Consider the following 127,231-nt stretch of genomic DNA (forward strand, 5'->3'; position numbering starts at 1 on the left):
GGTCCTACATATACACTCTTCGGAATAATGTCAGTTTTCAGCACAGTGGTCCAAACTATGTTCAAGATTTCAACACAGCTCCATCAGAATGAACAAATTATAGCAATACCTGACCCATTAAATTTCCTTATCTATAGAGTGTATCATGCCATTGCATATGAAATTGATAATACTGTATTGCGGGAAGAGACAAATATATTTTGCAGCTGTTTTAGAAGACAGCAGATGAAGGGAAATGACAGAACACTACTATCATATTAACTTAAAGCAAAGGGAAGTATTAAAAACATTCCAAACAGAAAGCACTATCTTTCTGGGAAATCCATCTGAAAAGAAGAAAGCATGGCATGGATTACAACTCTGACTTCCATGGGTGGAAGGTTTTCTTCTGGTTTTGGAAGAGCTTTTGATCCAGCATAGGCTCCTGCTGGTAGAGGAACGTTGAGGTGAATTTTGCCAGTGATTATGAGATTGAGAGGGTGCTTATTGGTTGTCAAACCAGGCATTACAGGTACAGCAATTGCTACTTAATTGAATCATGCAATGAATGTGTGTTTAACACAGAAACCAGACATTAAAATAGCTGTAGATATTAGACATTTAATAAAGATTTAGAACTTTTAAAAAAAAACCTGGGGTATTTTCAGCTGTTATGAAAAGTTCTATATTTAGGATGTGTGACATTACATTGTACAGCACTAAGAAGGAAACTGAATGCTTTATACAACCTTTTTCCATGTTATAGATAAGAAAAAATATTTTTGCTTGGACACCCAAGTCTATTTTAGTGACAATATCAAGCATACTAATGTAGTTAAGGGCTTCAGATAGTTCTGTTCCCAAGCCTTTATCCACTTAACAAGGCTTTGCAAAAAAATTAAAAAATTGTCCCTAGTGATAGTTAATTATAAATGTGTTTGTGCAATATTTCAGTGGAAATTGATATAGTAGCTTAGGGCATCAGGAGCAAGCTTTTTGGTTTGTATGCACAAGTGAAGCATACACTTGTTCTAATTTGGGGGGTGGGGGCAGACTTCAGGCCAGTGTGATCTCATTTGTTTTTCACTAAAACTCAAAAGATCTACCAGCTGGAGCCAAGGGCAAAAGATATACACTTACAGTTAAAGAAAGGGACGGGATGTAACACAGTGGTAGAGGATCTGCTTTGAGTGCAGAAGTGCCTACCTTTGGTACCTTATCTCCAGGTAAGGCTGGGAATGTCCCTGGTCTGAAACCCTGGATAGTCAACTTTCAACCACTGTGCACAATACCAATCTAAATTGGCCAATGGTCTGAGATGGTAGAAAGCAGCTTCTTATCTTCCTAATTAGAAACCCATGGATTTGTTTTTAATACCGGAAGTTAATGGAGATCACAGTCTCTCTACATAAAACCCTATTCCTAGGTATCAAATGCAGCTCGCCACTTCATTTCGGTATTATAAAATGAGGTAGCAATTTTGTCATTGTCACTGTTAAACTGTTGGGGGTCAGAAACGCTTGTCAATATACTTCACTTTACTCAGATATCTACTAGTGAAGCTATCTTCAACTTTGGGTTCCCATATGTCATTGCACTACAACACCCATAATTCTTTGAAAATCGGCTAAATTGTCTGGGGATACTGGGAGTTGGAGTGCAACAAGATCTGGGAACCTAAGAACTGTGGGTCCCAATCTAAACTTGTTCTCGTCCTCTGAGCAAGACTGTATACTGCAGCACTGCACTGCAAAGGCAGACAAAGGTCTTAGCCTGAATCTGCCATACCCAGGCCCACTCCAATTCCTGCCCAGCCTACTGTTGCTTATGGTACTCCTGCTTTAGGGCCTATGCAAAGCCATTATTTGTTTGCTTGTTACTTTATTTTTATTTAATTTATTAAATTTGTCTACCACCCTTCATCTCTACGTCTCAGGGCAGTTGACAGCAATATTATATTGTTTGTTTAAATTTTTCTATCCCACTTTCCCCCCTGACAACCAGCATCCAACGCAGCTGATAACAAGTGAAAAACAGCACATAATAAACATGATACATTTTAGAAAGTAGCAGGAAGGGAGGTGAACTAAGCTCTTAAGTGAAAGTTTTTACTAGGAGGCTAGGACTGGCCTGGTTCCAAGCTGCAGCAGACTGTCTGTGATTAACTGCGCATGCTCCAGTTAGTCCTATTTAGAACCTGCCAGAAGAAAGTAGGGCAAGAATTCAACTCCCCTCCTTTTCTTCTTTTTATTTGCCAAGCCCTTCCCTTCAAAGATTCAGGTTCCTTTTGAGCTTTTCTCCTTTCCATCTCTCCAAACAAATTAAAGTGATAGTCTAAGACTAGAAAAAAGTTAGAACTACCCAGAGAGGTTTAGCCATTGGCCATGCTGACAGGGACTGATGAGACTTAGAACCCAAAGGTATCTGGAGGACAACAGAGCCCCCATCCCTGATCTAGACACTGGGTCTTCCTAAGTAGTTTTTCATCTGCTATGCATACAGGTTGATAAACTAAAACAATATTTCAGCAACTTTTTTAAAAAAATAAATCTGTCCCTTATGCAATTATCGAATCTATTTACCAGACCCTCCAAGATGGAATCTACACAAATATAAAAACAGTTCTGAAAATGCTATTTTTTGTTTAAAGCGTTTTTAAAAATACATTGAATTTTCCATAAGGCTCACCATCGCCATCTAGTGTCATATTGTATATTGCACTTAAAACACACTTAAAATGTTTTCTTTGAAGCTGTATAGCTGAGAAGTGTTCCTATTTTCCAGGGATGTCCCTGATTTAGAGAAGCCATCCCGCTTTCTGATTTGATCCCAGAATATCCCACTTTTCCTTAGGACGTCCCCATTTTCATTGGCAAAATGTTGGAAGGTATGGAATTATCTGACCCCCGAGCCATTTGAAGGCAATTCTGTATAGGGAATTCTTTTTAATCTTTAATATTTTAACTCCAACTTATACATGGAAAGGCTTGCATTTGCTGCAGAAAACAATGTTACACTGGATCAATTGACCTGTTTAAAGCTTGTCCCAGTTTTCTTTACCAGGGACGTTAATGTTTTAACAGGGTAAATTTGCCAGCATCAACACAACACACACGGAATAAATTGCTTTTAATCACTTTGATAATGCTATTGCTCTGGCAGTATAGCAGTGCAGATGCAATTTGCTGAGTCAGTCACATGAATAATGATGGGTCTTCCTGATGGATATGGAACTCTAAAAATATGCACAGGGCCAATAAATAAATCTCTGTTGTTCCAAAAATACCTAACTTATCATTAGGACAGTATTTCTATAAAAGGTCACTTGTTCTAAAAGGAGGAAATGCTGATCCAGGTTGTTCTATTACATTTTGCATAGATTAAGAAAAGCAAGCCTTAAGAACAGAAACAAGTGCCAATAACTGTGGATATAAAGACCAAAGCTAAAAATAAAATAAAATGCAGTTACATTATTGGCAGAGCAAGGAGAATTCCGAAGGATGGAAGGGACCTGGTACACCAATTTGTTCAACTGCCTACTCAGTGCAGAAAGGTATAGCATCCCCAACAGATAGGGCTGCCATACGTCTGAATTTTCCTGGACATTACCGGAATTTCAAAGACGGAATTGACGTCCTGGTGGAATTTTCAAAAGGCAGTGCCCAGAGAACGTTAGTCAGTGGGCAGTACATGAATATTGTTGATAAATAAATATACAGTGGTACCTTGGAAGTCAAACGGAATCTGTTCTGGAAGTCCATTCGACTTCTAAAACATTCTGGAAACAAGGCGCGGCTTCCTATTCCCTGCAGGAAGCTCCTGCAGCCAATCAGAAGCTGTGGAAGCCACAATGGACGTTCGGGTTCCAAAGAACGTTCACAAACTGGAACATTCACTTCGGTTTTGTGACATTCGGGAGCCAAAACATTCGACTAGCAAGGTGTTCGACTTCCAAGGTATGACTGTACTAGTTTTCAGAATGGTGACTACAACCAGCTAAGAAAGGATTGTCAGTTGTTGAACAGTTGTGTTTATCAGCCTAAAATAGTTGTTCTCATTCTGATTCCCTGCAGCTTTTTCTGTGAGGTAAGAATATCTGGAAAGCTCATAGCTTGGACTGAATATGGTTTGACAGGCTTAAGGAGAAACACCACAGATACTTGGAAAAACCTAACAAGGGATTCAAATGATACATGGCAGGACAAGAGAGGTTAAGACAGTGGTACTGAAATGTTCAGCAAGTTGGTTCTAGTCTCAGAAATGTGCGCTGCACAGATGTGAATGGCCATCACTGCCACACTCAAAATGGAGCCACGCCCACTAGTTAGCCTGAATTGTCTATGCATTTATGTGAATTGCCAACCTCCTGTTGTCTAGAAGAGCACTGCATTATTTTTTTACTGAAACTGATGACTTCTTATCCTGTGCCTCATGCGGACAAGGTGACCTTTTCTGACAAATGGCAAGTTTTTCCTACTTCTGGGAACTGTTATGAGGTTATCACATTTTACCAGCCAAGATGCATAACCAGTTTATTACTTTAATTAACTCTGGGGAGGGGGAAAATCTGCTGCTTTAAACAATGCTTACTGACAAGTATCAAGTGCTTTTGAGCAACAACTGTGTTGTAAAATGCATTGGAAGGTCTCCTTTATTCTCTACAGTAGTCAACTGAAGGAGGGCTGCAAACAGCTGAGTTGACATGAAAAGCTCACAAATTCCTTATTAAGTGTACTGTACCCAATGGCCTGTGAAACCTAAATGAGTCTAAGTAGATTATCCCATTACTCAAGATTCAAGAACAATGGCAGCAGTAATGCAGCAGAAGTGAGGAGTGGACCAGCACAAGGACAAAAGGCACCGCTTCAGGTTTTCTGCCTATGTGTGAATACAACTGATATTTCAAGAATTTGGGTGCTGGCTTGGAATTCCTGCCAAGCCACTGGGGGTTGCTAATAAATGGCAATACCAGATGTTCCCAAATGCAGCACCCCTTGATTGTTTCATGTTGTCACCCCATGACTCTTCTCCACCACTCCCCATCAAGGTGTTCCAAATTCAGTCAGAAGGTCAGTACAATTGCTTCAGCCCAAATTGTTTGCATTTTCACAATCTTTTTAATAAGTATAATACATTGTTTTGTTTTGTTTATTGCATTTATATCCGGCCTTTCCCCCGCAAGGAGCACAAGGTGGCATACACAGATCTCTGCAACAACCCTGTGAGGTAGGTTAGGCCAAAGGTCACTTCATGACAGTGTGGGGATTTGAATCCTGGTCGCCCAGATCCTAATCACCACTGCACCAAAGCTACTCCACATGTGTTTATTCAGCATTTGTCCTGATTTGCTTGCACAAAGCTGATTTTTGGAAGGCATAAGTTCTACAGGTTGAAGGAAAAGTCTAACATCACCTACCCTACCGCCCCAATCCATGAGTGTGTCCTATTTCAGAGGTCTGCTGCAGTCATGTCTAGATCCTTCCACATAGTTAGATACATGCTGTACTGTCATTACTACAGCAGCATTTGAACTCAAAATAACCTTCATCTCAGTATCTGGGTTAAAAGCTGGCCTGGACCTATGTGAGTGATCTTCGCTATTCTATTCCATACTCAGTGTTCCATAGCATCTTCTTTAACGACAGAAATAATGCTTGAATGAGTCTTATTTTTGACCTTTGTAATATATCCCTAGAAAGGATTCCTGGATAGCTTGGTGGCTGCTGACAGCATGAGTAAACCACTTCAAACAGTTGAGTCTGTAATTTAGAGTCCATATATTTTTTAAAAAATCAGTTCAGTGGCATGGCTTTTGGTTATACTAAGACTGTGTACACATTGCAGCTTACTCTGGCTCTAGCACACTCCCACCACTGGAGTTTGAAGTCAAGTACACATGACGTTAAGTCACAATCCACAGGTATTCTTGAGAAATGTTCCTGTTTAACGCCCTTTCACCCAAACAAGCTTTCATCTGATTAAAAAGTAGAAGCCACTGTTAGGCTCAGGTATGTACATTTGAGGCAGCAGTTGTGCAAGTGCAGATGACTACTTCTGTGAGTTGAAGTTTGGCATGGGGAAACAAATCAGGTATAATAGGCCTTGGGTGAAGACATCTCTGGGGTGAATAGCAACATTAAAAAGTGACTTGAAATGCAGAGGGCGGAAACAACCTTGCTGTGTTTCAAGCTGCTAATGTCTGCATAATTGAAGTTTCTAATATAGTGGTACCTCGGGTTACATACGCTTCAGGTTACATACGCTTCAGGTTAAAGGCTCCGCTAACCCAGAAATAGTGCTTCAGGTTAAGAACTTTGCTTCAGGCTAAGAACAGAAATCGGGCTCTGGTGGCACGGCAGCAGCAGGAGGCCCCATTAGCTAAAGTGATGCTTCAGGTTAAGAACAGTTCCAAGTTAAGTACAAACCTCTGGAACGAATTAAGAACTTAACCCGAGGTACCACTGTATAGTACACTCACATGTCCTAGGGTGTGCTCAAACTGAAAATGTCCGCCTGAGATAAAAGGTAAAGGTAAAGGTACCCCTGCCCATACGGGCCAGTCTTGACAGACTCTGGGGTTGTGCGCCCATCTCACTTAAGAGGCCAGGGGCCAGCGCTGTCCGGAGACACTTCCGGGTCACGTGGCCAGCGTGACATCGCTGCTCTGGCCAAAGCCAGAGCCGCACACGGAAACGCCGTTTACCTTCCCGCTAGTAAGCGGTCCCTATTTATCTACTTGCACCCGGAGGTGCTTTCGAACTGCTAGGTTGGCAGGCGCTGGGACCGAGCAGCGGGAGCGCACCCCGCCGCAGGGATTCGAACCGCCGACCTTTCGATCGGCAAGCCCTAGGCGCTGAGGCTTTAACCCACAGCGCCACCTGCGTCCGCCTGAGATATCCATCACCAAAAGAAGGTGAGGATCCAAGTCAGATGCAATCAGTAAGACTGGGGCTCTGAAAGAAACTGCAAAGCACAGCCAGATCCTCAGAGAGGATGCTAGTTGTGGACCATACACAACCTCTGAGGCAGAAGGAGCACGTAGCCTCAGCAGCATCTTGGAGCAACTGGCATAGCTTTATAGTCTGGGCTAGGTTGTGAAGATGGAAGCCCCACCTGCTCAGTGCTGCATCTAGGTTCTTAACAGACCTGTCTCTTTAAATGCTTTCACTGGCTTCCAGTCCACTCCTGGATCATACACAAGTTTCTGTATCTTCACCTTTAAAACCCTCCATGGCTTTGCCCTTCCTTAAGAGCTCTGTGCTTGTTTCCCAACACATCCCTACCTGTGACCTTTGCTCATCCTGCTCTACCACCCTCAGCCATTCAAACATCTCCTGCTTGCTGAAACGATTCCATCCATTTCCCCTTGCTGCCTAGAACTGTCTTCCAGAATCACCTCCCTTATTTCCTTTTCAAGAAACTTTTGGATCACCTCTAGTCCCTGTGCCTTTTTGTAACTGATCCAAAGTATGTAAAACTGAAATAATCACATATCCTTACCCTGCCTAACCGTGTCCTTTCTTATGTTGTTTCCTAGTGTCTTATTTTATATAGTAAGCCTTTGGAATAACCCTGTCATACCTGTTCTTCATAAAGTGCTATGTACATAGATGGTGCTAAATAAATAAACAGGCTGCTCTATGGTAATAGAATATTTGGACTTAGGTTTGAACTGAATAGCTTTATTGTTCCATGGCTCTGTGTTTGAGCCACATAGCATATGAAGTCAGATTGGGGGCGGCAGGAGTGGGGAGAGAACACCAGTCGTTAAGATCCCAGAGGCTACTTCTGAATAGTTTCCCTATTTATTTTATTTATTGCATTTATATCCCACCTTTTTCTCCAAGGAGCTCACATTCCTTTTCTATGCATTTATTGTGAGCTGGGTGTATCTGACTTAATTCTATTCATTTAAACCATTTATAGAGCTCCCTTCATTAAAAAAAGAAATCAGGGCAGTTCACAGTTGCTAACAAAAATATCTCCCTCCCTTCCCTCAAGCAGCAAGCTGTGCTGGATTGAAGTCATTTCTCTGAAGAGAAGGAATCATTCTATTTGCAGAACTGAGGCTGCATGCACACGACATTTTATTCTAGAATCAATGGAGACTTTTTTCTACATAGTCCACACACAACCTAGATCTACTGCATATTGTTTGCCCTTGAAAAGCATTTTCTGAGAAATTGGTTTTGTTCCAAAAATAAAAGCTCCTTTCAGACTGAGTCTGCATTACCCCACAGTTTGTCCATTTGAAAGCGGATGAAGGCAGTGGGGAGGATGTAGCCACACCTGCCCAATGACATTGGGTAGGCAATCACCACTTCCTTCTTCATTCACCTGGATTGGGCAAGGAGGTAAAGGTATGGATAACCTAATCAAGGGGAAGGTTTTAAATAGGTAGCAAGTTAGCACACCCACCCTGGTGGATTGCGGGATCTAGAATCAATCTTGATTGAAAGCAGCACTGTGTCACTATAACCACTGTAATAAATCACCATGTGTGGTAGAACTGGGAGACAATTTGAACAAGTGAAGAAGATTAGCCAGAGCCCATGCAGAGGTTATTAACCTGCAGGGAACAGCATGTTAGGTTCAAAACTGAAAGCTTGTTTCTTCAGTTCCTGAAGCAACAAAACTCACCCATCAAATAAGCAGGCTGACAGGAATAGTGTGCAACAGGTTTTCACTAGATGAAATGCAATTTACCTCCTTTCTAATGGATTAAAAATCATTTAGTTACCCTGAGATAACACCTCTTAGTATTGTTAAGTGTAAATAAACAAATCATATCCTGAGATAAAAGAATCATGTTTTTAAAAAGCCTTCCTCCCATTTATACATATGATTAAATGTAAATATATTTCCAATGTAAAGCAATCTGTCCTTCATAGATGGCTATACTAGGAGCTAGTGAGAGCTGGAGAATCAGACCAGAATAAAATTACTAGTTGGTAATAAATGCCCTGCTTCTATAAGCACTTTGCAGCTTTTCTAAGCTCACTTATTTCCATTGTTAATAATAATTCCACCCCCAAGAAGTAGTAAGATTAAAAAGGGGGGGAAATCGTAGTGAAAGCGTTTTGTACCGCAGTAATAAAATGGAAGCTGTAAGCGCAACTCTATGTGATCAACAAGCCTGTGATTTGCCACGAGGCTGGAGGAAAGTGGCCCCAAGAACTCTAGAACATTCAGTGCTGTAAGAACATGCTGCTTCAGGAAATCTGTGGGAGGATATTACTGTGTTTGTAAATGCCTGGCCTTTGTGCTGCTCCCATGGTTTCTTTTAGTTCAACTTTAATTTGCACTCTTTGAAAAGCTCTTTTCAGGACTCATTAATCTAGCCGCCTAGAAAGCTTTTCAGCCACCATATACTACTGCATACCCGGTTTGCCTGACTTTTAGAGCAACCACAAATCTCACCGAAACCAATGGGAGCTGCAGGCACCTCCTGTTTTCCTGACAAAGTGGCAAAAGCCTTAAGTTTGTGTGTAGGAGCTTGGCTCACCGGGGAGTGTGTCATCCTTGATTACCCATGTGCAGCTTTGGCTACCTCCAACACATTTATTACCCGCTCGCTGCCTGTCAAGAGCTGCACTTACGGGCCAGCGCACCAGAGGTCTCTTACCATGCATGTCTTTTATTGGGCTGCTTTTTTCCTAACACCTATCCTTTGCCAAGTATTTATATGTCTAGACCTACTTCCACTTGGATTTTTGGCCTCTGCAGTGGGTCAAACAGTATAAAAGCTATCTCCAATGACTAAGCAGCTCATTAAGGAGCCTCTCACAAAAAAGATGGCGCTCTCTGTTGAGGGAAAGGATGGCAGAGATGTATTGCTCCTGCTGATAAGCTGCTACAGACACCTTCAGCTGAGAGGCATAGTCCTTCCATATGCTGGAATTTTGACCTGGGTGCCAATTTGAGCGATACCTGAGGTAATAGGCAGCAGGGTTATGGCTGAGTGGAAATATATGTGCTTTGCATGCAAAAGACCCCAGGTCCAGTTCCCAGGATTTCCAGGTAGGCCTGGAAAAGATCCCTTTCTAAAACCCTAGAAAGATGATGCTAAACTCAGTGTGCGACTCAGCATAAGGCAGCTTTCTGTGTTCTTTCCTATGACTGCACTCGTAGGGCTAAATTCCCACAACCAAACTGGCATGAGAAAGGGAGGAGGGTTAACCATACAATTGCTTCACCAGAAGCATGGCATGCAACTCAAGCAACTCGTAATGCACACGTGAATTAAAATCCAGGCTCCGCCATTGATTCTTTTTAGGAACCAAACTAGCTGTATCTGCTGTCTCAGTTCAAATAGTATATAATACAATTAACATGCATAAAAGGAAATAGGATAATATATACCTGCTGGCTTAAGACGATGGATTCTCCACAGCCAAACTTCAAGGGCAAGGCAGAGATGAAATTATGGCCTGGAAGGATCAAGACTCCAAGCAGATTGGCCTCACCTCCCCATTCTCAGTTTAAGATGTTATCCTTGCTTTAGAGCAGAGTGAGGAACCGGTGGTTATCTGCCTGAACACATGCCTTTATAATGTATGCTGGTACTATTAAGTGTATTTTCTTAATAATGGTGAAGAAGCGATTCTGTAGTTTTCAGAGGATCCCAGAAGTAAAGCTGGGCCCCTCAAATTTCAAGCCCCAGAAAGGGCTATCTTCAGCAGCTGAAAATCCATGTTATCCCTTTACCAGTACTGAGTTCCTCTGTCAGTGAAAACAGGTGCTACAGATGCTCCCTTGTGGTGATATCTCTTTAAGAGGTTTGTTGTGTTTTGGAGGGAAACCCTCTGGGAGGTTTATGTAGGAGGGTGAAGCCTCATCTGGACATCAGGTGGGAATTGTGTATGAGCCAGCTAGTGCAGGACAGGATCATTACGGAGCAAATACTAAACCTAGCTCGTGGTCGTAAAATAAATGAAACAACATTAAACTGAAGAAATTTTATCTGACATCTGTCTTTACCTGTGTGTCTGAGAGAACTACTAAATAGTCACATGTTCAAGAACAAATGTGCATGGTGGCTGAGGTAAAGATTAGATCTCAGCTTATTACTAAAGGTGTTACTGATTACAGCCACTAACCATCATGAAATACCTCAGCTCTTATTGGGAGTGGGGGGAGCAAAAGTCAAACTGCTCTTTCTTTATGCCCAAAGCACACAGTGGCTGCAGCCAGATGCAACTGAGTTGCTTGAAAAGTGTAGTTTTTCATTAAGGTCTTTGGAGCTTATTGCAGGAGACAGAAGCATCTATCATGTGTGATCGATCTGTTAGGCTTCCTGCCTGATCTGAGTGGAAGTAAAGTGCAACCTCACCTCTTTTTATCTATTAAAGAATCTTTCAGTAAGCTTGGGAGTCTTGAGATGACTAACACATAGTTACAGCCAGTGCAGGATTGATGATTTCTAGAGGTGGGAGAGTTAAAATATGGAGGGCTAGTGTGATTCAGTGATTAGAGCTGTGATGACAACATGAATTGGGAGAAACAGGTTCAAATTACTACTCAGCTGTGTGAACTTCACAAAGTGACCTTGGCCTAGTCCCTATCTCTCTCAGCCTAGTTTACCTCACAGGGTTGTTGTGGTGGGCAGGAGAGAAGAATCATGCATGCTGTTGTGATCTCTTTGGAGTAAGGATGAGATAAAAGTGTCTTTAAGACAGGGGATAAGGTGGCTTTATATTTTTGTGCTGTTTAGCAGGGCATGAATGAGAGACAGGTAATGATCTACAACACTTGTTAATAGGCAAAGCAGCTTGAAGTGTAGCTGCTAAGGATCCTATGCAGCATTTATATGGTAGTTAGCCTGGTTTTCTATGTTCATATTTAAAAACAGGTTCCTTGTGAGAAATATTATGTTCTCCAGATTGGTGCCCTCCAAATGTTTTGGACTACAAGCACAGTGGCACTGGCTAGGGCTGATGGGAGTTGTAGTCCAAAACACATGAATGGCACAGGATTGGGGAAGGTGGTATTTGTTGAAAGTGCAACATCTGGGATCATTCTGTTTGTAACTTATGCGGTTAATTCTGTTTTCCGTGTTAGTCAACTGCCCATGGGGAGGTGTTGCTTAGCATATCTCTGGTGAGGTGGTGCCTGCTCTGATTGGCTGCGTAGGTCTGGAAGGTGGATGTTAAGTTGCACTGCACATTAACTCTGTTCTCACCAAGACCTAACCTAAGGACAAAACCTCTTTTGCTTCTTTCTCCTCAAGCTGCATACCACTTTTCTCATTAACATGTTTCTCTTTGGACTCCATCTGTGTTATTTAAGTGACTTTGCTAACATTTTTAGACTTTGGACTTAATGGTGTTATGTGGGGCCCCACACTTAACTTCAAAAGGTAGTAAGCCAGCCCTGCTGTATTCCTGTTCATTTTTCTAAGTGGAGCCCTGGGCTGTAAGTAGTGCCACTGGGGCTACTTATAGCTCTCCACTCCCCCTTGCATCTGAAGATCTAAAGGTGTAGTGATGTACTCACTTAATTTCTATCTCACTTTTCCTCAAAGCACCTCACAACAGCTCACTTTTATTCTCACTACAAGCACACAAGGCTTCCAGAGTAAGGTTTGTGGAAGGGATTTCACCCTGGGCTTCCCTGGACTAAATTCCCTAGCCACTGGCAGTTCATCCTTGCCACTTGAAACATGTTGGTAGCTCCTTGTTCACAAAACAGGGAATTGTGTGTGTATGTGTGTGATTAGGCCCCCTGAAAACAGCCCTAAGTTATATGGCACCCTTGTGCAAGATGTTCCCAGTGGGCACCCACCAACTAGATAGTGACATGTAAGCTACTTTTCAAAAATTCCAATGGAGTAAAAAACCCGAAATAACTTAAGCCTGCTATTGATTACAAGTTGTTTTCCAGCCTTGTGAGTTGTAAAACACCACCACCATAAGCCTTACATTTCACATATTACACTGAACACAAGTAAATTTGTCACTACACATTTTGTGTGCTTGCTCATTTATTATGCAGCTCAACTATGGCTGTACACAGACTGTACATGCATTGAACATTACAGATGAATAACTGCAGCTCAGCTGTTTGTAGACACAGGTACACACATTGCATATTTGTGGAATGCAATGTGTGTTTTACTACAAAGAATTAAAATGCCTTAGCCAGATCGTGTTTCAAAAAACCTGAAATAAAAATCCTGAAACCAGCATCCCTTGTGAAACACCTGTCCCCAGTTCACCAGAAGATACACCTGCTGTAGCAAGCTTTTAATAGCGTATTATATTAATGCAATTAGAGCAATTCTAAAGATCTGTTCAGCAACAGAGCACAAATAAAACCAGCAGTTCAGATTAGTGGAAAAAGAAAAACCAGCCACAGGTTTGCCACTGAAGTCGTGTTTTGCCATTTTGAGTTAGCACAAGGACTTTGATCTGGCAAACACACACACACACACACACACACACACACAATGCAGTGCTTTCTGAATACTTTTCTTGGCAGCTTAAGGCGGTAGCATTGGCTGCAGAAGAAAAGCTGATCACATGACCTGCATTCTAAAATGTTGCCAGGCCAGTGTCAACATACAACACTGCTGGGAGCATAGGGACCTCTGCTGATACTTCACAGCAACAGCTGCTTATGGGCTCTGCATAAAAGGGCAGTCATCTTGCTTTCCCCCTCCGCCTGGATCACAAGAGATGTTCTGCAGTATTTTTGATTATTGCGTGCACAAGCATGGAATCAAAAGCTTGACTGTGTTATTGCCATTCGTATTAACTCCGAAAGCTCTTCTTCAAAGTGCAGTATTTTGAGGACTCCAGGCAAGACCTAATTCCCGCCCCTCCCACCACCTCATCTAGAAAGCAGAGTTAACATGAAACATTGGGCTTGATTTAAATGTACAGTATCTCAGGAATCCTGTCCTAGTTTGTAAAATATGAATATTAGACTCCACTCAAAACTAAGTGCCAACAAATTCATTGTGAAAAATTTAAGCACATACTCAACTTTTCTACGGAAATCTGTGGTGGTATGTCTGTTATGTCATTTTCAAGGCGCAAGAAAGTTGAAGGGTTTCCTAAGGGATTGTTATTACTGAAATTACATCTCCTTGAAATAAGTAAAAAAGGCAACCTCTTTTACAGGATAACATTTACAAGTAGTTCATTCTTCTGGGGGATGAAGCCTAAAACCTGATTTACTATTGGAAATGCATAATGAATAATCTTCTTCAGTCCAGGATATTTTAGGAGCAAGATAAATCATATGCTTTTTACGCACAAAAGGTCTGAGAATGGATTCCTTCTGGTGCCAGCCAACGTAGAATATACAGTAGTATAAGGCAGCTTCCTGTGTTCCTTAAAATAGCTACGGTAATTTGCAAGTTAACAAAGCCTTTTGTGCACCCGCTTATTCACATACTATTTGTTGGTACTTGTTGAAGTATCAAAGTTAAAAAATGGCATGGTGAATCGATTTACTTCGGGAATAGCTTATTAAACCATCCTCTCTTTATACACTTTCTTTCAGGAATTTCAAGGTGTTATTGGTCCTTCCTCCCAACTACCCTATTGGTAGTCAGTGGCCTACAGTCAGTGGCCTACAGTCAGCTTAGCCAGTGAGCTTCATGGCTGGTCTCCCCAGTCCTATTCAAACTCTTAACCACTGTGTTTGTATTGTAGATCAAAATTTTCCATTCTTTGGTAATACTTTATTTAACACTGCAGTTCTAGAGTCTACACAGAATAATCCCTGCCTACCCCACTGTGCTTCTGCTGCTCAGACGCCATCATTATGCCACATAAAGCTAACAGAAAGCTTCAGAGGAAAAACTAAATCCCTGCCGGAGGGCTGGATTAGTGTAGTAGGCTCTTATGCTATGCAATGCATGTCAGATTCTGCTTGTGAATGGAAATTCAAGCATTCTGTTCCTCTGCAGAAAACACTTCAAAAATAGAAAACCAATGCAAACTACCGTATACGGCTTTAACTCCAATAGTGTTTTTATTTCCCCTGGCCCCTCTTGGAGAACTCAAAATGTTTGACACTCTGGAAGCTCTCAGAACCTGCCCGTCTGTTTGGATCCAGTGTTCTTGAAAGATGTTTGTGTAATGTTGCATGCTTTTGCAGTACCATGCAAAAACATTCCCGAACCAGCCAACAGCAGAGGTGCATACGTATCTTTTGTGTGCTGCTTAACTAGGTGTCTTAAATAAAGCTTGTATCATTTGCTGCCTAAAGCAAAACATAACTAGAATGTAATGAAAATAGCTCAGGGAACAGTGATGCTGAAGTAATGAAGACTTGGTTTCAAATGGTAATACTTCTGGCAATGCATGAGTGTTGGGGAAATGTTCATTAGTGAACAAAAAACTTGCAAGTGGCTCATGCTACCTTTAACAATGGGGAAAAGGTGGAGGGATGGAAGAAAGGGAAGACTTGGGCATACATCTGAATAGGGAACCCCTCATTCAAAGTTGAAAAAGATTTGCGTTGCCCTACAAAATCAAGTCATACAGAATCTATTTGGAGAACACCTTTCAGCCTGAAGTAGCCATTTCCCCCCAAGAACTGAAATATTTGTTAAAATGGCCTCTTATAAAGGGTGCTTCTTTGAACATACTGAGTCATAGACTTGAAGAGTGGACCTAGTCCAAGCCCCTGCAATGCAGGAATCCTGCCCACCAACTTTCTGGTTAACAGGCAGGTGCACTGTGCCACCCGAGGTGCTGTCCTGGTGTGATTTCCAACAATGCACCAGCAGCTGTGACTTCTTTTTTCCCTTTTAGCCTGCAGTGCCTCCTCCCTCTGCTCCAGAGGGTCCCCCCAACCCCTCCGCAGGTAGATTTAAAGGGTGCATGGAGAGAAAAGGCAAGTTCCATTGCTCAAATGGAAGCCTGTTGCACAAGGGGGACGACACCAATGGATGCCACTCACTGTTAAGACTGGTTATACATCAGTGAAGAAATGATTTATATTATCATCAGTTTAAGGAAAACTGCACAACCCTTGGAAATAGGCAACTGCAAGAAGGAAGCCATTATTAGTTGTTTTTACATTCAAGTCTCAAAATTTCATTAATACTCAATTTACCAAAAAACAAGGGCATGGCAGGGAGAACAGCATGGTGCAAATACACCACCACCACCACATTAGCTGTGCTGGTGCATTTGCATCACCACCATCTTGCTTCTCTCAGAAAGCTGCAGCGATTCACCTGCCAGGAGGTAAGGTAAGCACCTCCCCACTCCCATCCCACAATCTGCTACTGACTTACAACTCATGTAAATTAATTTGCAGCACAAAAGCAGTTTTACATTAAGAAATATTTACAAATCTGGTGGAAAAAACAGATTTTTATTCACATGGTCAAGATAACATCTTATTCTGCCAATTTTAAATAAGACAGCTCTACGGCATCCTTCTCTGAAGAGGCATTGCATGGGACACAAAAAATGACCAATGTGATCCCTCAGTGAATAGAACAGGTCTTACGCCACGAGAGCAGAAGCTGTGGATGATTCACTAGACAGAGGGAGGCAAAAGAGAGATGTCAAGATGTGGCAAGTGCAACACCCACAAGACTGCATTTAGGAATTTTATGACAATTCCAACGGCTCACTCAGACACCCAAGGAAGGGCTGAGCCAACACAAAGGAAAAACCTTTCTGGTGGAAACTACGAATGTTTGGAACACAATCATCACAGTGAGCAACCTGCAAATGAGGCAACTGAATGCTTAAAGAACTGCGGAGAAACTCTAGCCTAGTATACCCGTTAACAGGATTAGCACATATTTCTAACAAGTTATTCTATTATAGATGCACTACATATATAGCACCTGTAGGCCAACAGTACTCACATGGGCCGGAAAGAGCTGACTTCTTTTAAAGAAGCATATCCCAATTGCATTTAATTGCTACATTACCCTTTAAAATAAAACTGAGCCTATAGGTCGCCAGCCTATTGTCAAATCAGATGTAACAGAAATTTTAGGTTTAGAACATTATGACAGCAGCTTTCCTTGCATAAGTGCTAACCCCACCCCCCATGCAATGTCATAAGGTTAGGAAACTGAAACCTGCTGCCTACTTTTTTTTTTCTTCATGGAAAATTTCTACACCAGGATCAAGAGCAAATTATACTTACTACTTCCAATTAGGTGGGAGTACCCTCTTGGTCTTGTAATAACGAGCAAGCCTATGAATTCTGCTCTCAATCAAAATGAGACGGAATTTGGCATCTTTATCCTAAGGAGGGAAAACCAATTTTCTTATAAATACTGCTTTTTAACAAAAGAAACTAACTAGAAATTGGGGGAAGGGGATGTTCAGTGAAATCTTACATAAAGGATTTCCCTAACCTAGAGGCATGATCTCCTGCAATTGTTCTTAGAACAACTGCAGGTCCCATTTTATAATCTTGAGGATGGAGTATGGCCAGCTTACTTACCTTCCGGTTCCTCTCAAGATGCTTGCGGACAGCCACAGCCTTCTTGATCAAGTGGTAAAGGTCTTCTGGAAGATCAGGGGCAAGTCCTTTGGATTTAAGAATCCTTAGAATTTTGTTGCCTGTCACAAAACGAACTTGGGCAACACCATGGGAGTCCCTGAGGATCACACCTAAAACAGAGAAATAATTACACACTTTTAGAAATACAAGCCAACTCAGCTATGATTGGAAATGCTCACTCTACCAAGGAATTATTAGTCAATACAAGGGAAAACTATTCTTATGGAAATAAAAAATGGTTTCTAACAATTATCACAGAGAGCAACCTGAGCAAAACAGTGCTATGCACACTCAGAAATACAGGTACTTGATGGGTGTGTCAAGTATAAACTCAACCTAATAGTGACTACACAGCACCTTGAAATTTTAGAAGCAATGGAATTTGAGGGCTGAAACCAAATAAATCTTTGAAATTTAATGGGCTGAAATATTTATTTAGCAACACACACACGCGCGCACACACACAGCTCCAATCCAATGTATTACACATGATTTAAGACTTATATGCTTAACCCAAGACAGAAATGCAGCTATACCACTACATCTGAGCACTCCACTAGCAATAGTCAAGCAACACAACTAGAACTGTAAAAACTCTATGTAGCCAACAGGAGTAATACCTGCCAAATGTGGTACATTAGCTCAACATACCAATTTGTGAGGGAGTTAGGCCCTTCTTCGCCAACTTGTAGATCTGTTCTTTGACATCATCAGAAGTAAGTTTGAGCCACTGTAATAATTCAATTGTGAGCCAGATTAGTTCACACATAGTTTATGTTGGTAGTATAAACTAACACCCAGAATCAAATTGGGACTACATTAACCATGCAATACATCACATCAATGCAGTTTTAGAAAATGCAACTGTCTAGGAGTCTTTCAAACAATCCTCTCTGCTAAATCTTAATGCATATCCTTGTAGCATTTATTTTCAGAAAATAGTGGTGCGTTGCATTGTAACCCCACAGTGGCTACTATGCTGTTTTATTCATTTTATGTTGCATTTTTTTTTAATTGCTAGCTTTTAAATTGTACATATGTACAAACGTATATCACTTTTGTTCAGGAACACTATAAGAAATTGTAAAGAGATCCAAAAGGACTACTCCAAACTAGTAAAGTGACAAATGTAATTCACTGTGAAAAACTATAAAGAGGCACATGTGTGTATGGGGGGAGGAGTATCAATATATGGGGTCTGAACCAGCAGAGACTGACCAGGAAGGAAATTTTGCAGTCATAGTCAACAGGTTGATAAAGAGAGTAACTGAGTTTGTGGCAGCTGCGAAAAAGGCAAATACCATGTTAGGGATCATTAGGAAAGGAATTGAAAATAAAACTGCCAGTATCATAATGCCATTATACAAATTTGTCTAAGACCATCAATGATTACTAACCATGATGATTTTGCTCCTCCGTCATGGTCAGAGGCAACATGCTTCTGAAAACCACTTGCTAAAAACTACAGGAGAGAAAGCTCTATTGTGCTCAGATCCTACTTGCAGGTTTCCCACAGGCTTCTAGGTGGCCACTGTGAGAACAAGATACTGACCTGATCCAGCAGATTCTTCTTATGTTCTTACCTTTCAAACCATTTCCAGTGCCACGCTAAATTGAATGTATACAGTTGCAGCCACAGACAAATTTCAGTGTGCTTCATTAGTATAAATATTTGAGAAAGGCTTGCCTATTATTTAACTACCTGCTGAACAGAAGTGTTGCAGCACTTTAGAGAGTACTTCGCTGTACTAAGAGCTTTTAGAAAACAGGACACTTTGACAAATGCATGATAGCATCACTGTTTAGTCTATACACTGTAGGCCAAAATAGTTTTCTACAATGGCAACCCACTTGAATATTATTTGACTGTACACCATAATACATTCCCCACATTTGTTAAGCCAAAGCAGGATCACAAACAACTGAAGGTATTACTTACTGTGGGCACACTTCGCCTATAGGGCAAGGCAGACTGGGACAGGCCCTTCCTGTGGGAAAAGAAACCAAAGGAAATGAGTATAAAGTTTTAAACATGCATTTCTGGAAACATGGCAGACAAGGAGCTCATTATCTGATACCCAACAGTCACCAACTTGCTGCAGCAGCAACCCATAAATGTTATGACCATCCGTGATGCTTCCAAGACCGTACCGTGCGCAGTCAAACCAATGGAAAAATAAAAACTCTTGAACTACAACAGCCCCACTATTTTCTGGTTTTATAAAGAGGGAGGGAGGAAAGCTACTCCCCACAACGATTTCATTTTTACTACATCAAGTCTGAGCCCACGTCTCCAAGCGTGGCGGTTTCCCGCGGTCCGACTCCAGAGGCCTCCCCGAGAGAAAGTCGGGAAGCCCAGGATGAAAACCACCCTGAGTCTCCATTCACAATGAGCCCCAGGATCCAGCCCCAGGCTAATGGCCAGCCAGGAACAGCGAGGCCGAGGCCGGCCATGGACACCCGGGAGACAAGGCGGCTCCTCTCCTCGAGGCCTCCGAGAAAAGGGCCACGAAGCAACGCGCCGCCAGCCCATAGCCCGGCCCCACCAGCTCCCCCCCGGCCCCAGGAGCGTTAGAGAGAGCGCCCTCCTCTCGGGTCCCGGCCCTCGCCTCCTTTCCCCGCTCCGCGGACGACTCACCCAGGAGCGTGCATGCGACCCATGATGGCGGCGGCGGCGGCGAAAAGGAAGAGGAAAGCGAGGCGGCCGTGCAGATCTACCCTTTCCTAAAGTCGGAAGTGACGTCAGCGCGCTCGGCCGCCGCCGCCGCCGCCGCTCTCGGCTTTCCTGCTTTGTTTGGAGACGTCCATTTTGCTTCGCTAGAACCATAGAGTTCGCAGCAAGGTGGAGGGGCGGCGCAGCCGGTCTATTTGCACTCGCGGGAAATGGCATTCAAAATAAGTGACATAAAACGTTACAATCGCTATATATCGAAAGCGCAGTAGCACATAAGCAAAACTAAGAACAGATTCCTCAAAACCAATCGATACGGTTCATTGCGCACTTCATAGTAATGCGAAATATCAGAAACTGCTGTGACAAATGACAGTCTCCCTGGTCAGGGGCTTCTTCGTAGAGTTCACCAAGGGCGCTTCTTTTTAACCCTCAGAGAGGATCGATCGCTTCTATGCTGTTTTTGCAGGGATGGGGCAACAGGTTCCATAGAAGACCCAAAGTGTCCGAGAGGTCTATTTCTTCATATGGATACTGTGTGCATACCCTGTCTATATTTCAGATTGAACATTGTTTTTCCTCAAATGTTGATTACAGAGGTGACAGTTCTTCTTCGGGTCAAATAAGGCAGGCACAGAAGTCGTTTCCTCAGGTGACATTTTCCCACCGTGTGTGTGTGTGTATTTTCTCTCTGTATATTATGAAACCATGTTTTAATAAGACCCTCCACCTCCACCTGAAATATGGAGACAGTAAAACAGGGTAACTGAGTTCCTTGGCTTGACCTGAGCTAGAGCGCTGATGTGTAGTGTTGTAATAAGTCCCTTGACTTCAATTACCATGACACCTACAGTAGTTTCCAGAAGGGACTACCATGCACAGTACAGTACTGTCTTTGTTTTCATTGAATTGTAAAATTGGAACCCCTAGCTCTATTTGCCCAACACAGGGCTTGAGCCAACAACCAGAAATTAAGAATCTCATGCTCTACTGCATATTTTTTCTTTTAAAATAAACTTGCATCTAAAGCATAGCTGTCAACGTTTTCCTTTTTTTAAAAGGGAAATTCCCTTATTCCAAATAGGATTCCTCGCAAGAAAAGGGAAAAGTTGACAGCTATGATCTAAAGGTGTTGAGCTCTGAATGTGCTGGGCCATGTCTGTTGTTACAGGGAAAAGGTGTTTTCTGCAATTACTAATCCATAATATTTAACATTCAAACCATCTGCTTGTCCAATCAAGCACTATGTTTGACATTACAAAGAGGCAGGCAGGTAGCCGTGTTGGTCTGACGCAGTCGAAATATATATTAAAAAAATTAAAAAACTGTCCAGTAGCACCTTAGAGACCAACTAAGTTTGTTCTTGGTATAAGCTTTCGTGTGCATGTTTAGAGAAGTTTTTAATATTTAATGCTGTATTGTTTTTAACACTTGATTGGAAGCTGCCCAGAGTGGCTGGGGAAACTCAGCCAGCTGGACGGGATATAAATAAAAATATTATTATTATTATTATTCAGATACACTGAAACAGAAGTCACCAGACCCTTATATAGTGGGAGGGTGGAGTGGGGTTTTTCTCAGGAGGGTAGGAGGAGATGGGTGATTGACTCAATGTTGACTCAAAATAAAAAAATTCCTTCCAGTAGCACCTTAAAGACCAACTAAGTTAGTTCTTGGTATGAGCTTTCGTGTGCATGCACACTTCTTCAGATACCTGAAGAAGTGTGCATGCACATGAAAGCTCATACCAAGAACTAACTTAGTTGGTCTTTAAGGTGCTACTTTATTTTGTTTTGACTATGGCAGACCAACACGGCTACCTATCTGTAACTGAATCAATGTTGACTGTTAATGACTGCAATTAGTCCTACAGGAAAAAGCAAGGGATAGTATGCAGATGATTAGCATGTGTAATGAGACAGGAATCCAATATCGCTATTAAGACCAGGTCTTAATAGAGATAGAGATATCAATTTTTTAATTTTTTTACATATTCAATTACAAAGAAGCAAACTCTAGTGAATGGCAGCTGTTATGCTCGGTAGATGTGAGCATGTTCAGGTGATGTACTTTTGACATGAAACTGTTTTTCTTGACTATTTTCCTTTCCTGCAGGAAACAGCTATACTTTTACAACCACTGAGGAAGTAAAAGCAGTGAGTGGAGATGCTATTCAGCAGAAAACAGCACAAAGAAAAAAGGATAGGAAGCCCCTTCCACATCCAATTTCAGCCCAACGGCAGCATGGTTTTAAATAAAATCCCAGCCACTCAAAGAACTACCATAAGTTTTGCAAACCCAGCCAACATACTGTGTGAATCGCTAAGAGTATTTGCTTTGTGTGCTGTTGCCACAAAACTCAGCCAGGTATAGTGAAATAAAGAAATACAGTAGTAATTTTTAAAATGTGACCAAATGCTGTTCTACATTTTCTGCAGAAAAGGAAAATATAGCAGCTGTGCACTCTTAAGCTCATGAAATTTTAAAGGTGCCCTCATTTATCTGAGCTGTACAACCACCAACTCCAGAAAATGCAGTGGCTTTGAGTTTTGCACTTCAAACCAGACACAAGTAGTAGCCAAAGATAGAAATTTGCTAATAGCAAACAACAGAGAATTTAGGCTTTGCTAATTGAATGGGTAACAGTAAAATCTATTACAAGGCACCTACATTATTTTTGTAGCTTGTGTTTGTTTTTCTACTTCCCTACGCACACATAAATGTGTTTGTAGAAAAAGAGGCAATACGTTATTTATTCCAGAATAGTGTTTAATGTAATTGTAGGACAGTTATGGAGTCACATTTAACCCACATATTATGGGTTAGGATACCGATAGAAATACTGTACTGTACATCCTTATTAGCTATCAGTGTAATATAACTGAAGTATTTGGTTCTTACAGATAAATAGACAATTCAAGGCAAACTTCTACATTTGCTCCCAATGCATTTCATTATCTATGAACCTTTGCCATACTTTTTTTTAGTCACAGTATGAGAGTACAAAGCACAGAAGGAAATTAATTCCTATGGATTGTGAGAATGGTGCTATATTGCCTGAATGGTTTTCCTCCATGTAACATGCATAGGCTACAATCTAAAACAAACAGACTTAAGTCCATTGGTGTAAATGAGCTTAAGCATACATAACTCTGCATTATACTGTGCCCCTAACTTGGCAAATACCAGAAATAAAATTTCTTCAATTTGAAAGCTGCACTGTATAGTATCCTAGAAAGAGCAATCAGGTTTTTAAGGCAACATACTAAGATTTCTGCACCATTTTAATTTTAAAAATAGAGAAATATCAAAGATCTCTTGAGCTTTCATACATATGTGTAGATCATAAAAAAGCAGTATTATTTAAAAAATTCAGTGCAAAGTCATAGCCAGGTTATTTAGTACAGAAAACGTGGAGATCATTTTTCTTACAGCAAGATGTTTTCCTCAAAAGTACATAGACACAATTTTCTTTCTAGCTGCAGTCCATACATGTTGCATAAGATTTTCTTTGATTAACAATGTATAAAATGCCAGTAAGACCACATTTTAAAAACACGAAAGTGTTAAATGTTAACCCAATTATTCCCTCCTCCCCTTTTGTGTATACCAAACTAAGATAATCATCTGTTGTGTATCACACCACTATAAATAATTCAAGAGATGCAAAATTAATGTTGTTCCTCTACAGTTTTTAATGGTAAATGAAGAACAGTTTAAGAATCTACCAACGTGTACTTTATTTTGAAAAGTGGTGAAGGTGGGCAAAGGCACAGGCATGGACAAACACTGGCAAATGCTACCATTAGATAGCATACATATTCTAACCAGCATCCAGCCAAGAGTCTTTTTAATGTTGCGTTTTGTGCTGTAACATACTGTGCTCTAGTAGCAGACTGCAAAAAAGCAGTACATATTGCTTCCAGTAATTTAATGGAACGTTTCACAAAAACAGTAGTCTACTTTCCTGTCTGGTTGTGGTTCTATTGATGAAATGGAATGCATCTCAAAAAGCATCAAGTGAGCAGGAAATACAATCTAGTTAGTTTATATATAGGTTACTATTTACATACTGAACTCAAAGCTAATAAAACCAGGACTTTTAAAACCTCAAGTAGCTTTTGTTAGCCACAATGTAATTTTGACACTGAGAAATATTCCAAGGTTTTATTGTACAATTGGACCACAAATATTTCAGGCAGCAAAATGTTATTCCCATTTCTCCCTTGCACTTTTTAATATTAGGTCCGAAAATGGAGACCTCACTATGCTTTAGGGTAAATAAATTAGATCACATTTTAGTTCAGTTGCCCGGCAAATAAAGATTGTCATTGTCTACTTTATCCTCCTTTATCATTGCATAATTTTGCTTTAAGCTCATTATTACGGACAGTTGAGAGATCAGCTTTATTCAGAAGTATTTGGGCTTTAGCTTTAAATGTATCAAGTGATATCCAACTAGGTCATGCTCAAAGTAGACCCAATAAAATTAATGGACTTAAATTATGAGTTCATTGATTTCACTGGGCATACTCAAAGTATGACGAATGTTGGATATTGGCCATGGTTCAATCTAAACACTTCCTACATCAGCTTTTTAAAATCTTCGTTTTACCAGTTAGTAAATTTTATTTATAGCAACCTATCCCTAAGTATCACAGAAATGTAGAAAACTAGAATACAATTAAAATCAGTGGATTCAGAGTGCAATCCACTAAAAGGTGGTGCAGAGCATCTTCCACGCATTTTAGCAAGTCAATTTCTACTGGAGTGAATAAGGTGCTCGGATTACTCTTTTAGCGCTCATAGACTGAAAAAGTGTTATTGTGTCCAATCACATCACCCAAAGTTTCTAGTGCAACTTATTCTCAACCGGCAGCTGATACTATGCTCTTCTGCACTTTAAAGTGACCTGGAAACGGAATCCCAAATCCCTACCAAATAATGCATAACCCATAACATTTACTTTCTGGAAATATATGTGCTATGCAGCAAACCATGGCATAAAATAGCTTCAATGTATATCTTAATGTGGCCGTTTATCAAGGTATAACTTAAGGGTGCACAAAAATGATCAAAGTCAACTGGATAAGCGTTTAACATTTTGGTGCCATCTGAGTTTGATTTAAGTAAGCTGAATAAACTTAAAAGGGGGGAGGAATGTTAAATGAAGTATTTATATAGCAAACCATGTGAGCAAACATTCATTCTTTTTTTTTAAAAAAAAAGCTGGATAAAAAAGTGTTTTAGAAACAATTATCAGAAATGAGGTATAAGCAGCAGCTGAATGACAAAATAAGGCACCATTGTTTATTACTTCCATTACCGGCACTCATTCTGATAATAGCCTCAAAGAGATTTAATGAGTCCAAATGCTCACTAGCTGTCTGTTTAAATCTCCCTTTTGACAGTTTCTACAGCCACTAACTCTTTTCTGACAAGGAGCAATCTTTTTTTTTTTACTTTGATATTTTTTGACATGGTACTGTGTCCGATAACAGCAGCATAAAGCAAGCTTCCAATATATCAACAGGCAAGCAATTCAAATGTGACTGAATCTAATCTATTTTTTTAATTAAAAAAAAAAACACCCCTTAGATTTAATTTGGAACATCTAGTCAAGGTTTATAACTTCATTATCCACAGATATTAAATTTATACAATTCATTTACAGCAATGCTTGGATATTATTACAGTAAAAGCATGAAGCAGAGCTGGTTTTCCAGAAGCCCAGTTTAAACTTTGTGAAGGCTGGTCCAACAGCAATCTGCCAAGTTGCCATGTTTTATGTTAAAGTGTGTGAGTTATCTTCAAGTAGGAAAAAGTGACCAAATATGGGTGAAGTTGAGTTTATTCAATTCTGTTCTTATTTTCACCTCTCTCAGCTGCCAGGTTCACAAATATGGTACAGCAGCAAGTCGATACCAGTTGACAGTCTCCTTGTTCAAGTTAAATTCCTTTAAGGAGAGTGTGACACCGCCCAGGAAAAAGTTCTCACGCAGCGATTCAGCGCTGAGTACACTTAGCTGAAGTTCCCTTTGCTTTAGGGTCTCTTTGCTATATCCACTGTATACAAGCTATATAAAAAACACACACACAGTAATTCATAAACAATGAAAGCCAAGACAGTTTATTTACAAAACATCCAGGATTAAGTTACAAAAACTGATGCTGACTAAGACAGATCCCTGTATAGAATATTTTCTACTCTTAGGCTTATTACCATTTGCTGGGTGACTGAGGTAACCTGCCTGAATCAGCCATATGGAAGATAGGTATATGGTAATGGTAAAGGTACCCCTGACCGTTAGGTCCAGTCGCGGAAGACTCTGGGGTTGTGCGCTCATCTCGCTCTATAGGCTGAAGGAGCAGGCGTTTGTCTGCAGACAGCTTCTGGGTCATGTGGCCAGCATGACTAAGCCGCTTCTGGTGAACCAGAGCAGCACATGGAAACGCCGTTTACCTTACCACCGGAGTGGTACCTATTTATCTACTTGCACTTTGATGTGCTTTCGAACTGCTAGGTGGGTAGGAGCTGGGACCGAGCAATGGGAGCTCACCCCATCACGGGGATTCAAACCGCTGACCTTCTGATTGGCAAGCCCTAGGCTCTGTGGTTTAGACCACAGCGCCACCCGCTGGTACCTGAACACAAATGTATGTTTTTAAGGTACAGTCATACCTCGGGATGAATACGGTTAAGCATTTTCGGGTTGCGCTCCGCGGCGATCCGGAAGAAATGGAGCGCGTTACTTCCAGGTTTCGCCGCTCGTGCATGCACAGACGCTCAAAATGACGTCGCGCGCATGTGCAAAAGCAGCGAAATGTGACCCGTGCACGCGTGTTACGTTCGCTTCAGGATGCGAACAGGGCTCTGGAACGGATCCCGCTGTATTTCTTTTGACCATTCATTCATTTATTTAGAGTGGGAATGGTGTTGGGTTGTTTTTTTAAATCCTTTTATTAAATACTGGAATATGCTCACTAATTTATGTTTCAAAACATTCCACTCCCTGAACTAGCACCTACCCTTTGAAGGGCAATAGTTTAATTAGTGATGAAAGTTGGAAAGGGACAATGTCAACATAGTTACATGTCCCTGATTTCCATGCACACACTTCCCATCTGCATCCCCTGGTATTACAACAGCAAGTGTCTGCATTCATTTTAAATCCCCACTCAACAGATTATCGTCATGTGGGGACATATGTAATCGTGGGCACACCCTTAGATTAATCCATAAATATATCTGGAATGTTTCATTCAGCTGTGAATATATGGATTTAGATGTCCACCTATACCCACCCACCTACCGTATTTTTTGCCCTATAAGACGCACCGTCCCATAAGGCGCACCTAGTTTTTTTGGGGGGAAATAAAGGGGAAAAAATTATTTCCCCCCCAGGCGTGGGGCTGGGGCGGGGGAGGCCCGCCCGAGCTTCCCCCGACCCCAGCCCCCAAACAGGCAGCTCTCTGCAAGCTGTGGGAGCCCAGCGCTGGCTCCCGCTGCTTGCGGAGAGGTCCGCGAAGCCTGGACGCGCTGAGCTCAGCGCGCGCAAGCTTCAGCACGCAGGCAACTCTCCGCAAGCAGCGGGAGCGCTCCTGCTGCTTGCGGAGAGGTCCGTGAAGCCTGGACGCGCTGAGCTCAGCGCCGCAGGCTTCAGCACGCAGGCAACTCTCCGCAAGCAGCGGGAGCGCTCCCGCTGCTTGCGGAGAGGTCCATGAAGCCTGGACGCGCTGAACTCAGCGCGCGCAAGCTTCAGCACGCAGGCAACTCTCCGCAAGCTGCGGGAGCGCTCCCACGGCTTGCGGAGAGGTCCGCGAAGCCTGGAGAGCGAGAGGGGTCGGTGTGCACCGACCCCTCTCGCTCTCCAGGCTTCAGCGAAAGCCTGCATTCGCCCCATAGGACGCACACACATTTCCCCTTCATTTTTGGAGGGGAAAAAGTGCGTCCTATAGGGCGAAAAATACGGTATATTAGATGAAAAATTCTTCAATTAGTCATTGACCTATTTGCTCTGCTGTCAAGGATTGTTCACAAATATTAGCTTAAATGCAGTTGCAGTGGTGTATTTCTAGTGTCTGCCACCCCCTAGGCAGAAGAGATTTGTTGGGGTACAGGGACAGGAGGGATAGAGAGAGGAAGAGGGACATACAAGGATCAACAGATTGCCTGCACAAGTCTTTTGTAACCTTTTGGGTATCTACTCAGAAGTAAATACCAGTGAACTGAAATTGAGCTTACCAACTCCTCCAAGTGTGTACAGTTTAAGACCTCAGTGATTTGATCTACTGAAAATAGGCTTGTATAATTACCTACTCTGGAAGAATGGCAAACAAAGGTGATTGATTTTATGGGACTGGCCGAGATGACGGGCAGAATCCGGGACCAGGGGAAAGAGACAGTGGAAGAGGACTGGAAGAATTTCAAAATATATCTTAAAAATAATTGTAAAATTGAGGAATGTTAAGATGTCAGGGGGTAAGAAGTAAAGAATTGCAGCAGTAAACAAAAAAAAACTTAAGAAATATTTACGAAAAGGAATTAAGACAATGGACTTAAGGGTTGCTAAAGAATTATTAAACAAGGATGCAGGGATGGGGAGGTATGGGGAAGTCAAAGAAAAAAGGTTATGAACCGATGAGTATGAAGTTATATTGTGTTATATTGCTGTTTATTATCTGTGTGGAAAATTAATAAAAATTATTATAAAAAAAAAAAAAGAAAATAGGCTTGTATAAATAAGCTTCAAAAACGGACTTGCAAAGTTCCTTCCCTACCTTCACCCCCAATTTCATATTCCATTGTTTTAACTGTAACATTCAGAAGACTGAGAATAATTTTTTTAAAAGAGGCAGATTTTCAGGGGAAATCCTGGCACTGGATTCTTGCTTGAAGAAAATATTTTAGAAGAGGCTCTCCTCTCCCACTCCGAATTCATAAACAGGGATACAGTGCTTTCAAGGATAAAGCTAACCTCCCAATTTTTGAAATCATTCCCTGTTATTGGAGAGTGGCACCATGGTTAACTGGGATGTGAGAGAAAAGCATTCTCTGTGATCCACACTGGGCACCCTGAAAAGGTGGTAGACTTCTCTTAACAGCTTAAGGCATATTGGGATGTAAAAGCAATTGGAAAATTGTACAGCCAGACATATATATATTCTGGCCCCAAGCTGTTTCATACAGCATGTGTTATGGCAGCTGCAGGATAGATGTGATTTAGAGTATGTTTCTTACTCCCATTGGGGCAATTCAATGGGGGCCCACTGATGTGTTCCATCAGTTATAGCTATCAGTGGCGTAGCGTGGGTTATCAGCACCCGGGGCAAGGCAAGTAATTTGCGCCCCCTAACCCATGGATTTGCGCCCCCTAACCCGTGGATTTGCGCCCCCTAACCCGTGGATTTCCCTAACCCCCAGATGTTGTGCCCGGTGCAGCCGGCCCCCCCTGCACCCCCCACGCTACGCCACAGATAGCTATGTAACATGGATTTACTTTGAAAAGCCACAGAATATTATACATAGCTTATTTCAGCTTACCATTTCATTGAATGTTGGATTTCTTGTTTTCCGTGATATCTTGGTTTTCCGTTTAGAGGTTTTATGTATGTCCGGAAGCAGGTATGTTTTCACATATGGATTTGGGTCTGTGCCATCATCAGTCACCTGAGAATGAGAGCACATCTCTGGTGTAAGAAACCACCATCAACCATACTGAAATAAAGTAAGACACTGGCGTTGCTGTTTAAATAACACAGGGATTTTTATCATAGGGATCATACCCTTAGAAATAACTGTTGGTAAGAGCAAACTACTTGTCACCAAAATCTACTATGAACTATCATATGCATTTTCCAGTTTTGTACATACCAGATCCTTAATGTGCATCACCATGATAAACAGAGTGCTGTTTCTATAGGAGATAGATAGTTTAACTTCTCCTCCTACTTTGCCCGAGGTAGGACTTGAAGGGCTCACATCTTAAAAAAAGAAAAGGCAGAATGATATTTCCCTCTACATTCCATAGTCAGAACGTTATCTAACCTGTGCACTTGTCATTCCCTTTTCCCACAGAGGGAAAATCATTCCCTGCTATCAGAGAGTGGCACCATGGGTAACTGGGATGTGAGAGAAAAGCACTCTCTGTGATCAGTACTGGTCATCCTGAAAAGGCCAGTTTATGGAGTTCTGACTACTTGAAATGACAACATGTAATATCACATTACTATTGAAGGAATGTGTTTCCCAAATCAAAAACTGACTGTGCAGGCAGTTTAAAACAGGTACCAAAATCCCTATTTTTCCTTAGCTAAAATCCATTAACGAGCTCTGAGTCAATGTATAAACAAAAACCCGGTTGTATAAACAAGTGCTCAGAGCCCTCTCCTTTATCAGTTCATGATGGCAAGGATGACCTTGGCTGTTCCAGTAGAACAGGGATGACACGTCTAGGTCTTATCTTACGTCCTGACCACACTGACGCACAGACCTAGTCTGGGAACAGCGCCAGAGTGTGTTCTTGGAGTTGGTGACCTCTTGCTCCAAGATAAGAGTAGGAACAGGAATACCCTTTTATGGTCAGAAGTACAGGAAGGAAAACCCTTTTATTGTTAAGAATACCGGAGCAGGAACACATGTGAAGTCAACCTGCGTGTATAGGCTGACGTGGTTGGATTCCTGGGGAAGGGGGAGAGGGTGCCTGGAGGATATATATACTGCATGAAATTTCTCATTTCTTTGGACTTGCTGTTCACTCACGCGAGTGCCTTTCTGCTGTTCTGGAGAGCAGAAATAAAGAACTCTTTCTCTGAACCAACCCTCGGTGTCATCTGACTTCCTCCCTCCCTCCTGGGAGCAATGCAGAACCCACCAATCGGTAAAGTCTAATAAGGCTACACTATCAGAGATGAATCCAACAAACTGTTATTGAGGAGACAGTGACAAAATAGAGTGAACTGCACAAAGCCCACTGGACAAATCACACACACTTTATTAGATAACAAATTCACCTCCTCTCCATTAAAAACTTTCACTACTTTATACCAATATGTTTGTGGTTTGACAATTTCCCACAGAGCTTAAATTACAGATGAGTGTAGAAGGGAGACATTTATTCATGGGTGGACTTCTTTGGCAAAATGAGAAATGTGACATTTGTTGAAATATATTCTATTTGCTGGTTCTTCTATTCAATATAAAATAAGAAATGAAGCAAAAAAAAAGGGGAGGGGAGAAGAAAACCAGCACACAAAATCATTGAACTTGTATTTTAAAATAGAAAAAGAAACCCTCAAATGTAAATGTTTTGAGATACATTCTCTTTCAAGGACACTTTAAACAGGTAAATATTTTTATTCCCACTCAAGTTATTCTGAATTATTGGTTTGATGCTAGGAAAAACGGGGGGGGGGGGATGACTGAAATGTTCAATAACTAGTTCAATACAGTTGTCCTCCTGCCTTTATGATTTCACTTTTTGTGCTTGATAGAATGTAACTACAATAAATATTTTCACTTTTCAGGACACGATTTAAAAGTGATATTCTTACCTGTACACTTGGCTATTCCATCTATTCCTTCAGCTTTTTCATCACGAAGTATGGGATGGAAGAATGTATAAACAAGATCACACTAGATGTGGAAAGACAAAATGTTATTATGAGGTGACTGTACCCAACATAAAGGAATTAAAACAATGATGTTTATATTACTTTGTAGAACTACCTCCGAAACATCTGCAGATGCATTCATTAAACTTTGTATGTAGCTGTTCAGTTCCACCTTCCTTTTGGCTGCTACATCCTTTATGTGTGTTCTTCCTAAAACCATCTTACTAGGAAAGCTGCAATATAGATACAATGAACACAACATTAATAACAAGAGTAAGTAGCGACAATCAGTATTTAACTTTTGCTGAAGTAAACAATCAAATACTTCAAGACTGTAAGACAAGATACTAGTATAATCTATGAGTTGGTCCAAAAGCTTGGGCAATCTTACAATAGAACAGAAGGAACACTGCAAATTATACTGTTGTCAGCTGTCCAGTATTTGTTACTATATCAAGAGTACTCCAAGTATAAGGTAACATGGCAACACACATGCTCCAAGGAAATATTTTCCACCCTTCTGTCCCCTCTCCCTTTTCTAAAATCACTGAAAGCAAATACTCAAGCATCATCAACTGTTATAGTCCCTTTCAGAAATGAAATGACAAATACAGAAAATAAATTCTCATGTGTCTGCATTACTCAAGAGAACTGAGCAACAATTAATAGCTATTACTAGGCAAAGTTCTGTGACATCTGTGTCATATTCAGAGCAGACCTGCTGAAATAAATGGTGAATGACCAGAACTGCATGTTACCCTTAGTTTGTTACTATAACATCCTTTGAGTCATTCTGACACACCATATCCTTAAGAATGGCAGAAAACTGTATACCAATCTGTGACCCAGGCAGAATTTTAGACTAATTTAAAATGATATTCTTTTCTCAATTAAAAAATGAGTCGTGAAATACAGTTTGTTTCAGGGAGAAGCTACTACTACTTTTACAAAAAGTAAAAAGCTCAACAGCACTTAAGGAGATATTGAAATAAATGAAGGCTTTAGGGCTATGGAACTACAGTGACTGTTCTGTATCCTTCTTTGATACTTTCCTTCAGAGCCAGTTACAACAAAGTGTTGTATACTCACAGCCTAGCTCCTGGAATTTAAGAGTACTGCATACATGGGGAAATGTATTTCATAAAAGGTTAACTTTCACACTTCACTTGTGTATAATCCCAGGAAGTGAGCCTCAGTTCACAGGAAAGGCTATGGCTGATGGGCATAGCATGGCATAGCATAGCATAGATATTACACGTTGAACTATTGCTATGTCCACTTTTTAATGTTACTGAGAAAATTTAATTGTTGCAAAACATGAAAGCTCAGTGGATTTCAAATTACTTTGTTTATATTTAATTGAGTTTTTAGGAACCTACCCTGGTAACTTCCAAAGAGGAAATAGGATGCCAAGCTTGTTGTGGAATTCCTGGAATTCATCAAATGTCCGAAAAATGAACGTGGGTTCATTTTGCCCCTCTCTTAAAACCCTGACAACATAGATCTGCCAAATCAGAAAGGAACACACTTTAATAACTTTTAAAAACACACACACATAAATTCTTTATTATATCTATTTCCCATCATCCAACAAAAGAAAGCAAAGACAGAGTGTCATTGTGTCAAGCATGTAAACACACAAAAAGAACAATAATAATTTCAGTACCAGGTGTTGCAAGTGTGTATACAGGTTTCTTCCTCAGAATTATAGGTCCTCAAAGCTCTTACATAGGAGGGCAGGAAAGCGGAGTTTCATTAATGAGAAAAGCAGCAGTGACAGGCTGCAAGCTATTTTCAAGGTTACATTGGTTTTATGTTTGCTGTGACAGGGTGTGTGCGCACACTATGTATATGAACAGGAAGCCAAAAAAGCAGAGCAGGCCCACTCAACATTTACAGAATTCATTTTCTACTGTATGTCACTATCCTGGAAATATGCTTCCCTTGTAATGTTAGACTGTGGAATTAAAGCTTGGCACTTAGATTTGTGGACAATGCAATTCAGACTGATCATAACCTGGGATCCTGAGCTGTTGAAATAGTATTGCTAAGCTGTTATATAAACACTGAATGATGGCAGACAGGAACTGGCCATGGCTTCCCGATCTGCAGAAGCATGCAAGGCAAAAGAACACACACACATTCAGGATTTCAGAGTCTATCCCATTATGGAATGAAGGGAGCTTCTCCATGGCCAACTGCCTCTCTGGCTGGAACCCTTCTTAATAAAGTAACAAACTACTTCTTTCACCCCACAGTTAAATGTCTTGATGAACCTGATGTCAAGTTCCAAGATAATACATAGGCAATATTTGTGGAGAAGCAACAGCTTCAGGACTTTGCACGTTGCACCAATAATAAAATGCAAAATGGCAAAACCTAGAAATCTTAAGACACAGTATGGATCCACATACTTACATAATATTTATCTGGGTTGTATCGCTTATGGTATGTAAAGACAGACACTTCTTTGATACGACCATCTTGTTTAAGCGAGTATGTTTTGGGAGAAAAAGAGAGGATGGGCTCATCATTGGAAGGCAGGCCTGAAAAACGCAGCTGAGCAAGGTTGTGAATGAAAAAATTGAACTTTGTGGCAACACTTCCCAAACTTGATTCAATCAACCTAAAAAACAAAAAAGTGGGGAGAAATCAGATCATGTTCATTTCCTTTGAGATGTACAGTACATTTGCTTAATTGGAGTAAAAAGGAAAACTATTTTCATAGATCACAGAATTGATCACACCTACTTTATTAAAACTGATGAACATGCATAAATAAGGTTTTTGTAAAAAAAAAAAAAAAGGAAAGGGGTACCTTGTAAAGAAAATTGTAGCTTCAGCATCTGTAGTTTGGGGTTGAAGAGCATCCTGGACATATTTCAAGTCTTGAACTCCAGTAAGTTCTGGTAATCCAGAAGAGAGCATCTATAGAGTGAACAGATATGTTTTAAAAATGGAGAAGATCAAATATTCACTGGTACAGCCAAACCAAACCAAACCAAACCAAACCAAACCAAACCAAACCAAACCAAACCAAACCAAACCAAACCAAACCAAACCAAACCAAACCAGTACTATATTTTAAAATAGCATTTCCAGATTTTATTACTGCAGTCATTATGACATAAATTTAATCTGCAGTTTCCTGCACTTAACACTACGTAGTTGTCTTTAAGCACAAGAACTATTCACTTGAAAACACCCAAGGGTTACAAGCCCACTTGCACAACTGACTTCCCCTCCCAGAAACAGAACTTCCCCATCCTCTCCTCTCTGCTTCAGCATCCTGCACCCCCCTTTCCAAAATATGCTCTGAAGATTGAGGGACAGTCTGGAACAGAGGTTGCAGGAGGAGAGGAAGCCTCTTGCCTTATTTGGTGAAACCTCCTACAATACAAAAACTATTACCAGTGATAGGAGGTTAAGAAAAAGGTTGGCTCGTTTCCTTATCAAGTTATAAGCCTGGCAGCAGAGATCTACGAACAACTGGAAACGGATGGTAGGTTTTTCACCACCGTTGATAACATAGGCCATATCTGATGTCAGCACAAAAGGAGCCCGATCCCTTTAGAAAGAAGAGATAAATTAAATACAGATTTTTTTAAGTACTGAAATTTCATTTTCTAAACTTCTAACGTGAGGGAATTTCACAGGAACTCTGCAAATTGTGCAAAATGGAGAAGGAAGCAACTGCTGTAAGCAAATGGTTCAGAGTGTATCAGTGGCCCACAGCCCCCTTCCCTTCTTTGTATATTTTCATAGGTCGAAATAAGATCAATGTAGCTCTATTTATCAGATGCAGAGTCTGTATGGCAATCATACACTGTCATATTTAACATTATTTTGGAAGAAAAGTTACAGCTAACAGAGCATACTGCCACAGAAAGCTATTGATCTTTTCAAGTCCATTCATTACTATAGCTGTAAAGTTACCTGTATAGTGAAGCCTCAATTTTTACTTTGAAATCATACCTCTTAAAGCTCCCAAACATCTGTGCATGGCCCAAAAACTTTCCAAAATCAATATGGAATGTATGTCCTGTACTTCGAAGCATGATGTTGTCATTGTGACGGTCACAGATACCTAGGACATAGGTGGCCACGCAACACCCAGCACAAGAATATATGAAGTTTTCAGAAGCCTAGTATAAGGAAAAATAAATGTTAAGTTAGATTCAATCTAATTTACTACTAATTTACTACTTGGAGAATACTACTGTGGTTTATCATACATAAGTCAAGTGTGGTAGCAGAACTGCCAATCACTCAAATAGAACATAATTAGGGACTTTTAAGGATTGTATTAAGTTTTGCTTAATTTTGGAGAAGTTAATAGGGTAATATGATCAACTGGAAAAGAGTAAGCACCATCTTGTGCCAGGTGTTGCAAGTAGGTTTTAGCGGTGTTAAGAAGAGTTAGGGGAGAGAAAACCTGAAGAGTTAAAAACGTATTAAGGCACACAGTAAAATGGCTTCTACAAATTAATAGGAAACATGCGCAATTAGGAAGTGTAACGAAAAAACTGCACTAAAATTAGAATAAAAAGTATCAAAGTAATATAGTAATAAAGTTACTGTAGATCTTCCTTTTCTTTCTAATATGTAATATTTGCTTTAAAAAACCTGTTATGTACTTCAACAGGAGTTTCTAAACATCACAACAGAATCTGGCTGGTTAGTTGGTTGGTTGGTATCCATCTGTCTCGAGAGACAATGGAATGTGCCTCTGGGGGTGAAGTCAAACTGCTGCATTAGCAGCACTGAAGTGACCACCCCAAGGCACAATAGAATAGTTTCCTTTTTAAAATAAACAAATGCTAGAATAAATATTTAGCATCTTATTTTTAAAAATTAAGCTAAGCCTACTAACCATTTCCCCCCCAAGAAAATAAAGCTTGCTTTAAGTAACATCCTTGTCCACCTAGTTCAGACAGAAGCTATTTTCTAGGATCTAAACATCGACGTCATTATCTCTGCTTCTGATTTCAGAGGGTGAAGCTGGACTTTATATATGCAATATATGTGCCCTCCCACTGAGCTATGCCCTTTTCTCAATAGCAACGATTACTCTACATCTCATAACGTGTGTGTGTGTGTGTGTGTGTGTGTGTGTACCTTCATCCAAACATCACAGGGCAGTTTACATATCATAATCAGTTCATGTTCTGAAGCCATATTTACTTATAGCCTCCCGCTCACTGAATGGTCTTCAGAATGGGTTACATAAAATATACTTTAAAACAATGTAAAGTTTATGAAAAACATAAAGCCATCTGACTATCCACTGCAAGAAGCAGGTTGCTGAACTAGATAAACTGACACAGTAGGGCTCTTTTAAGGAAAGAGGGAAGCAGGACTCAGACAGTAATCCTTGGTGTGCAAAGGAAAAGTCAGGGGGCAGGGAGGAGGAGAGGTGGCCTGGCTCCATGTGCGTTTCCCCGGCATCAGTTTCATATTAAAGTTACCTTTTCATATTCTTCTTCTGTAGGGTTGTATTTTCTTAGCCATTCTGCAAGGGGCTTATCTTTAAAGGACCCTGTCACTCCATACTCTACTTGAATTTTCCTAAGTGTATCTGAAGCTGGAACAAGCTCCACCAAACCTTAAATCCAATAAGCAAAAAAATATTTACTGTCAGGCATACAGGATTTTTACTCTATTTCTATAATGGATTAAATTAAGTCTTAACTTCAAACATTTTAAAGAAATACTTCTGTGAATCCAAAGTGCTTGCTGACAAAGAATGTTGCATGACATGAAATATTTGTACCCGTGCTCATTCAAATTGATCTTTAAATCAAATCAATACTTTTTAGATAACCAAAAAGACATTAACAGTTTTAGACTTAGAAGTTGCTAGCAGCAGAATCCTTACAATTTTTAGCTCTCCTCTCCAATCATATATTTGAGATTTCTTCATATGGGATAGAATTTCCTTTACATCCATGTTAACACTTTATCCAACTGATTTCAGACACAGCTGAAACTGCAGGAGGGTGCTTTATATCAGATAGCTCTGTCTATGTCATCCCCCAAAGATGCTACTAACTGCACTTGCAAGGTGCTTCTCTAGCTTGCTCTGCAAATGCAGACATACTTTTGAGGCAGAGGCTTTAGAGCAATCATGCTAAAGCTGTGTTCCCACTGGGAACAGACATGAAAAGCAGACCAAAATCTAGATGGCATGGAAGGCATTATTCTCTGGGAACTACAAACGGTTTGCACCTCTATCTTTGCCAGTTGAAAGGCACTTGAAGATAACCATCCGCAGGTCCAGTCCTTCCTGTAACCAGATCTTGTCCATAATTTTTATCATTTGCAAGGCTAACATGTCTTGACGCAGATCCTCTCCAACCTAGAACAAACGTAAGGATGCAAATAGAGAGAATGACTTTCAACAGGACATGTGTCATAAGCTGGGGTGTGCACAGTCAACTACGTTTCTGCACAAGACCAGAAATGGCTAGAAAATTCAGTTCTTCTTATTTGAAGATGAATGGGCAAGGCCTGGAAAAACCTCAGAAACTCAGAGAACAGCATTCTGAGATCAGGGCTTCGTTGCCATCTATAGCTCCTTCAGAGGCATACCTAGGGTCCCTTGGCAAGTAGCTGTATTGGTGCCCCCCCCCACCCAATTACTTTACTGCAATAGCCATACATGCCATAGGTATGTATCATAAAGCTAACTAGTTTTAAAAGATTTATCAAATTTATGTTACCACAAAAATATGTCTGTCAAACACATGCTGAAAAAATGTACCTTAAACATGACATTAATTTCTTCTCCCAAGGGATCTGCATTCACCAGAGCAAGTTTAAGAGGTACTGCATTAGAACTGAAGTAGGAACATGCCTGCAAAATACAATTTACATTAATTACTGCAACGGTAGACTAACTAGCAATACAAAGGCAACCAAAGAGCTCCAACTATCCTTACAAGAAAATATTATAATTAATTTTGCTAAACTAGCAAATAAGGGAACCACAAAGGATACAGAAGCCCAACTTAAAAGCAGCATCTTTTTGTTATTTCTCATGTCCATATTGATGAAGTGAGGATGACAGATTTCCAGAGATTTGAATTGTATCATCTAACCCTAGTGCCTCATTATAAAAATAGCAAAGTATGTTCCAACAGTATTATAAAGCTTTTTTAAATAAAAAATCTGCTTGCATTTACTATACATATTTGTCTATATTGTTAATTCTCCCTCCTTTTATTGTTACTTATTTTGTATCTTATTAGCAATGTATCTTTAAAAAAGATTTATCCCGTGCTCATGAATGCATGGGGGGGGAGGGACTCGCAAAGGAATATGGCTTCAACAACTTCCTGTTTCTTCCTACAGCTGTGCACCTACTCAAATTTATTTGACAGTTTAGTACAGTAGTACCTCGGTACAGTCGTACCTTGGAAGTTAAACGCCTTGCGAGACAAACGTTTTGGTTCCCCAACGCCGCAAACCTGGAAGTTAATTGTTCCGGTTTGTGAACGTTCTTTGGAACCGGAACATCCATCGCGGCTTTTGGTTGGCTGCAGGAGCTTCCTGACTTGGAAGCTGCGCCTTGGTTCCCGAATGTTTTGGAAGTCAAACAGGCTTCCAGAACGGATTTGGTTCAACTTCCAAGGTATGACTGTATTTGCTTTCAAATTTCACAAAGCACTGAAGTCAAGATGAGATTATGCAAAAACTGTATGCGTATTTCTAATTATGGTGGTCTTATTTTCTTTAGCACTTTCAAAATCTGTGTCAAAAATTCCCATACGGAGAATTTTAGATTCTGTCTTCTGGTTATTACTGGAACTTCCATATACAGAGGCAACATGATTCCACGTGCCATATCCTAGGGAGATAAAGGGAGGAGTGCTTGACTTCATGCCATCCTGTGAACTTCCCAGAGAGACTTGTCTGGCTAATATTAGAAACTGGACTGATTGACCTTTCGTCTCATCCAACAATGGTTTTAATCATTTACAGTTTCAAGTCATTTGCCCTATGCCCGCCAAACAGTTTGGCTCTTTCCTGCTGCTTATTCTTGCATGTATTACTAGATGTGAATAAATACATATTATACTGGATTAGAAATATAGAGACACACCATACCTTGACATTCAGTTCTTTAGCTACAAGGCTGGGACTGAGAGGCAAACGGCATTTGTTTCTTAAGAAAATGGACTGAACACGCTCCATTCCGCTTTGTAAGACAATCTGTTAATGAACAGTACAAGGTTAAAATTTACCTGGAATGAGAAGTGATTTTAATCAGCAATACACATACAAATATATATTCCTAACGTAACAAACCTGTCTGGAAGATCCACTTGCTTGTTTTACTTTTTCTGCCACGGTTCCCAGAATCTGTACCAATTTTGTCTGCTTTTCCAGCTCTTCTCTCAATCCTTTGCCACAGACTGAAAGGAAGGCACCAAGGATATGCTCATACCTTATACCATGTTTGATATCATGCAAGGCATCCTTCAGTAACCTGAAATATTACATAATATTAGATTAGTTTTCTTCACAAACTGCACACGCGCACACCTTCCATAGGCTACTAAATTTCCTGCTGCAGTAACTAGATTATAAAGTGCCACAGAACACAGTATTAGTTGACACATACAACACAAGCAATACAAGAAAAGGTGGGAAGGGAGAGAGGCTACAATCCTAAACACAAGGAAGTAAGCCCCAGTGTGGGCAGTGTGAATTACAAAAGAGTAAACATGCCATGGATTGGGCAAGGAAATGTGAATTAAGAGTTAAGATGCTCTCTCTAATACTGCAGAAAAGGGTTCTCAGCTTCCACAGAAGACTCCTATCAAGGAACTTTAGAGAAAGTGTTGTTATAGATAAACTACTTTTCATCTCTGGGTTCAGGGCCATGCTACTTCCACTACATTTGCAGTGGAACATTACATTTGACGTTAAATTGGTGTTATCGTTTTCTTACCCTTTGTACGTGGGTTTTCATTGTGAAGCATCATCTTGCTTAGGATACAGAATGATGAACTAACTGCACTAGTATGAGAAAGGCTGATGTAAAATATGGCACTTTACAATGTACCGTATTTTTCGCTCTATAGGACGCCCCCGACCATAGGACGCCCCTTGTTTTAGAGGGGGAGAACAAGAAAAAAAAATCTCTACCTCTCTGCGCAGCGCCCCTTCAGCGAAGCGGCAGGAGAAACGGAGCCCCTTCCATTTCTCCTCCCGCTTCACTGAAGGAGCACTGTGCAGAGAGGGAAAGCTGCGCAGCGCTTCTCCAGTGAAGCAAAGCCAGGAGAGCAAGAGGGATTCGTGTGCACCAATCCCTCTTGCTCTCCTGGCTTCAGCGAAACCAACGCGAAGCCTCCGGAGCGAAGCAGGCACTCCCGCTGTGCTCTGGAGGCTTCAGGCAGCTATCCCTGAAGCCTGGAGAGCAAGAGGGGTCAGTGCGCACCGACCCCTCTCGCTCTCCAGGCTTCAGCAAAAGCAACGCAAAGCCTCCAGAGCGTGGCGGGAGCGCTCCCACTGCACTTCGGAGGCTTCGCGTTGCTATCGCTGAAGCCATGGAGCCTGCATTCGCTCCATAAGACGCACACACATTTTCCCTTAATTTTTGGAGGGGGAAAAGTGCGTCCTATAGAGCGAAAAATACGGTAAATTAGCCTGCTGGAAAAGAAAGAAGCAGCCCAGGACATCATAAAGTAAGTACACTCCTGGTTTTTCAGAACATGTAATTAAAAATATTTCCAGTTGTGGCAGCAGATATTTTTCTATGCTATAAGGAACTGTGATCTATAATAATAATAATATACTTTATATTCTCAGACTAACTAAAGTCTGGGAATATAAAATCTTAGAAGAAAAATCTGATAACAAAAAGAATGTAGATCTTCTTACCAATATAAATAGTGTGCTATTCGAATATTTCCTAATGCTCGGGCCAAAAGGAATCTGACTAGAGCGTTGTCCAGATAGGTTTCAAATTTTAGTGCCTAAATATATAAGAGAGATCAAGTTTTAACCAACATAGTTATTAAAACAGCTGTCTATTTGAGGGGCTACAGTGAACTATTATAAAATATAGTTGTAATACTCAATGAACACAACTGTAGGTGGCTTACTACAACCAGACACATGTAGTTTTACAGATATTTTAAGGGGGAAACTTTTCCCATAACTATATTCCTGGGTATGTTAAGCTATTCAGCACAGATTAAATTACTATTCATTCAGAAAATATGTACTTATTTAGAATATCTGCCTTTTTGTTTGACACCACCCATAACAATGAAAAATAGTACTACTTACAAAACACAAATTTTAAGTATAAATCAAAATTTATACTGGCTTATAAGCAAATGGGCAATCAACAACTAGAATACGCAATAAAACCTGTGATCAGCAACAATTAACCACTTTTAATTATATGATGGGCCTAAGCAAATTAATCCTTCAGTATTCCCTTCTCTCTGGCCCTTGCCAAGAAGGAAGGTGGGTGTCTATATTAAAGGGGTAGCAAAAGCAACCAGGAATGCATGGAAATGGTTAGGAAAAAAGGAGGGAGGTCCAGTTTGTCTTTTAAAAGCAAATGCCAATCATACCAGGTAAATTACAAACCATAGTTTGAATTTATTAAATAACACTGTATCTAAATGCTACACTTTCAAAACGTCAAAATGATCCATATTTTTTGTGTGCAATTAGTAAATGCCAAGTTCCCTGCCCCCTCGCTTTCAAGATATTTAAATGTGTCATTCATCTCACCTGCACAAACTGGGGAAGAAAGTCAGCAAGTTCATCATCACTAATTGCCTCAATCCACTGCACAGCTCTTGTTCTTACTTCCTGATCTGCAAAGCTACAAAGCATAACATCTGTAACAAACAGCGTTTCGTTTAACTTTGACAAGAGCATACTTCCCTGGTGGTTTTTGGAATAAATAATTATTTTTATTAATGAAGAATCTAAACCAGTTCTCAGTATATATAAAATGTGCTATAATCTGCAGGGGAACAAAGAAAATTGTCTTGAGAATTTGCAGCCTTGCCTCCTTATGGGGACTGTTGAAATGTTTCTCAGAATGCACTGTCATTCTGTGACTCTCTAAATCAGTACATACAGTATAACACAACAGGAAAGACACTTGATTGTACCAATAAGGGATATTCCTAATTGTGAATCCGCCTGCAAAACTATATAACATTCTTCCAATGTCAACATCAACACTGTAATGTTCTGGTGAGGTGACTACCACATTCCATCCCACTTACGTACTGGCACAGCACCACTGTAATCAGGCTACAGGCCTACTAAAAAAATCAATTTATAACCCTAAGCCTTGCAAGATGCACATTTAATCATCTGCAATCTCCAAGGACACAATTGTGTGGCTGCAAACAGCAGCAAACAGTAAGTTAATGAATTATGAATGTGACTTGCACTTCTTAATTGAAAAAGAGAATAGCACAACATAGTTCAGAACTTGTTACTTACTTGGAGTCCAGCAATTCTAAGGCAGTCAGAGGAGGTAAGGGAGGCCACTGCTGAAGCAGCAAATATATTTCAGACAGATTTGTCATATCCCAGTTTGGTGCACTTGCCAATATCTTTGGAAGGCTGCTTGGCTCTGTATGGCAATAATGTCTCTTCTCCCACAAAAATGCTTTATCCTTTCTAGACAATCTACAGAAAGAAAGAAAGAAAGAAAGAAAGAAAGAAAGAAAGAAAGAAAACGTTTTTATTAGTTCATGACAATATATTTATGGTTATCATAAATATATGATCATTAATGCGGTCATTAATGCATGCCCCTTGGGAAGAAAACAGCCACAAAGTTTAGGACATACAGAACACAATATTATACTCTACTGTTGCAAAAGGCCCAAGCAGGAAAAAGGCTGCTACAGTCAGAATGGTAAAGCAAGGCTTTTGAGCTGCATTCATGCTAGGAGACTTTAGAGCTGACGCAGCATTGCTTTCCACGCTCTGCCACAAATGAAATTAAAATGGTTGTTCCATATACTGCTAAAAAGTACTGTATTCCCCATAAAAAGTCAGCAAGCAAACCTTATTATATCCCTATGTTTAGTCAGAGATAAGAGCCGTTGCAGCAGAGGTTCCATTTTTCTAGTCCCTGGCAACACTTTTGACTCCAAAGGCCGTATCATTATTAGGATCCGCCTCACGGGTCAAATTTGACAATCACCTGATATCACAAATGAAGTCAGGGGATTTGGTGCTTTGAAGTCCCAAACTCAAAGGAGAAAAGTCTTGAAATGAATGGGGGGGATGGGACACCCAGACCAGGAACACACCCACACCCACACCCACACCCACACACACCCTAACAGGATTGCAATTATTTGCACCCTACTCTGTGAAGCATTTCAAAGGCTCCCAACAGAACTTTGGAAACTGCTTAAGTGGGCTTTGCCCAAGCCCTGGCCTTGACATCAGGGGTGAGGTGGGTTTCAATCCTGGGCTGAGATTTTAAGATTTTTATATAGTCCAGCGAGGCCAAAATTGTCAATTTTTTGAAATTTCAAACCCTCATAACTCAAAAACAGGATGAAATAAAAAATTAAAAACTGAGATCAGGTAGCTTCTCTTATACTACTTTTAGGAAACTGAAAATGAAAGCAATATGAAATTGTAAAGTAAAAGTCCCTGGATCATTTGACATGGAATGACCCTTCTATTATTCTGTCATACTAAGAGTCAACAGGTTCTGCAGACCCAAAAAGGTTAAAAGGAGGAGCTTTGAGGTCCAGGAAAATCAACAGGGAAATATTTAACATGTTGACCTCTGGACAGAGATTACTGAAATACTGAAGACACCTGAATCTGCAACGCTTGGAAATATGCAGTGGTACCTCGGGTTACAGACGCTTCAGGTTACAGACTTCGCTAACCCAGAAATAGTACCTCGAGTTAAGAACTCTGCTTCAGGATGAGAACAGAAATTGTGCTCTGGCAGCGCAGCAGCAGATGGAGGCCCCATTAGCTAAAGTGGTGCTTCAGGTTAAGAACAGTTTCAGGTTAAGAACGGACCTCCAGAACAAATTAAGTACTTAACCTGAGGTACCACTGTACTGTGATCACATCTTCAGTCAGCTTCCGAATGATTGTGATGTGTCTAATCAGGATCAACACAATCTACACATATTGACATAAAAAGGTAAATCACCCTTCACTTCAAATGGACAAGAAACGAGTTTCCTTCAGGGAGGCACTAACAACTATATCCCAGCTTTTTGCCACTTATTTCATGCAAACAGGACCATAAAAAGACAAGATTTCCCCAAATCACCAAAAATCCAGTCAAAATACAAGCTGTATAAAAAACAAAAATAAATGCATGGATGATTGCCATATATGGCAGTACAGTGGTGCCTCGCAAGACGAAAAGAATCCGTTCCGTGAGTCTCTTCGTCATGCGGTTTTTTCGTCTTGCGAAGCAACCCTATTAGCGGCTTAGCGGATTAGCACTATTAGCGGCTATTAGCGGCAAAGCGGCTATTAGCGGCTTAGAAAAAGGGGGGAGCGAAAAAAATCGCAAGACTTGCAAGACGTTTTCGTCTTGCGAAGCAAGCCCATAGAGAAATTCGTCTTGCGAAGCGCCTCGAAAAACGGAAAACCCTTTCGTCTAGCGGGTTTTCCGTCTTGCGAGGCATTCGTCTTGCGGGGCACCACTGTATACAGGTGGGCAGCATGCTTTACAGTATTCTGATGCGTATTTCCTGTAAGAATGTCAGGTTTCAAGTTGTCTCGCACACAAAAGAGGAAAGATTTAGACGTGAGATTCAAATGTGTGGAAATACTGTATTGTTCTGCATCTACATCTACATGAAGATAATTTTGTCAGGACTTGTAAACTAGAAGACAGAAAAACTCAATGCCTAATAAAGTGCAACATTTTGAACATGTATATTAAATTAAAAGGTGACTGTAGGATAATTATGTAGAAAGGCAAACCGCTACTCTTAATATTAAGGATAACCAAAGTGAAGTCCTCCAGATATTGTGGATTAAAACTCCCATAATCTCTGAACATTGGCCGTCCTAACTGAAGCTGATGAGACATGAAGTCCAAAACATTTGATGACTAACCATGATGACTAACCACGCTTAACGCAATGCAACATACCCAAGTGTACCCTCCTTGGAAAGAATGGAAAGAAGACGCTCTCTTGAATCTTTTTCCAATATTTCTATGGAATGACATGTGGTATTGTTTGCAGCTTGAGGAATTTTGTATACAATATCAAATGATAAGGAAGGGAAATCAATCTGCAAAATTTTAAAAAATAAACTTATTATTGATGCAAACTATGACATGGCAACTCAGAGAACTACTTCTACATCCCAATTACGACCTCATTTCCAGCACCCACTTTTTGTCCTCTTTCCCCTCACAATAAAATAACAAAACATCAAAGCCACAGACCATAAATATCAAAAAGAACATTTAGTGTGAAGTGTTCTCACAAATAATACATATAGTATATAATAATGAAGTTTCCATATGACATTTGTCATTGCAACACGTGACTTACAATATATAAACAAATGTATACATTAAAACTGGCATAAAAGGGGGGGGGGATCTCAAATACAAACTATTTTTAAAAGACTAGATTAAAATGTCCCACCCACTCAAGGACACCACAGATAATTAAGAGCCAAAGGTCTGGTAAAAACAAATGCCTAGTGCCTAAATCTATGTAATGATGGCACCAGGCGTGCCTCCCTGGGAAGAGCATTCCACAAGTGAGAGCCACCACTGAATAAACCTGTTCTCATATTGCCACCCTCCAGACCTCCCAAGGAAGGAGACCATGAAAAAAAGGCCTCAGATGATGACAGCAGGGTCTGAATCAGTTTATATGGGAAGAGGCAATCCTTGAGGTATTGTGATCCTGAGCTGCATAAGGCTCTGTAGGCCAAAACCAGCACTTTGAATTAGGCCTGTAAACTAACTGGCAGCCAGTGCAGTCAGGCCAGGATTGGTGTTATGTGCCCAGATAATTAAAAATAGCTTTACTGTGTTGTGCAAAGTGGACCTTAGAATGCAAAATTGACCAAATGAAGCTACAAGTGGAGATGCCCATTTTAAAATGTTCCCTAGAAGTTATTACAAGTAACTGAAGTACTAGGAAGAGAGGTTCTAACTTTCTGTTAATTTTTTATTTACATAGGAGCACATTCAAAAGTATTATGGCTGCCAGCAGTTTGAAGTACTACAGTCTGCCTCTACTACACCATCTCATTACATTGTTTGTATAGGCCAGACATCATGCATCACATTTTTGGATGCAAAGGTCCATACTCAAGTACAAGGATCTATGTATATTTTTGCAGTTACAGCATACTGAGAATGTGATCCGTGCACCATTTCCCAGCATGCTTATCAGGATGATAAAATGGTCTGTTAAACTGCATTAAACACCCACCCTTGCACACAAAAAAGGATTGTGTGTATAAGAACTTGTAATGTGCAAATCCCTCAGACACAGATCTTTAAGTCTAAACCCTCACAGGCAAACTACGTCACAGAAGTTTTCAAATTTTTTCATCATTCTGCAGTTATTTTACTCTTTTGTATGTGCATGGACTGCACAGCCATATACAAAAAGGCTAAAGCAGAAAAAGGCCAGATATATCCTCTCACTGTTTTGCAAAAAGAGTCCAAGTAATGACGAGATACAGCACTCAAATTTTCATAGTGGATTAAAGAAGATGAGATTGTGAAGGGATCATTTATTACTACTCAAATAATTCTGCATAGGGTATAAAAGCTTTTAAAAGCAATTAAGAGGGAACTAGCATTACCTGCAATACTATTCTTTCCATTAAATTTCCTTTTTTATGGACCGCTCCAGGGACAAGGTTTGTGGGAGGTGTCCAAAGGTGTAAAAGTTTTGTTCCACAAGTCAACATTCTACGGACACAAAACCAAGAAGAATTTAGTGCTCTGTGCAGAAAAAAGAACTATCAGTTACAAAATGATAGCAGTTGGAATGTGAGGACAGAATTTGCTTGTTAAATCAAATAAAGAGCCAACTTAAGCAGTTATACTAGGAAGAAAAAACAAGTTTTGTTCATAGAATCATCTCAGACCTGATTCATATACTTCAGCATCAGCAAACTTATAAAGATAATTTTCCATATGCTTATAAAGATAATTTTCAGAAGTCCTGAGCACTGTGGACCTCTGGATTGAAATCTTTAGTAGCATATTTGATCAAAATTCATGACCCCTGCAAGCAAAACAGGAGGCATGAAAAGTCTGACAAAGATGGAAGCACCAAATAGGAGACTTATCCTCCCTCTTATGGCACTGCCTTCTTTTTATCCATCTCCATGAGAATGTCACCTAATGAACTGTCATCTCCCACAAGCTCCCTGCCATCAAAAGAATCTGTTGCTAAGATCAGTCTAGTTGGGATCAGTTTCCTCACACAATGCGTCTTGATACTATTTCTGCTGCCATAGCATAAGACACAAATGGGCTGTGTCCACAGATCCATCTGCCACAAACACAGCAACCTTAAAGAAGTTGAGAGATGTTTTATGAAGGCAATCTACATCTTAGAGTGGAATTGTTGAGGATGTCGCCCATCCGTCAGGACAGCTACCTTAGAGAAGACCACAGTCGTGCAAGATGCGCATAGTGACAATGCTGCTGCTTCATGCACACATTCAAGAGTAAAACTGAATTAATTCAGGAGGGATAATTAAAGGAAAGAATTGAAGGCTGAACCCAGGTAAGAAAAATACAATTAATAAGTAAGGAAGCCACCAACTTGGGGTTTAAGGCAATAGATAGTCAACTGTACAATTTGGTGACAAAGGAAAGAATTAATTGGAAGGGAGAGAAGAACTGTATAATTAATGGAAAAACAAAGAAAGACAGACACTGAGGGGGAAATGGCTCAGAATGAAAGACACAAATGCTGAGGAAAAGGCCTCAGGGGGTGGAGTGGGGTGGGGGGACAACAACAGAGAATCACTCACTACACTCAGAATATCACAGATCGCACACACAATGAGCCAGAAAAGACTAGGCCAGAAGAGCACCAGCAAAATCCTGCCACTCCAAGACAGGAGTAATCTACAGGTTATTTTGAAGTGGTAATGTTTTTTCCTGCCTTCTAGCAAGTGGAGGATGACAACCCACTTGATTGTGTTCTGTGTTCTTGAAAAAAGGCTGTACCTGCAATATTCCTTAAGTTCGCTCTGGGGCTGCTAACATATAGTACCAACAACATCTGGAGGGCCCCAACACCTATTAACCTTAGCCACCATGGCCAATGGTTAAGGATGATGGGAACTGCTTTCCAACTACATTTGGCTGGACAATGTACTGGGAACCTAGAGAATTTTGTACAAGTAGTGGAATTTCTAGAGTGATAAAACCTTAATAGCTGAAATCTTATGAATTAGGGATTTAAGAAGTCCATAAGCAGGACTATAGTCAACACCACTCAGTATTCAAAAGTATCACAATCCTTAACATGGAGCCAGCCTATCACTCCACCCCTTGAAAGAATAAACATATTTAAAATATATTATTCAAAATAGGAGGTGGCTGTTATCTAGAGCCCATCCCACCTATATAATGCATTTCTCTTTCCATTTTCTTAGGTTCAATTCTATTTTCTTTGGATTAAAATTGGTAACCTCCCTCTAAAAAACTATACTATTTGCCACAGAAGACATTTTGAATACTCACCGCCTAAAATCAAAAAGAGGTAAGGAAACTTGACCCAACATTTCAGGGCCTTTTCTCTGTTTATTGGAATCTGGTGAACTACCACCATTTTGATTTAATATTCCAAAGAGGGTAAGGCATAAGATGGATTCTAATGGCAACTGAGAGATCTGTATAGGAAAAATTATTCTGTAAAATAAATAGAATCGTTAGGAATTACTGACAACTATGCTTTAAAAATATATCATATGTTCAAGAAGATCAATACGTAGTTCCCCCATTGCCAAAACAGTGCTTTATTCTCCATTGCCAACTAAATGTAGACAATTGCACTATTGCAATCTCACTAACCCTCACCATACTTCAACAGAAACCCCTCTTACATGGACAAAATATTTCATGCAGTATTTATAAACATTAGTGACAAAGAAACAGAGTCATTAGAAGCATGATGAGAAATGGAACAGGAATAATCAGCTGACTTTTGTAAAGCCATGCTTTTAATATGGTGATGGCTATTTCCAACATCCATCACTTTTGTGTAAGAAATTGTTGGCCATCTGGGAAAAAGTACATGCCTACTTGGTTGTATGCACATGTCTCATATGCCATCAGCTTCACACAGGATTCCTCATAGTTTCCCACATGAGGAAATTCCCAGTTCTGTATAGGAATTTCCATTGTGTGGGAAGCAGCTTGATCCCCAAGACAATACTGGGGATGGGACCTGGGCTTGCAAGCTTCCTTCCTTGTTTTCTTCACCAGCTGAATACATTAATAACTGAACAGTAGAACAACACCAATTTTATTTTTAGTTATTTCTATCTTGAAAAGTTGGGAGGTTCTATGCAAATTATGCTGAAGGACCTGGTAAACTATTCAGAATTTCATGCACTGACAGAGCATAGAAAATGAAAGACACTCTTAACTATGTGGTCTGAAGGAATCACTAGCATTAATTAACAATCTCAGGGGATGTGATAACTACTCCTCAGAGAAACCATAATATTTTTATGAGTCAGATAAATAAAAAATCACCACTTACAATTCATCCCATTTAATCAAATAGAAGAAATTCTTATAAGTGCCAACCTTCTTGGACTGCACAGGTTTGAAAAGATCTCTTCCATTGTGGGTAAGAGAACAAACCAAATAGTATTTTTCATAACTGTAAAAGGGAGACAAACATTATGATGAATCAAAACATTGTGATGCGTGCGCACTGGGGTAAAAGGTGCGTTTTGGTTTGGTTACTTACACAGAGACCCAGCTACTAAGGATTCCGTGAGCTGCAAATATTGTGAACTGGAGGTGCTCTGTGGCAGTCCATGCTTCTTTAGTGCTTTTCTGAATCTTTGGAGTGTTTAAGGGACTGCTGCACGAGTTCAAGTGGAGTTGAAGAAGAGCATATACTGCTGAGGTCAGCTGATCTATGCTCGTTTGCAGAGGGTTTTCAAGTTGCAAGGCACCTAAAATAAAACATTTTGCTTTAGGAAGGTAACCATTAAAACAAACATTAAAAACAAAATTAGATGCAAGTTTTGTACTTACCAACTGCATTCTTGCTAGTCTCATCAGAAGATGTTAAAGACACCTGTGCAATAACATATGGAAAACACAATCCTCACATATGTGGAAAACCCTTGGTTACGCTATACTATAAATGAAACTTATTCAGGTATCCAACCGATTGTTAAAACTATCCTATGAAAATTTCATAATAGTTCTTTCTTTCTTTACTTCTGTAGAGGCAAAATATGGGTTTCTTGTCACCTACTGTAAATGCCACAGTTCTCTCTGCCCTCTCATCCTCCACTGTAAAAGTACAGAACTGGATGTGGGAGGAGGAACGTCATCACTATCATTGCCCCAAGTCGGTTTAAAGGCTGTAATTGCAGAAGGACAAAATTCACCATGCTCCAAAACCCTCCCCCCTCATCAAAAAAATAAGAAGAAACATTTTCCATTTACCTCACGCCATGTTTCTTGGCTAGTGAAACAAAAACCTGTCTTTCCCAGATTTGCCCTATCAACTTGTCTGCAGGTAATGCGGGGGATGGGACTAAATGTTCCTTATATCTCACAAAGCACGTACACACTACAAAATATGGCAAACCAATTACCTCAGGACTCACACTCCTTGGAAGGTTAACTGCTCTTCTTAGCTTCTTTACAGATGTTGTAATTGCAGGAGTCTCTACCCCATCCAATGTATAGCAAATTTTTCGAACAGATTTAATGATATGATCTACAGCTTTAGTCTGGTTCTGATGAGAAAAGCACATGACAGAGTTCTGAATTAGGAGTCCAATTGTGTGAGTACGAACACAAGACTCACAGCAGCCAAGCTATCCCTGTCCAGCAAAGGTTGTATAGCCCCTTATAAAGATCTATATGGATTCTCATTTGTACTCTGAAAAATACACATGACTACCATTGTTTGTTTTTAATGTGGAGGAATGCAGACATGGGGAAGTATGGACCAGGGTGGTGAGACTTAGCAGATTTGGAGAAAGCTGCAATAGTTCAGTTCTACTACTATTAAAGGTAAAGGGGTTGCGACGCTCATCTCACTTTACTGGCCAAGGGAGCTGGCGTACAGCTTCTGGGTGATGTGGCCAGCATGACTAAGCCACTTCTGGCGAACCAGAGCAGCACACAGAAACGGCGTTTACCTTCCCGCTGGAACGGTGCCTAGTTATCTACTTGCACTTTGACGTGCTTTCGAACTGCTAGGTTGGCAGAAGCCGGGACCAAGCAACAGGCGCTCACCCCTTTGCGGGGATTTGAACCACCGACCTTCTGATTGGCAAGCCCTAGGCTCTGTGGTTTAGACCACAGCACCATCTGCTAAAAAATATTTTTAGCCATCTCACCCCTTGCTTTTTCCTGTAAGACCAATTGCACACCTATCAGCCAACCACCCATTCCCATTACCCTTCTGAGTAATACCCTTCCCCACCCTCTCACTGTATATAAGGGTCTGGTGACTTCTGTTTCAGTGTATCTGAAGAAGTGTGCATGCACACGAAAGCTCATACCAATAACAAACTTAGTTGGTCTCTAAGGTGCTATGGAAGGAATTTTTTTATTGCCACAGAAGTAAGTTTAGCGCAGCAAGAGATAATGCTTACCTCATTCTTAAGTAGTTTATCGACTTGATTATGATAAGCTTCCAACAGCTCTTCAAGAGACTGACTGAAACGAACAATGATTATATTACTATATGCATTTGTAAAAGAAATATACTGACAACTTGGAGGTAATTCATTTCATTACAAAGGATGTTATGACAGTGGTTACCTTTGAATGCTTTCTCTGAAAAGCTTTTCTACATGATAAAGATGCTTTGTCAAATCTACAGGTGTACTGTCATCATCTTCCTAAAAATGAGAGATATACAAGTTATTTGAAGGCTATAACCACGTTTCTTCTAAAGGAATTCTAAAAAGTAATATAAACATGGACAGCAATTTGTCTGGAGTTTAGAAAATGAGAATTTTGGCTCCCCCCCCCCACTCTTCGTTTAAAGAATAAAGTGCACAAATATCTACCTTCAAATACTCTAGTTAAGGGTTTGTCACAAAGTCTATAAACTTGTACCAATATTTTTCACTCTCCAAATTCTATTAACTATTCACCATGAATCAGTGAACCAAACAGGAATTTTGAAAGCCAACTCACTTTTTTTTTTTACTGTAAAATCCATTTCAGGTTAACTAATGTTTTAGGCGGTAAGCCAAAACTGACCTATGAATACGTAAGTTTAATTGAACTCAGTGGGGCTTGCTTTGGGGCAGACATGTAAAGGATTGCACTGTTAGCCCTTAAGCTCTCCAATGAACCTATTTCACCTCTACAAATACTTTAAAAAGCCCGCGGCCAGGTCCTAAAGAGCTCTATAATATGTATAAAATGTTTATATGTGCAAAGGAATTTCCTGCATTTTTTGCTTTCAGCCCTATTCATTGTGATGACTGCTGTTCTAAGGATGCTTTATTTTCTTTGTTTTTTTTAAACAATGTACAAACAGAACAGCAAAAAAGGAGAGGAAAAGTTGGTTATGTTTAACACAGTAAATAAAGATCTTGGAGAATCCAAAAAAGCATATGGATTTAAGTTTATTTGTGCCTTATCACAGATGATGAAGAGTCCATTTTTCAACAAAACAATCATAGTTGTGCCTAACCTTTTTGAACTGAATCATATTGGTCAATTTAACCATGCAAGATGACAGGGCAGGGGCGAATTATAGTGCTTTATCAAGTTCTTTTAACACTTTAAGGAAGTGTTGACAAAATAGTACAGAATATATAAAATGAAATCACTAGCAACAAGTATATATTTCTCCGTGCTCCTGAACAGTTAAGAGGCTGAAATGTTTTTTTAATCCTCACTTATAACTATAATGAAAACAAGTTTTATTTTTTTCCTCAGTTCCAAGCTACAAGAAGAGAGCAAGGAATGTGCACAACCTCAATAATACACATGAAATCAATAAAGTCAGGTTGTTTTGAGAATGTGTGTTCACTTTGTACTTACTGTTCGTGCCAAATCTCTGCATATAACATTACGGGTCAAGAGCTGCAGTTTAATATCCGTGTCCCACTTTCGGCAGTTCTGAATGTATTCATGGCTTCCTACACCGTGCTTACTGTAAAAGAAATGCATGTGGTTGCCTACCATTTCAAATTTGCAAAACATTTTCTAAAAGATTTTCCTGGAAAGTAATAGTGACTGGAATCTAGAAAGCAACACTGTGGTCAATGCAGACGTAACATGCCTTTGCAGTCAACATGTGCTCCCTTCCTCACTACTGCCCTTGCTTCTTCTCTTTTTCTTTGTTAACTATGGCTTAGCATAGTTGTGTGATGAGTCTGGGAGATACAGAAGGCTTCAAACCACCCAAAAAATCTGTTTGAGAGGTGGAGGACCCTCTTTTCCAAACATATTTTAGGTGCAGAGTAGAAGAGGGATCAGCAAAAAATCTCTTCTCGGCTATACATACAAGTCCCCCCCCCCCCAGTGTCCACACGACATCATCAAAATGAGAGCCAGATTTACTCTTTTTGCAGAAAATCCAGTAAGTTAACAAACATTTGCATTATTTGAAAAATTCTCTTTCTGAAAGCACCCTAAGCCCACTTAAATATTGAGAGGGAAAGTATCTGCTTACTTCTGCAAAACTTCTTCTTGTCCACAAACCTTCAAGATATAACTGTCAATGTCTACATCATTCAAGTCATCATGCACCCAGCAAAGTGCCTGCATTATTATAAGCTCAACTGGAGAACTTGCTATTTAAAGACACAAAAAAACACATAGAAGACAATAGTTAAGAAAGTACTATTTTATTCTGCACTAACTCTTGAGGTTTTTCCAATTTAAATGAGTTAATAGACGTTTATATGAAATATAATTTCTATTTCCAGCTGATTTAAGTGCAGAAGTCCTTTAAAGATATAAAATCCAGTACAAGGTCACGTATTAGGGGAGTGGTCACTATCAGAGTGACCTGGTGACCATACCAGAATATGCAGTGAGTTCTATGAGGGTTCTCCATAAAAAGATCAATGACATGTCTACAAGTTTTCAACTACAAGGAAAATGATTTGTTCACTATACTTTAATTTAAACAGCTTGATTTAAGAGAGTGGCGGTGATAATCTAAATGATAAAATGTTACTTTAGAACCCAAGCTAGCCAACTTTATCACACGGGAGATGGCTTATTCCCAGACTTATTTAAAAGGCTGACATGACATGCAAATTTGACCAGGCTGCCCAATTAATAGTTTTGAAACACTTAAACTAGTTCTAGTAAAAACAAAAACAAAAACCCAAACCCAGCCTATTTAACAGTTCCCTAATAATTACACCAGACGCATTTGGTAAGAGGAATCTTATCTACTGATATTTACAACCAACTGAAACACAAACTGTAGAATAATGACTATTATCATGTGTGCTAATAATTTAGGATGCAAATAATTCTTGGAATTTTCATCTTGAGGTAATCTTTTGATCTATGGAAACATCATTTATAAAAAATGAAAACACCCATACCATCACATGTAAATATCACTGGCTGTTGGAAACCTTCAATTTCTATTGAAATCTTGATGCTTGAGTTCTCTCCACTGATATTTCTTTGCAACATTACTGGGCTCAGCACAAAGCCTGAGTTTGTATCAAGATTGTCATAGGGAAACTTGGTCCTCAACCTGTAAGCAATATGTATGTAAGTTCCTTGCTCTGATGAAGATAAAGTACACTTACATGGAGTTCACAATGTTACTTATTTCTTAGTAAACAGAGTTAGATTCACACAGTTAATTCATTTGCTTAAAAACTGTTTTGCTTGTTTCCCCTCCACCCTATGAGACCAGTCATTGGCCTTGTACTCATGGCCATTATCCTACAAATCTCAAACTATCTATACAAAAGATATCTGAATCAGATTTTAAAAGTGAACAAGTTTATGCAAATCTACCCACCATGGAATAAATTATGTAATCACAGAATTCAACATTTCCTAGTGCACAAATTTCAGGTTCCCCTCTTTCCCCCAATTCTCCATTACATAGTATTGTAACAAATCAGCGGGTGGCGCTGTGGGTCAGAAGGTCAGCGGTTCGAATCCCTGTGATGGGGTGAATTCCCATTGCTCGGTCCCAGCTCCTGCCAACCTAGAAGTTCGAAAGCACGTCAAAGTGCAAGTAGATAAATAGGTACCGCTCTGGCGGGAAGGTAAACGGCATTTCCGTGCACTGCTCTGGTTCGCCAGAAGCGGCTTAGTCATGCTGGCCCCATGACCCAGAAGCTGTACACTGGCTCCCTCGGCCCGTAAAGCGAGATGAGCGCCGCAACCCCAGAGTTGATCACGACTGGACCTAATGGTCAGGGGTCCCTTTACCCTTTACCTAAAACATCCTACAGCCATATGAATATGCAGTAAAAATTCAGAAATCAATCTTAAGTGTTTTGCTGCTTAATAACTATTTTTAAAAATTGCATTTTTCCTCCAAACCAGTAAAAAAGCATGCATATAACACATGACACATGAAACAAAATACTCAAGTGTCAAGCCTATGAATGAAACTATTGCTGTCATTTACTTCCTTAAAGATGTTTGCACCACACTACTGCTTACTTTGCAATGGCATCACAAAATGCTGCTTGTTCTTGATCTTGGCCATCACCATTTTTGAGAAATTTATTTCCTGTTGGCAGGTTACTGGTCCCATTGTCTGTCTGAAATTTAAGAATAAAGAAGTAAAGCAGTGATAGACATGACTCCTATAAGCCTTTCTTGAGACGTATTCCTTGGTCTCCCAAATTCAATCAAGTATGAGACGATGTGTGCATAATTAAGTATACACATGATGAAATATTGGGCGTGGTCTAGCACTATAAAATACTGGCTGCTTTGCCATTTTCGTTCCCAACTTTCAAGTCTGCTTTCTGATTTACTCTTATAAATCCAGATGGCTCCAACTCATACAACTCATAGATCTATTGGTATTGACTTGGAATTAATGTATAATTCTAGTAAGCAATATATTTATTGTAATATCCAAATGTAATTAAGGGGTATTGAAAAACAAAACATTTAATCAGCTGTAAATAAAATCTGCTCCCCAAAGTTCTATGGTTTAAATGCAACCAATAACACTTATATCTCAAAGCTAGTAATTCCAGCCCAACACATGGCATTTATGTTAGCCCAACGGAACGTTTTCCCCTCAGCTTTTGTTAAGGGCAGATATTTAAACTTCTCTAGAAATGATAGACATTGTGGATGTTATTTGAATGTGCTAGACACCGTAGAACATATTAATTTCTACTGTCCGCTGTACAACCAGCTACATAAATGTGTGTTATCCCCTTTTTTGGGGTAGTTTAACATAATGGCACAATGAAAATATCAGATTCTACCTGTCTGATATTAACCCAGAGGTAAGGGTGGCTGCAAGGGTGGCTGAATTTCTGTCAATAGTATCTCTTACAGTGTTGAATGGCACGGTTTGGCGGGAAGACATTCCAATGAAAAATTCTGTTACTATATATCTTGAATGGCTGCTTCTTTGTATATATTTAAATTTTTTGCATATATTGATATTTTAAGAGGGTCTATATCTGTAAAGCCTAAGAAAGTTTTGAAGAAAGAAGCCAGTGAAAGTATAGTCGTAGTCTCACCTGCAGTGGCTAAAGGTGGGACAGAGCTGGCAAAACTAAGTGTATTTGATTCCAAATATATTTGTTTCATAGAAAGCAGTCTACCACTGCTAAGAGTAGGTAGGGGTGGGCAACTTTCCCAGGGTTGAGTTCCACATTCCCGGGGGATAGGGCAATGGTCAGGACCACTTCTTGATGGTTGCAAACGGGATCAAAGCACATAAAGGGTCAGACACCTTGTCTAGCTGTGCTGTTCACTGAACATTTCATTCTCTCATACCACACACCCATTTATTCACACAAACATTTGTCCTTTCCTCACATCATTCAGTCACCATTTACTCATTCTTTCTCTGTCTCTTTTCCTTCAGGCTTCTAGGGGTGGGTGAAGTGTACCAAGAGAAGTAGTGCACGATGCCATGGGTCCTCTAGTCTAGACCGTGGGTTGCTCACCTCTGACTTAGAGAAATGTTTCAAGTAGCTTCAAACACTGCAGTTCCAGGTTATTGCTATCACTTTGTGCTATAAATGCCTCAAGTCTCAAGAACATAGAAATGTTATTTGCTTCTGCTGCTGTCTTAGCAATAAAATTATGCATGTGTGTTAAATTGTGGCAGCTATAGATATTGGGCATGTTCCCCGTTGGTTTTTGTTTTCGTGTGGACATTTTACATGGATTGCTTGTTTGCCCTAAACCCCTGAACAGTTAGAATGGGTAGAAGTGAGAGTACCGCTTAATTCCTTTCGTCAGATGTATAATTTTTTTTTTAGTGTGGCTCATTGTCTGTTTAGGCTTCTAACACTTAAATGTATGGAATGTAGGGTTGTTAAGAACACTCTAATTCTTTAGCTTGGGGAAATTCTATTTTAGTCTTGTCTCTATCTTGAGATTTTGTTGTCATATATTGTTCTCGTAGATTATTATATACTGTACTGTACTGTACCTTCTGTTGTATTAATACGCTTTTGACTGTTGTGGGGGCCTTCTACCAAAAACCAGTATAGAAACTAAAAATTTTTTTTGAAAAATTCTCCACCTTAATACGCAACAACTGTGTGTCTGAAAAAATTCCAGTTCAACCTGGTATTCTCATTATCTGATGATGGATTCATTTTCTGTTTATTTAAACACAGACACACATGCACACACACAATATAATCAACAGTATATATTGCCTAACACATATAGACAGAAGATGGAAAAACCAGATTTAAACACACCATTATGACATAATTACAACACATCTTCACCCCAACCCACCACCAACAGCATAATCCTATATGCACTCACTCAGAAAGAGGTTCCATGGGGTTTACTCCCAAGCAAGTGGGTACAGGATTGCAGCCTACATCTAAGACTGAGGCGTACAATCTCAATTTTAATATGATGATATTGCAACAGACATAAACAGGATATTTTCTGTTCTCTGATTCCACTTTCCAAATAAAAGCAAGTGAAATGGAGTATGATCTGGAACCCCTACTAAAGGAATTCTTAGTTCTAATTATTTAGTCTTAAAATAATCCCAGTTTTATGGCTTCTACCTCTAATTTCCAATATACAGAATTTGATGGCATTCTTGTGGAATTAAGTCCTGAAATAAGATGTGAGTAGGTTTACTTCAAAAGTCTGTGGAACATTTTATTCATGTTATTAAAAGACCTGAACAAATATTTACGCAGCTGCTATTAGTCAAGTCAAAATCCAAAATTTTAAAGATAATCTCTAGGGGAAAATGTAAAAAAGTAACTCATACAATGTCTTATATGAACAACTTCAAAATAGGAATTACTTTAATGCCATAGCTCCTGCCACCTGTGCCATTTTTGTGCCAACTGCTTAAATCACACATTCGTTTGTGATTTAAAGCACATGTACCATATGACATGCCACAAGAGGAAATGTCCCATTTATCAGTGCCAAAATACACTCTGAAAGGCAGCATATGATTAGTCCTCCATTCAATAGCCAACAGTAAAATAAAATAACACAAGTATGTTGGTCCTGGTCTACCATTTGTCACGTTGCTGGGTAGCATCAGTTAAACCAGTGGGTACCAAAAAAATTACCTTGGCTTGGATTAAGGCTGCAGCCCCTCCACCACACTACAAACTACTCTGGGGGAGCCATCAAGTGTCTTCTGCTAATACCTGGAGATCTTTGGCTCTAACCCACAGAAAGCGGCATTTTTTTTTACAAGCAACTCCCATGAAGTACATTCTTCAATGTTCTGTGATTGTTGTAAATTGTTTTAAAGCCTTTTTAATGTTGTGTTTTAATGTTGTAGCCTGCCCCAGGACCTTGGAGTGAAATGTGGGTAAATGATGATGATGATAAACAAAAAAAGTAACCTGGTTTGGATGGAACACTAAAACAAATTTAGCATTATATGCACAAGCTTGCCTCTCCTCCCCTGTTCCTACAGTGTGGCCAAGAGAAGATTAGAAGCATTTGCTTCTGTTTTCAGTTAACCACAGTGCATCATTCTGTCTCAGCTGCAAACTGCAATTATGTTCAACTATAGTTTATCTTAACAAGTCAAGATTCTAAATCACAATTTGAAGTATACTTGTTTGTACAAACCATAGTTGAAACTAACCACAGTTCATCCTAGACATAGCAAACTAGCCATGTTTGAATGTAATGCTAAACCATAACTTAGAACAATGTAAGTGTATTGCAGTGAACCTTGAACATGCACGTTCCTTCCCCTCCTGTGTTGATGGGAGAATTTTAGCTGTGTTTAATTCCAGTTGCCTATTTGGTTTTGTCATTTTTTCCCTCAAAGAAAAAGACTGTGGCTTACAATACAGTAATATGCCAGATGTTTGAACCTCACATATCTCTTCCTACTTTCCAAGGTATAAACCAACCATTCATATATTAAGCCTCACTGATTTTATTTCCATGTAAACATGATTCTGATTTTGCTGCAAATGTGATAAAAATGAAAATAACTTTCCAATGTGCTAATGTGACTTGCAATAGATTTAGTTTTGATAATATGTGTGTCATTTTAAACTTTCCACAACATCAAGGTTTCTGAAGAACTGTGTTGAAGAAAGAAAGAAAAACATGTCTCCAATTTAAAGACTGAGCTTTACCTAGCATAACTGAATTGTGAATAGAGTAAGGATTTAATTTATGAAGATATCACATAGTGTTTTAACAGAAGTGAACATGACATTAAATTAAATGGCAATAGCTCTTGTGCCAGGGATTTTGCTACATTTAATAGACAACTGATTCATTAGTTTCACCTCCAAGGAAGAATGCTGAATTAAATGGTCTGATTCAGCATAACAATTATATTCTGTAGCTGGAAACAAAATTAAATGCCCAAGTCTTAGATCAAGCTAATAACTGATATTTTAATTTAATTTTAATTTTGTGAATAAAAAATGCCTAATTTTAACGGCAGTAAAATTTATCTGACACATTTAGTTCTATCCTGTATTTCAGTGCAAACCCTGCTGTGATGGGATAATGAGCTGCTTGTGCGTAAAAGCTTGATCCCTCAGAGATTACTCAGTGTAGTAAATCTCTGCCTTGAGCGGAGCCCTTTGGCATGGCTCCGTCAGTCGCTGGTAGAATCTGACAGTGGGCGTCTACGGAAATGTTTCCAACATAAAAGCTGTTTAACGGAAACGCGTCTCCTGGATTCTCTGCGTGACAGTTTCCGGCGAGGGATGGGGGTCCCTAAAGGGGGTCCTGATACCTCCTCACTGTTCTCACTGGAAGTATCCCAGAGCCCCCCCTCCGACTCCCTTTCCCTTGGAGCTCCTGCTCCCCCCTACTGGTTCCCTCTTCTGCTGCAGTGTCTCTGGTATTCTCCGGGAGCCTTTCCACCACCTGTTCTTCCGATGGCAGTTCCCTGACACCTAACTAGATGCTTACAATAAAAATGTCAGAACCCAAAATAACTGAATATAATAAAAACACCACCACACATACGAGCTGGTCTTTAACCGTAATAAATTATCTTATCTAACACCACCACATATACGGAACCCATAATCTACGATAGGGTAGCCAATGTGGTACTCTCCAGGTGCTGTGGACTACAACTCACATCACTCCTACTGACTATCCCTGCAGAAGAATTTAAGACAAAAACTACAACTAGAGAAACCCCGGAAAACACCCACACCCTAGGCATACAAATGAGCTGACTAATCCATCTTATTACTGTATTATCTGGCTGTCATGTCATTGCAAACAAATAATGCACATCACAACAGACTCAGAGATCCTATATGGACATTCTAAAGAATAATAAAAGAACAGTAGGGGTTAATATGACTGCCACTTCCTACACTAGGAAAAAAAAACGCTTCAATATTTGAGAACCGTTGTGAGCATATTAAATCTCAGGCCTTTGTTTTGTTCTGCTGAAGTGTTATCCTGCAGAGTTGTAAAGCTTTGTTCCCATGCCAGATAGTTTTGATCATGCACGGGGCCTAAATGTCTACTTCCTCCTAATACTCATGACAGATCACACAGATGGAACCTCTTTGTAAAGGATAAACCACAGAGATTTGGGGACCAAGTTAACAGTTTTGGCCATGATATGCGTATACTATTAATTTAGAAGCAGTTTATATATTTAATAAACTACATAGTACATTATGTGTGCAACATCAGTATGAAATATGGGATATAAGAGTTTCTAATGTCATTTTTTAAAAAGAGCCTGTTTACATGGAAAAATAATCTTTAAAAATTATTTTTTTCAGCAGAAGTATCTTATTACAGTAGTTCTGCAAAGTAACCAACTACACAGTGGCAGAAATCCTGAAACCACTTCCTCACAAGTAGCCCATGTGATGTCAGTAAGTTTTTAGTATAGGAATAACCAGACTTTAAGAACTCATCACAATTAAGTTTACTTGCACGTACACTGACTACTCTTGACCTACCTGAACTGTTTGTGACTTTTCAATAATGATTAAACTGAATAATAATCATCCCTTCTAATACCACACTTGGTGATTCTGGACCAATTAGTTTAGCAGTGAAATGGAGCTCCCCACAGAAAATATAGTAGTTTCTGCATTTTTTAAAAAGGAAAAGAACTCCAAAAACATCCTAATGGGGAATGAGCACACTGGCTTTGAAGAAGAACAGAGTGTTGAAAGTGTTAGTTGGAGAATAAGAATAATTAATAATAGGGGAAAGGGATGCAGAGGGCATTGGCTTGGCATATTTGAGCTGCTAACTGCTACAGTATTTCAGGGGAATTAAAGTCTGGGGTATGCAAACCATGAGATTAAGACTCCTATCACAGCACTATGTGGAGTATTCACTCCTTTCACATTCCTCAAAAAAAGTATCCCCCACCACTGCTATTAGATACCAAAAAAAACCACAAACAAAACCCCATTCTGGAAGCCAGTTCTGAATCTCTTTGGAACTAAATAGCACAGTACGAAAAGTTTTCCAGACATGAGACCAAGACTTCTGTTTTAGACTGGGTGGAGCCTCAACAGGAGGCCATTTGGCAACATTTTGTGGGTCCTAATTCTTTTCTTCCAATTCCCAATTCTGTGATCCTATACTTTATCAGCAAGGTTGCAAACCAGGGCCACCCACAGTCAGGATTGCCCCAAGTATGTTTATTTTCAGGAGGTTGAAGGACTTTACAAGGATGAGGAAAAATATCACGCAAAAAAATTATCGTAACAAGAGGGTTCCCTTAATCTGCTGACTTAGTGTCTCACTCTAAGGTTTATGATCTGATGGAGCTGCATAAGGTCTACCCACAGCTGTGTACTGTTCAGTAATGAAGCAGCTACACAAACCTGGTTTCTGATGGTGGGGGGCAGTAATGAAGGCAAATAAAACTCTCCCTACTCACCATTCTTTCTTCTGATTTCTGCACATCTAGAAGGCAATTGTCTAAAGCTATACTGCATTCTTTAGAAAATGTGACTGTAGTACTTAACAGGAACAATATTTTTTAATTTAAAAATTTCAATTTAAAAATTAATGCAAAATAAACACACATTACCGAATTCACAATTTTCTTAAAAGTTCTAATAATCAATTATTTGTAGAATTATGGTTGGGCAGGGAACAAATTCTTCATTCCATTAAATAGTATCAACATTTCAAAATGAAAGTAAGCTTACAAAATGAAAATAAGCTTTCAGGATATGTTTTACCTGTGATGTTTGGCCCTGTAATTTAGTAAGCTGAGCGGTTCGAATGTTTAAAGACTGACTTCTTGTAACTGTTGCCCCAGAAGAAGACTTCCCACTAACTTTTCTTTCAAGACGACATTTCCCTGGGGATTTCTCCTCCAGTAGCACAGCATCCCAAGGATCTTCTACAATTGTACTACAAGTCACCTTTGCATCATCTTCTGCCGTATACAATATATCCATACTGTCGACTTTCGGTTTACTTAAAGGATCCAAATCCAACCAATCAAATTTACTAATATCACTGGAGTTTTCAGAGGTTGGTAAGTTAACTGTAGATTTAGTAGCAGTCACTTCTAAGTCTGTGCTTGATCTTCCATTTTTCAGAAATTCTGAAGTGCTTGCTATCTTATCAAATACTTTTGCCATTTCAGGGGTAAGTGTTGGCTGATATATAGGCAAACTTCTCTGTGGATGGAAGGCTGAAGTAGCAGGCAGTGCATATGTAATGTACTGGGACCTCTCTGGAAGACTTAGATAAATAGGCTTTGAAGACTGGTAAGTGGACATACCTGGATGGAAGCCATTCTGAAAGATACTAACTTGTTTGCTGTAAGAATTTGCTGGGTAAATAGAAGGTACAGTGCAAGTAGAAGGCCCAGGAAACCCAGGTGTCCACTGTCCTCTTTGAATAGTAGGGTTGGCATAAAACTGTGAAGAAAATGATGAACTCAGAATAGGAGTTGCTGGCAACGTGGTGTGCTTGCTTGACTCAGAACTGTCCTCAAGTAGTAGTTTCTCTAACTCAGCATGGCTTAGTTTTTCTATCTCAATTGTATTTAACTTATCATCCATCTTTCTCTTGGCATCGGACTCTGGAAACACCATAAGATCATGGTCCTGTTTCCTGTGGGATTGTACAGTTGGCCAAGAGTTGCTTAAAATGTCAACACTTTGTCTGTTACCAGCTACCACTCTTTCCTTTTGCATCTTAGCTAGAGCCTCAGCTTCCATCTGCAGCGCCTCCTCTTTGTCCACTTCTTTTGCCTTTGCTGTGCCCAAAGAGGGTGATGAACGCTGTTTGACTTCATTGCTGCTAGATATTTGGGCCATGCCGTGAAAACAGATGTCCATTAACAACTCCAGTCACCTCTTCTGCAAATCCTTGGCCCCAAAATGTTCAAAGCCAGATTCAGAAGCACTGGAAGGAGAAAGAAAAACACTCATTAGAAACAAAATGAACAATATTTGTAAAATCAAATGAAAAAGTATTTCAAAATGGTAGATTTCTAAAACCGCTTCAAGAACTAGGTCCAAGCTTTTATTGTATGTGTGTAAAATGAAAAACAATGCAGTATCAATCAGCAACCACTTGTCTCATTTCTCAAAACAGCTGCATATGCATTTTGTTTGCGCTAAGTAGCCTATAGAATTTTGTGTTATGAGGCAGCACATAAATGCAATGAATGAAGTAATAAAATTAACCTATGCTTAAATAATTCCTGCTCCTGCTTCCTTTTATGTCATTCAGGTGCACAGTCCCAAGGACTGTTGGTTTCCAATAAAGCCTACGTTCTTCATCTGTGAGACAGACACACATAACCCAACTAGAGGGGAACATGCAAACCCTAAGAATGACGTGTGAGTGTGATCAAATTTTGTGGGTAGTCCGAGAACAGGGGCTGAAAAAGTGCAGCCACTCAAGTTTCAGCAAGCACGCTGTTCAGACTTCCACTGGGATCAGGGTTAGCTCTGGCTACCCTTCTTTCAGTATTTCCAACAGAGCGGGATAGGATAGATAAGCACAGGCATTAGAATTCAGCAAAAGAACATCGGAGATGGCAATAAACAAATAAGAGTGTTACTCAGTGGCTGCATTCACACATAACACTAAGACTAAGCAAGAAATGTATATAAAATATTTCAGTTGTAATTAACAGCAGCTACTCACAGCTACATATTTCTCATAATTATTAGAACAAGTGCATTGTTTATGCACCGGATTTTTTGCACCATAACACTCACTTTTTTCCTCCTAGAAAGTAAGGGGAAATGTCTGTGCGTGTTATGGAGCGAATGCCTACGGATGGCGGGGGGATCTGCTGCAGTCGTGAGCAGAGGATCCATGGTTCCCCTTCCTTCCCTCCTCCGTGGCTCGCTTTGAAACAGCAAAGCGGGAGAAGAGCCGCTGAGTGGGGAGGAGAGAGGGACAGAGAGCCTGCTTGCTTTAAAGGAGCAAAGCGGGAGAGGAGAGGAGCCGCTTACACGACTGTAAGCGGCTCCTGTCTAGTTGGCTCCTTTAAAGCAAGCAGGCTCTTTGTCCCTTTCTCCTCCCCACTCAGCTGGCTAAATAGCAGCAAAGTTTTTCAGCGAGCCAGCCGGGGAGGAGGGAGAGAAGCAGAGCCTGCTTGCTTCTCCTCTTATACCCCTCTTCTGCATTATTAACAGCATCCTTCTCCACCCACCCCATGCGTGTTGCTTGTCCCTTGAGTGCTTTTCCTTCCCTCCCCACTTAAAACGTGGTTACAAAGCACAGATCCACATGGATCCTCAGGATTTTTGCACTGGGTCATCCCAAATTCACCATCAGATCACATAGCATGTCCATGGCTACACCTTGCACCAAAAAAATCACGCACCCACTGTTGCCTGGGGCCGCAGTGGTGCAAAAACGTGGTTACAAAGCATGGATCCACATGGATCCTTAGGATTTTTGCATTGGGCTACCTCAAACTCATTGTCAGATCACATGTCTATGGCCACAGCATGAACCACAAAAATCATACATCCACGGTTTCGTTTAGAATATTTTTTTTCTTGTTTTCCTCCTCTAAAAACTATGTGCATGTTATGGTCGGGTGCGTGTTATAGAGCGAAAAATATGGTATATTAATTACTTCTATATATTGCTACAAATGCAATGCTTGGAAGAGCATATCTAAACTTAAAAGAAATTTATTTCTACATCAGTAACTGTGGAAAGTTGTGCTGCACTGTCTTGCCAACACAGCTCAGTCCAACTCTAGAATCCATTTTAAACCAGATGAGATTTCTTACTTAGAGGAATGTTCTGCATTGGAAACCATACATTTCATCTGGCATTGCTCATATACAATGAATTACATGCAATGGGTTCAATCCAGACTTTATTTATTTTAAAATTTGTAGATCACCCTTCATCACATGGTGATCCCAGGGTGGTTTACAACATATCATAAAATATACAACCCAAAATATACATTAATTAAAAAGTGTCATTAGTAAATCCAATTAATAAACACAACAGCATGAGAAGACCTAAAGAAATTGTGTCCTTCACAGGTTTACCCCAAATGCCTGGGACAACAGGTAAATCCACCGAAGTCCACCATCTGCACTCCCACAGGAAGAGAGTTCTACTGGGCACGGGGTGTGTGTGTGGGGGGGGGGGGTTGCACAAAAAAGAGAAAGTGCTCTTTTATGTCACCACACAGTGGACTAAGTCCATCAACATGAGAAACAAACCTTCCCTTGGGAGAAGGCCCTTTGAAAAGTAACTGGGGTCCAGCGCATGAAGGACTTTAAAAGCCAATAATTGCTCTTAGATAACTGCACACAGACACACCTGCTTATGCTTTTGTGTCAGCATACTGTACTAGCAGTCATCTCCAGACCATCTTCAAGGGCAATCCAATATTGAGTGCATTGCAATAGTTCAAACTAGAGACTACAGGAGCCTAGATCATCATGGCATGGCTATCTAGATAGCATTGCTAGCACATCAGCCTGACCAGGTAATAGGCACTCCTTGCATTTGAGGCAAATTGTGCCTCAAAGTGAGACCACTGAATCCAGGAGTACCCTCAGAATATGGAGGGTATATGGAATAATGCTCATTGAGAGGCGAGTGCAGTATACTGTACACCCAACTGCTAAATACAGCATCTGTCCATCAACAGTGTCTCCACCTTCTCAGTACTGCGCTTCTGTTTATTGGCCCTCATGATCATCCAACGCATTACTGCCTCCGGACAACAGTTCAGCACTGAGAGAGTTTCATATGGTTCAGGTGGAATAAAGAAATAAAACTGTGTGTCATCCAAATATTGGTTATGCCAACCTGGGAGTTCCATTAACACTAGTAGAAGCAGTTAGGGTGACGATATCTGTCAATTCCTCCTTCCCTCCATTCCCTGCTGTGGAAGGTTGGGTCTGCTGGGTCGCTCAGCGGCTTTTGATACCATCAATCATGACATCCTTCTGGACCGCCTAAAGGAGCTGGGGGCATTGTTATACAGTGGTTCTGCTCCTTTCTCCTGGGCCATGTCTAGAAAGTGGTGTTGGCAGACGAGTGTTCAGACCCTTGGGCTCTCACTTATGGGGTGTCTCAGGGTTCCGTCCTCTCCCCCATGCTTTTTAACATCTACATGAAGCTGCTGGGAGAGATCATCAGGGGGTTTGGGTTCATCAGTATGCAGATGATACCCAGCTCTACCTCTCTTTTAAATCAGAACCAGTGAAGGCAGTGAAGGTCCTGTGAGAGTGCCTGGAGGCAGTTGGAGGATGGATGGCAGCTAACAGATTCAGGTTGAATCCTGACAAGACAGAAGTACTGTTTTGGGGGGACAAGGGGTGGGTGGGTGTGGAGGACTCCCTGGTCCTGAATGGGGTAACTGTGCCCCTGAAGGACCAGGTGCACAGCTTGGGAGTCATTTTGGACTCACAGCTGTCCATGGACGTGCAGGTCAATTCTGTGTCCAGGGCAGCTGTCTACCAGCTCCATCTAGTACACAGCATGAGACCCTACCTGCCCGCAGACTGTCTCACCAGAGTGCTGCATGCTCTAGTTATCTCCTGCTTAGACTACTGCAACACGCTGTACATGGGGCTACCTTTGAAGGTGACCTGGAAACTGCAACTAATCCAGAATGTGGCAGCTAGACTGGTGACTGGGGGTGGCCGCCGAGTCCACATAACACTGGTCTTGAAAGACCTACATTGGCTCCCAGTAAGTTTCCGAGCACAATTCAAAGTGTTGGTGCTGACCTTTAAAGCCCTAAACGGCCTCGGCCCAATATACCTGAAGGAGCGTTTCCACCCACATCGTTCAGCCTGGACACTGAGGTCCCGTGCTGAGGGCCTTCTGGTGGTTCCCTCATTGTGAGAAGTGAAGTTACAGGGAACCAGGCAGAAGACCTTCTTGGTAGTGGCGCCCGCCCTGTGGAACGCCCTCCCATCAGATGTCAAGGAAATAAACAACTATCCATCTTTTAGAAGACATCTGAAGGAAGCCCTGTTTAGGGAAGTTCCTAGTGGTTTTTTTTTTTTTTTTTTGAAGTTTTATTCTGTTTTTGATGTTCTGTTGAAAGCTGCCCAGAGTAACTGGGGAAACGCAGCCACATGGGTGGGGTAGAAATAAGTTATTATTATTATTACGGGATGCTCCAGCAGTATGAGTATGATGAGTATGAGATGCAGTGTAGGTATCTGCATGAAAAAGGGCCTTCTAGCGGTTCCCTCATTGTGAGAAGCAAAGCTACAGGGAACCAGGCAGAGGGCCTTCTCGGTAGTGGCGCCCGCCCTGTGGAACACCCTTCCAGCAGATGTCAAAGCAATAAACAACTACCTGACATTCAGAAGACATCTTAAGGCAGCCCTGTTCAGGGAAGTTTTTAACGTGTGATATTTTACTGTATTTTTGCTTTCTATGGAAGCCGCCCAGAGTGGCTGGGGAGGCCCAGCCAGATGGGCAGGGTATAAATAATAAATTATTATTATTGTTATTATTATTATTATGAAAAATAGGCAACAATATTTCCTGCTTTTCTCCAAAAGGAAACCTATGCTGGATCTTGGAACTGACACCCTCAAATTTAACCCACTATCCTTATTTAATGCACTATCCATATAATTTTCTGGTTGCAGAATATTAAATCTTATGTGATGAAAGACATGGAAGACATTACAACAGCTGCCAGAGGCATGTGCAGTATATTTAATAAGATGATACAATACTGGCATCTTTGCAAACAAAAAACATTGGATTAAATCTTGAAGCCACTGGCATTTAAGGAGATAGAGGAGGCATACAACATCAGTAGCAGATATCCCTGGCATGCCCTGGCAAAGCTGGAAAAAAATCTATTCAAAACTGGGAAATTTCTAGATGAACTAATGGTCTGACTCTGTACAAAACAGCTTCACATATCAAAACATTCAAATGAGTTCAGCATGCCAACACTGAATATGTCACTGTAAAAATAGTTATGTTAATGGGATCTTTACTTCTGCAGCACAAAGTGGCAAGAGCAACATACGCAGAATGACAAAAAAGCCTGCCACAAAAGACAATGGAATGTGGTGGGTGGAGGACAAACATTCCTCAGGGGGAAAGATCCAGTATGAAGCTATGTGGAGATATTAAGTATGAAACCATAGGGAGAATCCCTGGGAAATGTGAATTTCCCTCAGTTTTCCCAGATTACCTTTTATTTCTGCTTTCAGGATTGTCACACCTTACTTCTCTCTTTCCTGTTCCCAACTTGACATGCTAAAGCAAAATTAAACTAACAGTGAACTTGTGGATAAGTTTCAATGCTTGCAGAATCAGAACTTTAACTATGGCCTGTTTTGTACTGGTGCCAGAAGCAACAGATTTTCTAATCATTTATAGTTTATTTTTCTCCTCTGTACGTCAGTGCATACTAAATATAGAGATTCCATAAATATATTAACTTCCACTGAATGGCTATAAATAAGTACAACCTACACTTATACTCCTACCATATACTGTACGCTTCAGTTCTTATCGGCTGCTGTCTCAAATAAAACTGTACACATTAAACTTTTACATTTCTTATGCCTCTTCCTTGAATAACAAGACCTTTACTCTTTTGTGAAACATAAAACTGCCCAGTGAGTCACTTGAACAGCAAATAGTTAAGATCAAAAACCAGTATCATATACAAGTGAAGTTTAACTTGAATGTAGCAATTTTGCTCTTTTCCGTTTACCACAGCATCATGTCTCAATTCTGTGAAACTATGGGTGGTATTCAACTAAGTTTTACTCAGGACACATTGAAATTGACGAGCATGAATAAGTTAGGTAAATATATTTCAGTGGGTCTACTCTGAGTAAAACAGATCTGAATCCCACCCTGTGACATGATTCCTCTTCAGAAAACTGCAGTTGCAAAATAATACAGAATGCATTGTATGTGTCCTCCCTACCAGCTTCTGTAACAAAAAGCTAGTAAGAAGTATAAACACTCAGAACACTTCTAAGCTTTCTCACAGCAAAGAGACTACACATCCAAGAAGTCTAAAGGGATAAAAACTCAGCATTTGAGCGTCAGATCTTTAAAAGTAAACACACTTTTAAATAATAAAAGGCCAACAAGTAAAATCAATTAAGCTCTTCAGTATCCCAGTAAACAAAGATATTTATATGATACAAAATATAAAACAGCCAGTAACAAATATTGCTCCTTATACTGTATCTGGTGTCCACAAATACAAGCAAATACCACCAGTGTCTGAACCTAGAATCAGAGAGTTCTACTATAGTTCCTATAAGCACCCATGGCAACATTACAGTGTTTTGTTTAGCTGTTCTAGCATCTATTAGCACACCCCAGGAATAACACCGGTGATAATCAAATCTGGCTGCATGTATTAAACGTTTCCCAGCCCAACTGCTGCTTTACAACTTGTGGTACCCAAGGGCCTTTGGCCATAAAAACCTGCTCCTATGCAGCACAGCATCTATATTACCACCGTTAATTACTACTTTGAGGCTTGATCACATGGACACCGGTGATACACCAGCAGCATTTGCAACTACTGTCAACACACGCTGGAGTGCGAGCAATCGTATGGCTCTCGGTTGCGTGCCAACCTGCCCAAGGATGCTCAAGCCGCAATTTATTAGGCCCCCCACAACCCAAACCCGTGGGAATTTGTTTCGGTGAGTCAAAACTACAGCTTGTTCTCCGTCTCTCGACGCAATACGATTAGCGGGAGACGCAGTGTGCCAAAAAACCCCAAAACAAAACAACTGCTCTGCAAGGCCGCGAAGGCGAGGGGGTGGGTGGGAGGAGTGGGAAAGCGAGAGACTATTCCTCGCCTGCCCTATTTCTTGCAAGGCAGCATGGAGGAGGCCTCCTTATCTGCTCCAGCGTCTCCTTACTCCGAAGTGGAGCCACACGCAGGCAGCTCCTCCTCGGCGCCACCTTAATTGGCTGGCCTCGGGCGCCGGACGACCCAAGCAGACCAGCCCCCCTCATTCATTCCTCCTCCTCCAGGGGAGTTAGCGAAGAAGCCCCTCGGCGGGCGCCTTGGGATTGACTATGCCTTGGGGTTTTCGGGGACCGAGCGAGGAAGCGCGGCCTCAGCGGCGAGGAAGCAGGCGGCCCAGAGAGGCTGAGCAAAGCTTGAGCGCGGGGATGCGCCCCCTCGGAACCGCGTTTCGCCTGCAGCAAACGCCCCCCGAGGGGTCTCTCCCGTTCCCTTCTCCTTCCCCTCGCAGCCTTCCAGACTCGCCCTCACCTCAGCGAGCCTCCATCCCGAAGCACCAGCCGTCGCCGCAGCCATTTCCCGTCGTCCCCGCCGCGGAGAAACTTACTGGCGAGCTCGACTCCAAGCCCGCTTCTCCTCCTCCTCCTGCTGCTGCTTCCCCGCCTCTTTCGCTCCCCGCGCTGGGATGGCTGTTGCTGCCGCGCGTCCACTTCCGGCTCTTAGCGAGGGGAGGCCGGCTGAGGGAAGGGGCGGCGAAGGCGGAGCCGCAGCAGGGAGGCCGGGTCGAGCGCTGGGCTCGTGAGGAGCTGGCTGCTTCGAAGCACGCTGATAGGATACGGGCTTTTTCAAATGTTGGGAGCAAGCTTTCGGATGCTACAGGACGCTTCGTCGAGCTTAGACGTGCAAGAAGGGCCACAGAAACACCCTTCTCGGGTTGCTGCCCCGTAGAGTTACCCGCCCCTCCACCACGCACACCCCAGCCCGCCTTCCTTGGGTAACAGCTGCAGGACAAAACATTCTGCGGGTAAAGCCTTTCCCAGCCTTCAGGTTGCAGTGAGGGGAATAACTTCACCAGTTGAATTTTCTTCACGTGGCTGTTGCACAGGAGGGGGGTGTGTGGAGTTTACAACCATTCCTACACGCTGTACCTTAACTTGTTACGTCATTCTCGGCGCATGCACTTTTAATTGCTTTCGGAAGTGCCTGGATACTGACCAAGGTGCGATACATCGTCACCTGAAGGCTGCCCTTTTCCCACATCGTCCTGCCACGTGGGCCAGTGAGCAATGTACGAGGCAATCTTTGCCAGCTAGTGTTTCGTACTAGAAATACTTTTTAGGGGGTGTCATCTGTTTCTCACAGTGCACTTTTCACAGCTGCATGACAGAAATTCAGCAGGTAGTGTTCAACTTCGTGCTTGAGAAAGCCTCATTTCGTATTTCTGCTTGCCACAAAGCAGCTTCAAGGAACAGGATCCCTGCCAGGAAAGCAGAAGGGTGGGGTGGAAACTTAAGCTTTCCACTAATCTCTTGCCAGATAGCAAAATTCCTCACCCCCAAAATAGTAGAACTATTATTGGTATAACTAACTCTTCGAACTAGAGCTTCAAAATGTGGCCTGGAGTGGCAACTGGCATGAGAACTTAGAAGGCACAGTCACAACACTAGTTGTTTTCTACGAAAATCAAAACCCTCCCACTTCTCATCTCACTGGCTGTCTCCTATAATGGGTGGAGGCAAACAACAGTGGGGTGACCGAAAGGGGTTGGATTTCATGCTTCGTCCCAGACAACGTGACTTTTGTTCCTGAGGACGTGCTGTTTATGGCAGCATCTATGATCAGCACGTCAGGACTAGGTTGGAGATGTCACCAGTGTCTGCATTTTACAGCAGTAAGGACAACATGATGGTCATTTACTTTACTCCTTGACGATAAGCTTATATTCCAGGGGGAGGAATGATCTATTTTAAACACAGTATATCACTAGAGTGAATATTAGGACACTGCCTGTACAAATGTGATTGTTGGACTTGGAACAATAATTCTGCTTCAAAACCAACACACGTATTTCTAAAAACGACCCAAAAGTAATTGTTTAGTTGGCACTGGTTAAATGATTCATTCACAAGTTAGCTTCTACTGAGCGCAGGTTTGTATAGTGATAGTAAATAGATTCAAAGAAGAGAGGGAGAGTAAACAATCATTTCCTGTTCCTGCCATTAGATCTAAGAATGTTTTGAATTACTGGAAACTTGCATAAAAAATGTGAGCTGGTATGCAAATACAGGAACATTGAACTTTATCATGTGCTACAGGGAAAAGACTGAACGTACCCAAGGGAAAATAAACTAAAACAAGACATATGAAGTAATATCAATTGAAAGAGCAGACTAGGTCTGAAAAATAGAATTAGGCAGTATATTTTCAGGTTAGACTAGGCAAACAGCTATTATATAATGCATGTTTAATATCAATGGAAACAATCATTCAAAAATTACTGGTGAAAAAAAAATTAGAAATAAAGGAGAAATAAAAGTATTGTCATTGAATTTGGTTATACAATTTTGACAGTATATAAAGATGTTAACGGCTGAGGTTCAGTCTTTTTTTCCTGTAATGTATTATGACAAAACTCAAAACCAAAAACATTTAATTCCTAGTGAAGGTGCAGTTTAATGAAAAAAATACTTTAACTGCTTTTGCTAAATTTAAACTAATATTGTTAGAATTACACCTATATAAGCCAGGAGTTGCCCAGCGATATGAGAAATGGACAAAGTACACAGTAGTTTGTATGCCGCTCAGTCCTGCTTCCCTCATAATCGTCTCTTTTCTTTTGTTTTGTTAGGTTGTATTAAATCAGACTTAGACTTTTGTTCCACTGAACACAGTGAAACACACATCCAAATAAACATGCATAGGATTGTGCTGCTTGAATATTTAAAATGCCAGTAAGACCATAAGGCTATTTAAAATCTCTTGAATACCTTGTAATTGCATCACTTCTTAGAAATCAGTTGCTTGACTGAAGTTGGAACATCCTGACATGTCACAATATTAGCAGACAATGTGTCTGAGATATGCACAATTCTCCACAGAGTAATAACACTTGAAATAAGCCCAGAGTTTTATTTAGGGAGTTTTTCAGTGTAGAATCCTGATATTAAAAACTGGGCTAAATTTACCTCTGATTAGTCCAAGGATACAGGAGGACAGAGGGAAAGGCAATTTCATACTTTTGCATGTGTATGCCTCCCTCCTTTATTCCCTCCTTTGTGGAACTCAAAGAAGAGTACCGTATTTTTCGCCCTATAGGACGCACTTTTCCCCTCCAAAAATGAAGGGGAAATGTGTGTGCGTCCTATGGGGCGAATGCAGGCTTTCGCTGAAGCCTGGAGAGCGAGGGGGGTCAGTGCGCACTGACCCCTCTCGCTCTCCAGGCTTCAGGAAGCTCTCTGCTAGCCGTGGGAGAGCTGCGCAAAGTCGCGCAGCTCTCCCACGGCTTGCGGATAGCAGCCTGTTCTGGGGGCTGGGGTCAGAGGAAGCTTGGGCTTCCCCTGCCCCAGCCCCGCACCTGGACCTAGGTGCGTCCTATGGGCCGGTGCGCCCTATGGGACGAAAAATACGGTACATGTGGTTCCCAGGCAGTCATCCATCCAGGCACTCATCTGCTTAGCTTCAGCAAAGTGGTGGCCTCATGCAATCAGACCATAAAGGTAAAGGTAAAGGGACCCCTGACCATTAGGTCCAGTCGTGACCGACTCTGGGTTTGCGGTGCTCATCTCACTTTATTGGCCAAGGGAGCCAGCGTACAGCTTCCGGGTCATGTGGCCAGCACGACTAAGCCACTTTTGACGAACCAGAGCAGTGTGTGGAAATGCCGTTTACCTTCCCGCCGGAGCAGTACCTATTTATCTACTTGCACTTTGACATGCTTTCGAACTGCTAGGTGGGCAGGAGCTGGGACCAAGCAACGAGAGCTCACCCCATCGTGGGGATTTGAACCGCCGACCTTCTGATCGGCAAGTCCTAGGCTCTGTAGTTTAACCCACAGCGCCACCATACCCTGAGATAATATCTTACAACATTTGTATGGAATTGACTCAGAATATTTTCTATTTTCCATAAAACTACTGAATTATTAGACAAATGTTGCATTTGAGGAAATAATATTTGACATACTGTACAACCCTATAACCTGGTTCACAAATCACTTTAAACTACTGTATTGTTAACTATGGTTTAAAGGTCAACATGCAGCATATACTACTGAAAATTGCAACCACAATGTTGGAAATAAGGGACCCTCTTTAATCCTTTTCATAAACAGCATATGGAAACATTAGTACTGAGTAGTTCTTTTTCCTCCCTTATCTATTTAAAACATTTTATGCTACTTTTCCATTTTAAAATATTAAAAAGCTGATCTCAAAGGTAACAACATATCCTAAAGAAATTATTTAGAACACTCAATAATTGCTCCATTTATAAATAAAGGCAAAATAAGCAATTAATAGGAATATTAGCCAGGGTTACTATATAACTCCACCTTTGTCTCTACACTTATCCATATAGTTGTCTTCCTTCCCATATTTTGTATGTTGTGATAACTGCAACGTACCACCTATGTCTCAGTGCCTCTTGCCATGGAACTCTGTAGGTCAGGAAGAAAGACATATTCAATACCTTTTTTTTCTTCATCATTGGTTAGCTGCTGGGACTGGGAGGGGAGGGCGGGGAGAGGAAATGGAAAAGCTTGATAGGATTAATGTCCACCTCCTGTCCTCTGTCTGGTTCACACAAGAAGCAGTCACACATAATTTTGGAATATCTTATGTATGCTGACTTTTATTGCTGTTGAAGACCTTCACTATGGTTGAGACAATATTAACTTGCACATGAGGCTCTGGTGTGTTGGATCGAGTCACGTAGGTCTATCAAAACATATCTAAATTGTTCTGGAAAAATATTACAATCCAAAAGATCCATAATAGTTAAATAGGGCCCTACAGTTTTAAAATCAACCATTACATTAAAAAGTATATTGTGGGACTATACTGTGAAACAGTGTTTATGTTTTTTGCAGAGATGCAATTTTATCAGTGTGATGGATTGTGAAAGTAGGTCAAAACCTTGATTAAGGATTACTGTGTTGTGGTAATGTTTTAAAGCAGTCAGCACATTAACTAATCACTGTGGGTTCATACTCACACTAGAGTCCACAAGTGGGGTAAAAATGACTGTGGCCCACCAGTTACAAAACAGTAATACAGAGCCAGAACAAAATGGTGATGGGCTGAGGCAAAGATTGGCATAATCAGCTAGGAATAACTAACATTTTCTATTGATATGTAATCTCTCTTTGGAAATTGCCACATTGTTTGCCCCTGTTATTTCCTTGTGGTAGGGACTTCCACACTACTGTGGAAGTACAGTAATGTCTGTACTGTACTTAGCTTTCTTCCAGCTAAGTACAGACATTAGCTCTGGAGGTGTTGTAATTAACCTAATTTGAGGCAGGATTTGCTGAACTATAGACTCTAAGTCAGAGGTTCCCAAACCTATTTGGCCTACCACTTCCTTTTTTAAAAAAAAAAAAAATGCTCACACAAGAAGTAAATAAGGAGGCCGTTTACAGGTTAAAGGAAGTCTTTTATTTTTATGTTATGTTTTCTTTGTGTAAGGGGATAGGAGTTTAATTTTGATAATTAAATTGTCAATGGTGGTGGGTTTGTTTGTATGTATGAGTTGTTGTGGACTATGTTTAAAAAAATTGCTCTGCAGCCCCCTGGAAATATACCTTCTTTAAGCGAACATACAGAAAGGTGCTGCAGCACGCCTGCCCGCCTTCCTTTCTGTTCCTGTTTAATAATAATATTCAATCTCCCTTCCTAATTTCCTTCAATGCTCCCTCAGTCTCTTTCCATTCAGAGAAAGGCGGGGTGGAGGCTTCCTGGCTCCGCAGGAGACTTAACTGGAGGAAGGAGGACAGAGTGTTTGTGCATGGAGCAAGGGGACCCAAAGGCGTTGAAGTAGCCCTAGACTGAGTCTTCTCCTTTTTTCCTTTCCTTCAGTCTGACGGTTGCTTCTGTTTCCCCTCCCTTTCTCCCCTCCCTTACTTTCCCTCACAGGCACCTAACATGTCAAGGACCTTGAGGAGCTGGAACTAGCGCTGAGGATCTCCTTGAGAGGCCATCAGGAGGAGACACCTGCTGAGGAACATTTTTGCTCTCATGGGAGAAGGTGGGCCCGCCTTCCAGTCCTCAGGAATACTGGCACCAAAAGGTCCGGGTCTGGGCTAAAGAACAACAGCACAGTATGCATTCACAGACTCAAGAGTCATTGCGTAGCTTGTAAGCAAGCAATTCCTGAAACATCTTCACTACCAGCAGCTGTGGTTAGGGTGTGGTTTACAAGAAGGGAGTTTACAAGGTCTCCCTCTTGGGCCTTCTGTTCTCTGGAAACAACATAGGTTTTGGGCTCCTTGGTGTAATTTGCATGCTTTGCTGTGTTGTATCTTGCCTGAACTCTCTGTGATACTAACCTTTGACCGTTGCTTGACTTTGCCTCTGGATCATGTTTTGGACCTGAAATTATCCCCTCCGCTTGACCCTGGCTTGTTTGGACTGTGCTGCACCTTCAGCTTTGCTCTCCTTGGTGAATATTTTGCCAAGTTGCTTATAAATCCTGTGAGGGCCCTGAGGACACCCACTGGAATGTGACACAGCAAGAAGGAATTGCAGCTGTTCACTTAAGACTAGTGAAAGTAAAGGGGTTCGCTCAGGTGAGTGGTTCCTTGTCCCTGCATGGACTGTAAGAATTTACAGTAGCTTATTCCTATCTACATAGCTCCATCCTGGGTTTTATTACTTGGTCACATTAAGTGTTGGAACTGATTGATCTGGCCTAGTTATCTCTGAAAGAACCAGCAGAATAATATGTTATTCTTGGTTTGTTTTTTTTACTGCAACTTATCTGCAGGCTAAAGAATACTAATTATCCTACAAAAAGAGAGAAAAAGACTCAATAAAAGAATATAGTAAAAGAAATTTAGGGAAGTTTTTAATGTTTTACTGTGCTTTTAATTCTGTTGGGAGCTGCCCAGAGTGGCTGGGGAAACCCAGCCAGATGGGCGGGGAAAAATAATAAAAATTATTATTATTAAGTGAGGAAGGGGAAGCAGCAGTAATAAGAGGAATGCCAAAAAGTAGAACACGATGGATGAGATAAAGCTATTCAATTAATATCAAAAACCCTAAACAACTTGAACCCCTAATAAGTTTTTATATAAGCCCAAGAGCTTCTGCATACCTGGGATAATTCTTGTTTCCTTTTGGATTGAAGACCCTCTTGCCATATAACAATCTGCTTTTTAACTTCTCCCATTTTCAAAAGTGGTTTCTCAAGCAGTGTGAGCAAAAGGAGGGACAGCTGTTTAAGATACACGAGTCTCAATCTTTAATGTAGAAAACTCATTGCATGGTTCATATGCATTGCCAGGCGTAATTTTAAAATTTGTTCACACATTTTAATCTATGCAGGCAGTAAGTGCATAAATGTTTTCCCTGGGTACTAGACCTAATTGATCCATGTTAGCCGCTGAAATCAATTACTAATTTTGTTGTTCAGCTTTCTATTTCATTAGTTCTTCCAAAAGTACTGATTTTTGGCCATTCTATATCCAATTATCTAAACCCTGAAGAATCCACCTCCCAGTGCTTCTTCATATTTTGCTGGTGAGATCATGTTGTTCCTTGACATAATTGACACATTGCTGTGCAGCTTCAAACAAAGTCTAACCAAGGCTGCAGTTGTGACTATTGATTGTGGAGAGCAATGACAATGAGATTTCTCTGCAGTTACTCTAAAATGGCAACCAGTTTGTGTCTGTATAATGGGGGAAGGGGTTAACTTCAAATAAAAAAACTACAAATAAAATTTACTAAACCAGATGGGCAAAATAGATATTTATTTATTTTTAATTCCTGTACATGGAACCCTTCATCAGGCGGAATGGAAAAGTGATTTGTTTTCCACTTAGGTTGTCTCTGCACTCAGAGGCTGGTGCCCATTGAGACTGCTAGGGCAAAAGGAAGGGAGCCCAACAGTAGGTAGAGCCAGTGACAGGCAGAGTCAACTAATTATAGTTTCATCTCCATCCTCCTTCCTGCTGAATTCTTCAGTGGCAACGCTGCCAGAAGCTGCCAGCCAGTGCCATTCTCTAGAGTCTAGACTAGTTGTAATTGCTCCATCAACCCTCCACTGATCCGCATTATACACAAAATGCTCATGGCATTCTGGATCCCCGGGGGATTGGATTTTGTTCTCCATCCCATGTCTACATAAAAGCAGTTCCCTCTCAGTGCCAGGGCAGGGATTAGGATTAGCCTGTTTAGGCAGGATAACTCCTATCTAATTTCTGTTTCTCCTTTTCCAGGGTAATTCTCCATAAGGGAGAGGACACCCTAGATGTGTAGCATTTGATTAAGAAATAAAGCTTTTAAACTTCCATTGTTGTCTGGTTGTTTATCCCTATATCTGTTATGTACTGAGTTGAATAGGATCCAAACTGCAGTCTGATTGGTCCTAGAATAATAGGATCCAAAATGCAGCAGTCTGATTGGTCCTAGAACAATAGGATTGAGAATGCAGCAGTCTGATTGGTCCTCAAACATTGCAGCAGTATGATTGGTCGGCAGGAGCCACCCAATCCAGCTCCAGATAGAAGTGAATCCACAACCTGATTGGCTTACAGGAGAAGTCCGGAATTAGCCAATCACGTGCAGCCCATTGTGTAAATAATGTATATAAAGCAGATACTTTGAGGGGACTTCCATTCCTCCTCACCACTATGAGCTGAATAAAGAGCATGAAATCACTTTGCGACTCTGAGTATATTTCGATATCCTTGCATTGCCTTTCAAATAAAACTCCTCGGCTGTGTTCCCAGACCTGAAAACCTTGTCACACACACCAAGGCTGTTGTTTTGAAGTTCCAACTCTCAAACGGGATTGTAGCAAAACAGCAACTTCATTGTGCATCTTCTCATAGCTCTACAATTTATGTGGTTAATTGGAAAAATAATTGAAGTTAATGTGTTGAGCATTATCCAAAGCTTATTCCACATTGCTTTTTTTGTCAGCAGAGACTGGTGTAATAAAATACGTGAAAGCTGCATGTAATTCTTAAAATTAAGTATCTGACTGGCATTTCTCTGTGAATTTTTAAGCATGCTAATTGCTACAGATACCAAATGTTCTTTTCAGATATGTCCTCAATAATGGCAAGTGAAGCAACAATTTAAAACTGAGGGTACATCTTTCTGACATTTAAGATTACAGCTTGGCGCTTGAATAACTCTGTCAAGACCTTAACTGTGCTCATTTATTCAATATTTAAAGTTCTTCTTGTGATAAAGACACTTCTGTATCTACTGGTGCTCGGTGGAAATTAAGAAGGAATTTCAGGAATTTAAATCACATTTATTTCCTTTGATGTTTTATCAGGACTATAAAAGCTTTGTTCTCTATGTGGCCTACTGTCACGGCTCTCAAAGTGTGAGAATGAGATACAGGAAGTTGCTAAGGAGATTGGAGCAATTGCCAAACCCTTCCAAGTCTAGTTCTGTGAATTATTTCATTGGAACAGGAAACAAAGTGCTCTCATACAGCTTTCTTCCAGTAAAACAGGCAGCTGAGTGAACTATCCTGCACCCATACCAGTCTGGTGTTACTCTCAGAAACAATATAACAGTATTTTTTGTTTGCTTGCTTGTTTAGATGCCCCTCACAACCCAAGACTTGAAACTGTATTTTACATAGCTTGTGCATAAATCCAGCGCTGGTTGTTAATGGTAACACACCAGGATCAGGAGAATAGATGAGATCTGTTGAAAAAAGACCCAGTATTAGGAGAATTGACCCTGCGGCAGGATCTGAGAGCCTTGTGGATGCCAGGAAGTGTTTCAACTTGTCTTTCATCACCGAGCCCTACTCTGATAGAACTACAAGATGCATGTATAGGATTATAGCCAAAGTAATGTGCCAAGACCTCACCCTTATAAAAACTTGAAGGCCAGATTTCCTCTGTGTGAGCAGTAAGGGGACTGAGCTTCCTATTGTTTCCTGCCACAGATTCACTTTTTGTTATTGCAACTAGCAAGAGTCCTGTTCATGCCTTGTTATACAGATTGTGCATACACATAGCCATTGAAACACACATGGGTCTTTTTTTAGTGTGCTTTTGTACATTGCAGACTGGTCTGCAATCAGTCAAGAGTTTGCACAGTAAGTCTCAGGCCTTCTGCTGCTGCTTCAACAGCCCCATGTTGCATTTGGTCATGCGCAGAATTATGAGTTTTTAAGTAAGGGTTGACACATGTCCCAAATAAGGGAAGGTTTTTTAATTCTGAACCGTCACCACAAGTGGTATTTATTGACAGACATGGGCCGTAGCATCTTGTTTTTTAGAAGTGAAGCTATGCACACAGGCAGGGAGGAGGATTATACACCAGTACTACACTTCTCTTCAGTTACGAGGAAGGGATTTTGGACAGCAACTACTCTGTTGCCAAAACATATGGAAACAAGCCTTAATGAGACTAGCAGAGGAATTTAAATGCAATGAAGGTTTGTTAATTTGAACTAAATCTTTGAATGAACATTGGTTTGAAGAACCACATATATTTTCCAGGATATATACCCCAAGAATTGATAGACATGGAAATGACAGTTGATGCATGGCACTGAAAGCATTCTAAATTAAGCATCATTTTCAGGAAGAAACTAGATTTCTTAGCAACAGGTATGTGGTATGTTTTTGCCAAGTGCTATTTCCTCCTTTTTCGAGAAAAGGAAAACACTTGGCAGTCTGCAGATTTTTTTGCTCTCGTTGGGAAATAGATTGTGTTTTGCTGCAGCTGTCTGCTAAGAAATAGAACAGTTGTTTTGTGAGGATTATCGGCAATGTGTGTTTCTCTCTTTTCAGTATAAATAATCATCCCAACTGTAGTGAAAGCACTTTGCTTATTTTGTGTGTGGGTAGCATTTACTGTGGAACAATGTGGCCAACAGCAATAAACACATTTCTTCAAAGTTTAAGATGCAGCAGCACTACATGGTTTTATATTCAGGCCTATTGAAGATCTGCCAGCTGAGAGACTATAGGATTTGGCATAAGCCCCACAACACAACAGATGGTCCCTTCCAACTCTACAATTCTATGTGTCTATGGATACGCCAGCATAACTCCCCTAATACACCAGTGATCCCCTCCTGAAGCCCCTTTTCCCTGCATTCATATCAATTGGAAGACTTGTGTTTAGGTTTGACCATACAGAAAAAATGTTTATATACAGCACATTTGTTTACAACCTTTAATTTAAAACTATTTTGACTTGCAAGGTGGTGCATTTTAAAACCCCCACTTAATGGCCTTATTTTACCAGATGCACAAGCTTCTGTGTTTCATGAGCTACTATATCCAGTAGGGGCAAGGATTCTGTACAATTAAGAATCCCCCCTCCATCTAAGCTATACTACTGCTATCTTGCCTTGCTTGATTTGTCCACAGCTAGATAGACTTCTGACCTGACTCAAGTGCATGTCTACCCAAAAGTAAATCCTGCATTGGGGTTGATGGCTCCATCAGTACAGCATGAGACTCTTAATCTCAGGGTTGTGGGTTCGAGCCCCACATTGGGCAAAAAGACTCCTGCACTGCTGGGGGCTGCACTAGATGACTCTCGTGGTCTCTTCCCACTCTACAGCTCTATGATTCTATAGTTCTATGACTTTCAGGAAGCCAAATTCCTCTGCATAAGATCTTGGAGAACCACTCTGGTATGAGTAGATGTTAGTACATGTTAGAAAACTTTAATAATATTATAAACATTCCCTTAATGAATGAAAAGAAGAAAAAAAACAAAATTACAAAGACACTAAGCTTGATAATTCATATTCTATAATGTTGATTTATGAAAAAGAAAACCCAAATATGACAAGAACATGTGAAGATACATATATAAATAACCTTGATTCCAAAGTAAAACATAAACACTTCCTATAGTTTAACTAAAAGTCAGAAAATGAAAGTCCCCCTCCAGCACTTGATCAATTACATAGGGTTTAAGGTTGTTTTGAGTTGATATGATATGAGCTTTTACAAATTCTCTCTAGATGTCTCAAATTATTTTTTTTAAAAAATAATTTTTATGAAAGATTTTATTGGTTTATAAAAGTACATGCATTGTCTCTTTTTCAGGTTGTAAAGTCTTCTCTACAGATCAGTTACATTTGAGATGAGACATAAGTGTTATGCAGTATTCATTTATTACATTTCCTTGGTAGTGATGAGTTTCAAATCCTTTTATCCCAAAATCAAGTTTTGGGTGTTTGGAATATGCCATACGTTTCATCAGAGGCAGCTAAAAAACAATTCAAAAGTGTAATCCACAGATTTTAGCATTATAGCCACATCATCCCAAGTACCACAAGATCTACAGCACCACTGCATTGGCTCTGCATCAGTGTTAAGTGTAACCCAAAGGGTTCTGATTTCCTCCTCCTGCCCTCCAAAAGGCCCAAAGATCAAGTAGTTGAAGGATGAAAGGACTATTAAAGTGGTTGAACCAATGTTTCTGCCATTCCGTTTCAGTATCAGAAGTGCAGAAGCAGACACACACAAATTTGCAAAGCCACCCTAAGTTTATTTACTCTTTTACCATAACTTCTCTTATTTCACTTTCCTCTTGGTTCTGTTATTATTGTTACTATTGTTATTTATTCAGTTTGTATACCACCTTTCGGACGCGGGTGGCGCTGTGGGTTAAACCACAGAGCCTAGGACTTGCCGATCAGAAGGTTGGCGGTTCGAATCCCTGTGGTGGGGTGAGCTCCCGTTGCTGGGTCCCTGCTCCTGCCAACCTAGCAGTTCAAAAGCACATCGAAGTGCAAGTAGAGAAATAGGTACCGCTCCGGTGGGAAGGTAAACGGCATTTCTGTGTGCTGCTCTGCTTCGCCAGAAGCGGCTTAGTCATGCTGGCCACATGACCCGGAAGCTGTACGCCGGCTCCCTCAGCCAATAAAGCAAGATGAGTGCCACAACCCCAGCGTCGGCCATGACTGGAACTAATGGTCAGGGGTCCCAAAGCAACAGAATGCTATTCCATTGACCTCTTTGCTTTACTTGTTTTAAAGACACAGAGATGTGCTTGCATACAGGTGGAGACCATTTTGCATGGGGGTTCTGTTCCCCACGTAGATCAGCAGAGTGCACATAAACTCAACACACCCCATGCCGCCCTTTTGTACCACCTTTCATCCAAAGATCACATCACAGGGCTGTTCACAACGTAAGATTTTATGTTTTAATGTAGCTATGTGGGCTTTATATTCTTATTTGTTTGCTTTTTAGTAGCTTTAGGTTGCTCTGGGAAAAATAAAGCGGCTGGCAAATTAATTAAATAAATAAAACAAAACTTTATTCTTCTAGGACAGCTCTGATCATGGGGTCCCATATATCTGCAAACGGACGTCTGTACTGGAGGGCTCTGCCTTCCTGGAGGGATTTGAATTTACTGGCGCCTGGGGATCCTCCTTCTCCGGGAAATTCCAGATACTGTACTGGGACCAAGGGACAATGACTGATTCAAAATGAATAACTCTCGGGCTCCCCCTTCCTCTTCTTCCAAGGCTTCTTGGCCACTGGCAGCTTCCTCTGTATCAACTCACCGCCCCCTCCCGGCTTTATTCTTCCTCAACGCGGCGCGTCACTGAGCGGGAGGGCGGGGAAATCAAACTAGCACCGCCCACCGCCGCTACCGCCACGTACCTTCCCCCAGCGCAACGCACCTCCCCAGGCCTGTTTCGCCGCCTGCGCAACCGAACCCGGCTGCTTCGCCGTCGCCCAATCGTGTCCCTACGCGATGCCCAGAAGGGGGACAGGCTCCGCCAATCCGCGTGCTCCGAGAGGTGGTGTCTATTACTATGGGAACGGGGGAACTAGGTTTCGCTACAGATCTGCTTCAAGGGGGTGTATCGGCGAAGAGAGAGGCTGAGAGGAAGGAAGGAAGGCAGGGAAGGGGAAGGGAGGAAGGAAGGAAGGCAGGCGGAAAAGAAGCCACCAGGTGCCTGGCAACTGGGCTGCTGTTGCTGGGGGCTCTGTAGGCTGCCTCTCTCTCCTAGCACGCGAGTACACAATAGGGAGAAGCCACATCAGCTGGAAGACGCTCAGGATCTCTCCGTCTCCATAGCTATGAATCACAGCGAGATCAAGGTAAGTCCGGTTTCCTCCAAAGCTGGACCAGAAGGGGCAAGCTGGCTGCCCGCTGGGATGGTGCACTTGCTTGGACGCCTCCCTGGGTAATGAGCTGAGTGGACAGGTGTCACTCTTAAGTTTCTTCTTTGCCCAACAGGTTATTCTGGCAGCACATTTTAAGCCGTGGGCAGGGTGGGAAGTGGGAGTCTGATGGGTTGATTTGCTTTTCAACTAAGGGGCTGTCAAATTGGGTGGTGGTGAGCCATGGCTATTGTTGGCACTGCAGAGCTTGCCACCTTCTGAGAAAGTGTGCGTGCCCAAGGTAGGAGAAGTGTAGCCTCGGTTAAATTGATGGAGAGGAGCTAGTCCAAGGGGTTAGCTGCACCTGGGATACTCATGCTAGCTAGCACATGTAGTCAAAGTTCCCTTTTGAATGGCAGAATTAACGCCTGTGACCTTGTGATGACATCAGTTCACCTGGGGAAAAAGAAGTGGGCTTTTAAAAAGCCAGAAGTATGCCCAGTTTTACTCTTCTTAACTCATCAATGGGATGGAGTGATAAAGGCATTATGTGAGCAACTCTTGTCCTCAAATATACAATGCAGCAAAAAGTAACACACACACACACAAACACATACAGTAACTGCTTTCTTGTTGGGGTACAAAAGTATTTGAAGTATAATCAAGTGCTTTCTGTGTTACTTCTTGAGATGGGCATGGTAGGACCACAATCTATGAGTAAGCTCCCCAATTATTGCATATTTAAGCCTGTCTTACGCTGTATGTTTGTATGTTTCAGTTCCTTGTATTTTATTTTTTATGCAAGGTGTCCTTAATATGTCGCTACATCCAAGTTAATTCCCCCCACACACACTAAGTTAATCTGTGGGTAAGCAGAGTCAGCTCCTTGATGTAGGCACGTGGGTTGTTTCCTTTAAATAGTAGACTATTGCCACTTTGTTTTATTGTGCTATCAGAACAATGATTATTTAGTTCTTTAAAAACACTGTGAAATAAAATGGTTCTAGCAATGAATGAAAGCAGTGACCTGTTGCTGATTCATCATAGCCCTTGTTATGTGTAAAAAGAGGTGGGGAAGTGTGCAGGGAAGCAAGCTTTCTTTTACATTCACAAGAAAACAGTGGCTGAACTGGTTTTAATGCAGTTCAGGGCTTCATGTTTTCAGATAAGATGGATATCATTAGTCCTGGCTAGGTCCCTTGTGCAAGATGTCCTCAATGGGTGCCATTCCTGAGTGTGCCTACCTCCTCACTGGTGTCCCAACTAACCATTAACTTGCTTTCTCCTTCTGGTCTCAGTCTGCATATCTGCCCAAAGGGAGAGAGTTGTTCTTTCTTGTTACTTTTGCTACTGCTTGAATACTCAGATAAGACAGGTGGACAGGTAGTGACAGCAGGAAGGAGCAGCAGCACCAGAGCCAGGAGATGTTGGGAATTGATCGTGGCCTGCTGGAACGGTGTGGGCCTCGGCAGATGACAAATAATACCTACCTCTGACACTAGTTTCTCATGTCACTGCCAGTACCTGTGGTCCCCCCGGCTTCTCAGAAGATTAAAAGAGGACTTCAGTGATTGTGGCATTTATACTGTGACAATTATTTCAGCATAATCACACTATCTGATTTTATCTGCATTGTTCAATTTAATAGGAGATTTATTTGAAAATGAAGAACGGTTTTTATATTAAGTACAGTATTGTCAACAGCCTTATTTGGGAATTGGGCCACCACTGAATTTAGCAAAGTAATTCATTTCACATGGGTGGGAGTCTTATTTCCATTTTTGATTGGCCAGCTGCTCCACATAGAGCAAGGGCAAATTCATCCATTTGAAGATTTTTCTGTTGCATTCTTACCCTTCTGCCTTGCAGGAAACTTGTAAAGCGACAAACAACCATAAAGAAGTGTAGTAAGGCTGGCTGCTCCTGGTCCTCCTCTGATAAGGACTCTCCTGGCTCAGAAGACAAACTTACAAGCTCTGGGCCTGGCCCTTCAGGATGTGCAAACTCCATTTAAAGCCAGTTGCACACCTCCATCCAGATGAACAGAATTCCCAGCACACAGTACAACTAATCCCTAACCATTTGCTATGCTGGCTGGAGCTGTTAGGATTTTGAGTTGAACAATATCTGGAAGGCCACAGGTTCCCCATTCCTGATGTAATGGATTGGTGGTGGTGTTAAACAAATTATTAGGAATACCTTTGCTTTGGTGCCAGAAATTTATTAGATGCTAAATAGAACTGCATTTTGTTAACTTACCCGTCTTGCCTGAAACAATTTGGTTGGTGCAGCTGAAAGTGGTTTAAGAGTGCCCCTGAGAAGGAATCTGCACCTGGAGGTTTTCCCCCCATTCCTGTGATTGGTGCCTTCCTTTTTGTTTTTTTCCATTTAAAAAGGCTATAGGGAAAAAAAATATGTATTGGCATGTATTATTGGAAATATCCAAAAGTTGAGAAAGGAAAAAATGTTCCTCCCTGAATATATATGCAATGTGTCTCTTCCTTCAAATCCCTCCTTACACCCTTTCTTGGGTGGCCTTGGTTTACCCCCTTAATCCTCATGCCATTAATCCTCATTTCCAACTGTGACCAGTTTTAAGAAGGTGTAACTGCATTTGGTTACATTCATCCCTTCTTGCTCTTGTCTTTCTGTTGCATTTTCCATTGCATCCTCTGTGGGCTCAGGAATATTGATGGTGCTGTATAAAATAATTATTAAATGTCTGAGCAAGTATGATGCAGTAGATAACCCCCCCCCCCAATACACTTAGCCATGAAGCTTACTGACAGACTTGGGCCAGTCACTATTATTTTAAAGTGTTTTTGCTTCATTTGCTGTTTAAAAACTTCCAATGTAGGTTAGGCTGAGGATAAAATGAGGATGGGAGAAGAACCACGTAAGTTGTATTGAGCTCACTGGAGAAAATGCAACATCCAAGTGTTTCATTGTTGTTGGAAGAACATCAAACCTAATACCATGTTCAGTTAAATTTGAGGTACAACCACAGACCACATTTTGACTGTTTAATGGTGCAACTGTGGAGAATGGCTTCCTTCTTTTTTGAGGCTTGCATCACTTTCTTAGCAGGGTATAATTAACCTGAAGGAAAGAGGTATGAGGTGAAATATTTTCAAAGTATCCAAATATTTGAAATCCATTGAAACATATCCATATAAACTAGAATTTTCCCTTTTTTGTACTTTTAAAAGAAAATTGGGCAGTTGTTTATCAAGGATTTTTTAGGAATAGGATATTATATCATGGGACAGGATATAGGATTAAAAGATCCAACTTTGAACCAGGTTACCCAAAAGACCAACTTTCCCTCCATTTCCTGGTAAGGGCATTGAGGTGATCAAATGGAATCAAGTTAGTCTTACCGGAGTCTAATAATTATCAGCTTATGGTGATATGGAGGAAGCTTTTTCACTGATGTTAAAAACATGCTCCCTGTTGAAATAAGAGATGCCTTATCAGTATTGGTGTTTGCCAGCTTTTGAAGACACACCTGGTTACCCAGGCATTCTCTTTATCTGAGCCTCCGACTTCCATTACTATGTTGTTTAATTGGAAATATTTTATTGTATATTTTCATTGTGGATATAAAAGGGTGGTATTCAACAAAGTTGTTGGGTGCATGTTTACATTTATTTATTATTTTGTGAATCACTTTCCACAATAAGTCCCAAGGTGATTTACAGCCATACAATAAAAGCAACAAAAATAGGTTTAAAAACAATACAGAAAACATGTTATGTATTCTAAATACATACTCTGCTTCTTTGGTAAGTTATGACTTACATAACCTTGAAAGAATATATCCAGGATAGCTTTTCTACAAGTTCCAACTTGTACAGAAGAAAAAAAGAGGAGTGGGGAGGCTGAGTATTTTTTTAACAGTTCATTCTCCTTTGGAAATTATAGTCAGTAATGTCTCAAAAAGAAAAAAGGGAAAAAAAGAGTTTGCTGGCTTCTTAAAGACTAACAAATTTATTACAACAATAAATATGGCATAAGACTGTTCGGTATTTTTGCTGCAAGAGACTAATATGGCTATCCCTCTGGAAACCAAAATTAGGAGATTGGGGGGATGGGAGGCACATAGATTGTAATGTCGTGTCATCTTAAAGCAGGCTGGCTATAGCTTAGAGTTGAAAAGATCTTGTCTTCTGCTGACAGATGTCAGGAGAACTACATTACTCCAGCCATCCCAGTTCAACCAGTATAGAAAAAAAAAGAGGGCGAGGCCAGACGGAGTTAAGGCTCAGGAAAATATGGCTGTTCCAGATGCTAAATTAGCTAGGAAGCCAGTAAAGGGATTTAAGGAGAAAGGTCATATGTTCTATGAGGGAATTCCTGTTTGGCCAGTCAGTTAATTTGTGTTCAGATGAGCTATAGAGCCAGCTAGTGTGATCAAAAGCTCTTAAGTATAACTTTCCCAAATTTTCCAAATCATGAATTGGCTTTTCAGCATCATAGGTGTAAGGCAATGTGAAAATTCTGCCTTGGTGTTGACGGCACATATGAATGGACTGTAAACCGCCCTGAGACTTCCGGGTATCAGACGGTATATAATTTCAATAAATAATAATAGTAATGTATGATAATATTTTTATTATTTATACCCTACCCACTTGGCTGGGTTTCCCCAGCCACTCTTGGCGGCTCCCAACATATTAAAAACATCAAACATCAAAAACTTCCCTAAACAGGGCTGCCTTCAGATTTCTTTTAAAAGTCACATAGTTATTTATTTCCTTGACATTTGATGGGAGGGCATTCCACGGGGCAGGCACCACTACCGAGAAGGCCCTCTGCCTACTTCCTTGTAACCTCACTTCTCTCAGGGAGGGAACCGCCAGAAGGCCCTCGGTGCTGGACCTCAGTGTCTGGCCTAGACCATGGGGGTGGAGATGCTCCTTCAGGTATACTGGGCTGAGGCCGTAATAAACATGGAGTCAGCCTGCACATGCAGCTACCAGCCATCAACAGTAGAGGAGTCAAGTGGTGGTTCATGCACATATTCACCAATAATTTTTGTGTAAAATATCTCCCTCAGTATTTTAAGGTAATTAGTATTCTAGTGGTACCTTGGTTGTCAAACTTAATCTGTCCCGGGAGTCCGTTTGACTCCTGGAACTGTTTGAAAACCAAGGTGTGGCTTCCAATTGGCTGCAAAAGCTTCCTGCACTCAATCGGAAGCCGCAGAAGCCATGTTGGAAGTTCTGCTTCCTAAAAATATTTGCAAACCGGACCATTTCCGAGTTTGTGGCATTCAGGAGCCAATTTGTTTGGGAGCCAAGCTGTTCGACAACCAAGGTACCACTGTATAAGATAAATTTCTGTTTGGACGATAAGAAGTCGTCATAAACTTGTAGGTTTATGTCCAGCTTGCCAAAGTATTTCTCCCTCCAGGCAGAGGCAGCCACTTGATACTTAAGACATCTGTGAACCTAAGAAGGTCCATTTAATCCAGAATCTGTCTCACACAGTGGCCTGTCAGATGCCTCTTTGAAGTCCTTAAGCAGGGTTTGAAGACCATGGCTCTCTCCTGCTGCAGAGTGGACTTTGGTAATCTTTGGTACTTGAGTGAGCCCAAAATTTGGCACCCCCCAATGGATCTTCTCAATTTTATACCCCCTCAGCTCGGTGCATTTAAAAAACAGTCATCAGTACAAATTCCATCAAATAACAGTTGCTCTATGATTGTTCCAGATGTGAGGCAGCAGGGGCAACAACCTTCACTAGGGTTCATGTAGTGCTACTCCCTCTGTTATCATTTCTCCCTCTGTTAACATGAGGAGTGCCAAACATGAGGGATTGAGTATGGAAAAGGCAGCAGGAGGGGTTGTAGTCTAGCAGGAGAGGTGAGAAAAGCCACACTTGCAAGTATTAAAGACACAAAAGCTTGCAGGTGCAGCTTTTCTCACCTCTACATGCCAAGGAGCACCTGCCAAAAATTCTCTCTTCTGTGCAGCCATTAAAGGGACAGCAGCCCTGTTTTCCTTTGCAGCTAGTCCTTGAAGGATCAATAAGAATTACTTTCTTCTAATCTGAAGCCTTTCTCCAAATGTCCCTGCTTGTCAGAAGTGGGACAGGTGGTTTCTGGGGAAAGGGCATTTTTAGTTGGGGTGCCACAATTGTAGAATTCTCCTCCTAGCAAGGCTTAACCTGGTAACTATGTTTTTAATTCCAGACAAACTTTTATAAATGTTCCCAAGATGTTAATTGCTTTTGTTTTGAATTTTAGTATTATTGTTATGTTCCCTTCTATTGTGTAGATTTCTTCCTTTCTTTTGAAACACCTAGTAAATGTTTATATTGAAGGGTGACATAAAATACTATTTTAAAATACATGTAATAAAAAATGTTAACCAAGAAGTGAAATGTGAATTGGCTCCTATAACTCTTTAATTTCTTCAGGGTGATTAACTTTGAAGCATGAACATGTGTGGCCTGACCTTCGATCTATCTATCCTGGCACTGGCAAGCAGGTTCTCGCTAGGGTTTCTTCCCCAAAATGTACTATGTTTTAACTGTAGATGCCTGTGGTTGATATCGCTGAGAGTAAGCTTTCATAACCTCCTGTCTTCATTGCAGTTGGCTGACCCAGAGCTCAGTAAATTGGCCTGTACAGTCTTACACTTACTATGTTGGTTGCTGTGTTTAAATGCTGGAAGATGAGACAGGTTAAATTCACAGTGCAATCTTATGTGTCTTGACTTCCTCCTAAATTCCCATTTTGGTTAGAGCAACTAAGCACAAGGGGCTGGGCACAAAAGTGCCAAGATAAGCTTATAATCTTCAAATGGAGAACTACTTAGCCCACGTGACCTTAGAAATTGGATTTTTGCTCAGGATGCCAACCAAGACAGAGCATCCATGATTGCCCCCCGTTACTCTACTTGGTACTCCCAAATTAAGACCAATCACTCAAGGCCCCCTTACCTTGAGACTCTGACCTTCCCCCAACTACGCAGGGCCTTTGTAGAAATAAGATTCCAACAGATTCCCTCAGCATATTTAGAGGGGAGATATAGGGGAATTCCCCATATGGATCGCAAATGTATATGTGGATGCAATCAGGTAGAGGACATTACACACTATCTGCTGATTTGCCCCCTGTATACAATGCCCAGAGGAAAATGTATATTGCCAATTCTTAATTGGCTTCCAGGTTGAGCCACACAGGAAGTGACAGTTGAACTCCTAGCAGATAAACATCTATACATTACACACCAGGTAGCCAAATTTGTGCTGGCAGCCAAGAAGCTCTGTTCCAACTATGTGAACATACTTCAGTCTTAAGTGTTAATGTTTCTTTTATGTTGTAAACTGTTACAGGCTACATTGTATGGTTTTAGGTTAAAGTTTTTCCTTATATTCTCTGTCGTCCATTGTAAAGGCCTTTGGCTATATACAATAAAATTGACTGACTGGCCTAAATTCCCATTTAGGATTTTAGGATATGCTTGTATTTTCTGGGAAATCTGAGAGGCTTTTGGAAGCTGTAGAATTCATCCAGGCGAGGCAATGCAAGCATACATGGTTCCAAGACCATAGTTAATATTTGTTATGCTGATGTGTGCATCTATTCATTTAAAAGGGCATGCTTTCTTTTTGCTCACCGTCATCATTGAATCTATGAATTTTGCATTGACTGGAGTCACTACCCTTGTTATGCATTCCACGTCAGAGCTGTGACTCACAGCTATACCTGTCTGTGTTCAAAATCAGACTTATTCCATAGTTCTTGAATGTGGGTGCTGATAATCTAAGGACATGCCACTTTGCATTTGATAACATGTTTGCCATGCTACTATGGCTTGCTACTACAGAAAGTGAACCCATGATAATTTATGCATGGTCACACAACGGGCTGTGACTGCTTATTGTATCATATCATAAATGAAACAGTTAGATGTCCCTAAATACCTGTTGATGTCAGAGCAAAAGCCCCAGCGAAGGGTCCTATTTAATCCCCAGTCCTGATAAATGTTTTGCTGCTGTTAGTAGCTCATTGACTATCTCACTTTGCTCCTAGCTTGCAAAGAGACATGAATTCAAGTGTAGCTGAATCGCACGCTAATGAGATTTTTATCTCCTGCAGCCCCAAAGAATGGTGTAAGAGTTCTGATTTCTCAGATATGAACCTTTGAGTCCATTGTTCCCTAGTGTTTTCTTAGTTCTGCCTTCTCTGCTACTATCGATGCTGAATACTGGCATTGTAATTGCTCATGCATTAGTGGTAGCAGCAAAAGCAGGATAGCTCAGTTGGTTAGAGGTTGATAATGCCAAGGTTGCAGGTTCAACCCCTGTATGGGGCAGCTGCATATTCCAGTATCCTAGGGGTTTGACTGGATGATACTCAGGATCCCAACTCTACAGTTCTGTGATGGTGCTAGACAGTGGCTGGTGTGATGAACTGCTTTGAGATTCATTCTTTAAAATATAAAGTAGTGTTGAAATGAAATTAGTTATAAGAATAATTTTAGTCATAAACTTCACTGCAAAAAGGTGACTAGACTGTTGGTTATGGTGACCATAACCTACGTTTAAGGTGCCATTTGGCAATTAGCTTATATATCTGAGTTTCTAACACTCAATGCTGGTCTCTGGTTACTGGAGGATGAAGTTCCGCCATGCAGTCCCCCCCCCCAAACGTTTAGGGGTACTCTCATTTTCCTACTCATATTGAAATATTGTCCCTCATTGAGGCCAAACTTAGATTCACAAAATGTTTAGGGGTATGTGTACCTCGGCATCCCCCCAGAAAAAAAGCACTGCCTCCATCTAAGCAGTTTCTTTTATCTTATTAATTCTTCTGATTAGAATCATTAAGATTTACATATACTGGGTCAGTTCATACACTCATCTGCCACATACCTTTAGTAGAGGCCACAGCTTAACAAAAGTTGCCATGCAAGTGAGAGCTAGAAATTAATATACCCCAGTGGGTTGGTTTGGTTAAAACTCTAATGCAGCCATAGTGAACCTGACCAAGCTTCCCAAGACAGATAATACTGAAAACAACACGCAGTTGTGACAGCACAGTTGGTTCTAGTGAGATGATGTTGTGGTACAGCTTGACCCAAGTACATCTTCGACCACTCAGCATTTGCTTGGGACTGGGTGTACTGCCAAGACGATATCACAAAACATGCTGTTGTACTGGTGTTGCAAAGGCGTATTTTATTGGAAATGTTTCAAGGCATTATTATAATAACAAATGAAGCTGTGAAATATGGAATGAAATATTTAGAATAAGCAATAATATTATTATTAGTGTCTGCAAACCAGTAGTTCATATTTAGTACAAAGCTGTCCTGGTATATTAGCCCGAGAGGCTGCTTTTTGTCAATATGAGACAAAACAACAACAGATAAACTTTATCTTCTTCTGTTACTGTTTCTCATGTGTGCTCTTCCAAGGTTTGAAAGTTCCAACACCTGATTTGTTTTTCCCTTGGAACTGCTCAGGGACTAAATTGTTGTAGTAGTAGGATCAGTGATAATTGGACCCACAGTTTGGTTAAGCTTACATGCTTGGATTTCATAGATTTATTTCTTTTTAAATTTTATTTTATTATAGATTTATTTCAACTGAAGTGCAGTCTAGCTCATGTAGGTTACTCAGGTTGCTTCTGTAGCTCAACCCCCCAAATTTGTTATGCCAGCACAGCCTTTTGGGGAAATGGTATCAGATCTCCATTTGTAAAAAGGGAGTATGCAAAGTTGTTGTGAAAATGAATAGGAGGACGGTATTATAAAAATGGTATGAAGATAGTACAGAATATGATGGCAGATGTCAAGATGCCACTACCAGACACTTTGCATATGGTCTTATATGTTAATCTCTTGCATTATTAACCAGAAATGTGTAAACTTGTGTTCATAGTTAGTACCAGTCCTGAACTGTGTTCATACTGCTCACTAATGCTAACACCTCAGCTTTGGCCCGCTTCCGATATTGCAGCTTGAATTCACGAGAGTGCGACTATAAGTCACTCCTGTCATACCAAAAGGTGTTCTACTTTAGCCCCTTTTAAGTTGACAAGGCATGCATCTGGGATTCCTCATACTTCTGACGTGATTGCTTTTGCCATAGGAGCAATCCTGGATAAAGAGTGTTACATGCTTAGAAAAAATACTTTGCTGTTTTATTTCAGATAAGATGGAAAGCTGTTTTCTTACAACAGTGTCTTTTGCTCCTGACCTATCTTGCTATTGCGCTGGAAGCAGTGCCTATAGACATAGACAAGACAAAGGTAAAAGCGGAAGAACAAGTAGAGAATGCAAAAATAGATAATCCGGTAAGTGAAATAAATACTTTGTAATGGCATCAATATCATAACTTTATATTACCATTTCCGCTGAACTGATGGAATATTATTTTTGAATTTAAAGTATTAATACTGTTCAGGGCCATCTGTGGCACTCAGGGTCTGAATTTAGGTCGTCTTCTTTTTGTTAGCTTTGTGAAAATATTGTAGAGAGAGAGAAAAAAAAAGAAGCAAATTAGAGAGAGGAAATGAACTAACTGGACCATTTTGACTCTCAGAGAAAGCAGTTTGACTTCAAACCACTTTATCCAATGTTTTAAATAGGAAATTTATGAGCAGAGAAAAGAAATCCTCCATTTTAAAAAAGAGATAAACCATATGATATTGGAAAAGGACTTAAGTTTTCTGTACCGGAACACCAGACACCAAATATTATTTGGGCTCAACCTGACTGATTTTAACTTAAAAAAACCATGGGGATCTAGTCACTGACCTCCCCATATCTCATTTAGTTTGAGACCTAAAATTAACTGGGTTCTTAAAGCTAGAAGAAAAACAGAGGAAGGAAAGCTATAGAGAAAATGTCACATATATCTTATTTATTCCCTTATAACCTCTTTCTCTTCTGTACTACTGAGTTTTCTTTATAAACGACATCTCTAAGAGCTCAGTTAAATCCACAGAAATTGCAGTTCCCCAAAGAATGTGTATTTATAGCTGCTTCATGTGATTATTTTTTCTTATCTTCACCGCTAGATAAAACATTATGGACACTGATAGTTAGGTCTTAGAATCACAGCTGGACTAAAGATCTCACCTAATTTAGTCTGAAATATTTCTATAGAAAGAGAAATGCTTTTCTTCCTTGGCCCTCTTTTACCAAACTGATATTCATTTTCCTGAAGGATACTGGGCTTTATTACGATGTGTACCTCAGGCAAGTGATAGATGTCCTGGAGACAGACAAACATTTCAGAGAGAAGCTCCAGACAGCCGACATAGAGGCAATAAAGGTATGTAGTTTTAACTGTGTAAGCATGCAGCTTGTTTAGAAAAATAAGAGAGAGAAGTAGAGCACAGTGGTACTTCAGTTTTCAAACGCCTCTGTAGTCGAACGTTTCGGAACTCGAATGCAGTGCCTCGGTTTTCGAACGCGCCTCGGAAGTTGAACAGGAAAACACCTTCTGTTTTGAGTTTTCTGTATTGAGGCTTGCGTTTTGAGGCTTCTGCTTTCGGTTTTTGAACGTTTCGGAACTCGAACGGACTTCCAGAACGGATTATGTTCAAAAACCAAGGTACCACTGCACTCTGGTTTGTCATTTATAAGGAGGCTAGACAAATTCATGGAGAATAGCTACTGGATCCAGTGTTAGGGAGTATGCTTCTGAGAATTAGCTGCTGGGAATCATAAGCAGGGAGAGTGCTGTTGTGCTCAAGCCCTGCTTGTGGGTTTCTCATAGGCATCTTCCTGCCCACTGTAAGAACAGGATGTTGAGCTAGATGGGTCTGCTCCAGCAGGGCTCCTCTTATATTCTGATAAGAGCCAGTACGCCATACAGGTAACATGGAGTTTGTTCTCAAAGCCAGCAAACCTGATGGGATACCTTCTGGTCTTCAAAGTGGGTGGAATTGAACTTAGACAACAACTTCACAAGCTCATCAAAAAGGTCTGGGGGAGAGAAGAGATTCCAGCAGACTTTGGGATGCCTAAATTATCAGTTTCTTTTAAAAAAGGCGATAAAACAGATTGTGGAAATGATCGAGGCATCTTTTTATTAGCTGTGTACATCAAAATTCTTGCAAGGATCTTAGCAAACTGTCTCCTAACAATATCTGAGGCTACCCTTCCTGAATCCCAAAATGGTTTTTGACCTTCTAGGGGTACGGTGGACATGATTTTCACCGCTTGACAGCTTCAAGAAAAATGCAGAGAGCAAAACCAACGCCAGTATATGGTGTTTATTGACCTAAGGCCTTTAACACTGTAAATTGTAATGCTCTGTCGACTGTCCTTCTGAAAATTGGCTGCCCAGATACATTTGTGAACATCCTTCAGCTCCTTCATGATAATATGACAGCAACAATTGCAGATAGCAATTGTTCACAGTGGGATCAGGTATTAAACAGGGTTGTGTTATCTAGCTGCTCCTAGAATGTGTGGGAGCACTAGTGTGTGGAGGTTTCTGTGCAGGACTTCCTCCTATCTTTAGATAAGGGAAGTACTGCTTATCTATCTCAGCTTCATGCATTGTGTTCCGCCACCCCTAAGTGAAAAAGGAAGGCCTTCTAAGCATAAGACCTCTCCGTCAGCGACATAGTGCTCACACAACTTTGGACTAAAAATTGGATTGGATCCTTAACTGGCTTACTGTACTCATTTATTTATTATATATGGAACCTGTGGATCTTAGACTTTGGGTTCTGTTTCCATGATAAAAGGAGGTAATATGTCCTTCCAGTTGCAACATGTCAGTTGTGAAATGCTTCACCCTCTTCTCTCTGTTGAGAACCTAGTAGAACACAGTTACCTTCTAAAAAAAATTAACTGACTACCTTTATCAATTGCTTGCTTTATTGACAGAGTGGAAAGTTAAGCAAAGAACTAGATTTAGTTAGCCATCATGTGAGAACAAGGCTGGATGAACTGAAAAGACAAGAGGTTGCAAGATTAAGGATGTTAATTAAAGCCAAGATTGATTCATTTCAAGGTGAGAACACAAAGCAAAAATGTTTCATTTGCCTCTCTTGTTTACAACAGTAGCAGAGATTAATATAAAATAGAATGGCGTAAGAGCTTTGGTGTTTCCTTTCATCTCATTACACAGTCCTTTCCTGTTTGGAAATCTAGGAGAACAAGACAGACCAGTTCTGAGGAAACAGCAGACACACATTTGGGAAAATGGTTTTAGAAAAGACAACTATACGAGTTCCATTTTGATATTGTCAAATACTTTTGTAGCTTCTTCATTAATTTCTCTTGAGCTTTGCAAGTTTTACTTTTCTCACTGAGGACCAGCAACATACTTCACTGGAATATAAACACTAAACTATTGATGAGCTGCAAAGTACTATCTGATCGGGCCACCTGTTTAGAAAGGTTTTTTGAAAACAAGGTTTGCAAGGTGATGAGAATACAGAGCAAAAATAAAATGAATTAATACTACCCCTGTAATACTGATATTATGAAAATGCAGTAGCATCTTGTTCCTAATTTTTGTGTGGAAGTTAAACACTTATCATCATTTCCCCAAAATGCTTAAATTGCAGATTGCATTGCAATGAATTCATTGAAACAATCTTAATTTATCCATGGACTAGCAGGTATTTCTAATATGCGTAGCAGAAATGTGAGAATTATCTTTTAAGCTGAATGTTGTTTTATGGTTTATGGGCCTAATCAAGCTCAACTGGGCCCAGGATATTGAATGTTTTGGGCAAACCATGCCATCCTTTGCTGGGCCTGATTTCATGTATGATGTAGGCAGGGCTTTTTTCCAGCCGGAAGTGGCTGGAACTCAGTTCTAGTAAGAGAACGAGGGAGGCATTTATGGTGAGTTCCAGCACCTCTTTTTCTAGAAAAATAGTACTGGATGTAGGGTACAGGGAAGTTCCTACTGCAGCTTTAAACTTCAAGCTGGGGCTAAAAGGAAGAAGAATCGGAATTGCCTTCTTAAGTGCACTTCTGATTCTTCCTTAGCCTCAAAGAGTCAACCCTTTTTGAATTGGCACCTTTTCTTGCTACCCTGCACTTTCTTTTGGATGCAGGGGAAGAATCGGGACTCTTTCTTTTGAAATTAAGTCGCCTGACAACATTTGATTGACTGGTAGATGGCGCTGCCTACCTGTCAAAGTGACCCACAAAGGGAGGAGAGCTCAGCATCCGGCCCACTGGCCGCAGCATGTGTCACAGTAAAACTTGATTAGAAAAACCACACCTTTTATTGGCAATATCTTGAAAAAATGTCTAAAGGAGAGAAAAGATAGATTTCAGAAAACCAGTTGATATTATGTCCAGTATGATAAAATACATATTCTTCAAAGTACCATGTATAGTTATCATTAATGCAGCTGCAATACTTATCAAAACAGTGACACTTAATAAACACACACACACACACAATTTGTGCAAAATCTTTTTTCTGTTGCCGCTGTCCTTGTTTTCAGGTGTAGTATGTAGAAATAGGGAGAAGAAAATGTTTTGCAATGTGAAATATGGATATACTGTATTAGATGACTGGCCTGTTCTCTACAGCATTTGAAATGCTTACATTTCAATCAGCAGTAAATGGTGCTTCAGGGGAATAGAGTGTAAGGCCAGGCTTTATGAAGATAGATTATCTAGTTCATGAAACAGTTTTCATTCTTCTCTAAAGCAGTTAGGGCCAGTTCACATGATTATCCATTACAGATTCCCCCCCCCTTGACCTGCTTTCACTGTGTTCATGGCAGAAAGATAATCTGAATTGTTGCACACCAGAGCAAATCACAATTCTGCTCAGCAAGCATTAGGAAGGTTTGGGATGGTGGGGGGGGGTTTAAAAGAAGTGCTTCTGCTCTTAAACTCCACACACAGCTGGACTTACCTTGCTGGGTCTTGTTTAATGAAATATTGCTTCTTCTTTAAAAAAGAAAAGTTCATTGTTTAAGCAGACTTTCAAACAGCAAAATTATTTGGATAGTGAGAGGAATATTAATATTTTTCCTGGTTAGCAGTTGCTGCAGTTAGTGATATTTAAAACGTTCCTTGCTGAGAGCCATTTTGTAGAATTGTAGAGCTGGAAGGGACCACGAGGGTCATCTAGTACAACTCCTTCAATACAAGAATCTTTTGCCAAACATGGGGCTTGAACCCACAACCCTGAGATTAAGAGTCTGTTGCTCTACTGACTGAGCTACCCAACATGCCAATATAGAGGGGGAAACATGTAAACACCTCTGTAGATGTATACACAGTGGGGGGCATCCAGTTGTGTCCATTCTTGAGTAGAATAGACCTCTGCACACATGGTGGGACTTCCCATTCCTCTCCACCACCACCCCGCTTCCCCTGTCCCCTTCATAACCCAAAATCTGCATGGGAACAGCAGGGATAGACAAGGAAGGGAACGTCTTGCTGGGCAACTGGAAATCCACTACCTGGGACATTATCCCACCTTTATACGAATGTGCATATGATGCGTATGTGCATACGATGATCAACATGAGGGTTCTATGCAAAGAAAGATAGAAGTCTTTATTTGTAAGAATTGTGTCACATTTCAGAAAGCCATTGGATCTCCCTCCCCACCCCCCATCATTTCACACCCATGCTGTACTCCCTCCAACCTTGCCAAATTCAAACTGAATTAATTTAGAATCTAAAGACTTCAAGGCTGGTGCAGACATAATATTACTCTGTCTTTTACCCACATGCTTCCCCCACAGCCTTGCTTGTTTGTGTGAATTGCCCCTCTCCTCTCTCTTACACTGCAGAGCAGGGCCTCATCTTAACTAGTGTTTGTAGACGGTTTAACAAAAAAGCCTAGTCCATTTAGCAGGAAATGGCCAGAACATAATATAGTTAAGGGAGAAAGGAAGCTGCTAGTGAAGGCAGTACAGATTATCACAGCCTGTTTCTGGATTTCCTAACTCTGTTTATTGGGGAACAGTATATCTGCACCTGACCCATAGTTGCATTATACTGGCCTTCACTTCTTCAGAATACTAGCCATTGTTAGGCGGCCAAGGAGGCTAACACTTTTTTCTTTTCCAAATGACACTCCCCATTCCATGGCTTTTGTAAACTGCTGAGCATGCTCAGTCCTCACTGATTCCCCCCCTGGATTTCCCCCCTTTACTTTTTATTTTAAGTTAAATACCTCTTAATTTTACTTCAGAAATTCTATACTTTTGTGTCCCTGGAGTATGTGGAAATTGCCACCTTATTTGTAAGTTAGTTGAGTGACAATCTGCTTAGCTGTCAAACTAAGACCTCAGTAACTAACATTTGCTATTAGAGGAAATGATGGATATTGGAACTGGTTTAAGTGCAGAATAGTTGTAGTGTATGTCTGCTATAGTATGCATTTTAGTTTCTGCCTATTAAAATTATAGTGTAATCTCTCAACAGTTTGACAGTTGTGTCCTTTTGAGTGTCAATATTCATTTTACTTTGGCTAAAGCTCATCCTTGAGTTGCTCTTGAGGGCTGCAGCATATAAATGTGTTTTTAAAATATGTTTCTTCCCTCATGCAGTGCCAGGAAACTTAACCTGTTGTCCAATATATATTGATATATGTAGTTAAATCATTTCTGTCTTTGTACGGGTTGTTTTTAGATTCTGGCATAGACCATCAGTTCCTTCTCAAACAATTTGAGCATCTGAACCACGACAACCCTCACACTTTTGAAGCTAAAGATTTAGACATGCTAATCAAAGCTGTAAGTGTTGAGCAAATATTTTCCAGATGCTTGCTTGCTGCTACTGCTGTATTTTTCTTTAGTGGAATCCACTTTTCCTCCCTCCCTCTGCCTCAATTTTGAATAACTTTCATAGTTACCTCAAGAGTCATAGTCTGAGAATCCCATTTGGCTCCGTAATGTAATATTGTGCCACAGGAGACATTTATGTGCATTTGAAAACAGTCTGCTCATTTTTCTCATAGTGCCTCATGCGACTTGCATCCCCAAGCCAACATAAGCAATCTTTGAAGGTTTTTACAGAGCCTTTAAACTGAGCGCTCTTTTGACCTTTGCCAGCTAATACTGGCAAATTTTCTTCTCTGATTCCTTTAGCGATTTTATATAAGTGTATTTGTATATGTACAAAAGGTTTTAACTAGTTTTGCGTTGATTAATCAGTAGTTAACTGCTTTAGGTTTAGACTGATTTGCATTTTGCCAAAACCTGAAGATAGGTTCTTTTGAAGTAGCAAAAAATAAATGAAACTTACAAATAAATAAACAAAAGCTGCAACACCATCTTTGAAAAGGGCATTTTTCATTCTCTCTTTTTTCCACATTAAACCTGATGGAATCAAAATAGTCTCAAACTATAAGCAGGTGTTTCCTAACAATGATCAAAATTGGTCTCCATAGATCAAAAGCAGGGATGAAGAACCTGTGATGCTCCAGATGTTATTGGACTGCAGCTCCAATGAATAACAGTTGGAGAGACCACCAGGTCCCCATCCCTGAGCTAATGAATCAGCCAATTAAAGCTGCTTTCTTTGTTTTTGAAATTGAAAAGTATGTTTAGATTTGCAATCCACCCTCTCCTGAAGGCTTGGGGAGGTTAACAGTATTGCAGATACAAAAACACCAAGTAGGCCCTTTTGCTTTACTAAATAATTGGGAAGGACAACTGTCAGAGGAGGGAAAGCCTTACAGATACAGTGGTACCTCGGGTTACGAACTTAATTCATTCCGGAGATCCCTTCTTAACCCGAAGCCATTATTAATCTGAGGTGCACTTTCGCTAATGGGGTCTTCTGCTGCCGCTGGCGCGCCATTTCCATTCTCATCCTGGGGCAAAGTTCTCAACCCGAGGAAATACTTCCGGGTTAACGGAGTTTGTAACCTGAAGTGTTTGTAACCTGAAGCATTTGTAACCTGAGGTACCACTGTAAATACTTATTAATGTTATAGTACTTTAGAGTGTTCAAAGTGTGGCCAATAAGTCATCTTGATAATTGCTAGCAACACCGCTTTAAAAATAACTAGTACCACATTATTATTATGAAGTTGCAGGTGGCAAGGCTGAGACTTGAGTATAGTGAATTCTTAGCTCCCCCTAGTGAGTTCATAGCTGAGTGAGATTTCCACCGGGAGACTTTGTGACTTATTGTTAGCACACTTTCCTTAAGCAATTAGAGAATTGAGGAAATGGGACTGAGTTTGCTCTTGAAGAATGACTGTGAAAACCACTGTAGAAAAATAGACAGAAGCATAATCAGAATGTCACTACTGGCATAGTCAGCTGCATTTTCAGGTTATGCTAAACCATAGTTTAGTTGTACAACATTAACAAGTAGGAATGAGCCTAAGCAAGCCTTGGGCTTACCAGCTCCCTCCTCCTGTTGTTGATTGGTTGGGAGGAGAAAATTGATTGTTGATTGATTAGTTGGGAGGAGAAATAATGGACCAGTAGCAATCCCTCCAATGTTAATGACTTGCAGGATGGGTGGGTTAAGATGATGGACAGTTACAGGAGCCACTGGTGGGGATGGTTCTGCTGTGGTGGAGGCCCCAGCTATGCCCAGATGGACAATAAGCCACAGTAAGATCTGAGAGCATTCTAGGATGGAATCCTTGAGAGGTTCAACTTTTTGATTCCTCAGCTTTATCAGTCTGGAGCTGGTATGGTGAAATTAAATGCATATATATAAAAACCTTGCACCTTGCCCAGCCTTCTTCCAACTTGGTCCCCAGCAGATGTTCTGAACTACAACTCCCAACACACCTGACACTTGGCCATGCTGGCTGGGGCTGATGGCAATTGTATATTGAATTGCTTTGTACTGTACACTTAAGGTAATTCTGATACAGCAGAGGCATTCAGTAAAGGTATGCTTCTCATTAAGTGACACATTTCACAGTTCTAAGTACCTGAGAGTGTGTGTTGTTTTTCAAGCAGTGCAAAAATTCATTCAAATAAAGGTTTTTAACCTCCGGTCAGGGGCGAACGAAGGCTAACCGACACCCAGGGTGGGGCAAACCACTGGCTGCACATGCGTTACGCCGCTACGAATGACACATGTGTGGCGTTGCTATGTATGACGCATGTGTGCCATTGCTACATAGGGCGCATGTGCGGCTCCGCTACGTACACTGCTATGTGCAGCAACACGCATGCGCTGTACGTAGTGGTTTGCCGGTGGCGGCGCCCGAGCGCCATACGGACGTTGGCGGGATCCTCTGCTCGCAGCTGCAGCGGAGGCGAAGGGATCTTCCGCTTGCAGCTGTAGTGGCGACGGAGGGATCCCACCACCGTCCGTATGGCGCTCGAGCGGCCCTGGCAGCAAACCACTACGCAGTGGCGTAGCGTGGGTTGTCAGCACCCGGGGCAAGGCAAGTAATTTGCGCCCCCTAACCTGTGGATTTGCGCCCCCTACCCCTACCCCTAACCCCCAGATGTTGCGCCTGGTGCGGCCGGCCCCCCCTGCACCCCCACGCTACGCCACTGCCACTACGTACAGCGCATGTGCGGCATCGCTACATACAGCGCATGCGTGCAACACCGTGCATGCGTTGTATGTAGCGGTTTGCTGCCAGTGCCGCTCAGGCGCTGTACAGACAGTGGCAGGATCCTCCGCTCGCGGCTGCACTGGCTATGGTGTGCTATAGTACTCACCCAGTCAGGATCAGCTTGTCCAACCCTGAGCAGGAAGTCACCAGAGACTCCCAGCTTTGCAGGGGCACACTCAAATGTCAAGGGAAAAAGACAAAACTAATAGTTTCCTCATTGATGTAGTGGTGGCAGTTCATTTCAAAAAATAACGTGTTGGGCAGCTTAGCTCCCTGTCCTCATTTAAAGGCAGTGCCTGGTCGATGGTACTGGTGGTCAGGGTGTGATAACTTTGAAGTTTTATTTCTCTTTGGCTATATCTTTACATTTCAGGTTGGGGGCACACTAGTTGACTGTTGTACAAGGGGCCCACCAAATTGTGGAATCAGCTTTGCGACTCTGCTTCTCTTATAATTTTACCTTTGCTTAACTCCCTAGATTTTCTGTGTTGAATATCTAATTGTTTGAGTTGATGTGGTTTTTCAGTTGTTAGTGACAGATACTAAACCACTTCATATACGCTTTCCTTTCATAAGTAAATTGGAAGGAAAGAGTGTGAAGTGCCGTATTTTTCGCTCTATAAGACGCACCAGACCACAAGACGCACCTAGTTTTTGGAGCAGGAAAACAAGAAAAAAAATATTCTGAATCTTAGAAGCCAGAACAGCAAGAGGGATCACTGCGCAGTGAAAGCAGCAATCCCTCTTGCTGTTCTGGCTTCTGGGATAGCTGCGCAGCCTGCATTCGCTCCATAAGATGCACACACATTTCCCCTTACTTTTTAGGAGGGAAAAAGTGAATCTTATAAAGCAAAAAATACGGTATATCAGCTGTTCAGCATGACCTCAGACCCACTGCTGGGACACACACAAAGCTTGGATAAAAGGAGTATTTTGTGCTTCATATTGCAGTGGTCAAAAAACACAGTATTCTTAATAGATTTTTAATTTATAGGCCACAAGTGACTTAGAAAACTATGACAAGACTCGTCATGAGGAGTTTAAGAAATATGAGATGATGAAAGAACATGAAAGAAGAGAATATTTAAAAACACTGGATGAAGAAAAGAGACGACAAGAGGAAGCTAAGTATGAAGAACTGAAGAAAAAGCACAGTAATCACCCCAAAGTTAACCATCCTGTAAGCACATGGTTTGTGTCTACCATATAGTGAAGGTGTATTCAGGCGTTATGCATTAAAAGGAGAATAAATAAAAGTAGTGGGATATGCTTAATAGATGCACTTAAATTTGGTTTGGTTATTGAACTGGCAGGACTTTACTGAACTGAAATATCATTTTATATGCTTCCTTTCCAGCCATTTCTTATTTGATCAACATTTATGAGAAGGGACTGAGATCTGTGCTTCCTTTGAAAACTTTTCTAATACATGTTTGAGCTGCAGCTTTCATGACAACTTCTTCTATGGGGAATAGAACCTGACCAAGTTCTACCTCCCCTTATGTTATGCCCATCTGTTAATAAGAGTGGCATTGTAGAATGATCCAAATGGTTCTTGACCATGTGTAACATATTGTTTCATTTTTGTTATCACCTCTGCTGACAATTTAGGAATTCCTACTGAAGATGTTGACATTAATGGATGATATATGTGTGCTTTTCAGTGTATGTGTGTGTGTGTGGGGGGGGGAATAACTAGATTTTGAAGCTTTTCTTAGAAGCTTTTCTTAGATAAATATGGATTTATTTGGCACAATGTGGTTGCAAGAAATGTCTATCTAATCATTTGCATTATTGCTTTTTCTGATCAACTTACAGGGAAGTAAAGACCAGTTGAAAGAGGTGTGGGAGGAGGCAGATGGACTGGACCCCAATGATTTCGATCCAAAGACTTTTTTCAAGTTGCATGGTAAGGAGCATATTTTTTTCCGGTAAAAAATTAAGCAACTTGAGTGATACTCTTGGGATTGCCTTCTCTGGAGCAATACCTTCATCATGTGACAACAAAGAATCTTAAGTAAATTAACATCGGTAGTAGGATAAAATCCCATTATGCAGATCAGGGCTGAGGTGATACAATTTATCAGACAGTTGAGTTCTAATTCAGCATTTTCACACTGGAGTGTCCCTTTTGTACTGGAGTTTATTTACATGTGTATAGGTCCTTGTAACACAACAATTTCTATAACTGGTGGGCTTGTTGCGCTTATTTTCATTTTGGCACTATTTACCTCAACAGTCTGGAGTCCATACTGAGGAAGAAAATAATAATGTTTTGAAGAAGGACTACAACTTAGATTCATTTTCAGCTTGCCTTGTATTTTTAAAACTCATGGCAATCACCCTTTCGAGGACTTGAAAACTAGTCTAGTAATTATACATGACCTTCTGGACAGATTACTCAGTCTTTTGAAGGTTCTTTAAAGTTGCAATAAGCAGAATTTCCCAAACTGTTAAAGAATCGATACTCAGATCTGGGCAAACGGGCCAGAGCTTATAAGGCTATGCTCTGCAAAGTAAAACCCTCTTTTGCTGTTATTGTTAGCAAGTAAGTCTGGGCAAGGTTGTCCCAGCTGCCCTCCAGCCACTGGGACTAAAGAACCTGTAAAATATCAGGAAATGGGACTGAGAATTAACCCCTGCTCATTTCTGTTCTCTGTTTATCCCTGCTATTACACCCTAGAGTTGCTTTTTTTATAATAATATTTATTAAATTTTATATAACCAATAAAAAACATAGATAATAACATAATATTTTCCATTATCCACATTTCATTCTCAACTTTGGACTTCCTCACATCTCTTGTTCCTGCTTTCTAAACATAAATTTTACCAGCAAATTATTAACTTAATTTAATTCATATAATATAATTTTCCAATATTTAATTTAATTTTGGGGTTTAACATACTCTTATTGAAGCTTAATCATAAAATATTACTTATCCCAAATTTATCTTTTCATCTTCCAATTGAATTTAAATTTATATTCTTTATAACTAGTTTGTTGAAGCCATGTTTTTGCTAATCTTACATCTTTCTTAACAATCATACAATTTACAATATTTTTGTAGATAGTCCCTGAATTTCTTCCAGTCTTCCTCCACCAGTTCTTCTCCCAGGTCTCGGATTCTGCCTGTCATCTCCGCCAGTTCCATATAGTCTATCAGTTGCATCTGCCATTCTTCCAGTGTGGGTAGTTCTTGAGTTTTCCAGCTTTTAGCGATGAGTATCCTTGCTGCTGTTATAGCGTACATAAAAAAGGTTCGATCCTTCTTTTGCACACTCTAACCAACAATGCCCAAGAGAAAGGCCTCTGGTTTCTTAAGGAAGGTATACTTAAATACCTTTTTCAGTTCATTATAAATCATTTCCCAGAAAACCTTCACTCTAGGGCAAGTCCACCAGAGGTGAAAGAATGTTCCTTCGGCATCTTTACACTTCCAACATTTATTATCGGACACATGGTATATCTTTGCAAGCTTGACTGGGGTCATGTACCACCTGTATATCATTTTCATAATATTTTCTTTCAGGGCATTACATGCCGTAAATCTCAAACCTGTGGTCCATAACTTTTCCCAGTCAGCAAACATGATGTTGTACCCTATGTCCTGTGCCCATTTTATCATGGCTGATTTGACCATTTCATCCTGTGTATTCCATTTTAACAGCAAATTATACATTCTTAAAAGCATCTTAGAGCTGGGTTCTAACAGTTCAGTTTCTAACTTTGATTTTTCCACCTGGAATCCTACCTTTTTATCCAACTTAAAAACTTCTTTAATCTGAGCATAATGTAGCCAATCTCGCACTTTATCTTTTATTTTATCCATACTCTGCAACCTCCAGTTATCTCCATCTTTTTCTATTATTTCCCAATATTTCGGCCATTTGGCCTCCATATTGAGTTTTTTCACGGCCTTAGCCTCCATTGGTGATAACCACCTTGGGGTCTTGTTTTCCAATAAGTCTTTATATTTCAACCAGACATTAAAAACTGCTTTTCTGACAACATGGTTCTTGAAATTCTTATGTATTTTAGCCTTGTCATACCACAGATATGCATGCCACCCAAACGCATTGTTGAATCCTTCCAAATATAAAACATCAGTGTTCTCAAGAAGTAGCCAGTCTTTCAACCAGCAGAAAGCTGCTGATTCATAATACAACTTTAGGTCTGGCAGGGCAAATCCCCCTCTTTCTTTAGCATCAGTTAATATCTTAAACTTAATTCTGGGCTTTTTGCCCTGCCAGACAAATCTTGAAATATCTCTCTGCCACCTCCCAAAACACTCCATTTTGTCCACAATCTGCAAAGTTTGAAACAAAAATAACATTTTTGGCAATACATTCATCTTAATTGCAGCAATACGTCCTGTCAAAGAAAGTTTCAGTCTTGACCAAGCATCTAGATCCCTTTTAATTTCAGACCAACTTTTTTCATAATTGTCTTTAAATAAGTTCCTGTTCTTCGCTGTTATATTTACCCCTAGGTATCTCACTTTTTTAACCAAATTTAATTTTGTCTCTTTCTGAAACCTTTCTGATTCTGAAGAAGTCAAATTTTTTTCCAAAACCTTAGTTTTTTGCTTATTAAGTTTAAATCCCGCCACTCGACCAAACTCATAAATCAGTTGCAATACCCTTTTAGTACTAGGCTCTGGCTCCTGTAGGGTCAAAACTAGGTCATCTGCAAATGCTTTCAGTTTATATTGTTTCGCTCCGACCTGGATACCTTCCACCAACCGGTCTCCTCTGATCATATTCAAGAGCACTTCTAGGACCGATATAAATAACAAAGGGGATATAGGGCAACCTTGTCGTGTTCCTTTTTCAATTCTAAACTCTTCTGTCACCACATTGTTAACTATCAGTTTTGCCTTTTGCTCTGAATAAATTGCCTCTATCCCATTGTAAAACCCCCGCCCCACTCCCATTCCTTCCAAATTTTTCTTCATAAACTTCCAGGAGATATTGTCAAAGGCCAATTGGCACAATGGCTATGTGTGGCAAAGTGACTTTATCAACATTATGGTGTTGTGACAAATGTGCAGGGCTGGACAGATCTGAAGCAGATACATATAAAGAATAGTATCTGAGACAGATAGTTAATTCCTTTCTAAGTTAAATAGCACCAACAATTTCTAAACAGCAGTTAGACACTGAAATCTTACAAAGGTCATGGATGTTCACACCCTTGTCTAACAGGCCCTTGCTTCAAAAGTTAATTATTAAAAGTCAAGCTGCCATGATTTAATGCAGATAAACATGATTCAGTATCGGTGTGGCTAAGCGGGATCTTATCAAGGGGAGAAGGGTAAAGAGAGGCAATGTATGAATTTTGAATATATTCAAGGCTATTTATGTATTAAGATTTTATTTTGAGCTATGTTTTGGTTTCCGATTTCATTATAAGAGAATGGAAGCCTGAAGAGCACTTCTAGATTTTCTTTGCTAATAGAACACAAAACCAAATAGTCAACAGCAACAGTCTGGTCAGTAGCTAAATAGAAAAATAAGCGTGCTGTGCTAAAATATTTTGTTAGATATAGATGTTAATCAAGTTGGGATTGTAGCCTGCTACAAGTGAATTAGACCTGGTGTGCATGAGTGTGCTAATGCTTTGGTGCTCTATATTTATATGCATTATACTTTTTATAGATGTCAATAATGATCATTTTCTGGATGAGCAGGAGTTAGAAGCCCTGTTTACTAAAGAGGTAAGTGATGCACATTACATGGAAACTCTTCCTTACAATTAGTTGATATTTAAGGACTTCTTTCTATATAAAAATGGCAACACTGGTAATATTTATGTATTCACCAAAGATGTGTTAAAGGCTATTTTTTTAAATAAAAAAACCCCCAGGTCAATTATTCAAGGAAAAACAATATATTCTGGAGCAGGGAGCAATACGAGATAGTTACTTTCAACACTTTGAAAGTCCATTGCTAAAACCTATAGATGCAAGGGCAAAACATAAAAACTTCATACCAGGTACTGATGCCATTTACGAAATTAGCTATTGATTTCATATTCAGGCTGGGACTAGCTACCTGGCATGCATATTTCCAGTGTCTAGGCATAGAAATGCAAGGGGCTTTTACATATCTGTACATACAGAGTGGACCAATGCCCAAATGTCTTGGTAAGTTCAAAATTTGGAAAGTTGATATACTGGTCCATTCTGAAGAGAATAAGCCAAAAGACTTCAATTCAATTCAAACTGATTTTGTACCAATATGTATTGTATATTGGCATAAAAAGCAGTAATTTCTTGATTTGAAAACAGAAGCCAACTCTGTTTGACGTATTTATATAGTTAAACAATAACAGGGATGGATAATCTGTTTCAAGCATATTCCTTAAGTTCAGTGATGTATTTGCTTCTGTTTTAGCTAGAGAAAGTCTATGATCCCAAAAATGAAGAAGATGACATGGTAGAAATGGAAGAAGAGAGGCTACGAATGAGAGAACATGTCATGAATGAGGTGAGGCCAAAACATCACTCTTTTATAAATAATTGTAGTAGGCAAAACCCTTTTGTTACCACATTCATCTCTCTCTCTCTCTCTCTCTCTCTCTCTCTCTCTCCCTCTCTCTCCCTCTCTCCCTCTCTCCCTCTCTCCCTCTCCCTCTCTCTCTCTCTCTCTCTCTCTCTCTCTCTCTCTCACACACACACACACACACACACACACACACACACTTCACACCCTAATGTCTCTATATCCCTGGTCTGTTCCAGGCAGCTGCTAGTGGGAATATGAAATTCTCACATAAGGATGGTGACAGTCACAGTGACAAGCAATTCTAAAATGTTATCACTAGGATGGCAGTGTCCCTTGTGGTGGGCACTAATGCATTCTGACCCTTAGACATTAAAAAATTAGGACTGGAGGAAATACACATAGTTGCTTGGTAACATTGTATAGTATTTTCAGTGAGGAATCCAAGCTTTTGAAGAACTCTCAAGAATTAACTGTGTGGACCTTACATAGGAGAAGCCCTTTGAACACATTAGGACTTACTTCTGAGTACCGTAAACATGCATTGGATTATGCTGTGAGTGAGTGTGTAGGAGGGGAATTCATTTGGCCACACTGAAGACTTTGTTTTCAGTCATCATTTCCCCCTCAGAATAATGTGGTGCCTGTGCTGTAACATTAAAATACTGTATCTTTTGAAAATCTTTTGAAAAGCTGAATACAAATTCAAGTACCTAAAGTGTACTTATCCACTTGTACCTCTTATAAAAGGTTGACATCAACAAGGACCGGTTAGTGACTTTGGAAGAATTCCTGAGAGCTACAGAGAAAAAAGAGTTTTTGGAGCCAGAAAGCTGGGAGGTAATCCTGCCATTTTTAAAGTAGAACATGCTGCAACCACCATCCTGACCCAAACCACAAGTAGTCGGTTTGTCTCAAGCCTTTGATTCTCTTCCCCGTTTCTTTGTTGTATTTATCTGTGCTTAATTATTAGCAACTTTATCAAAATAAAATCTGAACAGTGAGTCCAAGGACACTGTGCATACACTACTTTATGGGACAATCTTAATGTTTGTGCATGCATTTGAAATAGAATAAGCACAGGCATTTTGACTGCAGTATTCTTTGAACAGAGCAGTCAGCGATTTATATTGGAAATACAGAGAGAGAATTGTGTTATCTTTTTTATAAAGTCAGGTTTATGCCATTTCTTCCCAGATCCTGAAAGAAACTGAGAACTGTTAAGTGCTGTAATGCTGTCCTGTATGCTTGGAAGCTGTCTTCCTTACAGTAATATCTCTATAAGCACAGAAGGAGTTCTCTTTGACAAACAAGATTCTGTTGCACTTCACATTAAGTGAGAAAGAGTGTGGGGAAATTCAAGCCCAGCAGCATAGAGCAGATAATTGCACTGTTACCACAAATACAATCCATATGCATAAGCAGATTTCCATTCTTATTATTTATTAAACTTATTAGTCGCTTTATCTTGCTGAAGGCAACACAAAGCAACACAAAACCAACCAACCCCCCCCAAAATTCCTCACATAAATACATTAAAACAAAGTGGGGGTGGCACTTTCTGGACCACGGCTTATGTATGTAGGAAGGTGGGTGTGTGGAGGAGCAGAGGAAAACATACAGCACCAAAAGGTGTGAGCATACTCCTCCTGTATTGTGTGTGCACTGTTCAGCAAATGATCACTTCTTGAAAGTCTGATGTTGTCAACCGTCTTTAAGAAGCACAGATCTTCCTATACAGAAGATTCCTGGGGAGAGTGTTTCTGCTGGCAGGAGGTCCTGTGTGGACCCTCTTGTGGGGAAAAGCTAGGTAATGCTGCAGGCTGATGATTTTCCTTATCACTCCAATGGGCAGACCCTTAGTCTTTTCAAAGTCAAGTTCCTGTCAAGGTGTGTGAATTGTGCATGGACAAAGATCAGGAACTTGTTAGAAAAAGGAGGGGTGCTTGAGGAACCTTGCTATTCTACCCCCCCCCCTTTCTGGTAAGAATTTAGCTAGTGTAAAATGCTTCTCTTTATCAAAACTTCGGATCATCATAAAAAATATTGTATCTTGCACACATATTTCAAAAGGTGGGTCTATAGAATACTTTGTGCATTGCTTCTTAATTTTTTCAACATTGAACTTTCTTTGAGGGGTTTGTGTTTCATTTTTGTTGTTTTTAAGACCCTGGACCAACAACAGGTCTTCACTGAAGACGATCTGAAGGAATTTGAAAGTCACATTTCCCAGCAAGAAGATGAACTGAACAAGCAAGCACTAGAACTTCAGAAAAGGAAAGAAGAACTACAGAGGCAACACGACCACCTTCAAGCTCAGAGACAAGAACTCCAGCAGGTACCATCTGAATAGCTGCAAATTTCCTTTGGTTATAGATACGGAATTCATTGTATTTATTGTTGAGTAAGAACAGAACAAATTATCATTTCTTGTTCTGAAAGTATACTGTCTTTGGAATGCATGTTAGCTGGGTCTGCTGCTCAGACATACCAGACCTAGAATCATAGAATCATAGAGTTGGAAGAGACCACAAGGGCCATCGAGTCCAACCCCCTGCCAAAAAGGAAACACCATCAGAGCACTCCTGACATATGGCTGTCAAGCCTCTGCTTAAAGACCTCCAAAGAAGGAGACTCCACCACACTCCTTGGCAGCAAAATCCACTGTCGAACAGCTCTTACTGTCAGGAAGTTCTTCCTAATGTTTAGGTGGAATCTTCTTTCTTGTAGTTTGGAACCATTGCTCTGTGTCCGCTTCTCTGGAGCAGCAGAAAACAACCTTTCTCCCTCCTCTATGTGACATCCTTTTATATATTTGAACATGGCTATCAAAAGGTTGGAGTGATCTTTTAGGTATTGTGGTCCTAAGCTGCATAGGGCTTTATACACCAGTACCTGTACCAATAGCAGCACCTTAAAAATAGCTTGGTTGCTAATTGGCAGCCAGTGCAATTTTTTTTTAGCAGCAGCATAAAGTGCTGGTGGTATTCTGTGTTAAAGAACTGTAAAGTTACTGCATGTTGCACAGTACTGAACTAGATTATTGGATTTGGGAGGACTTGTTCCAGAGAAAAGAAGAATCCATGCAAAGCTGAGTTTATTTAAGAAGGCATTTTGTTGCAGACTTTACTGTGATACACAAGAACTATATGGATGTTCATATTCAAAGATATATATATATATATATAGCATGAAATTAACACCCCGATACACCTTGGATTACCTATTTTCCATTTCATTCCATGTACGTTTGTAACTGCCCAACAGGCTGTCCAACAAATGGAACAGAAGAAGTTACAGCAAGGACATCCTCCTTCGGGACCAGGTGGAGAACTGAAATTCCAGCCACGTATGTAAATTAATTATTCTCTTTCTCTCTCACACACATATTATTGATGATGGTGTTCATTGCTTGTGAGAAAAACTATTTATGCCCTCAGTGCGATTCAGAACCAAATTTATAGCTTGGCACTTAATATTCTACTGCAAATAAGAGAAGGAGCCTTCCAACCCATTAGATTGGAATGTAACGTGTTTGAACACTTGGATGCCTGAAACTGAACCCCTACCCAAATACTTTCCTTGCCAGATAATTCAAATGAAAGAATCTATCATGTTTTACTATGAAATAGGGGCACCTTTCATACAAACTCCAAATATATCTCTTAGCAGCTGTACATGAAAGAGAGAGATATAATTTGGGCAAGTGTGTCTTTGTATGTGAGAGGGGGGGGGGGGAAAGATGCATTTTCATAAAAGAGAGCCATTGAAAATGGAAAATACCATTGAAATTGAAAATACCATTGAAAATGGAGCTATAAAATCTTACTGTGGTGCCAGTGTGGTGTAGTGGTTAAGAGCGGTAGTCTCGTAATCTGGGGAACCAGGTTCGCGTCTCCGCTCCTCCACATGCAGCTGCTGGGTGACCTTGGGCCAGTCACACTTCTTTGAAGTCTCTCAGCCCCACTCACCTCACAGAGTGTTTGTTGTGGGGGAGGAAGGGAAAAGGAGATTGTTAGCTGCTTTGAGACTCCTGAAGGGGAGTGAAAGGCGGGATATCAAATCCAAATTCTTCTTCTTCTTCTACTGCACATAAATGAACAAGCAAATACTGCAGACCTTCTTTGTTCTCTGAAAGGTGATTTTATGCAAGGAAAAAAATATCTAGTACCATATGTGGAGTTCTGCTCTAATAACCTTTGGGGACGTTTTTACTATATGTGATTTCAGCTTTATGCATAACCCCCTGTAATGTAACCCCCATGTAAAATTTGAGTCTACTATAATATGTAAAACCACACTTTCTGAGATCTGGATTACCAGGTAATTGTTCAACAGAACTAACCTTTGTTTTTCGTATTTTATGTTGCAGCTGCATCACAACCAGTTGGAAATGTTCAAAATCATCCTGCGGGAGGCAGTCAGCCTTTACCACCAGGAAGCATACCAGTACAAGAAACAGCTGCAGGATCAGATCACGTTCAGTCTCACCCTTAACCACACGTGCCTCAAATTTGTACGATAGTTTTGGAAGAGAAGTGGGAGGGAATGTGGTCAGAGAAGTAAAAACAAATTGGGAATTGAGCTTAAAATCCCCATTTCAAATCATTGGATTCATGAAGACTTTCAAAGGCACAAATGATACAAGGCAGGTTTATAAAGCTGCCGATCTTTCAGGTGAGAAGGGTATATTAAAATATTCTAATTTTGTAACTAGATTTAAGGATATCATCCAGATTTTATCCTCAGGAAAACATTATTGTTTGACTTCAATGTAATTTGGCTGGCTGTCCATCATTTGTGCCTTGGAAAATCTCCACCTACTTCATGGTTAAATTAAATATGTTTTATAATCTGCCAGAAGACTCACTGATGAGGGAAAAGCTAAGAGGCACAAATCTTTTTTTTGTAAATGTTCATGATGCCGACAGTCTTGATTGTCGGTGGGTGTAAAGTGGAAGTTTGCTTGATCAAGACACAAGTCTATGACAATATTTTCCTAAAAGTGCCAACAATGGAAAGCAGGAATTTAGGATGGTGTAGTGAATGAGGGTGGGTTCCCCCGCCCCAATCTCTTTGGTCTTTGAGACCAAATGAATAGAAACAACCTGTGATCTGATTTCAATAAATTCTGCACATAAAAAAGGAAGTCTAATTGCAGCAGGGAGTAATAGGCAATAGTGAATATGCCTAGGAATGCCAGTATATAAGAAGCCTTCAACAGAAATAGTGAATTTGAAGTGTATTGATTTAGCCATCCTTATTGTTGCAAACCGAATGCAGTGTGTCAGCTGGCTACATCCCCTGCAAGTCAGCTATGAAGAAGATACTTTTGTCCTACTTCCTTTCATAATATACCAGTTGCATTTATCCCTTTATGAGCTATGAAAGCGAGCTCTTTTGATGATAAAGTATATTTGCAGAATGAGCAAAGACCTCTCATTGTCTTTTCCTGGACAAAACAGCTTGGCTCCTGCTGTAAACAACTCCTTTGAAAATCATCAGTATGTTACAAACAGCAGTTCTCAGAAGCTGCATTCTGAGTTTAAGCTAAAATTAATTAACACTGGGTATGATTACCTGAACGTTAAAAGGCATGCAGTTTACATGTGGATATTTTCATGGAAGCCTGAAGCCGGCATCTTCAATAATAATTCAAGTTTCTCCACATAACCCTTTGTTTTTCTGTGAACTTGGCTAAGAGCAACATGGCTTTAAGAGTTCTTTACCATTTTAGCTCAAAAACAAGCATCCAGTTCATTACAGCTGAAACCCAGTTTATCCTTTGAACCTGACTCCTAAAGGCATTCTTTATTCCTGTGTTATTCCTACTTGAATTTTGATTCAAAGACTACTGAAGCAAATGGAATGACAGTGGCATTAAGACTGGATACAAAGTATTTAAAAATGAGGTCTGAAAACTACATTCGTTTAGGACAGTATTTTTTCTGATGGTTGTGCTGATGGGGCAGAAATAGGAGGTGGCTATTAAAATATTGAACAACTGTAATGATTTCTGTTTCCAGGAAATTGGCTGTTTTGCTATAACAGAATTATTTATATTTGCAGAGATAAAATGAAAGACAGGCCTTCCCTATACAAAAGTTAGGGAAGGAGAATTTGGCACACAGTTTGCTTAAGACTGTTAAGCATGTAGTGGATACTTGAAAAAACCTGTGCAGGTTTTCTCCCTGCCCTTAATGAACCGGTAGTGTGTGACTACTGCCATGCACCAAATTCTCCTTTAATAGAACCACAAATGTCATAATATGAGCACATCTCAAAACAGATAGCAAATACACACAGGTGGCTTCTTGGAGTCAAAGAGGCCAGGTGGGCAGCCTTTCCATGGAACCAGCCCATGGTCAGAGTGGCCTGTGAACCAGTCCTGTGCTTCCCTTTTTCAAGTTCCATTATCTTAACTGAATTTTGCCGCCTTGCTTCTTGTCATCTCCTACTCCTGCTCGGTGTCAGCCACTCTTTCCTTTTTATGGTCCTGAAATGAATATGGCAATGTAGTTCTGATCTATAGGCTGAATTGTCTTTCTGTAGCCCTAGACTTCTTTTTCCACAGCCCACGATGGCCAGTAGAAGAGCCAGCACAGGCAACTGCAACCATGCATAGTGCCTTCCTAGTTGGATTATATACAAGGTGCGATGGAACTGGATTATTGGACTGATACCCATGACCTAATTCATATTACCCATACAGGAGGCTCTACGTGAGAATCAAAAGAAGTTCCCGGAGGAAGGCTATTTCTCTACAGTTTTACTTGAAACAGTACATTAGACAGCTGCTTAAATACAGGTTGTGATCCTTGCTTGAGGCTCACCTAATACAATTGTTGGAAAGTTATCTTCTGTATTTTGTTTGCTGCCTCACAAGTATATACAGACCAAAAAAGCATTCTGTCATTAAATTTTATGTGGCATACATCCCTCTTTTAAGATTATAAATAAAATCACATGACAAAAATAAAAAGTTGGGTTTGTTGGTTTCTGCTCTCTTCACTGTGCAGCGAAGTGCTTGTCACGAGGCAATGTTTACATTCCACAGTCTGTACTGTTGGGTTTTCCCACGGGAAATGGAGACTGGATGTGACGTACACTGGTTTCCTGTTTTTCACAGTTCTCCCAGTGTATTCTCTCCATGCTTCAGAGGAGAGAGGATGCATTCTCTGCTCCGGCAGAGGCAAGATGTTTTTCTGTAACCTACCAGCTTTGAAATGTAAATAAAGCAATATAGAGTATGTGCACGTATTCCTCATCATTCCGCTGTGCACGGACACTGCTACAAATCAACATTTTTGGTTATGGCCCAGAACAACGCAGTCAAAGTGACGGATGGACTTCGGAGTGCCAGCAAAGAATGCAATGGAATGCAGAAGGATGGATCGGACGCTATCTCTGCGCGTCAAGATGATTGATGAGGTATGTGCTACTGCTCCGGGCAGCCTGCCAGCATCTATTTAATGGCTTTATGGCTGGACTTTGAACTTTTAAAGCCGTTTGCCGGACACAGGCAAAGGATCATAGGATCAAGTTACTTTGCTGGGGAAATCGAAAGTAACTTTTAAAAGTGCTCTTGGAGTAATGCAGCTGCAGAGAATAGTGACGCAGCACTATTTAAGGCAGCAGAGGGAAAGCACTTTTGAACTTGCCTTTGGCATGATGTTTGAGGCAGCTGCAGTTAAGTAGAGTGGCACAGGCTCACATGCAGAGGCTGTTTTGAACTTGCCTTTGGAATGAGGCTTGAAGCAGCACAGACGCAGCTTGTATAAAGCAGCTTGTTTAAAGCAGCAGAGATGATGCAGAAGGCAAATGCCAGAGTCATGATGGCTAGCTGCAGAAGGCTGGCTGATGCACGTGGGGAATCTGATGCCAATCAGCCACATGCTCAGCTCAGAGTAGCTTGTGATACTGCCATGATTCAGAATGAAGCAGATTGCCAGGGTGATAGCTGCATGGGAAAGGGGGAGTCTTCACAGACGTCATCCCAGAGTGCAGTGGAACCACCAGATGGCACCAAAGCTTTGAAGGCAGTGAAATGCTACTCCTGTGGACGTCTAGGCCATATGAAGAGGGAATGCAAATATCCCAGGGCCAAAACAGAGCAGCGCAGCGGAAGCTCATCACGTGGAAAAGGCCGAGGCAAAGGCAAAGGTCCGGTGTCCAGGACAACGCAGCCCAAAGCAATGGTCTCACGCTTTACTCCAAAAGTTGCAGAGGTCCAGAAGACGTCTAGATCTTTCTTCGTTGTTGATTCAGCGGCTACTCACCACATGTGCAACGATAAGCGACTGTTCGTGTCTTTTACACCGCAGGAAGGTGCGATTCACCAGGCGGATGACCACACAATCCCCAGTAAAGGCTACGGAACTGTTGTTCTTCACAGTTTGGACTTATCGATACAGAATGTACTTTATGTGCCAGATGCCAAAAAATAATCTGCTCAGCGTTGGACAGATGAATGAGCGGAACATTGACGTTTCCTTTAAGAACAAAAGGTGCATCATCACAAAGAAAAATGATTATGTATTGTATGCTGAATATGTTGATCGTTTATATGTTTTGTATTATGATGATGTTGTGCAGGATGACACTTGTTGCATTGCAGGTTCTAACAAAGGTTTGCATGCAGATTGTATTCATGATTTTCATCGAAAATTTGGTCATTTGCATTATGAGGCAGTATCTAAAATGCCTGCCTTGGTTGAAGGTATGACTATTAAACCCTGCAGGTACCACATGAAGTGCAAGGCATGCGCAGCAAACAAGGTGAAAATGGCTGCGAAAGGTAAGGTGTCTAGTAGGCAAGCTACAGAACCATACCAAATTGTTCATGCTGATTTGGTTGGACCACTAGCGCCCTCTTTGGGAGGAAATAGGTACTTCATGGTTCTCATTGATGCATTTTCCAGGTATATTTATGTGTACAATCTCAAGCAGAAATCAGAGGCTTTTCCTAGGTTCAAGGAATTCTGTGCTTGGTTGGAAAATGTGCATGGTAAGAAGGTAAAGACTCTTTTCAGTGATCGCGGAGGAGAATTCACTTCTCAGCAGTTTGAAGCTTTTCTGTCTGAGAAAGGAATTCAACACGATTTGTCTAGTCCTCGCTCGCCATGGCAGAATGGACTTGCGGAATGAGCAAATCAGACATTGCTTCAAGGGTTAAAAACCTTGCTACATGATGCGAATCTTCCAGAGAGTTATTGGGCCGAAGCTCTCTCATGTTTCACTTACAGTTATAATCGCAGGTTATCTTCAGCGATTGGTTGTACCCCCTATGAGAAGATGTTTGGCAAAAAGCCATACATCAAACACATGAAAATTTTTGGTTCTGACATGTGGGTTAATTCACCACAAAACTCCAAGTTAGACAAGCGTGGTTTGCATGGTATCTTTCTAGGTTATGAGAAAGGTTCTTACAGAATAAGGATGACTGACTCTAAGACAATTAAGCTCACAAGAAGTGTTGAGTACAATGCCAAGTGGGGGGAGAATGTGGGAATTTTCCAATGTTACCCTGATGACAGTGATGAGACTGAGGATAGTCAAAAGCAACCACAGCAACCCACACCCACTGATGAAAGTTCTGATTCTGAGTCTGAAACTGAATCAGGTGATTCAGAGGATTTCAAGAGTGCGAAAGCCTCTATGCGACCCTCTGAAAGTTCTGATCAAGAATTGGAGGAACCATTGTTCACAATAGGTCACTTTTCTCCCAAGAAGGAAGAGGAGAGTGGTGAAGACTTAAGGCTAATTCGCAGGTCACAAAGAGCCACAAAAGGTAGACCTCCAAAGAGATTTGCTGATGAGTTTGCCAAGATAGCAGTAACAGCTGTTAAAAGCTCCAAGAAGGTATTTGAACCTTCAAGTTTCCAAGAAATCCAGGATTTGGATTCAAAGGAAGCTGAACCATGGTTAAATGCCATGAAGGCTGAGCTTGATTCCTTAGAAAGGAACAAAACATGGGACCTTGTTCCAGTAGTTCCAGGAATGAAACTGCTTGGAAGCAAATGGGTCTTCAAAGCGAAGACTGATCAAAATGGCAAGATAGTCAGACACAAAGCCAGATTGGTAGCCAGAGGTTTTGCACAGGTACCAGGTGAAGACTATCACGAGACCTACTCACCCACAGTGAGGTATGAGAGCATTAGGCTTATGCTCAAGCTAGCTGCAGAGGAGAATCTACACATTAGTCACCATGATGTGAATACAGCTTTTCTGTACGGATCTCTAGATGAATCACTTTATATGCTTCCACCTGATGGCGTACAGGTAAAACAGGAATTTGTTTGTGCTCAACTGAAAGAGCACTTTGACATGAAAGATCTTGGTGAGGTAAACAACTACCTATCTCTTGAAATAGAGAGAGATCAAGATGGTAACATTCTAGTACACCAGTCACGGAAAATTGCTGATGTGTTAAGCAAACTAAACCTGATGGATGCTAACCCTGTAGACACACCGATGACAACAGGTTATCAGGTAGATGACACTGAAGAAGCATTTTCTGACACTACACTGTACAGAAGTGTGCTAGGCAAGCTAAACTTCATTGCCAGATGTTCAAGACCAGACATTGCTGTTAGCTGTAATTTGCTAAGCAGACAAGTCAACAATCCTACTGTTAAGGATTGGAAAGCTCTGAAACGCATAGCGCGGTATTTGAAAGGCACTATGCATTACAGACTGAGATTTAACAATCAGAAGTCTGGTGGTCTTGAGATATTTGCAGATGCAAGTTTTGGAAGTGACACTACAGACAGGAAAAGTACGTCTGGAGTTTGCTATATGTACAATCAGGCTCTATTTGATTGGTCATGCAAGAAGCAAACAACAGTTAGCTTAAGTACTTGTGAAGCTGAACTGAATGCACTGTCTTATTCACTTAAGGATTGTGAATGGTTGTTACAATTGTGCAAAGACATGAAAATTCCTGTCAAATGTCCAATCCAGGTTTACCAGGACAACAAAGCATGTTTGGCTTTGCTGAATTCTGAAGGTTGTAAGCAAAGCACGAAGCACTTGCAATTGAAGGTGCAACATGCTAGGGAATGTATTCAGAAGGGACTCGTAACGGTGTCCTATATGCCAGGTAATGAAATTCCTGCTGATGTATTATCCAAGATTGTATCAAGGGATCAACACTGTACCTATGTGCAGAAGTTGGGTTTGTACTGATATTGTACGAACACGCTGCCCAGTGATGTTCACAGAAAGGGGGAGGATGTTGGTTTCTGCTCTCTTCACTGTGCAGCGAAGTGCTTGTCACGAGGCAATGTTTACATTCCACAGTCTGTACTGTTGGGTTTTCCCACGGGAAAGGGAGACTGGATGTGACGTACACTGGTTTCCTGTTTTTCACAGTTCTCCCAGTGTATTCTCTCCGTGCTTCAGAGGAGAGAGGATGCATAATAATAATAATAATAATAATAATAATAATTTATTATTTGTACCCCGCCCATCTGGCTGGGTTTCCCCAGCCACTCTGGGCGGCTTCCAACAGAGATGAAAAATACACTAAAATATCACATATTAAAAACTTCCCTGAACAGGGCTGCCTTCAGATGTTTTCTGAATGTCAGGTAGTTGTCCATCGCCTTGACATCCGATGGGAGGGCATTCCACAGGGCGGGCGCCACCACCGAGAAGGCCCCCTGCCTGGTTCCCTGCAACTTGGCCTCTCGCAGTGAGGGAACCGCCAGAAGGCCCTCGGAGCTGGACCTCAGTGTCCGGGCAGACCGATGGGGGAGGAGACGCTCCTTCAGATATACTGGACCGAGGCCATTTAGGGCTTTAAAGGTCAGCACCAACACTTTGAATTGTGCTCGGAAACGTACTGGGAGCCAATGTAGGTCTTTCAAGACCGGTGTTATATGGTCTCGGCGGCCGCTCCCAGTCACCAGTCTAGCTGCCGCATTCTGGATTAGTTGTAGTTTCCGGGTCACCTTCAAAGGTAGCCCCACGTAGAGCGCATTGCAGTAGTCCAAGTGGGAGATAACCAGAGCATGTACCACTCTGGCGAGACAGTCTGCAGGCAGATAGGGTCGCAGCCTACGTACCAGATGGAGCTGGTAAACAGCTGCCCTGGATACAGATTTGACCTGTGCCTCCATGGACAGCTGTGAGTCCAAAATGACTCCCAGGCTGCGCACCTGGTCCTTCAGGGGCACAGTTACCCCATTCAGGACCAGGGAATCCTCCACACCTGCCCGCCTCCTGTCCCCCAAAAACAGTACTTCTGTCTTGTCAGGATTCAACCTCAATCTGTTAGCCGCCATCCATCCTCCAACCGCTTCCAGACACTCACACAGGACCTTTACCGCCTTCACTGGTTCTGATTTAAAAGAGAGGTAGAGCTGGGTATCATCTGCATACTGATGAACACCCAGCCCAAACCTCCTGATGATCCCTCCCAGCGGCTGCATGTAGATGTTGAAAAGCATGGGGGAGAGGACAGAACCCTGAGGCACCCCACAAGTGAGAGCCCAGGGGTCTGAACACTCATCCCCCACCACCACTTTCTGAACACGGCCCAGGAGGAAGGAGCGGAACCACTGTATGACAGTGCCCCCAGCTCCCAGCCCCTCAAGACGGTCCAGAAGGATGTCATGGTCGATGGTATCAAACGCCGCTGAGAGATCCAGCAGAACTAGGAAACAGCTCTCACCTTTGTCCCTAGCCCGCCGGAGATCATCAACCAGTGTGACCAAGGCAGTTTCAGTCCCATGATGAGGCCTGAATCCCGACTGGAAGGGATCCAAATGGTCCGCTTCTTCCAGGCGTGCCTGGAGTTGTTCAGCAACCACTCGCTCAATCACCTTGCCCAAGAATGGAAGGTTTGAGACTGGGCGATAATTGGCCATCGTGGCCGCATCTAGAGATGGTTTTTTAAGAAGCGGTTTAATAACCGCCTCTTTCAGCGGGTCTGGGAAGGCTCCCTCACGGAGGGAAGCATTCACCACCCCACGAAGCCCATCGCCCAGTCCTTCCCGGCTAGCTTTTATAAGCCAGGATGGGCAAGGATCCAGGAGACAGGTGGTTGGCTTCACTCGTCCAAGCAGCCTGTCCACATCCTCGGAGGTAACAGATTGGAATTGATCCCACACAACTTGACCAGACAGGACTCTAGCACTCTCCCGCCCCGGCCCTGCTCCCACGGTGGAGTCTACTTCTTCCCGAATCTGAGCGATTTTATCTGCAAAAAAATTTGCAAAATCATTGCAGGAGAACATTTGGCCCGTACTGGGCCCCGATGTTACAGGTGGTTCCGCTGAATTGAGAACCACCTGAAAGAGTCTCCTGCTGCTGTTTTCTGCAGATGCAATAGAGGCGGTGAAGAAAGTCTTCTTCGCCGTCGCTATCGCCACTTGGTAGGCTCGACGTTGAGCTCTAACCTGTGTCCGGTCAGATTCAGAATGGGTTATCCGCCACCTGCGCTCTAGCCGTCTCAACGATTGTTTCATTGCCCTCAGATCCGTGGAAAACCACGGGGCTCTCCGGGCTCCATGCAATCGGAGAGGGCGCTTCGGAGCCAAACAGTCAATAGCCCTGGTTAACTCCACATTCCAGCGGGCCACCAGGGAATCGGCTGAAAGGCCATCAACATGGGATAAAGCATCCCCTACCACTCTCTGGAAACCATTTGGATCCATTAAGTGGTGGGGGCGGACCATCCGAATCGGTCCCACCTCCCTGCAGAGGGGATGGGTCGCAGAGAAGTCCAGTTGCACCAGGAAGTGGTCTGACCATGGCACTTCTTTCGTTTCACTTTTACTTAGTGTCAGATCACCAACGTCCGTAGAGGTAAACACCAGGTCCAAGGCATGTCCGCGGCTATGGGTTGGGCCCGACTTATTCAGGGACAGCCCCATGGAGGCCATGCTTTCCACGAAGTCCCGAGCGGCCCCTTGTAAGGTCGTGTCGGCATGGATGTTAAAATCCCCTAGGACGACCAAGCTAGGTGTCTCCAGGAGAACATCCGCCACGACCTGAAGCAGCTCGGGCAGGGAATCCTTGGTGCAGCGGGGAGGTCGGTACACCAAAAGGAATCCTGTACTGCCCCTATTGCCCAACTTCCAGAACATGCACTCAGAAAACTGGGTCTTCCCAATAGGACGCCTGGTGCAAACTAATGACTTCCTAAAAATCACTGCAACCCCCCCTCCCCGCCCACATGACCTAGGTTGCTGTGCGTAAGAGAAACCTGGTGGACAAGCAGCGGCAAGGACAGGCCCATCTGCTTCATCCAACCTAGTCTCTGTCACACATGCCAGGTCAAGTCCTCCATCCATGATCAAGTCATGGATGGCAGTGGTCTTATGAATCATTGACCTGGCATTGCACAGCAACACTTTCAGGTCATGTGGGTATCCCTTGCTGATTCTAGTATTCATCTGGTCAGGGCCAGACCCGGAGGCAGGGATAGTCCTCAGACAACGACTAAACCTGCCTCCTCTGTAATGACATGGTCTGGTCTTAGCGTAACTCCTCCTCCTACCCGTGATCACTGAGATCGGTTGTCCCAGTGCATTCCCCCCCGTGAAACATATCCCAGCCATTTTGTGGGCTGGGGCCCATTCCCCGGCAGCCCTGACCCCTCCCATTAAGAACAAAATAACCCCTTTAAAAAACAACAAAAAAACAACAACAACACAAATAAAACAATACAAACAAAAAACAATAAAAATTATAAAAATTACAAAAACATAAAATCAAACAAATTCCCAGGCCCAATAAACATCCACCCCACCCCACCCCCACATACAAAAAATTCAAAATAAAAATTTTAAAACATTTTAAAAGCACTCTGCACCCCTCCAGCAGTAACATCAACTGTCCTAGTGAGGCCCGTCAGGCCCTGCCCCAGGCCAGATGGTGAGTGGCAGGAAGGAGCAGGGCCCTCAGACACTCACATACAGGAGAGTCCTCCTGGGCAGCAGAGCGCAGCAGTCCCCGCGAGGCCCCAGGCCCCACCCCAGGCCAGATGGTGAGTGGCAAGAAGGAGCAGGGCCCTCAGACACTCACATACAGGAGAGTCCTCCTGGGCAGCAGAGTCCAGCAGTCCTTATGAGGCTTCAGGCCCCGCCCCAGGCCAGATGGTGAGTGGCAGGAAGGAGCAGGGCCCTCAGACACTCACATACAGGAGAGTCCTCCTGG

The 127,231-nt window shown here is 41.1% G+C and overlaps 3 protein-coding genes and 3 long non-coding RNA genes across 7 annotated transcripts; 4 read left to right on the forward strand and 2 right to left on the reverse strand.

The window, feature by feature from the left end:
* The first annotated feature begins 5,154 nt into the window (after positions 1-5,154).
* Positions 5,155-8,201, forward strand: LOC307214578. Its single transcript, XR_013838226.1, has 2 exons — positions 5,155-5,205; positions 7,984-8,201. It is a non-coding gene; the product is annotated as an uncharacterized lncRNA (long non-coding RNA).
* An 8,094-nt stretch (positions 8,202-16,295) lies between these two features.
* Positions 16,296-20,214, reverse strand: RPS13 (ribosomal protein S13). Its single transcript, XM_079967018.1, has 6 exons — positions 20,108-20,214; positions 19,409-19,457; positions 18,121-18,199; positions 17,410-17,579; positions 17,107-17,207; positions 16,296-16,482 (listed from the first exon to the last, which is right to left on the reverse strand). The coding sequence occupies exons 1-6, from the start codon at positions 20,128-20,130 to the stop codon at positions 16,449-16,451; spliced, it is 456 nt and encodes a 151-aa protein (XP_079823144.1). The 5' UTR covers positions 20,131-20,214; the 3' UTR covers positions 16,296-16,448.
* A 118-nt stretch (positions 20,215-20,332) lies between these two features.
* LOC307210902 lies at positions 20,333-25,354 on the forward strand. The gene is made up of 2 exons (XR_013836206.1): positions 20,333-20,676; positions 22,256-25,354. It is a non-coding gene; the product is annotated as an uncharacterized lncRNA (long non-coding RNA).
* PIK3C2A (phosphatidylinositol-4-phosphate 3-kinase catalytic subunit type 2 alpha) lies at positions 22,889-72,731 on the reverse strand. 2 transcript variants are annotated; one of them, XM_079965670.1, is made up of 33 exons: positions 72,383-72,731; positions 63,800-64,979; positions 56,610-56,710; positions 55,523-55,680; positions 54,634-54,754; positions 54,000-54,111; positions 52,761-52,840; positions 52,592-52,655; positions 51,581-51,724; positions 51,009-51,051; positions 50,716-50,926; positions 50,503-50,625; positions 49,479-49,646; positions 47,576-47,684; positions 45,891-46,033; positions 43,238-43,426; positions 42,509-42,602; positions 41,642-41,736; positions 40,064-40,244; positions 39,863-39,967; positions 38,517-38,609; positions 37,982-38,111; positions 37,222-37,358; positions 35,729-35,898; positions 35,165-35,321; positions 34,572-34,681; positions 34,172-34,379; positions 33,133-33,257; positions 31,869-31,986; positions 31,694-31,775; positions 30,015-30,124; positions 29,685-29,810; positions 22,889-26,217 (listed from the first exon to the last, which is right to left on the reverse strand). In XM_079965670.1, the coding sequence occupies exons 2-33, from the start codon at positions 64,910-64,912 to the stop codon at positions 26,035-26,037; spliced, it is 5,103 nt and encodes a 1,700-aa protein (XP_079821796.1). In that variant the 5' UTR covers positions 64,913-64,979; positions 72,383-72,731; the 3' UTR covers positions 22,889-26,034. The 2 variants fall into 2 exon arrangements, with proteins under 2 accessions (XP_079821796.1, XP_079821795.1); XM_079965669.1 differs by having other exon boundaries at positions 72,307-72,731.
* Positions 72,732-72,810: 79 nt separating this feature from the next.
* On the forward strand, positions 72,811-80,284 carry LOC307210949. The gene is made up of 2 exons (XR_013836232.1): positions 72,811-73,666; positions 77,907-80,284. It is a non-coding gene; the product is annotated as an uncharacterized lncRNA (long non-coding RNA).
* Positions 80,285-85,687: 5,403 nt separating this feature from the next.
* NUCB2 (nucleobindin 2) lies at positions 85,688-119,048 on the forward strand. Its single transcript, XM_079966615.1, has 13 exons — positions 85,688-86,050; positions 96,222-96,365; positions 97,241-97,348; positions 98,917-99,043; positions 102,652-102,755; positions 106,554-106,739; positions 107,378-107,468; positions 111,221-111,279; positions 111,959-112,051; positions 112,817-112,906; positions 114,234-114,404; positions 115,334-115,415; positions 116,439-119,048. Exons 1-13 carry the CDS (start codon positions 86,030-86,032, stop codon positions 116,561-116,563), a joined length of 1,401 nt encoding a protein of 466 aa, XP_079822741.1. The 5' UTR covers positions 85,688-86,029; the 3' UTR covers positions 116,564-119,048.
* The last annotated feature ends 8,183 nt before the right edge of the window (positions 119,049-127,231 follow it).

The sequence above is a fragment of the Podarcis cretensis genome (genome assembly GCF_951804945.1).
Source record: "Podarcis cretensis genome assembly, chromosome: 1".
In the NCBI taxonomy this organism is placed as follows: Eukaryota; Metazoa; Chordata; class Lepidosauria; order Squamata; family Lacertidae; genus Podarcis; species Podarcis cretensis.

What these genes read in the sequence shown, in the direction of transcription:
- RPS13 (XM_079967018.1), bottom strand. Translation starts at nt 20,130, where the DNA reads ATGGGTCGCATGCACGCTCCTGG. An exon ending in ATAGGCGAAGTGTGCCCACA is followed by an intron (nt 18,200 to 19,408) that starts GTAAGTAATACC and finishes GAATTATTACAG; the next exon opens with TGGCTCAAACTTACTTCTGA. An exon ending in CCTAACTCCCTCACAAATTG is followed by an intron (nt 17,580 to 18,120) that starts GTATGTTGAGCT and finishes TCTCTGTTTTAG; the next exon opens with GTGTGATCCTCAGGGACTCC.
- PIK3C2A (XM_079965670.1), bottom strand. Translation starts at nt 64,912, where the DNA reads ATGGACATCTGTTTTCACGGCATGGCCCAAATATCTAGCAGCAATGAA. An exon ending in TTAGAATTGCTGGACTCCAA is followed by an intron (nt 42,603 to 43,237) that starts GTAAGTAACAAG and finishes TATGCTTTGTAG; the next exon opens with CTTTGCAGATCAGGAAGTAA. An exon ending in TTCAACTGGCAAAGATAGAG is followed by an intron (nt 37,359 to 37,981) that starts GTGCAAACCGTT and finishes ATTGGATTTAAG; the next exon opens with GTTTGGTGGAGCTTGTTCCA.
- NUCB2 (XM_079966615.1), top strand. Translation starts at nt 86,030, where the DNA reads ATGAATCACAGCGAGATCAAG. An exon ending in TAGACATGCTAATCAAAGCT is followed by an intron (nt 102,756 to 106,553) that starts GTAAGTGTTGAG and finishes TTTAATTTATAG; the next exon opens with GCCACAAGTGACTTAGAAAA. An exon ending in AGAGACAAGAACTCCAGCAG is followed by an intron (nt 114,405 to 115,333) that starts GTACCATCTGAA and finishes ACTGCCCAACAG; the next exon opens with GCTGTCCAACAAATGGAACA.